Raw genomic sequence first — 107,451 nt, 5'->3', positions numbered from 1 at the left:
AATAAGACCTGCAACACACATTGTCAAAATGTAGCCCCGCCCTCTTAAGGGAAGAAAAGATAGTTCATCCCGTTTTATTATTTTTAATGTATGCTGATCTCGCTTAGGAACAGCGGGATTTAAATTATTTTCAACATATGTATACTGTACATACATATGTATATAAAGGTAAAGGTACCCCTGCCTGTACGGGCCAGCCGTGTCCGACTCTGGGGTTGTGCGCCCATCTCACTTAAGAGGCCGGAAGCCAGCGCTGTCCGGAGACACTTCCGGGTCACGTGGCCAGCGTGACAAGCTGCATCTGGCGAGCCAGTGCAGCGCAGCACACGGAAACGCCGTTTACCTTCCCGCCAGTAAGCGGTCCCAATTTATCTACTTGCACCCGGGGGTGCTTTCGAACTGCTAGGTTGGCAGGCACTGGGACCGAACAACGGGAGCGCACCCCGCCGTGGAGATTCGAACCGCCGACCATGCGATCGGCAAGTCCTAGGCGCTGAGGTCTTACCCACAGCGCCACCCGCGTCCCCATACATATGTATATACATCTATACATACACAGTGTGGGGTAGTGGTTAGAGTGGTGGGCCAGGACCTGGGAGGCCCAGGTTCAAATCCGTGCTCAGCCATTGAGCTCACTGGGTGATCTTGGACCAGTCACGGCATCCGCCTAACCTGCCTCACAGGATTGTTGTGGGAATAAAACAAAGGCAGGGAGAACCAGGCATCCCACCTCAAGCTTCTTGGAGGAGAAGTGGAATGCAAATGCAATAAAGGATACACCAGGGTTCCTGGCAATCTGAAACAGAAGCCTTGCAAGCCTAACTGGGGATTTGAACCTTGGGCCCCATTTTTGTTGGGGGAGGTCAATGTATAAAGTCAATAAACCAACCTGGGTTTCCTCCTCCTCATAGCCCTAGGCTGGCACTTGACACAGACTGGTTGGACACAGAGGAATAGTGGGAGGAACCAGTTGAGGGTCATAGGTAAAGGTAAAGGGACCCCTGACCATTAGGTCCAGTCGCAGATGACTCTGGGGTTGCAGCGCTCATCTCGCTTTACTGGCCGAGGGAGCCGGCGTACAGCTTCCAGGTCATGTGGCCAGCATGACTAAGCCGCTTCTGGTGAACCAGAGCAGCGCACGGAAACGCCATTTACCTTCCCTCCGGAGCGGTACCTATTTAACTGGAACATGTCCAGAGGAGGGCAACCAAAATGGTCAAAGGCCTGGAAACGATGCCTTATGAGGAACGGCTAAGGGAGCTGGGCATGTTTAGCCTGGAGAAGAGGAGGTTAAGGGGTGATATGATAGCCATGTTCAAATATATAAAAGGATGTCACATAGAGGAGGGAGAAAGGTTGTTTTCTGCTGCTCCAGAGAAGCAGACACGGAGCAATGGATCCAAACTACAAGAAAGAAGATTCCACCTAAACATTAGGAAGAACCTCCTGACAGTAAGAGCTGTTCGACAGTGGAATTTGCTGCCAAGGAGTGTGGTGGAGTCTCCTTCTTTGGAGGTCTTTAAGCAGAGGCTTGACAACCATATGTCAGGAGTGCTCTGATGGTGTTTCCTGCTTGGCAGGGGTTGGACTCGATGGCCCTTGTGGTCTATTCCAACTCTATGATTCTATGATTCTACTTGCACTTTGATGTGCTTTTGAACTGCTAGGTTGCCAGGAGCTGGGACTGAGCAATGGGAGCTCACCCCATTGCGGGGATTCAAACCGCCAACCTTCTCACCAGCAAGTCCTAGGCTCAGTGGTTTTAGACCACAGCGCCACCCGCATCCCTAGTTGAGGGTCATATCCCAAAGGGGAAAAGGCTTAGATCCCAAGGAGTGGTGGTGGGACAACAATGATTGGTCAGAGGGAGAAGACCGGGAGGAGGAGGTATTGGAAGCTGAAGAGGTAACGGGGCTTAGGGAGTGGGGAGACTTTGCAGGGACAAGTCCAGAATCAGAGATAGAAGCTGAAGTAGGAGAGGAAAGAGGCCAAGAGGCAGAGATAGGCCCAGCTTGGGAAGAGGCACGGGGGTCTCCCCTTCCGGCTGCGACAAACTCCCCTCCCCCCTGGTCTCCTAAAACCAGGAGAGGCATGAAAAGGGCAGAGCAGCGGCTGGCGCAGTTTCCGATTGCTTGGAAAACACCCTGGAGAGGAGGGGACATCGCCAGCTATAGAAAGGCAGGGATCTTTAGCCTTGGCAACTGCTTCATGAGGGCAAGACCTGAGTTGCTATGCTCCTCCGGCCTAACACTCCAGTGCAGATCATGTTTTGCTAATAAAGAGTTAACTCCAATGTGCTTGGTGCGATTTACTGCTGGCTTGCTCCTGTCAGCACACCAACAGAAGACATTTTGCTTCCCCCAAGCCAAGGTGGATAGTACGCAAGGCCCCCTGAGGCTTTGACCTATAAAGCCTTAAATGGCCCAGTACCGCACTACTTCAAGGATCGCCTCTCCCCATATGAACCAAGCCAGGCCTTGTGAACATCATCTGAAGCCCTTCTTTCTGTGGTCTGGATGGTGGCAACACGAGAACGAACCTTTTCTGCAATGGTTCCCCATTTGTGGGCTGCTCTCCCCAGGAAAGCTCGCCTGGTGCTTTCCTTAAATATCTTTAGATGCCAGGCAAAAACGTTTCTCTTTAACCAGCCCTTTGGCTGGTTAACATTCTTATGGCTCATTCTATGGGAGGAGAGATCATTGCTTTGTCTTTGTTCTATTATGCATTTTGTCTTCTCATCTTGCATTTCTATGTTGCGAACCGCCCTGTGATCTTTGGATGAAGGGCGGGATACAAATTTAATAAATAATCATAATCCTAGCAGCAGTGAACAGCACAGGGAACTACAATCAGGGGTGCCAACTTGAATAAAATATTGGGGGGCACTCATGGACGTAGCCAAGATTTATGTGAGGGGGGCGGAATCTCAGTTAATTATTTTTATGTATTTACTTGATGGGGGGCAACTGCCCCCCCATTGGCAGCTATTCCCATGGACCCAGGTAAGCCCTGCCTTGCAAAACTGATCACAAGATGCAGTGCGCACACACCATTTTAATGACAATGCCCATTAACTTGTAGGGGGGCGGCCCTCTCAAATATCTTATGGGGGGAGCCAAAGGGACCTTGGCCCTAGGAGTTGGCTCTTAAGCAGCCAATCATGGCTGGCTGGCAGGCCTGTTGACTGCATTCCTTAATGTACAGGCACTCCTACCATGACCGAAAAATGTGTTGTGTCAAGGTGCCCTGGAGTTATGAGAATCCTGTTAGGGTGCTGGAGGCAAAGCTCTGCGAGGAAGAGAAGCAGAATTTGTTGCGCTCTCTCTCTCTCGCTCTCTCTCTCTCTCTCTCCCCTCTGTCTCTTTCTTTCTTTTTTGGCTGGGTTTCTGCATCTATCATCCTTCTAGCAGGCAGAAATCCAGCAGGTGAGGAAGATTTCCTTTCAATAGTGCTGCTGGAACCTTTGCAGTGACTTGAGAGCTTCCACTGGATCCTTGTGATGGATTGCTTTGAAGTGATTTCTGCACCAGGGAGAGGGATTTTTGTTGTTGTTTAGTCGTGTCCGATTCTTCGTGACGCCCTGGACCAGAGCACGCCAGGCACTCCTGTCTTCCACTGCCTCCCGCAGTTTGGTCAGACTCATGTTTGTAGCTTTCCAACCATCCCGTCCTGTGTCGTCCCCTTCTCCTTGTGCCCTCCATCTTTCCCAACATCAGGCTCTTTTCCAGGGAGTCTTCTCTTCTCATGAGGTGGCCAAAGTCTTGGGGTCTCAGCTTCAGGATCTGTCCTTCCAGTGAGCACTCAGGGCTGATTTCCTTCAGAATGGGTAGGTTTGATCTTCTTGCAGTCCATGGGACTCTCAAGAGTCTCCTCCAGCACCAGAATTCAAAAGCATCAATTCTTCGGCGATCAGCCTTCTTTGTGGTCCAGCTCTCACTTCCATACATCACTACTGGGAAAACCAGAGCTTGAACTATACGGACCTTTGTTGGCAAGGTGGTTAACCCCCTCGCACACACCTGTCCTCTATTTTGCCTGACCTGTCCTGTATTTTGAACCAACCATAGGTGGCAAATCTACTTAAAGCACAGGAATTAAGCAGCAAAACGTACTTTATCACCTCCAGGCTAGGGCAGAGCCGGCGAGCGGGCGCGCCCCTCTCCACCACCGTGCGCCCCACCTTCCTTCCCCGCCGCCACCGCGTCCTTCCCCGGCTTGTTTGGGCCTCCTCTGCCCCGGGAGGAATTTCCAGCCTCGGGCAGCAGCTCCGGATTACGCATCCCTTCTCCCCGCCTTCTTCCCCCCCTCCGCCAGCAGCGCAGGCCCCTTTCCCAGCCGCCTCCTGCCCGCCCCTTTCGCCCCAACTCCTCGGGCGACGCCTGCAATTTCTCCCCTTCGCTGCTGCTGCCTCTCCTTTGCGCTCTGCCATGGCTCTCCGCTCGCGGCCTCCTTCCTCCTCCTCCTCCTCGCCCCGCTTCTCGGTCCCCTTCCTCCTCCTCCTCCTCCTCCTCCTCTCCATCCTCCTCTTCCTCTCCTCGCCCTCCTCCGGCCACCTGGCGCCTTACGACGCGCTCTACGCCGACGGGGTGCGCGCCTACTTCGCCCAGGACTGGCCTCGGGCGGCCGAGCTGCTGCAGCGCTGCCTGCACAGCTACTCCGGGCTGCAGGGCGCGCGGCGGGAGTGCCAGGGCGCGTGCCAGGGGCAGGCCGGCTTCTCGACGGGGCGCCCGCCCTCGCGGCCCTGGGAGACGGGCTTCTTCGAGCGGGTGCTGCAGCGGGCCGAGTGCCTGGAGGAGTGCCTGGGGCGCCGGCTGGGCGGGCAGCCCTCCCTCCACCGGGCCAGCGCGCAGATCCGGCAGGACTTCGAGGAGAGGGAGCCCTACAACTACCTGCAGATCGCCTTCTTCAAGGTGAGGGGCAGGACGGGGCCAAGAGGCGCCCGCAGCTGCTGATGTGGCTGCCTCGCCTGCCCGCCCGCCCGCCTGCCTTTAACAACTTGGCAAACTTTATTTTTCACTTTCCCAAACTTGGGCTTTCCAGCTGTTTTGGGACTACAGCTCCCATCATCCCTAGCTAGCGGGATCAGTGGTCTGGGATGATGGGAATTTATAGAATTATAGAATGGTAGAGTTGCAATGCAGGATTCTCAGCTAAAGCATCCATGGCAGGTGGCCAGTCAACCTCTGCTTGAAAACCTCCAAGGAAGGAGTCTGCCGTTCCACTATTAAACTACTGTATCACTGGCAGAAAGTTTTCCTGATGTTTAGTCAGAATCTCCTTTATCGTATCATACTTTGTGGTCTTTACATTAAGAGCAACCATGTGTCGTCGTCTTCTATGGGCAGAAAAATGCCTAGTGCAGTCAAGAAACATTCAGGCTGTGCAGAGTTACTCAGCAAAAAAATAAAAATGTGCAGACGGCCAAAAGCAATTTAAACTGGCAGGTCCTTGGCACTCGGTTCAGAAGTCCTTGTTTATCCATTTTTTCCTGCTGCTACGTCTACTGCCTTCCCATTCCATGCCTGGGCTGCCTTAGAGCAGAGTTAGCTGCTACACACAAGCATTTCTAAAATGGGGTTATGGGCATTAAACTCAGGATTCCCCCTCCCCTTGCAACATACTTTAGAATCACAGAATCATAGTGCATCCTCCTGCAATGCAGTAACTTTTTGCCCAATGTGGTGCTCGAACCTGCGGCCCTGAGATGAAGAGTCTTTGTTGTTGTTGTTTAGTCGTGTCCAACCCTTCGTGACCCCCTGGACCGGAGCACGCCAGGCCCTCCTGTCTTCCACTGCCTCCCGCAGTTTGGTCAGACTCATGTTTGTAGCTTCGAGAACACTATCCAACCATCTCGTCCTCTGCCGTCCCCTTCTCCTTGTGCCCTCCATCTTTCCCAACATCAGGGTCTTTTCCAGGGAGTCTTCTCTTCTCATGAGGTGGCCAAAGTCTTGGAGCCTCAGCTTCAGGACCTGTCCTTCCAGTGAGCACTCAGGGCTGATTTCCTTCAGAATGGAGAGGTTGGATCTTCTTGCAGTCCATGGGACTCTCAAGAGTCTCCTCCAGCACCATAATTCAAAAGCATCCATTCTTCGGCGATCAGCCTTCATTATGGTCCAGCTCTCACTTCCATACATCACTACTGGGAAAACCAGAGCTTTAACTATATGGACATTTCTTATGCTGTACCAAGTGAGTGGTGATGGGTGCCTCGTGCCTCCAGTGCAGACCCTGCCATGAGCCACAGCGAGGTGATTTCCCTTGGGAAATGGATGCTTTCTTCTCTTCTGCTGGCAGAGCCTGGTGTGCCAAACAGCCTGCCCTTCACTGCCTCAACTCGCCTTCTTCCCTCAGGTGTGATGGTGGAGGATGCTGCGAAATCACTAGCATGAGGATGCTGCTGCTGACTCTGTAGGCTTCTGCATATGGACTGGGCTGCATAGGCACCTCCAGCACCTCTAGCAACAAAATGCCTTGGGCTGGTGATGCTTGTATCCATGCCAGATTTTTTTTCTTTTTCTTTAAAAAGAACTTTTATTGATAAATGCAATACATACAAACACAAACCAGAACACTAAACAAGCTTATTATACATAGATACATACACCTCTCAACTTAGATTACAAAAAAGAAAACAAACATACAAACTAAACATACAGACATAAATTTTGACTTCCCTCCACCTATATGTGGCTTCCTTTGTTTCTTTTCTTCTTTTCACTCTGTTATCAATATTATTTTTGACTATCTCGTCTAATACCCATTTCTTCTTAATTTTTTACTCTATAAGTTTCATTCATTGCATATTGATATATTAATACCAGAACAATGTTTTTTGATGTATTCCTTCACTCAAGTCCACTCCTCTGCATCAGTTTCTGGTCTGATTTGCCTCTTACCACTGCTGTACGTCTTGCTGAGTCTATATATTCACAAAATCTTATTTGCCATTCACTTATTGAGGGATTTAGGGTATTGTGGACAGTTGCTCTGCACAGGGCGCTGAGCCAAGAGGGCGCAACATTGAGAAGATTCATTGGGGCACCAAATGTTGGCCTCGCTCAGGGAGCTGTACAACCAAAGTCTGCCCCTCCTCATATTTTCCCCTCACAGACTGCAATCATTTGTAATCTGAAATAGGCCTTTGTCCAAATATTGAAGTTGTTGTTTACAGAGGTTGACAAGAACTTTAAAACAGGGGAAATGGTGTTCTGTCAGGAACGATTAGGAGAGGGGAAAGTAGTCATGGACACACATATCCTGTGTTGCAGAGGGCAAGTGTTTATTTGACAGGGCTACCAATAATAATAATAATAATAATAATAATAATAATAATAATAATAATTTATTATGTATACCCCAACCCATACAGCTGGGTTTTCCCAGCCACTCTGGGCAGTTCCCAACAGCATATTAAAAACACAATAAAACATCAAACATTAAAAACTTCCCTAAGCAGGGATGCCTTCAGATGTCTTCTAAAAGTCAGATAGTTGTTTGTTTCCTTGACATCTGATGGGAGGGCATTCCGCAGGGCAGGTGCCACTACTGAGAAGGCCCTCTGCCTGGTTTCCTGCAACCTCACATCTGACAGTGAGGGAACCGCCAGAAGGCCCTTAGCACTGGACCTCAGTGTCCGGGCTGAACGATTTGGGTGCAGACGCTCCTTCAGGTACCTACATTTCCATAGTCTGCATGTTGGGTAGCTTTGTTTTTAAAGCAAAAATCCCTTTTGCTTTTAACAACAAACAAAAGCTGTTCGACAGTGGAATGGGCTCCCTCAAGAGGCTGGGGACTCTCCTCCACTGGAGGTTTTTAAGCACCGTTTGGTAGTCCATCTGTTGGGGAAGCTTTAGCTGAGGTTCCTAAATTGCAGGGGGTTCGGCTAGATGACCCTCTGGGGTCCCTTCCAACTCTACAATTCTATGAAATCTTTTTTGACACCTGATAATGCTTGTTGTGGTAGTGGTTTAGTCGTTTAGTCGTGTCCAACTCTTCGTGACCCCCTGGACCAGAGCACACCAGGCCCTCCTGTCTTCCACTGCCTCCCGCAGTTTGGTCAAACTCATGCTGGTAGCTTCGAGAACACTGTCCCACCATCTCGTCCTCTGTCGTCCCCTTCTCCTTGTGCCCTCCATCTTTCCCAGCATCAGGGTCTTTTCCAGGGAGTCTTCTCTTCTCATGAGGTGGCCAAAGTATTGGAGCCTCAGCTTCACGACCTGTCCTTCCAGTGAGCACTCAGGGCTGATTTCCTTAAGAATGGAGAGGTTTGATCTTCTTGCAGTCCATGGGACTCTCAAGAGTCTCCTCCAGGATCATAATTCAAAAGCATCAATTCTTCGACAGTCAGCCTTCATTATGGTCCAGCTCTCACTTCCATACATCACTACTGGGAAAACCAGAGCTTGAACTATACGGACCTTTGTTGGCAAAATGATGTCTCTGCTTTTTAAGATGCTCTCTAGGTTTGTCATTGCTTTTCTCCCAAGAAGCAGGCATCTTTTAATTTCGTGATAATACTATGAGGTATTAAAAAAACTGTAAGAAATGTTTTTAACTTGCACTGCTTTGCGTGTGTGTTTGTGTGCATGCAATTAAATCCTAGAGTGGGCTTGTCCACGTTCTCTGCCACTTCAGTCTGAGAATGGTGCCCTCGTGGCCCTCTTTTTACTTCTAAATGGTACTGTTTTGTTCCTGCAGCTCAAGAAACTCGATGAAGCCGTTTCCTCGGCTCACACGTTCTTCGTGGCCAATCCACAGCACCTACAAATGCGTGAGGACATGGAGAAATACCGGCGCATGGCGGGGGTGAAAGCAGAAAGCTTTCGGGATCTTGAGGCCATGCCACACTGGGTGAGACACTTCTGGGAAACTGGATGTTGCTTGGCAGATAAAGAAGGGCTGCTTTGTGAAGCCTACTGGGCCCTGTGGGTGGTAAAGAATTCACAGAATCGTAGTGTTGGAAGGGACCGCCAGGGTTATCTAGCCCAGGCCCCTTGCAATGCAGGAATCTCAACCAGATCTTATGTGACATATGGCCATACAACCTCTGCTTAAAAACCTCCCAAGCATTGAAGGTGGGGGTGCGCCCCCCTTTCCCACTGTGCTACCTGTGGCTCCAGAGGGGATGGTATGCTGAAATTGGCACAGAAGGATGTCACTGAATTCTTCTCAATATGGATCCAGATTCCAATGTATAGTAAAGGTAATGGTAAAGGGACCCATGACCATTAGGTCCAGTCGCGACCGACTCTGGAGTTGCGGCACTCATCTCGCTTTATTGGCCAAGGGAGCTGGCGTGCAGCTTCCGGGTCATGTGGCCAGCATGACTAAGCCGCTTCTGGTGAACTAGAGCTGCGCACGGAAACGCCGTTTACCTTCCTGCCAGAGCGGTACCTATTTATCTACTTGCACTGGTGTGCTTTTGAACTGCTAGGTTGGCAGAAGCAGGGACCGAGCAACGGGAGCTCACCCCGTTGCAGGGATTCGAACCGCCAACCTTCTGATCGGCAAGTCCTAGGCTCTGTGGTTTAACCCACAGCGCCACCCGTGTCCCTTAATGTATAGTTAGCAGAGTAAAAACTGAAACACGTTGCAGGATTCCCAAAAATTAAACCTGAGGCAATAAATATTTCATCCAGCAGAGCTTTACTGCTATGGAAGGCAAATAAGCATAATGGTCCAATACAGCGGTACCTCTGGATGCGAAACGGATCCGTTCTGGAGCCCCATTCGCATCCTGAGTAGAATGTAAGACATGTCTGTGCGTGCGCGGTTCACAATTTGCCGCTTCCGCTCATGCGCGTGACGTCATTTTGAGCGTCTGCGCATGGGCGAGTGGCGAAACCCGGAAGTAATGCGCTCCGTTACTTCCGGGTTGTCGCAGAGCGTAACTTGAAAACGCTCAACCTGAAGCACATTTAACCCGAGGTATGACTGTGCATTCAGGATTGGCACTGTCCATAAGAAATCCAGCTGCAGCAGACTTAACTTAAACTTAACAATAACTTACAATAAGTCTAAACCATAACACTATGTACAGAACACCACACCAGAAGGAAGAGAGATAGAAAGAAAGAGAAAGTGAAACCCAGGCTCCTTCTGGCCTATTATAGTCAGCAAGACCTTGACAGAAAAGATAACAGAACCGGCTTAAGCAGCTGTACTCAGCTTCTCTGAAAGTATAACCCAAACATCATGAACCTTCTGCTTGTTTCTTTCACACGGAGAAGCTTCCAGAACCCTCTTGAATTAAGTAGAATAGGAAAGATCTCTACACATCAGATCAAAACTTTCTGCACTAAGAAATGCAAACTGACAAGGGAAGGGTTAAAGACCCATTAGACAACTCTTACCATTCCTACACGCTGCTTTTAGGACTTAAAAGATACATCTAGCCATAAACTCCCATACCTCATGTGGTTTGGCCCTGAGAGCTTAGCCTCTGGTTGCAAAGTCCTGCTACCACAGCCCCCCATCACTATCCCATGAGAGAGTCACAACCTGGGCTGTCCTGGGGGACTGATGGGTTTGTGACCTGCAGGTGGCCTACGAAGCTGGAATTCAACATTACAAGGCGGATGACTACCAGCAGGCGGTGACAAAGCTGGAGGAATCGCTCAAAGAAGGGCTGCTGGCGCTGGAGGACTGCAGGGCCCTTTGCGAAGGGCCTCAGGAGGATGAGGAAAAGGAGGAGGAGACGCAGCTTGGCCTCTACGAAGCCATTGCAGGTAGAAGCAGCAAAAGTCTGAGGGAGCGCTGAACGTTAAGAGCTGGAGAGAGCTTGTGGTTTGAGGCGGCCTTCCTCTTGAAGCAAGCACATGTGCTTACTCCTCTGTAGACTAATAATAATAATAATAATAATAATAATAATAATAATAATAATAATAATAATAATAATATTTATACCCCACCCATCCGGCTGGCATGTTCTCCAGATGCTTAACGAATATCAAATGCTTGCCTAACAGTCACAAAAAACAGGTGAGGGTTTAAATAGATGTGATGGGGAGAGCCATTGATGAAATTTCCTGTGTTCTTTTAAGAGCAGTTAGAGGGGTATTTGAGTTGGGATCTGGCAATAGAAAGAGAAGGTTTATCCACTTCCCAGCGATGTTTTCCCAATTGAAATGTCCTCCCCACCTCAAGCATCTGTTTCACCTCATGGGAGAAAAGGGGCAGGTGTGTTTTCATTTAGGTTGCTTTCCTGCACTGTGGTGAAACAAAAAAAGGTTGGGGAATTTTGAATATTGGCTATTATTATATTGAATATTATTTGTATAATAATAATAATAATAATAATAATAATAATAATAATAATAATTTATTATTTGTACCCCGCCCATCTGGCTGGGTTTCCCCAGCCACTCTGGGCGGCTTCCAACAAAGATTTAAAATACATTAAAATGTCACACATTAAAAACTTCCCTGAACAGGGAAAAGAGGGAGGGGGTCCAGCAAAAGGCACGTCAGGTCATCGTGGAGAGTTAGCCATCTGGTTTCCAGGATACAGGCCTCGAAATCCGACACGCGGGTAAAGGCCGTGGGTTTCTTGAGGGTATTGTAACCCTCCTGGCAAATGGAAGGGGAAGAAATGGAGGCAGTGAGAGGTTTTACTTTCTTGGGCTCCATGATCACTGCAGATGGTGACAGCAGCCAGGAAATTAAAAGACGCCTGCTTCTTGGGAGAAAAGCAATGACAAACCTAGACAGCATCTTAAAAAGCAGAGACATCACCTTGCCAAGAAAGGTCCGTATAGTTCAAGCCATGGTTTTCCCAGTAGTGATGTATGGAAGTGAGAGCTGGACCATCAAGAAGGCTGATCGCCAAAGAACTGACAGTCCAGCTGCTACTCCGGGGGCATGTATTCTCTATTTCTATTTCTCATTCTCTTTCTGCCTTCTTCCAGCTCACTACATCCAGGTCCTAAAGTGCAGGCAGAAGTGTGTCCTTGACATTGCCACCAAGCCCGGGAGGGTGTCTTCCACAGAAGACTTCATCCCGTCTCATTTTGATTTGCTGCAGTTTGCCTATGAAAGAAGTAAGCAGGGGATGCTGTGCTGAGTGGGAATGTGCCCAGGACAAGAGTGGGGTGGAGCATGGATGGAATGGTAGTCGGAGCCATTGTAACTTGAGTCCATCTTCTCGTTTTCAGCTGGGAATTGGGCCCTCGCCGCTGAATGTGCAGCCACCTATTTGCAGTTCTATCCATCAGATGGGGCATTGCTGGAGAAACTGAAGCAATACCAAGCAGAGCTGGGAGACGTGCCCATTGCAGCCAGAGAGGTACCAGTAAACATTTCTTCCATCTGGAAGCAAGCACCACGTCAATGAGAATATTTTGCGCATTGGGCATAATCCAGAGAGAGTTAAGGATTCCCAACTCTCTCATAAAAATCACTCAAGTGACCTTAAGGCACATGGGATAGATAGCTGTGCAGATTTACTGTCAGAGTTTGTTGTTGTTGTTTTTAAGCAAAAAAGCGGGAGCCATTTTGTAGTAATGTTTTTTTAATGCCTGGTTTTAATATCTTTATTTCATTCACAGAATATCCGCCACTATGTGGAGAGGTCTCTTATGGAGAAGAAACTCATTTACTATGCAGTGGAGCATCTTGGGGAAACTTTTAATGACCCTGTAAGTAGCTGCAGTCCGCTTTTTCATCTATGGACGTGTACTGGACAAATTAATATATGGGAGGGGACCATCCCCCCCCCCCTTCCTGCCTTGGTGCCTGAAATAAGTGATGAGCATGAAGAAAAGTAAGGATATCAAAGATACTTCAAGATGGCTGCTTCCAGTTGAGCACAGTGAGTTCCCAAAGCTAGGCGGGCGAGGACTGTTTAAATAAAGAAATCGACTGCTTACCTCCCTGACACAAAGTACACCTTTGGTCAGGCTTCTCACTTGATGTGGCTCCAAAAAGATCCCTGTGGTTCGGTGATTTTCAAAGAATGTGGCGCGCCACACTGGTTTAGCCCGAAAGGATGGCAAGTGTAGCCAGAATATTCAAGGACAATCAAATAAACATTGAAACATTAGTGCAGTGTAGTATAGTAAAGGTAAAGGGACCCCTGACCATTAGGTCCAGTCGTGGATGACTCTGGGGTTGCGGCGCTCATCTTGCTTTATTGGCTGAGGGAGCCAGCGTTTGTCCGCAGACAGCTTCCAGGTCATGTGGCCAGCATGACTAAGCCACTTCTGGTGAACCAGAGCAGCGTACGTAAATGCCGTTTACCTTCCCGCTGGAGTGATACCTATTTATCTACTTGCACTTTTTGGCATGCTTTTGAACTGCTAGGTTGGCAGGAGCTGGGACCGAGCAACGGGAGCTCACCCCATCGCGGGGATTCGAACCGCCAACCTTCTGATCGCAAGCCCAAGAGGCTCTGTGGTTTAACCCACAGCACCACCCACGTCCCTAGTATAGTATAGTATAGTATAGTATAGTATAGTATAGTATAGTATAGTATAGTAATTGTTTTGGATAGATAAACAGAAACTGTATCCATGCCTCTGTTCAAGAGCATTGGCTATACTACTGTTCTCCACGATACTGTATATTGTTGCAAACAGGGATTTTCAACACTGACAAATCTGACACATCAGAAAAGAGAAAGGCTTCTTTGCACTGATGAGGAGATGAGAGTTTGTTTGTTTCAAAGTAGACATCATATAAATGAAATTACCTGGCAAAAGCAAGCTCACACCTCTCATTGAGTTGGTATACACACTTAAGGTACATATGTAAGAGGCTCGTTCATAATTACATTTTGGGAATGATTCAAGTTCTTATGTAGTTGCATTGTTTTTTACTTTCTGAATGTCCTATGATTACATTATAAGGTAATTGTATTCTGTGTTATAAATCAAGCACCTCTCTGGGCTCCAGTGTATTTCTTATCAAAGAAAAATTAGTGTGGTGCTGGCAAATTTTTTATTCTGAAAGTGTGGCCCGGAGAAGAAAGCTTGGGAACCGCAGCTGTAGCATGAACTAGCTGGGAGGCAGAGCATCTGTGCACATACTATGGTGAGGGAACAGGAACTTTATACTGCAATATGTAGGAAGAGGTGAGGGTTCTGCCACAGCGTGGAAAAACCTTGTGTAACATGAGTCCGTGCCTTTATTTCTTTAGGATTCGTGGACTCCAGAGGAATTGATTCCTGAAAACATGAAGGAAAAACACAAGTAAGCACCAGAAGGTAGAGAGGCTGGGCTGAGGGGGAGCAATATTAAGTTGTAGCCTTTGCTTTTTTGCCAAACTTTTTAATAGGGGAGAGTCTCATGTCCTCCATTTCTGCAATTGATGGCCTTTTTTGTGTTTGTTTCTTAATCCAAGAGAAGATCAAGAGAAGCAAAGGCTGAAAGCCCCAGATATGGAACAGCAGGAGCCAAGAGGTGAGTCCCAGAAAACGAGCTGACATGAAGGGAGGAAAGGCTGGTGAGGCAATAAGACTTAGGTCATCCCCACTGACTCCCTATGGTGGTTTGAGGGGAGTTGGGCATTGGTGAGTGAGATGAGCCTGAGGCTTCCTCTGAACGTGGAGCTAAAGAGGAGAAGGGACCAACTCTGCCCCTTCTCCAGCTCCTAAGTTCAACTGAAGCCTGGGATTTGTTTTGGCTCTGTGCTTGCTAGGGAGAGGTAAAGAAACCTAGAAAGTTGCCACCTCTCTCTGCGAACAAGAGGGGAGATGTAGGTGCATGCCTTGAAGCAAGCCTCTCCCCACAGCCCTGTTCCAAATTGTTGGAGGTGGGGCCTTGTTTTCTCTCTTCCTCTTCCCCTGCAGGCTCCAAGTTTAAGAGCTTCAGAAGGAGGGGGTCCTGGCAAAATGAAAGTTTGGGTTTGCTTATTTGTTGTTGTGGTGGTGGTCGTTTAGTCGTGTCTGACTCTTCGTGACCCCCTGGACCAGAGCACTCTAGACACTCCTGTCTTCCACTGCCTCCCACAGTTTGGTCAAACTCATGCTGGTAGCTTCGAGAACACTGTCCCACCATCTCGTCCTCTGTCGCCCCCTTCTCCTTCAGCCCTCTACAATTCTATGACATCTTTTTTGACACCTGATAATGCTTGTTGTGGTAGTTGTTTAGTCGTTTAGTCGTGTCCGACTCTTCGTGACCCCATGGACCAGAGCACGCCAGGCCCTCCATCTTTCCCAACTTCAGGGTCTTTTCCAGGGAGTCTTCTCTTCTCATGAGGTGGCCAAAGTATTGGAGCCTCAGCTTCAGGATCTGTCCTTCCAGTGAGCACTCAGGGCTGATTTCCTTCAGAATGGATGCGTTTGATCTTCTTGCAGTCCATGGGACTCTCAAGAGTCTCCTCCAGCACCATAATTCAAAAGCATCAATTCTTCGGCGATCAGCCTTCTTTATGGTCCAGCTCTCGCATCCATACATCACTACTGGGAAAATATAACGGTAGCCCCCCCCCCCCCTCAAAAATGCTGACACTCCTGTTCAAGTTTTAGATTGAGCCTTGTGGCCTTTGGAAGAGCACTGAAGAATTTTGAACAACCCACTGATTTTATCTTAATTAGGCATTTCTGCTCCCAGTGAAAAACAACTGACTTTGTCTGAAGTCGTGCTTGCAGCACAGGGTGGGGTGTTTTTTGGATTTGGATTTGGATTTCATATCCCGCCTTTCACTCCCTTTAAGGAGTCTCAAAGCGGCTAACATTCTCCTTTCCCTTCCTCCCCCACAACAAACACTCTGTGAGGTGAGTGGGGCTGAGAGACTTCAGAGAAGTGTGACTGGCCCAAGGTCACCCAGCAGCTGCAGGTGGAGGAGCGGAGACGCGAACCCGGTTCCCCAGATTACGTGACCACCGCTCTTAACCACTACACCACGCTGGCTCTCTTTTATCGCTTGAATTAAGTTGGCTCTGAATTAAATTGGCTTTGGTGAATTAGGTGAAGCTTTACTTTTTAAGGATTTACCCTGGATTTGAAATACCATTTTTTTCGTGATCCTTTCTTTTATAAATATGTAAATTGTGCAAAGGATAGCTCAGCTGGTAAAGTGTGAGATTCTTAATCTCTAGGTCATGGGTTTGAGCCCCATGTTGGGCAAAAAGATTCCTGAATTGCAGCGGATTGGGCTAGAGGACCCTTGCGGTCCATAATAATAATAATAATAATAATAATAATACCTTTGTTGTCAATGTACAATCTGTGTACAATGAAATTAACTGAGCCCCCCTCCCCCCCCAAACACCCAGTCTCATTGCATTCTGTGTGCTTGTCGCAAAACACACCAACCCCCAAAGTCAATTGCACTATATTATTTTCCGTTCAGCAGCCTAACAGCCCACGGATAGAAATGGATTCCAAACTCTATGATTCTGTGAAATGACAGGGACCCAGTGCTGAAGCTTCCAAACTCATGTTCAATCAGATAGACTCGGAGGTTGCTTAAGAGGCGATATGCTGAGAAATCGGAAAGTACTGGGGAATTAGGAGCTTATTCACTATATTTAAGAGCAGCCCTGATGGATCAAGCCAATTCATCATCATCACTTTTAATTTGTATACCGTCTTTCTATCTTACAACACCCAAGGCGGTTTACAAGCTGAAGAAACAAAGAATGTACGCCGTACAACAATCTAATGCAATACAAAAATGTGATAATAAAACATAACTTTAAAATACGCAACCTCCATCAAATAGGTAACATTCAACATTCCTTAGAATAGTATAGAATAATATTAAATATCAGCATATAAAAATTAAACTGAAATCCACTCTTAACAATTACAGTAAATAATTTCTAAACTCCAATCAATAAAACAATGGCAAGCTATGGTGCATAAAATAATACAATACAAATTGAGACGCAGAGACTGGATGGTGGGGCAAGACAGGTGGAAGAAGGCTTTGCCTGATGAAGTCTCTCCCAGTTGTCATATAGTCCAGCATTTTACCACAGTAGCCAACAAGATGCCTCTGGGAAGCAGGACTTTAGCACAACAGCCCTCTCCCACTCATGATTTCGGCGGTCGGTATTCTGAGGCATACTGCATCTGATTACAGAGGCCATGTAACCATCACGGAGCATAAAGCCATTGACAGCCTCATCCTCCATGCAAACTTGTGTTGGGCCCATAGCTGCTTTTGCAGAGCCAGGCAGCACCCTTGTGGTGGCAGTGTTTGCTTATGCACAGGCCTTGCAGCGGCAGGGTTGCCTTATGCACATGTGTTGTACCCATGCCAAAGCGCATCACCTCCCAGAAGGAGCGTGTTACCCCCTTTCTGCACAATGCAGGGGCACGCGCTTGTCTGTTATGATGCTGTTCCTTTGGCCATCTGCACAGCAGATGGGAATGAAAGTGAGGCCAGCGGTGGCTGCCCTGCCTGCATGACCCAGGGAATGGTGTTGCCAGAGATGAGCATTCGAACACCATGTTTATGCCTCCTTTTTGGACAACAGTTCCTCTACTTCCAGCTGGGACCGAAACTGTTGATTCAGAATGGGAGACGTGTCTGGCTGGTGTATTGCACCATGCATGTTCATAGGTAGTAGCCCTTGACTTTATCAGCGAAGATGGTAGGGATTTGTCAACGTATTTGGTTCTTATGCCAAAGGTTATGGCAAATTTACAAGGTGAAAATAAGCAATAGCTGGATTGCAAATCACACACTGTTTGCTAGCGTACTAAACATGAATAAAGTATACTAAGGATCTATCTGGATGACAAATCCTGAATGTCTTTGAGCCTCCTAGTGGTCTTGCTCATTGGTTTTACATAATTTTATACTTTTTTTTTACTTTAACCATTTCCAAATATTAAAATAAAAGGTTCTTTCAAACCTTCGGACCTCCTTCCCTCCCTCCATGGGTTCCATATTCAAAGAAAAATATTTTGCGTCTTTTACGGTTATCTATCTGTTACATAGGGGACGCAGGTGGCGCTGTGGGTTAAACCACAGAGCCTAGGACTTGCCGATCAGAAGGTCGGCGGTTCGAATCCCCACGACGGGGTGAGCTCCCGTTGCTTGGTCCCTGCTCCTGCCAACCTAGCAGTTTGAAAACACGTCAAAGTGCAAGTAGATAAATAGTTACCGCTCCGTTGGGAAGGTAAATGGCGTTTCCGTGCGCTGCTCTGGTTCGCCAGAAGCGGCTTAGTCATGCTGGCCACATGACCCGGAAGCTGTACGCTGGCTCCTTCGGCCAGTAAAGCAAGATGAGCGCTGCAACCCCAGAGTCGGCCATGACTGGATCTAACGGTCAGAGGTCCCTTTACCTTTACCTATCTGTTACATATCCATAGTTACTAAAGTTCATTTCACATTACAAGTGTCAGTGTATCCCTGCCAATGATTTTAACTGTTTACAGTGGTCTTTTAAATATATTAAAAAATTATTCCATATAACCATATTATTCCATATATTTTCCCTACACGTTTGGGAAGCAACACATAAATGACTAGGGCCTGTAAGGAGATCAGTTTCCTCCCTGTTTATTTACACCTCTTAGGCACAGCGGAAGGATAGCATTGCCTCATGTGTGCATTCCTATACTGTCTTGCTCATCTCCTTTCCCCAGAAGCACTTGCTTTCGAGGGCATCACCATCACCATGGACTCCCAGCAGCTCAATGGCTCCCAGAGAGTTGTCTTGGACAGAGTCCTGACTGAATCTGAATGCAAAGACATCCTCCGCCTGGCCAAGGTAAGGAGAGGTGCCAGCACCTGTTCTGCATCACCCCCCGCCAGCAGCAGGAGAGGGAACCAAGAGCAACCCTGCGTCCCTCACATAGATTCTCTATGTTTCAGGCAGCTGGAGGAACAGAAGGCGGCTATCGCGGCAGGCGTTCGCCGCACACGCCCCATGAGAAATTTGAAGGATTAACAGTGTTAAAGGCTCTGCAGGTAAATGTCTATATTCTTATTTTTAATTGAATTTATATACTGCCCTATACCCGGAGGTCTCAAGGTGGTTCACAGAGAAGATCACAATATATAAAACAAAAATAAAAACAATACAGTGGTGCCTCGCAAGACGAAATTAATTCGTTCCGCGAGTTTTGTCGTCTTGCGATTTTTTTCGTCTTGCGAAGCACGGTGTCGGGAAAGTTTTGGAAAAGCTTCAAAAATCACCAAAGTCTTTAAAAACCTCAAAAAAGGCTACCACACTGCGTTCTATGAGTTGCTCCTCAAAGTCAAGTCGCAACTGTATTAACAGTGTTAAGAAAAAGGAAACAAACTTGCAAGACGTTTCCGTCTTGCGAAGCAAGCCCATAGGGAAAATCGTCTTGCGAAGCAGCTCAAAAAACAAAAAACCCTTTCGTCTAGCGAGTTTTTTGTCTTGCAAGGCATTCGTCTTGCGAGGTACCACTGTAGCCCAATAACGCCCCCCCAAACAAGAGCCACATTTTAAAAGGGAGTAGGACATGGGTAGGCAAACTAAGGCCCAGGGACCGGATCCGGCCCAATCGCCGGCGGATGTTCCGGGAATCAGCCCATTTTTACATGAGTAGAATGTGTCCTTTTATGTAAAATGCATCTCTGGGTTATTTGTGGGTCATAGGAATTGGTTCGTTTTTTCGCCTTCAAAATATCGTCCGGCCCCCCACAAGGTCTGAGGGACAGTGGACCGGCCCCCTGCTGAAAAAGTTTGCTGACCCCTGGTGTAGGATGTCCAGCAGGTCAACCAAAGGCCTGGTTAAAAAGGCACATTTTTGCCTGGCGCCTAAAGGTATAAAATGAAGGCACCAGGCGAACTTCCCTGGGGAGAGAAGAGAAGGCCTGTTCTCCTGTTGCCACCCTCCGGACCTTGAGATATTGCCGTCCTGAGCCGTTTAAGGCTTTATAGGTCAAAACCAGCGCTTTGAATTGGGCCCAGAAACTAATTGGTAGCCAGTGCAGTTGGACCAGGATCGGTGTAATATGCTCAGACCGTCTTGCTCTGGTGAGCAACCTGACTGCTGAATTCTGCACCAGCTGAAGTTTCCGAACCGTCTTCAGAGGCAGCCCTACGTATAACGCATTGCAGTAATCTAACCTTGAAGTTACCAGAGCATAGACAACAGTAGTTAGGCAATCCCTCTTGAGATAGGGGCGTGGCTGGGCCACCAGCCACAGCTGCTGGAAGGCACTCTGGGGGGCTTTAGAAGGGGCAGAAGGTGTAGGTTTTTTCTTTGCATCTTCTCTGAAGCTAGAGAGAAACCAGAGGTGCGAGAACTTTAAGCCAGAGTACACGGTCAAGTGAAAATAGCAAAGAAGTTGTAAACAAGTACATTTTTAATTGGAGTTGAACAGTATATGTGAGGCAGTGTTGCCTGCTGAGTGTTTATCGGCATGCATGCGCAAAGACACACTCATGCATGTACAAACACACTTTCCTCCTCCTGTGGTTGGAAATGACTGTGAAACATTCTCGTTGCTTCTTCTAGGGAAGGCATGTCCAAAGTCTGTTTCAGGGGCCTAATCCGGCCCACTGGTTGATTTAATCCTGCCCCCGTGGCAGTATACCGTATTTTTCGCCCTATAGGACGCACTTTTTCTCCTCCAAAAATGAAGGGAAAATGTGTGTGGGTCCTATGGGGCGAATGCAGGCTTTCGCTGAAGCCTGGAGAGCGAGAGGGGTCAGTGCGCACTGACCCCTCTTGCTCTCCAGGCTTCAGGAAGCTATCTGCAAGCCTTGGGAGCCCAGCAGGAAGTCGTGCCGGGCTCCCAAGGCTTGCGGACAGCAGCCTGCAGCCCGAAACCCGGGAGCGCAGCAGAGCGCTCCCCGGGCTTCGGGCAGATATCCGCAAGCCTGGGGAGACCGGCGGGAGTTCCCGTGGGCTCCCAAGGCTTGCGGATAGCAGCCTGTTCTGGGGGCTGGGGGCTGGGGTCGGGGGAAGCTCGGGCTTCCCCAGCCCCGTGCCTGGGGGGGAAATAATTTTTTTCTTTATTTCCCCCCCCCCCCAAAAAAAAAAACCTAGGTGCGCACTATGGGCCGGTGCGCCCTATAGGGCGAAAAATACGGTATGTCCTCAACAACTTTGGTCAGCCCTCACACAGGTTCACTTCATCAAATCTGACCCTCTTTGAAAAAAGTTTGGGCACCCCTGTTCTAAGATAGAAAATTTTTCAGGAGGGAAGAGTTTTCATCTGAGAAGTGGCAAGGGAGTGTTTAACCTTTTCCTTGACCCAGTGCTTCTCTACTCCAGATAAAAACATTCCTGTAAGGATTATTTTCCCCTACAGGGTTTCAGGTGTGTGCATACAAACATGTATGTGAGGCCCCATGTGAGACAAACGGCTTGGGGGGGTGTGATTTTTAGCAAAGAAGTGGTTGGCGCAGAAAGGGCTCAGCACACGCAGGCGGGCTTCTTCTCTCCAAACAATCTCTTCCTGAAGCTGCTTTGCCTTCCAAAAAAAAAAAAAAAAAAAGCCACTGGGTTCTCTGGAACGAATTTGCATGTAATGTATAGTTTTGCCTTTATGTAGCCTTCATAGCCTGTGATGTATACATTTATTCGTGTTCTCTGGCAAAGAGGTTCTGCAGGATTTTGAAGAGTGACTTTTTTTTGTTTTTCGTTTATTCAAAAAACAAGGAATTTAGAAACATTATTCCACATAGCATCGTGCCGCAGGTTTTGCCCATAAAACACTCTCCATCATAGAATTGTAGAGTCTGAAGGGACCACGAGGGTGATCAAGTCCAACTCCCTACAACGCAGGAATCTTTTGCCCAACGTGGGGCTCAAACCCACAACCCTGAGATCAAGAAAAGGATCTAGGAGTCTTGGTTGACCACAAACTTGACATGAGCCAACAGTGTGACGCGGCAGCTAAAAAAGCCAATGCAATTCTGGGCCGCATCAATAGGAGTATAGCATCTAGATCAAGGGAAGTAATAGTGCCACTGTATTCTGCTCTGGTCAGACCTCACCTGGAGTACTGTGTCCAGTTCTGGGCACCACAGTTCAAGAAGGACACTGACAAACTGGAACGTGTCCAGAGGAGGGCAACCCAAATGGTCAAAGGCCTGGAAACGATGCCTTATGAGGAACGGCTAAGGGAGCTGGGCATGTTTAGCCTGGAGAAGAGGAGGTTAAGGGGTGATATGATAGCCATGTTCAAATATATAAAAGGATGTCACATAGAGGAGGGAGAAAGGTTGTTTTCTGCTGCTCCAGAGAAGCGGACACGGAGCAATGGATCCAAACTACAAGAAAGAAGATTCCACCTAAACATTAGGAAGAACTTCCTGACAATAAGAGCTGTTTGACAGTGGAATTTGCTGCCAAGGTATGTGGTGGAGTCTCCTTCTTTGGAGGTCTTTAAGCAGAGGCTTGACAACCATATGTCAGGAGTGCTCTGATGGTGTTTCCTGCTTGGCAGGGGGTTGGACTCGATGGCCTTTGTGGTCTCTTCCAACTCTATGATTCTAGGATTCTATGATTCTAGGACAAAAAGATGGAATACAAAAGAATTGTGTAGACTGCATGCTGAGGGAATAGAGGAGGCTTGGAAAAGAGCCCAGGCTTCAAGCATATCTTCCCAAAGTGTTTCTTAAGGTGTGTTTCAATCTTAGGCTGATGTGATTATCTCATGCCATTGAATATTTCCATCTTTCTTCCTTTCTCCCGCCCTTGCTTACTTGTGTTCTATCTTTATAAGCATTTCTTCTATCAAATATCCTTTATTAGGCATAGCAAACCACACATTATCAAACAGACACCGTATACAAATTGTGCAAAATACGAGCTCAGCATAACAAGGTTTGTCTCAGCCAGAGCTTTAACTCCAGAGGAAATCAATTTGCATAAATAATACAATGCTACACTACCACATCACCAATCAATTAAGAAGCACTAAATCTCTTTATAATGGCCCAGTCTTTCTACATGGACAGCACTCAAAAATTCAGCCACTATTAGAGTAATTTGATCATTCCTGTCCGAGAGCAGGTCCTGAAACGTTGATAGCGTAGAATTGAGCCTATTGAGTTGTAAGGCCTCCAATAATTGACTTCTGGCATAAATGCCAAAATCACAAGAAAAGCAAATATGCTATGAGCTTCAGGCCCCATTTCTTGAACTCCACCAGTGAGAGACCCCTTCCTCCATGCTTCCTCCTCTCTGCAGTCATGGAGGGTGCCCCATTGCAACAGAGGACAAGCCTCCTGTGCTATGGAGAGTTGTGCAGATGAAGGGATTTGGGCAGGTGCAGATTGCCATGCAACACATACCTTGATGCAGGCAAGGAAAGGCATCCAAGGGGACCAGGGAATAAACAGCCATAGCATTTCCTTCTCTCACTTCATTGATGCTTTGAAAGGTAAACACATATTATCCTGGCAGCTCTAACAAACAAGAAAAACTGCACCAACTTTCATTCCCCCCTCTCCCCAATTGTTACATGTGCAGAAGTCCCCTCTCCTGCGTTTTGCTAAGGAAACTGCTGCATATTCTGGCAATTGTTGTCTGTACCCTTTATTTCTTTTTCACATGTGTGCCTGGAGCTTCACGCAAATTCAGGACACTTTCGTAAGTGAGGGTTTCTGCAATGGCTTTTTGTCTTCCAGCTGGCTGAAGAGAGCACTGTGAACTGGAGGGATGCTAAGCTTCTCTTGCAAGCCAGTGAGAAATCTCGGAAAATTGTGGAATCCTATTTCACCCCTGGCAAAGACCTCTATTTTTCATTTACACATCTTGTGTGTCGCACGGCTGCCGAGGGTAAGGAACTTTGCCTCTTCTCATCGGCACAATGTTCCACACTGAACAAGAGCATTTCTACATTGTCAGTTGGAAATACGACCCAGCTGATAAATTTACTGCTTCAAAACAATTAATAGAAGTGATGTGAAATATACTCGGAGTCAAGTGTGGATTTCATGTTCTTTATTCAGCTCATAGTAGTGAGGAATGAAAGTTTCCCCAATATATCTGCTTTATATACATTATTTACACAATGGGCTGCATGTGATTGGCTAATTCTGGGATTCTCCTGTAGGCCAATCAGGTTGTGGATTCACTTCCATCTGGAGCTGGATTGGGTGCCTCCTGCGGACCAATCATACTGCTGCATTGTTCTAGGACCAATCATACTTCTGCATTCTGAATCCTATTGTTCTAGGACCAATCAGACTGCTGCCTTTTGGATCCTATTCAACTCAGTACATAACACCATGCAAACAATTCATTTGAAAGGCAGAGTAAAAGCCTTGGCTATGCTACTATCATCTAATAAGGAGTGAACATCAGCACTGAATCTTACATTTGTGAATATTCAACATATGCCAAAGTTTCAAATTTTTCTGTTTGCAAAATTCACACCAAAATTCGTAGAATTGTAGTATTGAAAGGGACACTGAGAATCATCTAGTCCATCCCCTGCAATGCAGGAATATGTAGCGGTCCCATATGGGGATTGAACCTGCAACCTTGGCCTTATCAGCACCACACTGACCCACTGAGATTGTGGAGTTGCATGCTCCCAAATACAAATTATCAAGAGTATCGAACATGAAATGTCATCAGCTGAACTCCCTCAAATATACCCACCGCAATCCAGCAAGAGAGTTCCACATACATAAAGTAGTCTTGTTATATGTGACTAGTTGCCCATGAGTAGTTGGATCGGAGCCTAATTATCAATGCATGCTAACTAGAAAATACAATCTGAGGGCCTTCTGGCGGTTCCCTCACTGCGAGAGGTGAGGTTACAGGGAACCAGGCAGAGGGCCTTCTTGGTAGTGGCGCCCGCCCTGTGGAACACCCTCCCATCAGATGTCAAAGAAATAAACAACTACAGTATCTGACTTTTAGAAGACATCTGAAGGCAACCCTATTTAGGGAAGTTTTTTAATGTTTGATGTTTTATTATGTTTTTAATATTCTGTTGGGAGCAGCCCAGAGTGGCTGGGGTATTAGATGGGCAGAGTATTATTATTATTATTATTATTATTATTATTATTATTATTATTATTTTCAATAAAAATGCTGGGATGGCAGATATCAAATATTTTATGAACATTTATTTCATTATATTTATTTATTTCATTACACTTAATTATTTCATCCTGTCCTTCCCAACAGGATGTGTCTATTCCCCTCCAACATTTTTCCTTGCATTCTTCAACATTTTCTCCTGGTGTCAGAAACAAGGCATTTTATGGTTTTCATTGGTGTTGTTTAGGAGAGCAGGAAAGTCGTATGGACCTCAGCCACCCAGTCCATGCTGACAATTGTCTCTTGGACCCCGAGGGCAGCACGTGTTGGAGGGAGCCTCCTGCCTACATATACAGAGACTACAGGTGAGGCATGGAAGGGGAAGACTGATATATATGTCTTTTAAAGAGCCACATGTACCTTCATTTATACACAATCCAGATTAAGGCGATATATTTATTAGGCCATCCAAAATGTCGCAAAATGGTGCGTAAGCTTTTGAGGACATGTTCATCAGGCTAGATCTGGGTTTCCTAAACTTGGGTCTCCAGCTGTTTTTGGACCGCAACTCCCATCATCCCTAGCTAGCAGGACCAGCAGACAGGGATGATGGGAATTGTAGTCCAAAAACAGTTGGAGACCCACGTTTGGGAAACCCCAGGCTAGATGGTAAACAAAGCAAGCAGGGGGAAGAAGAAAAAAAGATAGGGGTGATAAAGTCGGGAATCTGCATCTTGTGAGAGTGTTAATGGGAGGGGTTTTCAGGTGTTCAAATGAGGCCCTGAAGAACCCAAAAGCTTGCACACCCTTTTGTGCCATTTTGGTGGTTTGGTTGACATTTTAGATGGTCTAGGAAAAAGTACTGTCTTCATAATGAATTTCAAAAGGTTTCTTACGGGCATTGCTGTCAACTTACAGATTTGAAAATAAGGGATCAGCAGCCAAAATAAGGGATCAACAATTACTTTGATAAAATACATATTTTGTTGCATACAAATGGCTTTAGATACCTATTAGGTCCATAAATTACCATATAGCATATATTCAACACAAAAAACAGCAACAATTTGTTGTTGACAAAGGACAGCTGGACATCGAAAGGGCCCCATTACCTTCAGTAGCTTATTTAAGGGACATCATCAATAAGGGACAGCAGCGGGACATGGTGCTGGGATAAGGGACTGTCCCGCCAAATAAGGGACGCTTGACAGCTATGCTTATGGGCCAACATGGCTGCCTTTTACATTTTGTGTCGGCTCGACGTTCTTTGCTTCGGTTTAAAACAACAGTCCAGCAAACATTTCGGAAAGCGTTAAAGAACGTGCTCTGGGGCTTTGTTGATGTTGCAAATGCCCGTCAAGCGTGCACGTGTAACAACACAAATCCTCACCCGAGCGGTGCCAGTCTCTGTGGCAACGTTCATGTCCAACCTGGCTCTTAAAGACGAGTGAAGAACCTTGGAGCAAATCCCAGCTACCCATAACTCTGCCTGTCTCCCATTTCTCTGCAGTGCCATCCTCTACCTGAACGATGACTTCCAGGGGGGGAACCTCTTTTTCACTGAGATGGATGCTGTGACTGTTACAGTGAGTCTGGGCCCACGGCTTGGGGGGGTGAGGAAATGGCTGAGAAGGAAGAACAGCTGTAGCTGGGATCCTCCCCCTCCCCTCCAACAGAACCTGTCCTTGGCAACAGCAGCAGATTCAAATTGGGCAGTCAAAGGCAAATTCAGTCAAATTTCACCTTGGAACAGGCATTAACTCCTTGTCGACTGGTATGCCTAGCTCTTCTGCTAATTGCTGTGTTCCTTTCGCCTTTCTGTCCCTCTTCAGTCCTGCATGGTGCAATTCGCTCCAGAGCAGGAGGACCAGGATCCCATCAACAGCTCAGAAAGTTGCCATCCAACTTGGCGCCCCAAGAAGAAGACGAGTTGGAGAAGGGGAAACGGGTGGGCTCATGGCAAAGCCCTCGATTCACACCAGTCTCCCTCTTTCTCTTTCTGTGTGGCAGGCCGAGGTGCGCCCTAAATGTGGAAGGCTGGTGGCCTTCAGCTCTGGCGGGGAGAACCCTCACGGCGTGTGGGCTGTGACCCGTGGGAGGCGCTGTGCCATTGCCCTCTGGTACACCCTCTTCCCAGAGCATGCGGAGCAGGTAACGCAAAGCAAAGGAAGAGCTGGAGGATGTAGGGTTGAGGGAGCCAATGGGCATTGTCCAAAGGCATATATACTTAAGTAAAATGGGGGCTGGGTTGGGGGTGAGATGAAGTGTTGGTGCTGACCTTTAAAGCCCTAAATGGCCTCTGTCCAGTATACCTGAAGGAGTGTCTCTACCCCCATTGTTCTGCCTGGACGCTGAGGTCCAGCTCCGAGGGCCTTCTGGTGGTTCCCTCATTGCGAGAAGCAAAGCTACAGGGAACCAGGCAGAGGGCCTTCTCGGTGGTGGCGCCCGCCCTGTGGAACGCCCTCCCATCAGATGTCAAAGAGATAAACAACTACCTGACATTTAGAAGACATCTGAAGGCAGCCCTGTTCAGGGAAGTTTTTAATGTGTGACATTTTAATGTATTTTTAATCTTTGTTGGAAGCCGCCCAGAGTGGCTGGGGAAACCCAGCCAGATGGGCAGGGTACAAATAATAAATTATTGTTATTATTATTCGCTTATGCGGCGCATCCAAGCAGCGAGTGGTAGAATTTAATGCGTACACATCCTGCAGATTTCCGGAGGAGGAAATGCCACTTTTTTAATTTGATTTGATTTATTGTATTTCTGTGCTGCTTTTCATTCAAATGAATCCCAAAGCGGCTTACAAACAAGAAATAACAACATGATAAGCCGTAATAGAACATCGCAAATACAGCATAAATCATACAATTAACAAATCATCAATAAAACGATTACAATCTATAAAACAACAACTGAAAAATAAAATAAACATTGCAATTACAACAAAAGTCAAATGATTAACAAATCAATATGGCATAATCTATAAAACAATATTGACAACTTAAAAAAAGCAACTTTAAAAAAAGCTAAGCACTGTTAGGCTCATACACACTCTCATAATTCATAATTTTTCACTCTACAGTGGTACCTTGGGTTAAGTTCTTAATTGTCTGTTCTTAACCTGAAACTGTTCTTAACCTGAAGCACCACTTTAGCTAATGGGGCCTCCTGCGGCTGCTGCGCCACCAGAACACGACTTCTGTTCTTATCCTGAAGCAAAGTTCTTGACCTGAAGCACTATTTCTGGGTTAGTGGAGTGTGTAACCTGAAGCATATGTAACCCGAGGTACCACTGTATTTGGTTCATTAAAATAAATATAAAATACACATAATGCATGTTATTAAGCTAGCTCAACCCTTCAGCAAGGAGACCATCAACTTACAAAGTGCTGCTCTTCAAGACTCCTTCCGCCTTTCTAACTAGGCACACCAACTCTAGGGGGCCGAGGTGTCTTCGCCCCCCTTGATACAGGTTTGAAAGGGGCCGGGTGCATGTTGTGGAAGGCTGTGCTGGCACTCCGTGGCATCAGGAGATGCCACAGGGACTGGCACAGCCTGGGATAAGGTCACACCAGCCTGCACGGTGTTGAGAGATGCTGTGGGGACCAGCGCAGCCTAATGGAAGGCCGCACCAGCCTGTGTGGTGTTGAGAGATGCGTGTGACGCCACACGATGTGTGGCCATCTCCCTCAATCTTGGGGGCGACCTGGCTCCTCTGTTTCCAACACATACGGTCTTCTCACTCTCTTCTTGTAGGAGCGGGCCCGGGCAGAAGAGCTGATGAGGCAGAAGGAGGCAGAACAGGAGCAGTCGCATTCAGAGGAGGAGGAGCATGGAGGTGCTGAACCCAGTAGCGCAGACTCCCCCGAGCCCCCGACTCCAAAGGGAAGAGCCAGGTCCACTAGCCAAAGGACCAGGTCAAACTCAGACTCTGGGATACAGTCCACGAGGCTGCGAGCCAGAGATGAATTCTGAGCATGTTGGACATGCACAAGCCTTTCAGATTTTGTAGCAGCTTGTGGCGAGTGAATGACTTGGGAGTTTTTGCCCTGTGCCAGGCAATGTGGCAAGGCAGCTCTGCTTCTCCATGTGGCACCACCAGAAATGACATCAGAAGGTGACTTGGGGGTCCTTGGACCGTGCCCGCCCAAGTTAGCCGGAGAATCGTTTTGTCCCCACTGGGATGCCCGTGAACCAGGAATAATCCCTGCTACAACTCTCTCATCTCAGCTATAGCCTCTCATCTCTACACAGGAGTAATAGGACTGTTGTAAGGATGACAGAGATAAAGTGCTTTGACCATTCTGAAGTGCTATATAAATGTTGAATATCATTCTTCTACCAGTCCCGTTTTTCAAATAGTAATATGAAGGAATTAAAAAAAACAGGAGGAGGGCACCATCAGAAATGGATGGGTCTGAGAAATTTTGTTGTGATGGAAACTTACACTTGTGGAAGCAGCTAGGCCAGGGCAGGAATCTGTGGTGGGAAGTTAAGAAATGAACGAGTGGGGAAACCTGAACAGACCTTTCCTAGTCCTGAGGAAATGAAGAGTAAAAAAGCAGAGAGAAAGAAATACTTGCGCCAATTAATTTTCTGAGATATATCCTAGGAACAGCTTGTGCTGTCTGTGCCAGATCTTCAGTAGATCAGTGCTCTCCTCCTAGGTAGGTTTTCACTATAAGGTCTAATAGCATGCTTCAAACGTGGGTGGGTAATTCTCTTCCTACAGAGCACATACTAATTTGTTTTGCCCCACTGTTTCTGAAACCATTCAAAGCCAGGCAAAAGTAAAACGACGATATGGATCCTTTCTTCGTGAAAATCTTCCAACTTCCTGGAAAACGATGACAGCCTCCAGCAGTTCATAGAATTATTGAGTTGAAAGGGACCTCCAAAGGTCATTTAGCCCAACCCCCACAATAGCAGGAGTGCAATGGAGTTCAGATATATATGAAATCTTATCCAGAGAGAAATCTTGATGGAATAAGTGGTCCAGAAGTTGCTTGATTTCTTTAACAAGCAACCAGATCTTTGTTTCCCCTTCCATGGCAAATCCTTCCCATGTGGTGGTGCAACATATTGTACGTGTAGTAGAGCACACAGAAGAAAGCTTCCTTTTCAAACTGACCCCTGCCCTCCCCGCAAAAAGGACAGCACAGACCGGACAAGAGTCCTTGTTTCTGAGACAAAAATGACACGATGTTTGCGCTGTGGGTTAAACCACAGAGCCTAGGGCTTGCCGATTAGAAGGTCGGCGGTTCGAATCCCCGCGACGGGGTAAGCTCCCGTTGCTCAGTCCCTGCTCCTGCCAACCTAGCAGTTCGAAAGCATGTCAAAGTGCAAGTAGATAAATAGGCACCGGTCTGGCGGGAAGGTAAATGGTGTTTCCGTGCGCTGCTCTGGTTCGCCAGTAGCGGCTTAGTCCTGCTGGCCACATGACCTGGAAGCTGTATGCCGGCTCCCTCGGCCAATAAAGCAAGATGAGCACTGCAACCCCAGAGTCGGTCACGACTGGACCTAATGGTCAGGGGTAGCTTTACCCTTTACTAACACTGCACTGAAGACGCACCCCACCATGTGCACAATAGTCTACCAGTGCAGACAACATGCCACAGGGTCAAACCTCACAACTAACCCTGCCTGAATGACCTACTTTGCACCGGTGGCATTTTGCATCTCTTGGGCAGAAAGTGGGGAAACTACAGGCTTGCTACTAAACGTGGCAGTGAGAAAGCAGCTTTTGAGGATGAAAGTCAACAGGTCCAACTTGGATGAGTGTGATTATCGCTCCTGGGAGCTTGTCAAAACTGTGGGGACAGAGACGAAAACAGAGAGGGAGAGCCCGTGGGGCATCTGAGTTGCCACTGGAAGCAAATATTTAATTAACAAATGATGCTGGGAGACAGACGCCTGGAGAAAGGGAAAACAGATGAATAGCCCTTCCCTCAGCAAACACAAAAGTGGGCGAGATTAGGAAAAGAGTTACTGATAACTAGCTATGGCTTTTAGTATTCAGACTCGCAGTTACTTAGACGTACATGGTCTCCTGTATCTGTACTGGATCACACAGCTAAACAGCAGGGAGGACGAGAACTTCTGGATTGTTTACAGGTTTCCAGTCTGGGATAAACACAATCCAGTGTTGTTCCTGCGCAGGGGATTAGCATCCAGAGATGGGATTATATTGTAGTCAAACAGAAGCTGAGAGGGGAGAGTATCAAAGATGGCAATGACCCCATTCCTGGGAGGGGCCTAGGCCTTTGGGCAGACGAATTGGTGGCCCAAGCGTTGCTTTTGCACCACAAGGGACTCGCAGAATTACAGCTGGCTTCCCACTTCGCCTTATGCATCCACACAACAGGATATGACATAGCCACATGAGGAAGAAAAAGACAATTCACCTGAGTGCACTTTTTTTTAAAAAAAGTGTGAAAGTGCAAATAAAAGGTAAAGGTCAAGGGACCCCTGACTGGACCCCTGTCCAGTCATGACCGACTCTGGGGTTGCGGCGCTCATCTCGCTTTATTGGCCGAGGGAGTCGGCGTACAGCTTCCGGGTCATGTGGCCAGCATGACTAAGCCGCTTCTGGCGAACCAGAGCAGTGCACGGAAACGCCATTTACCTTCCCACCGGAGCGGTACCTATTTATCTACTTGCACTTTGATGTGCTTTCGAACTGCTAGGTTGGCAGGAGCAGGGACCGAGCAACGGGAGCTCACCCAGTCGCGGGGATTCGAACTGCCGACCTTCTGATCAGCAAGTCCTAGGCTCTGTGGTTTAACCCACAGCGCCACCCGTGTCCCTTAATGTATAGTTAGCAGAGTAAAAACTTAAACACGTTGCAGGATTCCCAAAAATTAAACCAGAGGCATCCCGACAGTGCAAATACTACTGAGCAATTACTTCAATAACTTTTTTGAATGTTTTAGGTCAAATTATAAAGGGGAGGGGGGGAGGAACACACTGAAAAGGATGTTGACTGTAAGGACCAGAAAGGGCAACATGGTTTGTGTATGTGCTTTAAACATGGAACACCTTTGGAGCTTCAAGGGTCCCCTTGCTGAGACTCTTAATCTTGGGTTCGTGGGTTCGAGCCCCACCCTCGCCAAAAGATTCCTGCATTGCAGGGGGTTGAACCAGATGTTTGTGTGTGTGGGGGGGGGGTCCCCTTCCAACTCTACAATTCAAATTTAAAGCCTTAATGTGTGTTTTTTTAAAAATTAACATTTTGATAAAATGGCACCTCCAGGTATGGAAATAGTGAGCATGTGCTGAAAAGTAGGTGGGAATTGGCTCAGCTGCCCAATATGTCGCCACACTTTTCAAAACAGCATCTCTTAAAAAGATGGAAGAACAAGACCGCAGTATCAGTGGAGATTCAACCCCCCCCCCCCTTTAAAAAGTCAGATTTTCTGCAATCGGAAAAACAAGCGTGGTGAAAAGACAAGAGAACGATGATTTGATAACATCATACACAAGGCCCTATAAAAAGTGAGTGAACCAAGTGGGATTGTCCAATATTGAGGTTGAATCCTGACAAGACAGAAGTACTGTTTTGGGGGGGCAGAGGGCGTGCAGGTGTGGGGGATTCCCTGGTCCTGAATGGGGTAACTGTGCCCCTGAAGGACCAGGTGCACAGCCTGGGAGTCATTTTGGGCTCACAGCGGTCCATGGAGGCGCAGGTTAATTCTGTGTCCAGGGCAGCTGTCTACCAGCTCCATCTGGTATGCAGGCTAAGAGCCTACCTGCCCACAGACTGTCTCACCAGAGTGGTGCATGCTCTAGTTATCTCCCGCTTGGACTACTGCAATGCGCTCTACGTGGGGCTACCTTTGAAGGTGACCCGGAAGCTGCAATTAATCCAGAATGCAGCAGCTAGACTGGTGACTGGGAGTGGCCGCTGGGACCACATAACACCGGTCCTGAGAGATCTGCATTGGCTCCCAGTACGTTTCCAAGCACGATTCAAAGTGTTGGTGCTGACTTTAAAGCCCTGAATGGCCTCGGTCCTGTATACCTGAAGGAGCGTCTCCACCCCCATCGTTCTACCCGGACACTGAGGTCCAGCTCTGAGGGCCTTCTGGCGGTTCCCTCATTGCGAGAAGTGAGGTTACAGGGAACCAGACAGAGGGCCTTCTCGGTAGTGGTGCCCGCCCTGTGGAATGCCCTCCCTTCAGATGTGAAGGAAATAAGCAGCTAATCTATCTTTAAAAGACATCTGAAGGCAGCCCTGTTCAGGGAAGTTTTTAATATTTAACGCTGTTCCGGTTTAACACTTGATTGGGAGCCGCCCAGAGTGGCCGGGGAAACTCAGCCAGATGGGCGGGATATAAATAATAAATTATTATTATTATTATTATTATTATTATTATTATTATTATTATTATTATTATGAATCACCCTTAGGCTCTGGGGCAACAGCATGGAAGCAGAGATGATGGGAGATAAAATACAAAACTAAGCAGAACATGAGTTACCTAAACTAGGATCGCTCAGTCAGCAGAGCATGAGGCTCTTAATCATAGGGTTTTGGATTCGAGCCCCAAATTGGGCAAAAGATTTCTGCATTGCAGGGGGTTGGATTACACGACCCCTTGCGGTCCCTTCCAACTCGACAGTTCCACAATTCTATGAGGCAGCCATTTTTTGATCTCCTGAAATCTTTAGGTGCTTCAAGACGCTGTTTTGCCATCAAATACCACCAGCAAATTCAGGCTACGCAGTTAAAGTGGATTTGGTGCTCTTGTGCAACAAACCTATTCCCTCACAAAAAAACCAGACTTTGCGATAAGGCAAATGCCAGGAAATTCTGCTGTAAAGTGTGAGATAGCAAATGTTTTCGTCGTGCAACCTCACTGAAAACAGATCGGAGCGCAAAAGCATCAAACGTTATAATACCACCCTGCAAACTTTGTGCAATCAAATCAGGAAGGATGGTCAATAAACGGGTCATCTGGAAGCAACCTTTGTCTGAAAGCAGCAAAACCCTACTGGATTGGATCCAGACTATAGCACTGGGGGTGGGGGGGGGGAGAGGCTTAACCCTTGCCATTCCAGGATTGAGGGCTAAGCATGGTGCTATAAAAACAGCCCTGGATGAACATAGAGAAGATCCGTTTCATACGTTGTCTGTGGCTCCAGACTGCCTGGCCACTTGATGGGAGCTAATCCAGTCCCAATGAGCTTGGGAAGATATGGGATTTGCTTCAATGCGATTCTGGTAAAAACTGATAGGTGGTTTGCTCCCACCTGTTGTTGCTGCTGCTGCTGCTGAGTAGAAGCTAAGATGCCTCAACTCGAAAGTTTCGCCTCACTCGCAAAACTCATTAGGTAGCCAGAGGCAAATAGCAATCTCAGCCTTAGCTACTCATCTGCATTATGAGGTTAATGCTGTGCTTCCACACGGGGCTGCCCAAAGGATTACTGAAGCACCAAGAATGCTTGAAATGAATAATATAAATGCTAAGTGTTATCACTATTATCCTACTCTAAAGGGAACCGGGGAGAACTAAATGCGTTTCCCCCTTTCCATTCTCTCTGCAACATCTGCTGCCCTATCCAATTGCCCTTTTCTCTTGTACATCCAGAGCTCATTTCAAATCCAGTTGTCACAGATGATGCTCATTTTGCGGGAGGAAGAGGGCGCATTACTAGCCCGTCGGGGGGCTAGTCGGCCTCAGATCCATGTGAGGTCCCTGGCCCTCTCAGCATGGTGGGCTACCTCTGGCCCAGAAGTGGCCCAGCTGATTAGATTGATGGCTTCCTGACGTCAGAATGCGATCCGTTAAAAGGTATTTATCTCAGGCTTGGGCCAAAGCTGCAGGAGAGATTAAAAGAGATTGAGGCCAAGATAATCCCTCTACAGCAGCATCCCAGAACACAGCTGCCAAAAGGCCTTCGACCAAATGCATTTGCCAGTTCACCGCACACCTTTTTTTCTAGAATACAGTTGCCTCAATTATTGCCCTAAGGTGTGTGTCCCCATTGCTGCCCTTTCCCAGCCTAAGGTGGGCTTCGCCAAAACACAAGAGGACAGTGGGTTTCGCCAGAATACAACCTGCCTGCCTCTGGATACCCCTCCAGACCCATTCCCCATAAAATGGAAGGGAAAAAAATATGCATGTATATTTTCTCCCTGGGATCGTTCCTGTTATCTTAATGCAAAACACAAATGAATCACACCAACATTCTCTGGATGTGCTCCCCCCCCCTCTTTCGAGAAAGCACATAACTCTCCCTCTCTCTCCCCTCCCAACCCGCTTGCTTTGCATTAAATCCCAATCCGATTTCCCCAACTCTCTGGTGTCTGATTTAATTTGCCTGATGCTGCTCCTGGAATTGGCCCTCCCCCAAACCCCCACCCTTCCCTCCACAGTATCCCAGCTCCCCACAGGGAGATCTGTCCTGGGAGAGGATGAGACGTTGAGAGCCAGCCAGAGATACCAAGCGTGTGGACTGCCGCTGGTGCTGGAACACAAACCGCTGAAGTGAACTAGCAGTGGGAGCAGGTACCTCGTGGCCTGAAGGAGCCAGACCCCCCACCCAGGGAGCCAGGGGGTCCCGAGCAGGAGGGTTCAGCCCATAGAGAACGGTAAGAGTAGACTCCCTTCTTCTTTCTTCTCCCCTCTCCCTGTTTTATAGCACCCAAATCCCTCACGCTTTTTGACTTGGTGGAATGCAAATTCTGGGTTTCCTAGGGTGTTGAAAGAGACCTGGTTTAAGAAGGTTGTGGGAGAGGCGATTGCGTAAAAGTGATTTTGTTTCTGGGGCTACTTTCACAAAACTACATTCCCCCAACCCATTATCTCTGTAGTTTGTGGAGCGGAGGTGTGCATATTGTCCCTTGTGAAGGCAACAGGAGTGTTATCTATCTCTATCACCGATCAACTGACGAACTCATTACAAACTAAAAAGCGACTAGGCTTCATGAGTGATGGTGAACAAGCTTTCCGCTGTACTTTTCGCTGTCCTGAAGGATTTACGCATCCTGCCTGAAGTGGGACCTCAGAGTTGGCAGGTTGGCACAAGTTCTGTTCTGCTCACTGAAAAGGAGAGAGGGCCAGGAGTCCCGCTTCTCCCAGAAAAGGATATTCCACAGAATGTCCTGAAGGACGCCCTAATGTAATGAGCTGGCAGCCACATGCTTCAGATTCTCACCCTTGCACCGTACTTTTAGAGTTCTCTTTGGAGAAAGAATCCACAACATTTGGTGGGAGCTGAAGGAATAGAGGAGGAGAGATCAGGGTAATTTTATCCTGCCCTTTGATCTCTGCTGGCAGGAGGAGGAGGGTAAGAATGGTGGTGGATCAACTCTATCCGGTGCTGAAGGAGCTCAGGGTCAACAGGACAAGCAAGTCCTGCCTGCATAGGGATTACATGGAATCCCAAGACATCTATTAATCCCACGTCCTTCCGTGCCTTTCCCTTTTCTATTTACAGCTCTTTGCCATAGCCTTCACCCACCTTCCCTGCCTCAAGAGGAAAACTTGGGGTGCCGTAGAAATTCAAGGCAGAGGAATCTGCACTGCCTGCTCCTCCCCACTGGTCCGTTTCCTTTCAATTTGTGACATTAGCTGATTTAAGTCTCAAAAACAAAAGTTCACACCACTCTGTTGTACAGGCAAGTGGCACCCACACAGCAACGCCAGGAGGTGCCCTGCATTGGTGGGCCAAGGCACACTGAGTACATCCCTCAGAGTTGTTGCTATTTCGGCCGACTGCTTGTGTAACGGTCAGCTGCCAGTCTGCAAAAACTTACAGGTCCGGCCCCATCGTTGGGCAACCTGAGGCAGCAGGTTCAGTGAGGGGTTGAAGCGGTGTGTGCCGCACGGCATGCCTCTGCAGCTCTAGGGTAGCTGGCTGCCCTCAGGTGTGGCAAGAGATATTGAGATGTCTCCAGTGCCAAAGTGAAGATTCAGCTGCCAGCTCAGTTGGTTTCGGTCCACCCTCTTGGTCTTCGCCTCAGGTGGCAAAATGTCTTGGATGGCATTGGACGTAAGCACAGCCGGAGCTTCCTTTTGCTAACTGAACCACAAGCACACACATGCACATAGTCATGAGGGGGGAAACTGAGTGATCCTACCCTAAACAGCTTGTCCTGATAATATCAATGAAATGTATGGAAAGCAAAACAGAGTCACCAAATACTCTGGGGGGTTTTTTTAATGTAGAAAATATTTCAGTTTCTTATATTTGGGAAAATGCTGCTGGTTTGGAGCAGAGGTATCGTTCACATACTTGTTCCACACCAGGTTTGTTTTCCACATATCAGGTGAACATATGGCCAGCTTTCATTGGTTCTTGCCCTTAATGATGTGGTCCTAAGGTAACTACCAGTGTGAGCTTTCTTCATATAGAAGTTGCAGAGTTGAAAGGGACCCTGAGGATCATCCAGTCTGACCCCCTGCCATGCAGGAATGAATATACAGCTGCCCCAAGTGGAGATCGAACCTGCAACCTTGGTGTTACCAGCGCCATGCTGTAACCAATAGCTGAGCTATCCAGGCTATTGGCCTTAATGTGTGGTGCTTTATCCTAGAGCAGCAGTAGCCAACGTAGTGCTCTCTAGAACTTGCTGTACTATAGCTTGAATCATCCTTGACCACTGGCTGTCTTGGCTGTGGCTGATGGGAGTGATGGTCCAAAACATCTAGAAGGCACCCAGTCAGTGAAGACGGATCTAGAGGCCTCGTTTTATGGTACAGTCCTTCGGGGAAAGCCATATTTTGTATAGCTATAACATAGGCGAAGTTGTCTAGGTGCTCTAGCACTGCTGAGAAGGACCGAAAGAATATAACAGCCCCAACCAGATGTGATAACGTAGTATTAAGATATTGCAAAGAAGATAAATGCAATCACTGGTGGCATTAGCAAAGCACCGTATACAGGACATGGGGCACTTTTTAAGAACAAAAAGGAAGAATTCAGATAGTAATAACAGGTTATTTTTAATGTGTGTAAGGCTGAGGCATCTAGGTAGGTTCAACTAAGATATTATTATAGAATAGAAGAGCTTGTAGTTATTTTCACAGCTGTCATAACTCTTCATTATAGCTGAAGAAGTAGCAACAGAAGAAGCATCTCCTCCATTTTTTTGTTTTTGTTTCTTTAGTGGTGGAACAAATTGCCAAAGACGGGTTTTATTTGTTTTAAATGTCATAATGTGTTCTACAGAATTATGGATGATGTATAGTGTTTTGGAGCTGGAATTTGTGGAGACCTGGGCTCAAATCCCTACTCAGCCATGAAGACCTCAGATGACTTTGGACAAGTCATTAATATTCAGCCTAACCCATCCAAACAGGGTTGTTGTGGGAATAAAATAGGATTAACATATTCATGCCCCTCTAAACTGCTTGGACAAAGAGCAGGATACGAATGTGATAAAGTCTCTAAAGTTCACTTAAAATCAGATAAACATGACCCAGATAGCATCAGAAAATAAACAAGTGTGCTCTTAACCCTCAAACTCCTTAATTAAACAAGGAAAGCTTTAGTTGATCACCTAATTAAAGCTTCCATTCTACCCTACACTGTAACAGGTAAAGTAAATCAAGCATCTATTTATCTATTGAGAACTATTCAGGATTTATGTATAACATGTGAGAAACACAACAAGCCTACAGGGTCACATCATTTAAAAGTTAATGCTTATGTCCCAACAAAATCAACAGGGCAAAACGTAAGCTCATTTCAGCTGGACGAGGTAACTGCTAGGTGGGTTTGTAGCTGGTTAACTAACCAAACCCAATGAGTGCTCACTAATAGTTCCTCATTATCTTGGGGGGGAAAGTGACAAGTGGGGTGACTCAGGGTTCTGTCCTGGGCCCATTGTCGTTCAGCTACTTGGATGAAGGTATTGAGGGGATGCTCATCAAATTTACAGGTGACACCAAACTGGGAGGGTAGCTAACGCCGCAGAAGACAGAATCGGGGTCCAAGATGACCTTAACATACTGGAGAACTGGGCCAAAACTAACTAAATGAATTTCAGTAAGGAGAAATGTCAGATTCTGCACTTAGGCAGGAAGAACCAGATGCACAGATATAAGATGGGGGACACCTGGCTTACTAGCAGTACATGTGGAAAGGATCTAGGGGTCTTGGTGGACCAAAAGCTTACCATGAGTCAACAGTGTGATACAGCAAGAAAGAAAGGCTAATTCTATTCTAGGCTATATCAACAGAAGTACAGTGCCCACATGAAGGGAGGTTATAGTTCTGCTTTATTTTGCCTTGGTTAGACCACACCTGGAGTACCATGTCCAGTTCTGGGTGCCACAATTTAAGGAGGATATTGTCAAACTGGATGGAACGTGTGCAGTGGAAGGCGACCAAGATGATGAAGGACCTGGAAACCAAGCCTTATGAAGAAGAGTTGAGGGAGTCGGGTATGTTTAGCCTGGATAAGAGGAGACTGAGAGGAGATATGATAGCCAACTTCAAATATCTAAATATCCAATGGAAGGTAGAGCAACTTTCTGTTTTCCTCCTCTGGAGGGTAGGATTCAAACCAATGGCTTCAAGCTACAAGAAAGTGTGATTACAACTAAACATCAGGAAGAGCTTTCTGGTGGTAAGAGCTGTTCAATTGTGGAACAGACTCCCTTGGAAGGTGGTGACCTTTCCTTCCTTGAAGAGTTTGGGTGGCCATCTGTCGTGGATGCTTTAGTTGAGATTCCTAGATAGCAGGTGGTTGAACTAGATGACCCTTGGGATCCCTTCCAACTGTATAATTCTATGATTCTGTATCCATTACCATACATGATCACATTCAGAGCTGTAAACAAAGGAGTGCAGGCAGCCATGCTGGTCCCAGCCAGGGTATGGGGGGGGGGGGGGGAATCCACTGAACACAGTCATAACCCAACAAAAAAATCACAGAGCCAATATGTTTTTTGCATTTCAGGCTCGATCATCTATTTTTAAAGGCGAGGTAGAGGTAAAATATGTTACCACTTGGAAGGACATCTTACTGAATCACTATTGTAAAAACTAATATATTTTAGGTGTACTATGGCCCACACTCTCCAACCGTCCACCTCCATTTTATTTATTGTTTATTTTATTTCATAAAGTTTATATACTGCTTGATTGTAGGGAAAAACCCAAAGTGGGTTTTTTTTCTTTCTTTCTGCGAGTTTACCATTTTGTCATTTTTAGATGGATTGTATTCAGGGCTTTTCCCCCAGCTGGAACTCAATTCCGGCACCTCTCAGGTGGGCGCCATTGCCATTATAAGAGAACAAGGGAGGCGCTGATGGTGAGTTCCAGCACCTCTTTTTCTAGAAAAGCAGTGCTGATTGTATTGCATTAGCATCACGGGTTCTGCCTTGTGTATATGAAAGCAGGGCTGTCTGCATGTCCCTGGCTTTCCCCAGCCTCGAAACAAGCTTCTTTTGATGCCAGATCAGCTTCAGGTCTGGTTCAATGGGCAGGGTTCTTACTGTATGTCCACTGAAATACTTTGCAGAATTTGCTGCATTTCCGGAACCCAATTTTAACCATGCTGATTTTTATTTATTTATTTATCACTGCCTGTATAGTTTTTTTTGTGGCTTTTACCTTTTTTTTTTTTTTTACTTATTTATGTACATGCTATTTATTCTATTTTTTAAAAAAACTGTCATAGGAATATGCTTGAAGAGCAGTATTAAATACTTAGAATAAACATCCCCCACCTTGCTTTCTTGCCCCCAATTTTTGCTTCCTGTGAAATGGCAGAATTAAGCAACAACATTAACATCTTTACATTTTTAGAACTCCCAATGTAGTTTTCCTTTAAAGAAGACTAGCAGGTGGATTCTATATTTGCGGTTCTTACTGTATGTCCACTGAAATAATTTGCAGAATTTGCTGCATTTCCGGGCCAACATTTGCTTTCTGCCACTTACTGTAGGGTACAGCAGGGCTGAGGCTTCAGGGGGAGCTACGAGTTATTCTTATCCTTGTGTGTGGCTTCTTGTCCTTCTGAGGTTGGGAACAATTCCCAGCCTTCATTTAGACTGTTCCCTTTGTGAGATTGGAAGGTTCCGCTGGAGACCTGAGCCTAAGCTGCTCCATCTCACCCTCCTGCTATATTTAGCCCTTCCTATCCCTCCTAATAAGTGAGCCTCTGCCCTAGCGTAGGATTCTTCTGCCAGCTTAGTAACCCCTCACCTTTGCAGCGGTGCAAACTTCGCCGCACGCGGTAAGGCACCAACCCCCATCACGCCTCCTTCCCCGAAATGAACACGGGGGCGTAAAAATAGCTAAAGGAGAACGAGAAGTTAGGGGACGGAGCGGGTGGTGAATGACAAAAAGAGAAGTTGGGAAGGGAGGTACGATTTGGAAATAGGACAAGGAGAAGACGAGGAGATGGAAGAACAACCCAGGAGGCAATAGAGCTGTGCCTTCAATGTGGGGCTGAGGTTAGCAGCAGCTGGGAGGAGTAGCAGGGATTTGGGGCCCTCACAGGACAGGAGAGGGGCTGTAGACAGAGTTGGGAGGCTGCCACCCATTAGAGGCAGAGGAATGGACACTGGCACCGTTTGCAGCCAGGCAGGGCTGGTGGGCAAAGCACTGTGCTAGGAGGGTGGCCAGAGAGGTTGGAATTGAGGCAATCTGGGGTCGTAGAGAAAGCCTTAGTTTGGAAAGAAGGGGGTTCAAAGCCCACACCCCTGGATAGCTGTGGGCAAGGACTTAACCTCTCATACTAACCTCACCAGAGCCAGTGTGGTGTAGTGGTTAAGAGCGGTAGATTTGTTATCTGGGGAACCGGGTTCGCGTCTCCGCTCCTCCACATCCAGCTGCTGGGTGACCTTGGGCCAGTCACACTTCTTTGAAGTCTCTCAGCCCCACTCACCTCACAGAGTGTTTGTTGTGGGGGAGGAAGGGAAAGGAGATTGTTAGCCGCTTTGAGACTCCTTCGGGTAGTGATAAAGCGGGATATCAAATCCAAACTCTCTTCTTCTTCTTCACCAAATTGTTGTGAGGACACAGGGTACATTCCCCCAGAGGGTAGCCACTCTCCCCACATTACAGCGTATTTACAGAGTCTGTTTAGAGACAGCCTCTCTTTGAAGGGCTCTCTGACCCCAGTCTGCTGTAAGGCTTAAGGGGAGTCGCAGTGGCCCATTGAGTGTTAATACCTGGGCGGAAGACCGAGCAGGCAATCTGCAGGTCACCTGGCCGCAATCTTCCCCACCATGCAGGGATGTATTGTGTTTCTGTTTAAATTCCAGCCATTATTTTTAAACGTGCGCCTATACATACAAATTAGCCAATGCAAATGTCACGCAAATCTGTGTGTTCTCTTCTTTGTGGTGAAACCTTCCCCTGTTTCTTGGCAGCTGCCTAAATGGCCCTTCTGCCTGAGTTCTAGAGAGGAATGGTGGGACGGCATTGTGAAAGAAGGAACAATGGCTCTAGTCCCACTGCCATATTTTTAATAACTCATTTGATGTTTTATCACACATGGGCTTGGAATAGAAATGTCACAGATCTTCCAAAGATCTTGTGTCCCATGGCCTTTTGATCTCGCTCAGAGGCCTTCCCTGGCCACACCTGGCTGGACCGTTGAAGGGAGGGAGGCAGAAATGGTCCGCCAAGGATGATTAATCTGACGAAGGAGGCACTAGCCCATAAAAGCTTATGCCACCATAAATCTGGTGCAGACCAGCTCTATGCATCTTTACTTTGAAGTAATTCCCCATTAAACACCATGGGGCACACTCCCAAGTAAGTGTGTGCTTGCAGCTGGAAGCCTTCATCTTTCAGGTGCCACCTGTCTCTGCTGTTTTCGCTTTAACCCTAACACCATTCCTAGAACTAGCAAAATAAATAGAAATGGAAAAGTATCCTATTGTCGTACTTGGAGGGTTAAGGCTGAGAAGAGGGAGGGTCCACAGTGAAATGTGGACCAGGTGCTTTCCAGCTCATAACTTCCACTTTTAGTCACTGTGTTACACTGCAGAAACCTCAAATCCCTCCTTTCTCTTCCTCTTCCTCCTCCTCCTCCTCCTCCTCCTCCTCCTCGTCCTCCAGTATAATGTTGTACTGCTTTCACCTTCCATTACCTCCAGGGGTGCAGGGAGACAGGACACACGTGTCTGATGCTTTTGCTATACTCTGGCACTGCAACATAGCCTCCAACGTTTCTCTGATGAAAATAGGGACGTCCCATTCCATAATGATAATGTTACTCTTTATACCCTATCCATCTTACTGGGTTGCCCCAGCCACTCTGGGCAGCTTCCAACATATATAAAAACATAATAAAACATTAACATTTTAAAAAACCCACCTTCCCTATACAAGATTGCCTTCAGACGCCTCAGGGGTCGGATAACTTCATACACTCCAACATGTCTCCAATGAAAATAGGGACATCCTAAGGAAAAGCAGGACATTCTGGGATCAACTCAGAAACACGGACATCCCTGGAAAATAGGGACACTTGGAGGGTCTGGCACTGTGAATTGCCAAACAGATTCAACAAAAGGCAGGCTTTAGGGATGTAGAGGCAGGTGGGTGTTTCTCCTTGGAGCAGAGCAGAGAGCTTGGGCCAAATTGGGCCAGGATTCAGTTCCGGCCTTAGACAAGACAAAGAAAAAGAGAGGGAACTGAAAAGTCAGAGGCCAATTCCAGCTTTTGCCAACCTGGTACCCTCCTGATTGTTAAGACCAGTTCTTTTTTATAGAAAAAAAGGTGTCGGGTCGGGACTCGCCATGAAGTTGCCACAGTAAGTGCCACACTTTTAACATGTGAGGAAGAGGGGAAGGTGCTGGTATTGCGTACCCTTGCGTCCTGGTTAAGACTACAACTCCCATCAGTCCCCATCTAGCACAGCTGTGCTGGGTGGAGCTGATGAGAGTTGTTGTGTGGAGGGCTCAAGTTGGAAAAGGCTGTCATATTCAAACAACTGTTTTGCAGAGGATAACATGACAGCTGCACGTCTTCCTTTGCTTGTATGCCTATTGCCCACTCTAATGAACCACACATTCGCCTCCAAGAATAATAAGACCAAGGGCTGTGTCGTTAAAAGAACACTATAAACACTATAAATATTACTGAGTCTCTTGGTGCGGGAGCCAGGCCCTGTGACCGGTAGGGATTTGCAGGACTGGGGCTTTCCTAAGTTTGTTCTGGCGAGGCAAGGCGCGGCCGCACAGGTGAGGCCAATTGGTAACTCACAGCACCTGGTGGCAAGAGCCGAGAAGGGATATAAGGTCAGCATTTCCCTTTGGCTCTTTGCCACAGCAACATGCTTCCTGCCTTGTTGCGTTTGGCTTCTTGACTCCTTGCTTCCTGATCCTCGGACCCTTGACTTCGTAACTCCTTGCTTCCTGATCCTCAGACCCTTGGCTTCTTGACTCCCAGCTCTCTGACCCTCAGACTCTGGGCTTCCTGACTCCTGGCTTCCGGACTCTCATTCCTGCTCCCACCCCGCCATCTTGCCCCCGGTCCTGACGTCCTCAGCCGGGACTTTGTCTGCCCATAAACTGGGCCATGACAACAACTCAGACAAGATTCAGACTAAAGCACATGCAGAAGAGATTCAAGGAAGATTCTGCCGATGCATTGAACAGATGCCCCAAGCCAGGACCAATTTTAAACTCCCGAAACATCAAACGTGGAAACAACAGAGATGCACACGTAGATCTACTGGCCTTTCCACCACTGCTATAGTTACAGGAAGGTTAAGGCAAGTGAAATATTATAAATGGGAAAACTCACAGAACAGCCATAAATAAGAGGATGGAGTATTGCATGAAGAGAGAGGGAGGAAAATTTGTCCTAGAAGATGATCACCCATCAAAATTTCTATACCAGTCTTCAGTTGAAATTCCCAGGGTGTTTTACATAAAATAATTTTGAAAAATTAAAAGTACAGTTTGTACAGGAAGAAAGATCTTAAAAGCCAGATAAAAACAATAAGCAAGACTAAAGTTAACTCTAAAAGGCCTTTCCTTGATTCTTGAAAGTACGATGAAGTAGGCACCAAGACCTCTCTAAGGAAAGCATTCCTTAACTGAGGTGCCACCACTTAAAAGGCCCTGTCCTTGGTAGCCACTTTCCTTACATCAGATGGCAGCCCTTTGCAAAAGGGAGGCACCTTTGAAGACAGACAGCTATTCAAGTATCCTGGCATCACAAAGTTCAACTCTCTTCTTGGGACAGGAAGAGAGCGGATTACACCATACCCATTGAACTGTGGGAAACGGTGAACCACAGGGAAGGTGCGAAGGACCTGCCCAGTGCTTCAGACAGTGCTAGTTTGGGACTGGAGATTCTGGCTGTGTTCAGTTTGTTTGTTCAATGGCCTTGATTTGCTCAGCTTGTCTAGTAACTTGAGGACCATGTGAGATTTTGACCCTTACAGAAACCACAATAAGGATCCAGTGTGGTTGTAGCAGCTGTGGGCCAGAATTTTTTTTTTTTTAATCCTGTGGTACCTCATGAAAAATAGCAGCCATCATTTCAATTTGCATTGTCAAGGCTCTCTGCAACAAGAAAAACAGGAGAGAAAACTGCCTAGTTTTTAAACTGGGGGAGCTTGTCTTTTTATGACATCTCATTTGTGAAACACTTCAGATCTTCTTCCAACCCAGAAAGGCTGGTTTTGCTTGAAGATCGAGAAAGAAAGCACATGAAGGAGAAGTGTGGAAGGTGAACAGAACTGAGAGACATCCAGAGTCCAAACAAAAGGGGTCTAGAAGAAGTTAAGAGGGACTTTGGCTCTTGTACAACAGCTACCGTATTTTTTGCTCTATAAGACGCACCAGACCACAAGATGCACCTAGTTTTTGGAGGAGGAAAACAAGGAAAAAAATATTCTGAATCTCAGAAGCCAGAACAGCAAGAGGGATCATTGCGCAGTGAAAGCAGCAATCCCTCTTGCTGTTCTGGCTTCTGGGATAGCTGCGCAGCCTGCATTCACTCCATAAGACGCACACACATTTCCCCTTACTTTTTAGGAGGGAAAAAGTGAGTCTTATAGAGCAAAAAATACGGTACTTCTCTGGCGCATATTCACTTCTGCTGGCGCAAATTCCCTTGTCACTCCTGAAAAGTTTTATTTTCAATGTCCCTTCAATGCAGATTAGTTAATATGCTTCAACAAGCCTTTTATACCTGCAGTACGGATGGGGCAATCAATCATATTTATCAAAGCAAAGTATAGAAATTTCTGGTCTGTGCTCTTCAATTCCAAGCATAAAACCAAGAGATAGTTTATTCCAGACTGATAACTCCAAAATAATATGCAAAGTTTAGGGGCGAAGTGGGGTTAGTGGCAGTCAAGGAAGTGTAAACAACTCTCTTGCGACTCCATTGTATCCCTTTGATGCAAGAAGCAGGAAAAATCCATCTGCCTGACATGGAAAAAACTTGAGGAAAGAGAGTGGAGAGGTGGGTGATGAGGTTACCTGCAGAACGTGAAGCCTGAGAAATTTCTGGTGCTGTCTGAAGACCAAGAGCAAAGCCTACACGCCATACATTTAAAGCACATTTCCCCCAAAGAATCCTGGGAGTGGCAGTTTAAGGGTGCTGGGAAATGTAGCTCTGTGAGCGGTAAACTACGGTCTCCCGAATTCTTTGGAGGAAAGCCATGTGGTTTAAGAGTGTGGTGTGTGGCTATAGCATTGCTCTGATTGCCAAGTTACAACCTATTAAAAACAATTTGTTGTTGTTGTTATTGTTGTTGTTGTTTAGTCGTTTAGTCATGTCCGACTCTTCGTGACCCCATGGACCAGAGCACGCCAGGCACTCCTGTCTTCCATTGCCTCCTGCTACCCAACCATCTCGTCCTCTGCCGTCCCCTTCTTCTTGTGCCCTCCATCTTTCCCAACATCAGGGTCTTTTCCAGGGAGCCTTCTCTTCTCATGAGGTGGCCAAAGTCTTGGAGCCTCAGCTTCAGGATCTGTCCTTCCAGTGAGCACTCAGGGCTGATTTCCTTCAGAATGGAGAGGTTTGATCTTCTTGCAGTCCATGGGACTCTCAAGAGTCTCCTCCAGCACCAGAATTCAAAAGCATCAATTCTTCGGCGATCAGCCTTCTTTATGGTCCAGCTCTCACTTCCATACATCACTACTGGGAAAACCATAGCTTTAACTATACGGACCATTGTTGGCAATAGAAAAACAATAAAAACAATAGAATCACCCAATGGGAGGTCACATTGGATGTGGACAACAGCACCTGAGGGTGTTTAATTCTTCCCTTTGGCACCATTTAATTCCTCCATCCTGTAGTTGCTGAAGAAAAAAGTCAGGCAAAATATGGATACCTCTGTCTTGCCTTCACCCCACAGTGGGGTTATTAGCATATTTGGGAGAGGACTTCAATCAAGTAAACAACACGGGCAGGAGAAGTTAAAACATCCCTCCCCTGCCCTGATCTAGTATGGACACCCTGCAGATGCTTTTTAATGTTTTGTTTTTACAGTTATTATTTTAATGGCAAGAGATCCAATCATGGTTCTGCCACGCAACATGCAGGTTTATTCTGGCTTGATTATTTTGGGCCAATCAACATGCAATCTGTGACTAGGATCTCCTATGGGGTTTTTAAAACTGAAAGGTGCTTGGCATTTAGGTAGGGGATCCGGACCAACGCCATGGGGGTATTAACCCTTTTCACAAAGTATTTCTTAAAAATGAAATCTCGCCGCCGCCCAGCCTCAGAATGCGTGGTGGCCAGGCAATTGGCTAAAGAACTGTAATATTTCTCTAATGCAGGCATAGGCAAACTCGGCCCTCCAGATGTTTTGGGACTACAACTCCCATCATCCCTACTTAACAGGAACAGTGGTCAGGGATGATGGGAGTTGTAGTCCCAAAACATCTGGAGGGCCGAGTTTGCCTATGCCTGCTCTAATGGCTATGCAGGTGGTTTCCTGATCTGCAGAGGTGATGTTTGGGACAAGGGCTCTGCAAGGTGTTGTATGTGATGAACGGCAGTTTGCCATTTCAACAAAGATGGGGATAGAGAAAAAATGGGGCATCTCTGTGAAGCAGGGATCTGCTGCCTATTTGCCACGGCTGCACTTGTATATTTGCAAATAAAGTCAACATTGCGACAACACTCTGAAAGTTCCAGCGCCATCTCCCATCCAAAGAAAATGAAGCCACTGTAGGTAGCTCTGCCCTTGAAACCTCTCTCCCTGTTTGCTTGGGGAACACAGATGGCACTAGCAGTTCTCCAAAGCAAGGAAGAAGGAAAGAAATGCTTGGGGACATTTCTGAACTGGCAAAGGTCTGTGCACTTTTTCCTCCCTGAACCAGCCGCTCCCTGAAACGCTCAAATAATATATTCCTACCACCAGTCTTAACTGGGATAATCAGGCGAGATGCAAAACATCCAGAGAACATCCTGAAACCTGAAACTCTCACCGTGGCCCATCGCAGAACAGGTGTGAGTGGAGTCTGACGAAGGAGTGATGCTGGTGGAGAGAGAGGAGTCAGTGATGAATGACCCTCCTCTAAACCCTTGTTGCCATACATTCAGACAATTTTCACATGACAGTCTCCTGGCCTCTTAAGGGCATGCAGGGCCTTTTGATCTTTAGCCTCTTCGCCATCCTGTTATCCCATGTTAACGTTCCAACCAGCTTCATTAATGTGTAATCCCAAAAATTTGGGTCCCCTACAAACTGACACCAAAGTTTTGGCACTGGATTTGGATTTGATATCCCGCTTTATCACTACCAAAAGGAGTCTCAAAGCAGCTCACATTCTCCTTTCCCTTCCTCCCCCACAACAAACACTCTGTGAGGTGAGTGGGGCTGAGAGACTTCATAGAAGTGTGACTGGCCCAAGGTCACCCAGCAGCTGCATGTGGAGGAGTGGGGAAGCGAACCCGGTTCACCAGATTACGAGTCTACCACTCTTAACCACTACACCACACCGGAAAATGTTGGGGTTTTTTTTTGATGGGACCTATGGCCCCCAGTTTGAGTATTAAAAACTCAGTTTGGGAGGGCAGCACAAAATTTGGGGTTCATGGCACAACACGAGCACAATCTTTGGCATCAATTTGGAGGGGATCGGACAGTGTTGGATTGGGGGAGGTGTTAACTTGCAAGCCTGATTTCCTGTATGAATTGCTCAGTTTTGGGGGTGGCACAAAACAAGGGGTTCAAGGTACAAAACAGCACAAAATCATTGCAAAAAAAATGGCACTGGTTTGGAGTTAATTGGACAACGGTTTGGGGGGATACTTACGGCCTCTGGTTTGAGTATCAATCACTCAGGACAATATGTGGAATTTGCAACACAAAATGAAGACAAAACTTTGGCATCAGTTTGAAAAGTTACACGTTAAGCTGTTCCAGCCCCTTACCTCAATCCCACAGTTGCCGTTGTTTTAAATCCTTTGCTTACAGCTTCAGCCTCCAATAGATTTATCCCATTGGATTCATTCATTTAACAACATTCAAAATGACCAGAAACGACATACTGTATCTAATTAATCAGACAGCCCTATTTTAAAATGCCAATGATTTTTACTAGAAATTCTTACAATAATTGCAGATGGCCAGTGCCATCTTGGAAGAGGGCTTCCCCCTTTCGGAACCCCTCTTCTAAGATGTGGTCCGCTATGACGTATGCATGTGCCATCTACAAAGCAGGAAAAGCTGCCTTTTTCATAAAAAAACTATCCGATTACGTGCATTCAAAACTCTTCAGTTCCACCGTTCAGCCTAAAAAGGACAGCTTGCAACAATGGTACCGTACACATTAAGCAAACAGTACAAATCCAATTATATAGAAAAAGAGCATAAAACCCACAAGACGGGCCAGGATAAAAACAACCAAAACAGCAGATTGGACCAATTAATTCATCCTTCAAAACTCATCTGATGAATCAGTTAGCATTTCTTTCTAACTGGGTGACGTCCCTAGCCGGGCAGCACAGCGGAGGGGTGTTTGCCAAGTCAACACGCAGGAACTGAGCTGGGGGTGGGAGAAGCACCCTGAGTGAGGCAGCGTCTACAAGTGCTAGCAGCTACCTAGGGCGCTGCCGAATTTCCTCTCTCAGCACTGCCACCTGTTGCTCCTGCTTAGTAGCAGCACAGCAGAAAATAGGATGGCTGGCTTGATGTGATCAAAGAGAGACCAAGGCTGCGTACGCACTGTGCTGAGGTCCAGCTCCGAGGGCCTTCTGGCGGTTCCCTCACTGCGAGAAGCAAAGCTACAGGGAACCAGGCAGAGGGCCTTCTCGGTAGTGGCGCCCGCCCTGTGGAACACCCTCCCATCAGATGTCAAAGCGATAACTACCTGACATTCAGAAGACATCTTAAGGCAGCCCTGTTCAGGGAAGTTTTTAATATGTGATATTTTAGTGTATTTTTGGTCTCTGTGGAAGCCGCCCAGAGTGGCTGGGGAAACCCAGCCAGCTGGGCGGGGTACAAATAAATAAATAATAATAATAATAATTATTATTATTATTATTATTATTATTATTATTATTATTATTATTATTATTATATTTGAAGCACACGACTTCCCCTCAGTAATCCTGGAAAACTAGGGTTTTGCCACCTTTGTTCTGGCAAAATACAGGACAGGATGGCAGTGGGTGGGGTGGGGGGGCGTGATCCACCCCACCCACCCCCGTCGCCACCACCTGGTGCTGAAATGACTTCAAAGCAATCCATTACAACCTATTGCAGCCTAACTGGCTGGCCCCTCTAAAATTTGTCACACACAAATACACACACACATACACACACAAATTTGTAAATCTGTCGCACACATGCAGTACTGTACAGCAGTAAATGCAGGCCAGGGCAAAAATACAGTGGTGCCTCGCAAGACGAAATTAATTCATTCTGCGAGTTTTGTCGTCTTGCGGTTTTTTTCGTCTTGCGAAGCACGGTGTCGGGAAAGTTTTGGAAAAGCTTCAAAAATCACCAAAGTCTTTAAAAACCTCAAAAAAGGCTACCACACCGCGTGCTATGAGTTGCTCCTCGAAGTCAGTCGCAACTGTATTAACGGTGTTAAGAAAAAGGAAACAAACTTGCAAGACGTTTCCGTCTTGCGAAGCAAGCCCATAGGGAAAATTGTCTTGCGAAGCAGCTCAAAAAACAAAAAACCCTTTCGTCTAGCGAGTTTTCCGTCTTGCGAGGCATTCGTCTTGCGAGGTACCACTGTAAATATATAGGGGGGCCTGTTCTGATGAGGGGATGAGCTTTGTTCCACATGATCAATTTCAGAAGGAGATAAAAAATATTAAGGAGGGAGGGAGGGCAAGTCTTGTGGGGAGCTGCTCTCTCCCCTCCTCTCAAATATTATGTTCAAAACTCGGGTCTCTGGGCTACACTGACCGAAAACCGCTTTTTTTCTAGAGACTCAGAACCTGTTGCTCTCTGAGGGATGGGGCCTGGTCTCCCAGACGAAGCTGCAGGGAAGGGGAAGGGACAACATGAAAGCCTTGCCCTGGTTTGCTCTTCCTTGGAGGTGGGATTAGGAGGGGGGGGGGAGGAAAGAAGAGAGAGAGAGAGAGAGAGAGAGAGAGAGAGAGAGAGAGAGAGAGAGAGAGAGAGTGTCCAGCAGCAAAGCAGAAATAGGGGGAATACAGGACAAACTACGGTATGTCCTGTATTGAATCAATACAGAACATAGCATTTTACATTGAAATAAGGGATAATCCCGTAGTGTATAGGATGGGTGAAACCCTACTGGGAACTGTAGTTTATCCCTCACAGGGGCGCAATCTCCAGCGCCCTTAACAAGCTACGCTTCCCAGGGTTATTGGGGGGGAGTCGTGTGCTTTTTAATGTAGAGTCTGCTGCTACTCATTTACTCTTGTTAATTGTTTTCCTAACGCAATTACAATACAAAGGTCCGTATAGTAAAAGCTCTGGTTTTCCCAGTAGTGATGTATGGAAGTGAGAGCTGGACCATAAAGAAGGCTGATCGCCAAAGAATGGATGCTTTTGAATTATGGTGCTGGAGGAGACTCTTGAGAGTCCCATGGACTGCGAGAAGATCAAACCTTTCCATTCTGAAGGAAATCAGCCCTGAGAGCTCACTGGAAGGACAGATCGTGAAGCTGAGGCTCCAAGACTTTGGCCACCTCATGAGAAGAGAAGACACCCAGGAAAAGACCCTGATGTTGGGAAAGATGGAGGGCACAAGGAGAAGGGGACGACAGAGGACGAGATGGTGGGACAGTGTTCTCGAAGCTACCAGCATGAGTTTGACCAAACTGAGGGAGGCAGTGGAAGACAGGAGGGCCTGGCATTCTCTGGTCCAGGGGGTCACGAAGAGTTGGACATGACTAAACAACTAAACAAGAACAAAACGCAATTTTAAATCTTGGAATTGTAACGTTGCGCTTTATTCATTTGCTGTAACCCACCTCAGGAGGATATGATATCCCCTAAAGAGCTGACTAGAAATCCATTAAATAATGTCCGTCAAAGACCACGACCAGAATTGGCTGAAATGGGTGGAAGGGAATTAGATGCATCACTAATACCGAAAAGGAGGTTAGTGGGATGGGTGAGGAGAGAAGCTTATTGAAATGAAGGCAGCCCTGTATTTAATGTTTTTAATGTCTGATGTTTTTTCATGTTTTTACTATTTTGCTGGGAGCTGCCAGGGTGGCTGGGGAAACCCAGCCAGATGGGCGGGGTATAATTATTATTGTTGTTGTTGTTGTTCTTGTTGTTCACAGGATAATTTTTACGTTCTGTCTGGAGTGCCCCAGCCTTCTGGGCTTGGCTAATTTAAAGGAAAAAGAAAATGGGTTTTTCATTCAGAAATCAGCCACACTTGACACTGAACTCCAAGGCCGCACACTTGCAAACCATTTCCAAGCATTCCTCTCCAGCACAATTCATTTCTGCAAAACATGCAAGGGGCACATGCGCAGGAGAGAATAGGAAGTGGAAGGGGAAGGGTCATGGGCCTTGCCTCACCCATGAGGCAAGGTGATGCATCTGCCTCAGGCTGCAGAATACACCGGGGCAGCAGATCCCAATGTCGATCTTTCTTCCCCTCCTTGTTCCTGGTGTACCGTATTTTTCGCTCTATACAACGCACCAGACCACAAGACGCACCTAGTTTTTGGAGGAGGAAAACAAGGAAAAAAATATTCTGAATCTCAGAAGCCAGAACAGCAAGAGGGATCGCTGCGCAGTGAAAGCAGCAATCCCTCTTGCTGTTCTGCGTTCTGGGATAGCTGCGCAGCCTGCATTCGCTCCATAAGACGCACACACATCTCCCCTTACTTTTTAGGAGGGAAAAAGTGAGTCTTATAGAGCAAAAAATATGGTAGATCTTCATTCACCCCTTCTTCCCTGGTGGAGAGGGGAGGGTGCCATCTGGTGCTCTGCCTCAGGGGCCAAAACATCTCAGGCAAAGCCCTGCATGGACTAAGCGCTAGGGTTGCCTAAAGACCAGAAGTTTGACCTGCAAAAATCAGCAGGTGAAGGTTTTTTTTTGGGGGGGGGGTTGTGTCATGGACATTATTGCCTCCCACTGCTGTTGTTCAAGACATAGAAGCACCAGGCAGTAGTAAGCGGTCAAACTTACCCAACAATGGACTACAGCAGGGGAAATTCTGGTAGGGGGGGAAACAGAAGTGGATGACATTTCCACCCCATGCTTTTAAAGCACATTGAGCACAAATTTAAAGCACATGACTTCTCCCAAAGGCTCCTGGGAACTGCGGTTTCCCCTTCACAGAGCTCCCAATTCCTAGCACCCTTTACAAACTACTGCTCCCAGGATTCTTTGGGGGAAATCATGTGCTTTTAATGTATAGTGTGGATCAGCTCAAAGCATAGCTGTCAAGCGTCACTTATTTGGCGGGACAGTCCCTTATCGCAGGGCCATGTCCCGCTGCTGTCCCTTATTGATGATGTCCCTTAGGTAATGGGGCCCTTTCTATGCCCAGCTGTCCTTCGTCAACAACAAATTGTTGCTGTTTTTTTGTGTTGAATATATGCTATATGGTAATTTATAGGACCTAATAGGTATCTAAGGGACGCGGGTGGCGCTGTGGGTAAAAGCCTCAGTGCCTAGGTCTTGCCGATCGAAAGGTCGGCAGTTCGAATCCCCGCGGCGGGGTGCGCTCCCGCTGCTCGGTCCCAGCGCCTGCCAACCTAGCAGTTCGAAAGCACCCCTGGGTGGAAGTAGATAAATAGGGACCGCTTACTAGCGGGAAGGTAAACGGCGTTCCGTGTGCTGCACTGGCTCGCCAGATACAGCTTTGTCACGCTGGCCACGTGACCCGGAAGTGTCTGCGGACAGCGCTGGCCCCCGGCCTCTTGAGTGAGATGGGCGCACAACCCCAGAGTCTGTCAAGACTGGCCCATACGGGCAGGGGTACCTTTACCTTTAATAGGTATCTAAAGCCATTTGCACGCAACAAATTATGTATTTTATCAAAGTAATTGTTGATCCCTTATTTTGGCTACTGATCCCTTATTTTCGAGGCTGCTGGTCCCTTATTTTCAAATCTGTAAGTTGACAGCTATGGCTCGAAGGCTGAAGAGACTGGGAGAAGTTGTGGAGACGTGGTGTGACACAGGACTTGTGGTTTTTGGAGTCCACAGGATGGGCCACACATTTCGTAGCCTGTTTGGAATCTAAGTACTGTGGGTGGACAATTCAATATTTTATTAAAGTGGATTTATTTAACTGTGCTTTCTATTTTAGGGGCTATACCTTTTACAAATGGCAAACAGAACAAGATAGGCTGTAAAAACACATGGTTGAATAACACATTAATTTTATATGTACACACACACACACACCTCACTCTTGCTCATGGATTTTTCCTAGTGAGCTTTCCCCATCAATCTGTGGCAACAGAGCGATGTGGTAAAAGTCGCTGCTTTGCTTTTGGGCTGGCCCAAAATTTGCAGAACATTTTGCTTTGTAGGGGAAATTGCAGAGTAACACACTCTGGCAAACGGCATTCAAGCAACTCTTGAGATCTGGATGAACAGGAGGTGCTGGAGGAGACATGAACGAGTTGGGATGTGGCCACCTCAACCTCTCTCTTCATTTCCGCAGGACCCAGGTGACCCCGAGTGGGAGGCCCAACGCTAGCCTGTCAAGATGGGTGAAATAGAGCAGATGAAGCAAGAAGCTGAGCAGCTGAAGAAGCAGATTGAGGTAATGTGGGGCGGGGGGCGGGGCGCGTAAGCCAGGATGAGAACCTAGCCCCCTCCAGATGTTCTTGGCCTCCATGGTCAATGGTCAGGGATGGTAGGAACCGTGGTCCAAAAAACATCTAAAGCAGTGTTCCCCAAACTTGGGTCTCCATCTATTTTTGGACTACAACTCCCATCATCCCTAGCTAGTAAGAAGACCAGTGCTCAGGGATGATGGGAATTGTAGTCCGAAAACAGCCGGCGTCCAGAGGTTGGGAAACACTGATCCAGAAGGCCAGAGGTTCTCCATCTATGGTGTGATGGCCAGGCTATGAAACAGGAAGACCCTAGTCCCAATCTTCCTTGCCATTTACAATAAATAAACCAGATGAGAAAATCTTTCACATAAACGCAACCCCACCTTCAGGAAAGCGCCACCTACAGGAAATTCCCCCCGAACATCAATTCCGCCTTTGAAATCCCAGTAATGTCTGGGGGAATCCAGACACATTGCAGCCCTGTTATAGACGCAGACCTTCTTTGTATAAATGCAGTGATATTTGGTATGAATTTACGCATAACATATTAGGTTATTGATAATTATATGTGTATTAGGATAATAAGAATAAACACATCTGTATATTAAATGTATGGTCATGTAACAGTATTTTTTTTAATATTCTTTTACTCACCCTTTTTTCTCCTATTTTTTTCTCAATTTTTTAATAAATGAAATTCTTCTTCTTCTTCTTCTTCTATTATTATTATTATTATTATTATTATTATTATTATTATTATTATTCCAAGGCCAGGTAATCTGAGACAGCCAGCTTCCACAAAGATACAGAAGATCTCCAGGCCTCTTTTTGCCTGCAATTTCACTCCATCTCTCCTTTGTTGCAGGATGCCCGAAAAGCTTGTGCGGACACTACGCTTGCACAGGTAGGAAGGGCTGATACTAAATCACTGTGTCTGGGCAGAATTTGTCTAAAGGGAAGAATCCATCAGGGCTCCGAAGAGAGGAGTGGAGTTTCCCGTAATCACCTGTGGCCAGGGCCAGCCCAGCCATTAGGGCAAAGAAGAGAGGAAGAAGTCGCCTCAGGCAGCAGATGATGGGAGGGGGGTATAAGGAGTAGCTGTGACTAGGCATTGGAGTATAGAGTCACGCAGCCTGTACTGTACAACCAAAGGTGGCCTCCAGTCCTCAAGTGCAGTGAGGTGTGCTGGTCCCGGGAGCGAACCGAGAGGTGATGTCCGAGTCCAGTCCAAGGTCGATGGTGTACAATGAAGGCAATCCATAGAAGTTGAAGCTGGGTGCAGGGCACGGCGTCAGGTGAGATCAGGAGCTCCGGCAGGGAAGCAGGTCAGGGATCAGGCTGGAACTGACAACCAACAATGTTGCTCCTGCAACTTGGGGCTGGGGCTGGCTGGCTTTTATCTCCCCCGAGGCATAGGGCAGCCCCGATCCTCAGGTGACTCGCCTCTCCTGGCCTGGAGGCGAGCACTCCTCCTGTGGGAACTTAGTTCCCTCCGCCTCTCTGCCCCAAGCCTCTGCAGCTCAGGAGAGGCTGGAGGGTTACAGGACCCAGAGGCAACCTCAGCTTCCCCTGACGGGGCTGAGAGTGGAGCACCTGCAGGCAATGGATCCTCCATCACCTCAGGAGCCAGAGCAGACTCTGCCGGTGCCTGCACCTGAGGATCCAGCACAGGTGAGGACCCTTTAGGCTCATGCCCCAGCCCCAGCTCAGCTGGTTCTGGAGGTGGGGAATCCTGTGCAGGCTGGGATCCCTCAGGTTCAGCATCCGAATCTGATTCCCAGGCCATCACATGAGGGAAGCTGATTAACTTTCAGTTACTCAGTGGCAAGAAGAGGAAAAAGGAATAAAGATTTTTCACACAAAGAATTCCTTCCTCTGTTTAATCTTTATTGTCAACCAGAATTCAGGCTTTTCACTCTGCCTTAGCCAGCTTCCCCTCTCTTCTTCGAGACTCTTACAAGTTTCCCGATCGTAAATTTCTACCAGCAGACAGAGAAATATCTAAGTTACAATTTTTCTGGTGCCAAAAATGTTTTAAGAAAGAGAGGGTGCAGATCTTCTGACCACGAATGGTTCTTTGAGTGAGATGTTAGTTCCTCGGCTTGCCAGCTCATTTTAGCCCCCATCTGAGCCCCTGGGCGCAGATGGCAGAAAACGGCTTTGATCAGAGCATTTGAGGTTATTCCCTCAATCACTCTTTATCTCAGAGTGCCTGGTTGTTAGACATTCAGTCTGATTACCATCAATCACCACGTAATTATCTCCTGTCATCAGAGAGCCGAGACTATCAACCCACCATTCCTTCCGCCAGAAGCCCCCTGTTTAAGGCGGTTTGTGTACATGGAAGGAGAGCTGAACTAATACCATGCAGCCATGACAGTGTGTGTTCATACACACATTGTCCCTCCTTCCGCCATGCACCTTTGAAGGCAGAAACTGAAACTTCCTCCTTTCTCTGCAGCTTGTGTCCGGGCTGGAAGTGGTTGGGCGCATTCAGATGCGTACACGGAGGACTCTGCGTGGACACCTGGCTAAGATCTATGCTTGTCACTGGTCCACAGATTCCAAGTAAGTGATGCAAAAGGGTTGCGCCTGCTTCCCCTTGGTTCCCCCTTGTGCCGGAAGCTCCTTCCCTCAGGCTCAAGGCATTTTGGCACCTGAGGCAAACCACAAAATGGTGCCCAGGAAGATCTACGGTGGGAACGGGTGGGAGAATAAAATCAACCTTACAATGGTTGAAGTGGGAATCAAGGGCCGTCATGTAAATTGTTGGTGTTGTATAATCATTGTGATGCTATTATGTGAGTCTAAGCTATAAGAGTGCCTGTAGGCAGAGAAAGACAAGCCCACCCTCCCACTACCCCTTAATTACTCAAGTGTAGTAATTAAGTTGACATCAAAACACCAGTCCATATCTCTCCCCCCCACCCCAGTCCTATTTAATCCAGGTATAACATTCTTAGGGGGGACGCAATAATTAAAACAACAACACCTATTGCCAGCCACCTGTTAGCAATATCTCAATAGACCATGAAAATTAAGCCCTCTTCTGGAAGTGCCCAATGTAGTAGAAAACACAAAAGTGCCCTTGAGAATATGGACTGAACCAGGAAGAAGAAAAAGCGGAAGAGGAGGAGGAGTTTGCACTTGATATCCTGCCTTTCATTCCCCTTAAGGAGTCTCAAAGCAGCTAACAATCTCCTTTTCCCTTCCTCCCCCACAACAAACACTCTGTGAGGTGAGTGGGGCTGAGAGACTTCAAAGAAATGTGACTAGCCCAAGGTCACCCAGCAGCTGCATGTGGAGGAGCAGGGAAGCGAACCCGGTTCACCAGATTACGAGTCCATCGCTCTTAACCACTACACCAGGCTTTCTCAACCTCGGCCGTCCAGATGTTTTGAGACTACAATTCCCATCATCCCTGACAACTGGTCCTGCTAGCTAGGGATCATGGGAGTTGTAGGCCAAAAACATCTGGAGGGCCAAGGTTGAGGAAGCCTGCTGGCTCCCAGTTCCAGTTTGGTAGCCCTGAAGGTTTGGTAGCCCTATGGAGAAAGGCAATGGCTTGAGATGAGGCAAGGAGGTGTACTCTGAAGGACACCTTACCGGTCAAAGCAACCAAGCTGACGCGCACCTGGTTCTCTCCCTTAGGCTCATGGTCAGTGCCTCACAAGACGGGAAACTTATTGTCTGGGACACGTACACAACCAACAAGGTAAGGGATATTATCAGCAGGTACGAACCATCTAGCAAGATCAGAAATTAAAAGGTGCCAATTTCCCCCAGAGCCACAAATATCTTGTTCCTGAGTTTGTTTTGCTGCATCTTAATTACAGCCCGTGTTTCTTTCAATGTTCCTAGCTACATCTGCTTGCATAATAGAAACATAGAGTTGGAAGGAACCTGGGGGGGGCAGCGTTATCTAGCCCAAACTGCAATGCAGGAATCTCAACAAAAGCTGGGCAATATATATCAAAATATCATCCAAAACCTGTTTGACGTCCATATTGGTTTCATAATTTTTGACCTGTCAATATGCCACGAATCGTGGTGTGTGTGTGCGCGTGTGTGTGTGTGTGTGTGTGATGCAAAAATCAAAATGTGGGCAAAACCATGAATCCAGCCAAGGCCTCTGCATAGCTCCATCCTTGTTTCAGACATCATGATAAATCAATATAGCGCGATGTTTAGCTGGTTATATATCGCAATGTTGAAAACCAGATACAGTGGTAAAGGTAAAGGGACCCCTGACCATTAGGTCCAGTCGCAGACGACTCTGGGGTTGCGGCGCTCATCTCGCTTTACTGGCTGAGGGAGCCGGCGTACAGCTTCCGGGTCATGTGACCAGCATGACTAAGCCGCTTCTGCCGAACCAGAGCAGCGCACAGAAACGCTGTTTACCTTCCCACCGGAGTGGTACCTATTTATCTACTTGCACTTTGACGTGCTTTCGAACTGCTAGGTTGGCAGGAGCAGGGACCGAACAATGGGAGCTCACCCCATCACGGGGATTCGAACCGCCGACCTTCTGATTGGCAAATCCTAGGCTCTGTGTCACCCGCATCCCACAGTATTGCCCAGCCCTAAATTGGCCATCCAACCTTACTTTGGATTTCTACCCTGTCCTCTGATCCCAGGTTCATGCCATCCCTCTACGCTCCTCCTGGGTCATGACCTGTGCCTACGCCCCATCAGGGAATTTTGTGGCCTGCGGAGGTCTCGACAACATGTGCTCCATCTACAACCTCAAGAGCCGCGAAGGGAATGTGAAAGTGAGCCGGGAGCTCTCAGCCCATACAGGTGATCTTTCTGCCAGGACTTTGCACCTTCTGTCCTCCCACAGAATCACAGGAAACACACAGGAAGCAGCACCAAGTGCCAAATTCAACTTCCTGGAATTCCCTGCTTGACGCAAGATGCTGCCTTGTTCCAGGTTACAGCATTGGCCGAATCTGCGCTCTACACTGCCTGGCAGCTGCGTTCCTGGGGTTCAGGCAGGATTCCTGGGGAGATGGAGAGGTTTCTAGCCCTGTGATTGTGAAGATATGCTTCCAAGTGTGTAGGTAACATGAGGCAAAACCTCAGAAGCCCAAGGGGTTGCTGAATACGACTCCCAGTGCTAGCCCTATGTAGATCCTTCTTCCTCTCTACCAAGTGGGATAAATGATCGTTCTTATAGTAAAGGGACCCCTGACCATTAGGTCCAGTCGTGGCCGACTCTGGGGTTGCGGCTCTCATCTTGCTTTACTGGCCAAGGGAGCCGGCATACAGCTTCTGGGTCATGCGGCCAGCATGACTAAGCCACTTCTGGTGAACCAGAGCAGCGCACAGAAACACCATTTACCTTCCCGCCGGAGTGGTACTTATTTATCTACTTGCACTTTGAGGTGCTTTTGAACTGCTAGGTTGGCAGGAGCAGGGACCGAGCAACGGGAGCTCACCCTGTCATGGGGATTCGAACCACTGACCTTCTGATTGGCAAGTCCTAGGCTCTGTGGTTTAACCCACAGTGCCACCCATGTCCCATGTTCTTATAGTACAAATTGCAAAACAATGCACAATATTTTCCTTATCGGCCTTATTTATGTAGGTTGCCCAATTCAGCTTTTCGTGGTCCAAAATGTTGGTTTCAAAAAACTAATTACCATATTTTTCGCTCTATAAGACTCACTTTTTCCTTCTAAAAAGTAGGGGGGAATGTGTGTGCGTCTTATTGAGTGACTGCAGGCTGCGCAGCTATCTCAGAAGCCAGAGCAGCGATCCCTCTTGCTGTTCTGGCTTCTGAGATTCAGAATATATTTTTTCTTGTTTTCCTCCTCCAAAAACTAGGTGCGTCTTGTGGTCTGGTGCGTCTTATAGAGCGAAAAATACTGTACTTTTTTTTAAGCAGATTGTATGGACAGTGCCTGTAGTAACCTCTACCACCACAGACTTGTGATATTCAGAGTCTGTTATCTCTTCCCTGCAGGTTATCTCTCCTGTTGTCGATTCCTAGATGACAACAACATTGTGACCAGCTCTGGGGACACCACATGGTGAGTGTATCTTATCTAGCCATGTGGGGGGGGGGGGGGAGAGAGAGAGCAGGAGAGAGATTGATGTGCTTGAAGGAAAAAATTATTTCAGCCCCAGTATGTTTCAGAATAATCCTCCTTCAGGAACATTGTATATATTAAACACACACAAACACACACACACACACACACACACACACACAGATAGCACTGGGACAGTATTATGTTTCATAATCTCATAATACAGTAAATATGAAACAAAGTGATTAAATTACTTACTACAAAGGGTGGGTGGGTATAGTTTCACAATATACAAACAGAACAAAACAAAATAAAACAAAACAGTATAGGAAGAAACCGTTAATAACCTTTATTACATTTCATGTAGCATACAAAAATCTCAAAACTATTTCCAGCAAAGCATCTGGATTTAGATTTCATTGTACCTTAGTACACCAGTACATGGTGAAAAAAGTCCATTTTTAAACAAAGCAGCCATAATTCCCCTTACCCTCTCTGACCTGAATCATACTAGTCAGTTTAACTGTGCAGGCTATATCCCAAACTTTGGCCAGCCAGGAGATTTTATTCCAGCTGTAAACAATAATTATACAAACTGCACAAAATAAATAAAGGAACCTCTCCCTGTCACCTTTTGATATACCCAAAAGGAGTAGTCAGTGGATCTCTTGGTAAGCTTCATCCAGTGATAATTTTGATTTCCTAAGTATTTTAGGACACTTCCAAAAATTATGTAAAATGTGAGCATCTTACATCTCCAACATCAACCACTCGCTGCTTCATATGCACAAGTAAAACATTATGATTTTAAGGATCCTTAAAGCCACAACCAGATCAGATACAAGAGCAGACCAGGTGGCAATTTTAGTCATGTTGCCACTGCTGTTAGCTGCCTTGAGGTCTGTTTTGAGGAAAGGTGGGACAGAAGTACTTTAATTTTTTTTTAATGATTTTTATTGAAATTTACAGTCACCATCCAGCCCCCACCACCCACCACCAAAACATCACATCTTGTTACATGTATCCTACTTTGTGTTTCATAGATCCATTAGCTTCCGTCCTTCCCTTCCACCAGTTTTCCTATTCCATTCTATAGTTTACAGAAGTACTTTAAATAAACAAATGAGAGAGAGAGAGAGAGAGAGAGAGAGAGAGAGAGAGAGAGTTTCTCTGCGTGAACCCATGAGCAGTACAGCCCCATCACTCTGTGTTCCTCTCTCCTCCTCAATGCCCCCTCACTGCAGTATGCTCTGGGACATTGAAACCGGACAACCGAAGACAACGTTCGTCGGCCACACTGGAGACTGCATGAGCCTGGCCGTCTCCCCAGACTTCAATCTTTTCATCTCTGGAGCCTGCGATGCCTCGGCCAAGCTGTGGGATGTCCGGGAGGGCAGCTGCCGCCAGACTTTCACAGGGCACGAGTCGGATATCAACGCCATCTCTGTAGGTTCCCCCTAAGGTTCCCCTAAGTGGCCGGGCCCAGAGCTGAGGGGTGGTGGCAGGAGTGGAATAAAGGACAGGGGAAGGCAGCTAGGGTTAAAATAATGGGCAGGGGCTGCAGAATAGGAGGGCAGTGAGATCATTGTTTGCATCTGTCTCTGCCCAGTTCTTCCCCAATGGCGAGGCCATTTGCACTGGTTCCGACGACGCCACCTGTCGCCTCTATGACCTCCGGGCAGACCAGGAGCTCATTGTCTACTCACACGAGACCATCATCTGCGGAATTACCTCAATCGCGTTCTCCCGCAGTGGACGGCTCCTGCTGGCTGGATACGATGATTTTAACTGCAATATCTGGGACTCCCTAAAAGCAGAACGTGTGGGTGAGTAGGCCGTGCCTCGGAGCTAGCATCTCTCTATGCCGGCTACTTCCATTCCAGGGACAAAGACCGTCTTCTCCCTCAGGAAAGCATGTCGGTTTATTTTATTTTAAAGTATTTATATATCATCACACTGATTCCAGCATGGGTCACAACAATGAATTGCATATGCAAGTACAGTGGTACCTCGGGTTACATACACTTCAGGTTACAGACTCCGCTAACCCAGAAATAGTGCTTCAGGTTAAGAACTTTGCTTCAGGATGAGAACAGAAATTGTGCTCCGGCGGCGCAGCGGCAGCAGGAGGCCCCATTAGCTAAAGCAGTGCTTCAGGTTAAGAACAGTTTCAGGTTAAGTACGGACCTCCGGAACGAATTAAGTACTTAACCCGAGGTACCACTGTATTTAAAATAACACCTGCTGGGACTTTTGCTCTTTCATTGTACATTGCCTTGGAACGCTTGGGTAGAAGGTGATCAATAAGTTGTTATTAGTAATACTAATAAATGTGAAGGACAGAAGGTGGAATAGAAATCAAACCAACACAAAGGGGTGTTATATGAATCATCAGGGTTCTATCATCTTTTTGAAATGTATGTTGCTTGGAAACCTTAGTAACATGTGACTAATAAATCTAATTAATAGTAGTAAAGGTAAAGGTACCCCTGACCGTTAGGTCCAGTCGTGGATGACTCTGGGGTTGCGCGCTCATCTCGCTCTATAGGCTGAGGGAGCTGGCATTTGTCTGCAGACAGCTTCCAGGTCATGTGGCCAGCATGACTAAGCCACTTCTGGCCAACCAGAGCAGTGCACGGAAATGCTGTTTACCTTCCCACCAGAGTGGTACCTATTTATCTACTTACACTTCACGTGCTTTTGAACTGCTAGGTGGGCAGGAGCAGGGACCGCGCAATGGGAGCTCACCCCATCACAGGGATTTGAACTGCTGATCGGCAAGCCCTAGGCTCTGTGGTTTAGACCACAGCGCCACCCACGTCCCAATTAATAGTAGTATGCACAGTTAAAAGCCCTCTCCCTACCCAATTAAAAATAATAATCGCAATAACATTCCATGAATTTCCAACTCGCAATAGCAAGTTGAAAGCAGGTTCTGAAAGTGGGAGGTTCTGCTCTCCAAATGTAGAGGGCATGGTGTCCCCTTTACAAGGAGGACGGGCTGTCAACTGGCTGAGAGCTTGTCTGATCAATTAGTATTTCGCATGGTTAAATTGTTCCTGGACTGTGCCAGTGAGAGGCAGATCACAGCACATGAGTGTGTTCTTGATTGAATATTATCTCATATAAAAAGCCCACCATACATAGAGGTAAGGTAAAGGTAAAGGACCCCTGGATGGTTTAGACCAGTCAAAGGCGACTATGGGGTTGCAGCCCTCATCTCGCTTTCAGGTTGAGGGAGCCGGCGTTTGTCCATAGACAGCTTTCTGGGTCATGTGACCAGCATGACTAAACCGCTTCTGGCACAATGGAACACCGTGACAGAAACCAGAGTGCGTGGAAATGCCGTTTACCTTCCCGCCACAGTGGTACCTATTTATCTACTTGCAGTGGCGTCCTTTCGAACTGCTAGGTTGGCAGGAGCTGGGACAGAGCAACGGGAGCTCACTCCGTCGCAGGGATTCGAACCCCGACCTTCTGATCAGCATTCCCAAGAGGCTCAGTGGTTTAGACCACAGCGCCACCCTAGATATGTCAGAGCTCAGGCTACTGTCACTCACTCTTTCTCCAAAATGTTACTTTGCTGCATCCCACCCCCACCCCCCGAGGGCTCTCTAATTGTGCAACTTCAGGCCGAAGTGGTATGGTTTTACTGTTTGTATAAAGTGGTTCAGAGGCTTGGGAATGGAGTTGAGATGTGGACTTTAATGCATTGCAGGACCATGATGTGTGGAGGCCACTTTCCCGCACCTGGGACTGTCAGCTGCCAGACCAGGCTCCTGCACCTTTAATAGTTGTCTGATAAGCTACATCTGTTCAAGTTCTCTCTTCTACACTGTTATGAAAGGTGCAGGTGCCCAGTCCTTTTCTACCTGGCCCCTCCACAACAACAAGCATAGGTTGAGTAATAAACGAAGAGCTAAGGTAAAGGTACCCCTGCCCGTACGGGCCAGTCTTGACAGACTCTAGGGTTGTGCGCTCATCTCACTCTATAGGCCGGGGGCCAGCGCTGTCTGCAGACACTTCCAGGTCACGTGGCCAGTGTGACAAAGCTGCATCTGGTGAGCCAGCGCAGCACACGGAACATTATTTACCTTCCCGCTGGTAAGCGGTCCCTATTTATCTACTTGCACCCGGGGGTGCTTTCGAACTGCTAGGTTGGCAGGCGCTGGGACCAAACGACGGGAGCGCACCCCGCCGCGGGGATTCGAACCGCCGACCATGCGATCGGCAAGCCCTAGGCGCTGAGGTTTTACCCACAGCGCCACCCACGTCCCAAAGACACAAAGAGCTACTCTGTTCCATATCAAGCTGCCCAAATGGAGGCCATGCTCCGAGTAGCTCTGACGCAGCAGGTGAATGGCAACCAGAGACAAATTTGGTGGCACCAAGACTTTGGAATTCCTTCCTTAAAGGGACCTGGGTGTTTCCTTCCTCTTATGCTTCCAGTTATTTCATCATAAACTTTATTGCACTAGCCAAAGGCCATGGCATCATTCACAAAGGGAACAAAAAGAAAAGCAACAATAACCATAAACACATCAGGCACTGCAGATACAATAAACCACAATCACTTCTCCTAAAAATTGTTGCATACAATAGAATAGCAAGGGGTTCTCAGCAGCTTAGAGAATATTTTAACTTGGGTGGAATCTACACTCATATAAAAAAACCGCTGTGAAAATGCTTCTTTAAAAAACGTTTTGAAAAATATATTGAATGTGCCATAGCTCGCCATCACCATCTAGTGCTGCATTTGTATATTGCACTTCAAAAGACATTTAAAATGTTTTATTTGCAGCTGTAAAGCAGAGTCCCAAGTTTCCCATTTTGTCATGGCCATTATTCTCAGCTTGTATCTGTTCGTTTACACCAAGTTTTCTGCTTTATTAAGTTAGGTGCCTCGGTCTGCATGGCAGAAAGATGGGATGCAAGTATTTTCAAAGTGTTCATAATGGGTCTCCATCCATTCCCGTCAGGAATCCTGTCTGGACATGACAACCGGGTGAGCTGTTTGGGCGTAACCGCAGACGGCATGGCTGTGTCTACCGGCTCCTGGGACAGCTTCCTGAAAATCTGGAACTGACGAGGAAATGGGAGAAGGGAGACCTCCCCAGGCATCATTTATTGCGTACTACTGGTTGCTTGTTCTATGCAGACTTACTGATCCATAAGACACTTCCCTACATAAAGGAGGTGGTCAGGGAAAGGGTCCACAGGCCAGTTTTCCCAACACTTTTTCTTGCCCTCCCCCACAACCCGAGCTCAGGGATCCCCTCTTAGTGTGGCTGCTTCAGGGACACGCTTCAGCGAGAGGCAGGCCACCTATTCACTCTGCCAGCTTCCTTTACTTGAAGCTGCAGAAAACCCCTAGGCTCCTATCAGGTTCCTGACCCTCCTCAACCAGAAGTCAAATGCATTCCCCAGTACCTTCAGTTTTTAAGATTTCTTTTCCATTTTTATCCCATTAGTTCGCCCACAGACATACCTCCACCCGTTTTGCCCTTTGTTAACCGGTCGCATGCATTTCTGTGAAAGGAAGAGGTTCATCAGACCAAGGATTCTGCATTGATCTTTATTCACTTTTATTTCAAGTAAGGAACGAAGAGTAAGTTAGCTCACTGCTATAATCTATGCATTTCCAGGGCGGGGGGGACTTGGCTGCCTCCGTTTTGGGCGCCAGAGCCAGGGAATGCTTTATGTAGTCCTGTAGTCTATGCTGCACTTTCTTACCTGGTGTGTACACTTTCCCCCTCTCCAGCATCTGCTAGATTCCTCTTAGCCACTGCTTTGAAATGTAATTGTACCATACAGGAGTTTTATAGCCCAAGCAAAATAAAAGTGACACATCAGACAAACTGGCTCAGGCTGCATCATTTGAGAAATCTTTCCTCCCGTTGGGACTTCAGAGTCCAGTATTACCCTCCTGAAAAGGGTTGCAGCTCCCAGAACAGTGGGAAGTCAGCTCTTCCAACAGAAAGCAGCACAGTTCACTAGCCTCCCTCCCAGCAGGGTGCAAAATATCAAAGAGCCGCCGTCTCAATCAAAAGCAAAAGTTTATTTTCCACACAAGAAAGAAAACACAGAAAGTTGATAGCAGCAAAGACATTTCAGAAGGTAAGCTACCTACTAGAGTCTGTACAAGATAAAACATAAATATGAAGGTAGAGGTGAGAGAACTATATAAAGAGCGACTCCTTTACCGAGAACAGAAGCAGTGAGGGAAACCAGTTAGCAGGGAGGCAAAGGCTGTATTTCCCACGATAGGGCCACAATCCTCGAGTCTTCAGAGTTTCCTTCCTGCAGCTTCCAGGGGCCAGGAATTCCTGGAGCATCTGAAGGAGACTAGTTTTCAACCAAATGACGCTGATTCTCTTTGTTCAAGGAATCCCAGCTGTAGAAGCCTGTTTTCAAGCCCCGTCCAGAATTTAACACGCCTTCCCTGCGCTCTCCTTGGTTATCGGTCGCTGACGGTCGCCTCTTACTCTGAAGAGAAGGAAAAACAAGGTGTTGCCATGTTGAGATGGGGAGTGGGAGAGACACCAGTGCACACAAATGCTCCCACCCCCAGATAGGAACAACCAGTGACAAGTTGGGAGAGAGGGCATTTACAAGTTTTAATAAAATTCTTCCCCCAAAAAGATATCCAGCGAGAGAGAAAAGGTCAAGAACTCAATGCAAACAGACACAGAAACACACACCGGCCTCATTTCTTCTGCTGTGCTTCCCCTGTCAGAGGAGGCCAAGCTGCCAGGGTCTAGCTAGACAATAAAGGTGGTGAGATTTTATCCCCCAGTGGTTCCCCCTGTTGTGGTGGCCTCTTATTTTGTGCCTTAGAACTCATTTGAGTTTTAGGAAGAAAAGTACAGGCAACAACCCAATTTACACTCATTCAATTGATGCATGGCTGCGGATGCAACACGCCAAACACGGATGTGACTTTTAAAATGGCAAAAAGAGCCCAGAAAGGTAAAAAAAAGGTGCAAAAACAGCAACCAGCAATCCCACGAGTCTTTGCAAGTGCAATCCCAGGAGCCCTTACACCAACCATCGAGGTCTGTGGGGAGTTGGGAGTTTGAACAAGGACGTTTGGAGGGGGCAATTGTGGTGGAGTCTGGCGTCTGGTAAGTGCTGCTGGTTTTCCCCAAAGGGTCTCCAGAGGTTATGGGGAGGGTTTGCAGGCTTTTCCAATGGTGTTTCAAATGCCGTATACACAATCTCACTTAAAGCTGGAGGGACTATAACAAAACTAATAGGATGGAAGAGGCACCAAGCAATCAGTTCTGCTCCAGCTGCTGAAACTGAGAATCCAAGCCCCAGAAATACAGCAGAGGGGTGTCCTAGCTTTTATGGTCAGTGGAAATGTAGAGAGACTTCCTTCCCCATACATCACCTGGTGAGAAGCAAGGGAATTCGGGGAATTGTCGTCCTGCAAGACACTTAGGGGAGAGCGTCCAGCACCTGTTGACATTGCCAGTATCTTGCTGCTGGCTCTGTGCCTTGTCGTTCTGCTCCCTTGAAAAGAAAAGGGCAGAGAACAAATCAATGAAAACGTAGCATGCAGCATTCATGCATTTCAGCGGATTGGACTAGATGACCCTCAACAACTCTACAATTTCTCAAAATGGAAGTGCAAGAGCTTTGACACACCCCTACTCCACCTCCACATGGTCTGGGACACACAACCGGAGAGGTAGAGCACATTTTGCTGTGCCAGCCAACCAGAAGCTTACACTGTGTCCCTCCATTTTCCCTTTGGGGCAGGGGTCTCCCAAGAGGAAGCTGGCAGAGGTGGAACACTTGCCTCATCATATCCAGCATTTAGTTTTAAACCCAGCCTGATTTGCAAATTGCATGCATGGGAGACACTGTTTGACAGGAGTGGGGGCCAGCACTAGTTCCCCCCATACCTTTCACAGTAACCACCAGCTTATACTGCTACAACTGCACACCCAAAAATATACGTTTACACACAAACATCCTTACCCCCCAACCCAACTGCCCCCATAAATTCCTGTTCCCTCACTCCCCTCTGAACAGGAACTGTTATGAGCGAGCCAGCAGTAAATCACACCAGGCAAGTTGGAATTAACTCTTGCTAGCCAGTTTGCAAAGGAGTGTCAGGTCTAAAGAGCACAGCAACTTGTCTCCGGCAGTTCGTGCCCCCATGAAGCAGTTGCTGAGACTGGGGGTCCCCGCCTCCCCACAGCTGCCTCAGCCCCCTCCTCGCCAGGATTTGTTCCCCCCACCTACCCACCCAAGCGATCAGATACTGCGCCTGCATGCAACCAACCTCACCTCCACCCTCTGCACGCCTCTTCTGGTTCTGGGAGAGAAGGGTGGAGAGGAGTATGTTGCAGCAGGAGGGGGAGACCCCTGTGCCTCTTCACCAGCTGGACTCATCTCTGCCTCTTGGCCTCCCTCCTCTCCTGCTTCAGCATCTGCCTCTGATTCTGGACTTCTCTCGGCCACAGACTCTCACGGCTCACTAAGCCATGTTACCTCTTCAGCTTCTGACACTCTTCCCGGTCTTCTCCCTCCCACCCACTGTTGTCCCACCACCACTTCCTGGGCTCTGAGCCGCCTTCGCTTGGGGGGTTCCCCAGCTGGTGCTTCCCCCCATTCCTCTGCATCCAACCTGTCCATGACAGCAACTGACTAGAGGCACTGCCTGGAGTGATCAAAGCCTTACCTGTTGGATGAAGAACACCGACAGGGGGAGCTGTTCTTGTTGCAGCTGCAGCAGAAGCGTTGGAGGGCAGCGGCTCATTTCTCTCCTCTGCCCACAGGGGACTCTCCTGGGATGCTTCTCCTGGAGAATCTTTCCCCCTGGAACCCTCCTCTGTCACAAGGGCAGCTTCCGACTTCAGGCTTTCACGGCAAGACTCCTCCAGAAAGATATCTCCCTCCAAGTCCTCTGCTACAAAGACTCTGCTGAGTTGCTTCACAAGACAGTTTATGGTGTCTGGAAAGGAGGAAAATCACAGAACTGAGAATATGAGTTGTATGGTTTGTTTTAATTCCACCTATTTTGCATCTTGCCTAGTGGTACCTCGGGTTAAGAACTTACCGTATTTTTCGCACGATTGGACGCACCGGACCATAGGACGCACCTAGTTTTTTGGGGGGGAAATAAAGGAAAAAAAATTTCCCTTTATTTCCCCCCCAAAAGCAGGTCAGGGAAACCGAACCAGGTCGAGGAACAGCGGGATAGTGGCGCTGCGCCTCCCTGCTGTCCCCCGAGCTTGTGGGGCTGGCTGATGTCTGCCTAGCGCGCAGGGCGCTCTGCTTCAGGGCGCCCCTCGCGCCGGGCGGCAGGCTGCTATCCGCAGCGTGGGGAGCCTTGCGGGGAACTCCTGCAAGGCTCTCCAGGCAGCGGATGTGTTCCCGAAGCGCCGGGCGCTCTGCTTTCAGGGCGCCCGACGCTCCGGGAAGCAGGCTGCTATCCGCAGCTTGGGGAGCCTTGCGGGGAACTGCTGCAGGGCTCTCCACGCTGCGGGTGTATGCCTGGCGCGAGGGGCGCTCTGCTTCAGGGCGCCCCTCGCGCCGGGCGGCAGGCTGCTATCCGCAGCGTGGGGAGCCTTGCGGGGAACTCCTGCAAGGCTCTCCACGCAGCGGATGTGTTCCCGAAGCGCCGGGCGCTCTGCTTTCAGGGCGCCCGACGCTCCGGGAAGCAGGCTGCTATCCGCAGCTTGGGGAGCCTTGCGGGGAACTGCTGCAGGGCTCCCCAAGCTGCGGGTGTATGCCTGGCGCGAGGGGCGCTCTGCTTCAGGGCGCCCCTCGCGCCGGGCGGCAGGCTGCTATCCGCAGCGTGGGGAGCCTTGCGGGGAACTCCTGCAAGGCTCTCCACGCAGCGGATGTGTTCCCGAAGCGCCGGGCGCTCTGCTTTCAGGGCGCCCGACGCTCCGGGAAGCAGGCTGCTATCCGCAGCTTGGGGAGCCTTGCGGGGAACTGCTGCAGGGCTCCCCAAGCTGCGGGTGTATGCTTGGCGCGAGGGGCGCTCTGCTTCAGGGCGCCCCACCCGCCGGGCGGCAGGCTGCTATCCGCAGCGTGGGGAGCCTTGCGGGGAACTCCTGCAAGGGTCCCCACACTGCGGATGTGTTCCCAAAGCGCCGGATGTGTTCCCGAAGCGCTAGCCGTCTAGCGGAGACCTTGCCGGCACCCAGAAGCTTGGGGCGCGCTGAGCTCCGCACGCCCCAAGCTTCGGGATTAGCGCAGTGGTCCGCTAGCCCTGGGAGAGCCGCGCGACGTCGCGGGGCTCTCCCAGGGCTAGCGGAGACCTTGCCGGCACCCAGAAGCTTGGGGCACGCTGAGCTCCGCACGCCCCAAGCTTCGGGATTAATGCAGCGCTCCGCTAGCGGTGGGAGAGCTGGGTCTCCCACTGCTAGCGGATAGCTTCCTGAAGCCTGGAGAGCGAGAGGGGTCGGTGCGCACCGACCCCTCTCGCTCTCCAGGCTTCAGCGAAAGCCTGCATTCGCTCCATAGGACGCACACACATTTTCCCTTGCTTTTTAGGAGGGAAAAAGTGCGCCCTATGGTGCGAAAAATACGGTAATTCATTCTGGAAGTCCGTTCTTAACCCGAAACTTAACCTGAGACACCACTTTAGCTAATGGGGGCTCCCGCTGCCACCGTGCGATTTCTGTTCTCATCCTGAAGCAAAGTTCGTAACCCAGGGTACTATTTCTGGGTTAGCGGAGTCTGTAACCTGCAGTCTCCATAACCTGAAGAATCTGTAACCCGAGGTACCACTGTACTTTTTTTATGTGACTCATAAACCAAATAAATAAATGTGAAACCTTATGCCAGGAGAAGTATCTTTGATAAACCTCCAGCAGGAACTACATGTTTTCACCTCTGAGTTTGAGGTGAGCAAAGAGCAGAGCCATCTTTGGCAAGACAATTAATAATAATAATAATAATAATAATAATAATAATAATAATAATAATAATGTTGTTAATATGCCGCCCATCTGGCTGGGTTTCCCCAGGCACTCTGGACAGCTCCCAACAGAATTTAAAAACACAATAAAACATCAAACATTAGAAATTTCCCTAAACAGATGATGGCTTTGAGTCCACGCAGCTCTTTCCTCAAAAAGAAGAAAGAGCAGCCAACATTTCTCACCATGGTTCTTGGGAACCATTCTGCCGAGCGGCCATTCTCAAGCCAGGAAAATCAAAGGTCCCATTTCTCTGCTCGTTAGGGTTATTGGGCATCACATCCCCGCTTACCTGGCTCCACAGGTTTCACGGGAGTACGCGAGACACCAGGTGTTGGGGAACGAGGGTCGCAGCTAAGATTCTGGTTGCTGGTTACCAAGCCAACGTCCTTTGGATCGGTCAGGGGACTCGCTTGCGGGGAGCTTTCCACCTAAGGAACAATGAATATGAGCATGGCTCAGCCTGTGTGAACTAAGAACAAATAACAGGAAGGGGATGGGGAAAGAGGGAGGGACAACGTGCTAAGCCATGCTGCTTTAGAGAGGCGTTGAAAGATGGGCATCAAGGTACCTCTATGGGAGTTCTCAGGATCCCGGCTGTAGGTGATCGTGGATCACTAACGTGTTGCAGGTGCTTATTCAGCAGAGGCTTGCAGGTGGGTGTTGTTGGAGAGCTCTCGGAAGCCCCCATGACGGCAGGCAGCGAACTCAGCAACTCCTCACGGCAATTCTTCTGCTGACCAAGACTTCTGTAGAAAGAAGAGTCACTTGCCATGTTGAGTTACAATCCGGGAAAAGGGTCACCAACAGCATAATATTCTAAATCAAAGGCTACCCTCAGGTTAAAAAGGCCTGCTATCTCAAAGCACTGCAGGATGAAGAAAGCATAGGAGAAGCCATAATGAACTGCTGGCACCGTCTCCCTTCAGGGGTATCTAGATTACCAGCCAGAAGGGCTTTTTTTCAGCTGGAACTCAGTTCCGGCACCTCTCAGGTGGGTGCCATTGCCATTATAAGAGAAGAAAGGAAGCATTCATGGTGGGTCCCAGCACCTCTTTTCCTGGAAAAATAGCACTGCCAGCCAGCATAAATCAAGGGGGAAATAGTAAAGGTAAAGGTACCCCTGCCCGTACGGGCCAGTATTGACAGACTCTGGGGTTGTGCGCCCATCTCACTCAAGAGGCCGGGGGCCAGCGCTGTCCGGAGACACTTCTGGGTCACGTGGCCAGCGTGACAAGCTGCATCTGGCGAGCCAGCGCAGCACACGGAACGCCGTTTACCTTCCCGCTAGTAAGCGGTCCCTATTTATCTACTTGCACCCGGGGGTGCTTTCGAACTGCTAGGTTGGCAGGCGCTGGGACCGAGCAACGGGAGTGCACCCCGCCGCGGGGATTCGAACCGCCGACCTTTCGATCGGCAAGTCCTAGGCGTTGAGGCTTTAACCCACAGCGCCACCAGCATCCCCCAAGGGGGAAATACTGAGGAAGATATTAGCATTCCCACAACACCCAGTGGGAACCTCTCAAATTCCATATAGCTCTCACTGAAGGGGTAGCAGCACCTCAGACTGCAGGTGGAGGGGACTCACATGACTGAACACTCCTTAATATAATTCACCATATGTTATCACCAGTAGTCTTTTTTTGACCACAGCAATTCAAAGCAACTCAGAATATTTTAAGCCCAAAACACATACAGTGGTACCTCAGGTTAAGTACTTAATTCATTCCGGAGGTCTGTACTTAACCTGAAACCGTTCTTAACCTGAAGACCACTTTAGCTAATGGGGCCTCCTGCTGCTGCCGTGCCGCCGGAGCACAATTTCTGTTCTCATCCTGAAGCAAAGTTCTTAACCTGAAGCACTATTTCTGGGGTTGCGGAGTCTGTAACCTGAAGCGTCTGTAACCTGAAGCATATGTAACCCGAGGTACCACTGTACATTAAAACCAGCACTACTATATACACACACACACACACACACACACACACACAAATATATAATTTAATGCTATTAATTTTTTTTAATGATTCCCGTCCAATATGTTTTAGCTGTTCCTGCTATTATTATTATTAAATTTTTATGCTGCCCTCCATTGGAAAATCCCAGGGCAGTTCACAACCTAACTGAACTGAACAATATGAGAACGTATAATCCACAAGAAAAACAAACACATAACCCCACTCCCGCAACAACATTTAAAAGGACATATAATGTTAATCTGCTAAAGTCCACCTTAAAGTCCTTGTCAGGAAAAAAAGGCGTGGTATAAATAATGATAGTGATGATGATGATGATGATGATGATAATAAATCTTGCACGTATCAAAATGTTTGTTTATTCGGCTTTACACCCATCATAAAACACAACACAACAAAACAAATCAAATAAAACAGCGGGCTCGTACAAACCACAAGTAGTATAACACAGTTCACAACTCACAAGGACAGATATTAGCCATTCATAAGAAAAGTTTAAAATTAAGATTAAAAATTTTAGGCACTACACTAAAATCAATATCTGATGTCATTATAAAAAAAATTATTATAACTATCAATAATCAGCTAACATTCCATTCCGTCTCTTGTACGAGAGGACGGCTGTTAGGAATTTAGCAACCTGTAGGGTAATATAGGGATCCACATCTTGAAGAACCCAGGCCAGCTGTAGGTCTACTGGGATCTTGCACGTAGAAGGCTAGTTGTCTGGTGAAAGGGGGTCTTCTCCCTTAGCTGCTAGCTTTCTCCGTGCAGGGAGCTCTGCGGACCCGAGTCCCGGCTAAGCTCGCCAAGCCCATAGCCACCTTCCCCGTGGGGTCCCGCCCCTCGCCCGGTATCCTGGCTGCCCTTCTTCCCGCCACCCGAGTTACGGCCCCGACTCACCCGCCTTCGCCCGTCCGACGCGCCGAGGACCAACTCGGGTCGCTGCAATTCGAATCTCCCGCCTTCCCCCCCACAGCCGCCACGCTGCAGCTCTGACTGGCTCAAGCTCCCGTCACTCAACTCGCCGCGCTCTTCGGAGCGGCTCAATGTGACGTCAATCCCGTTTCCTCCCTTCCTTCTCCCCACCCTCTTTTTCTTTTTAACTGGGAAGTTGAAAGCATCGCCCCTCCTATAGTGGCCTTCTATTGGTGGAGCGTTTGTCAATCAATTATAAGGCAGCGTGGGCCACAGAGCCGGCGCTGTTTTATTGGGTAATTCGGGCAAATACAAAAGCCCACCACCCAATAGCACAGCTCGAATCTCATTGGGGCGGAGTTTAACAAAAAAAGAAACCGAACGTTTCCATTTGTCGGAAGGGACACCTAGTATTTTTATTGGATCAGGAGGATGTCCGTTTAGAACGAAAGCGCTGATAGGCGGGGGAAGGTGGGTGAGGAGGACGAACCAAACAAAGCACCGCGCGTCCTAGCGTTCGTCTCCGTGCCTGTGCTCATTGGCTAGTGGCGCCTGAGGTACGTCGCTCTCTAATTGGTCGGACCTTGCTGTGGGAGGAGTCGGAAAAAGCAGCTGTCATGGCGGAGCTGAGTGAAGCGCTACTCTCTGTACTGCCATCCATCCGGGTCCCCAAGGCCGGAGACCGTGTCCATAAGGATGAGTGCGCCTTCTCCTTCGACACCCCGGTAAGCTCCCGTACGAAAGCGCCGGGCGCCGGAGGGAGCCCCCGTGGTCGCCGCAGACTCCGGCCGCCCAGGCTGTGGGAGCGGGGTGGGGGGAGGAGGTTAGCGTCGCCGGGCGCAAGGCACCATGGGACTTGTATTTTTCCCAGGGCGTGACGTCCCTGCCGAACCTGCTGCCAGGGAGCCGAAAGAGCACTACAGGTCCCAGCAGGCACTGCGGCCCAGTCACCTTTTCCTTTTTTCAGTTGCTTGAAATACGCTTGGCTTACTGGGGATTGTAGTTCGGCGGGAGCCGCCGCCTTCCTCTTGGCTTAGGCCCGCGCCTTGCCTGCGGGCGCCCCACCCCGCCGCATTCCCGGCCCCTTATCCCGCTGACAGGCCGCCTCAGCCGTTCTAAAGAGATACAAGGCCGGGCCGCTTCGAAACTGAGGGGGGCGCGCGCGGCATGCTGGGAGCTGTAGTTCTCGCGCCGCGCTGCCGGCTGTACGGCTGCGCTTCGCCGGACTACTGAAGTCTCTGGAACTATCGGGGCGGGGCATGCTGGGAAACGGAGTACCTCTTGTCTGTGTGCTTGGCGGCGACCACCCCCCCCCAGAAAACTGCAAATCCCGAAGTCCTTTGGGGCGGGGGGAAAGGGTAACGTCAGGCCTCTCAATTTCGAATCGCACGTGTGCTGCATCACTGGCTCTGCAGCCACACCTTTTACATGGGATTGATGCGACGAGGTCCAGAGCCTCTGGCATCCGAGGTCTTCGTCTGTTTGCTTGCTTGCTTGCTTGCTTGCTTGTTTCTTTGTTTTGTTTTTCTTTTCATAGTTTTTTTAAAAAGAATTTGATTGATTTCCATTATACAACAACCACACACAACTTATACGAAGCTGGGATCAGTCAGTCGGTAATAATAATAATAATAATAATTTTTTTATACCCCGCCCTCCCCAGCCAAGACCGGGCTCAGGGCGGCTAACAACCAATAATAAAAACAAGTTGATTAAAATACAATTTGAAAGATTAAGATACAACATTAAAATATTAGGATACAGTCTCTTCATAGGAAGAGGAAGGAAAAAGAAAGAGGGGGAGGGAATTAAACTGATTCTAAGCCAAAGGTCAGGTGGAACAACTCTGTCTTATAGGCCCTGTGGAAAGAAATCAGATCCCGCAGGGCCCTGGTCTCATGAGACAGAGCATTTCACCAGGTAGAGCACAAGGTTCTTAAATCTCAGGGTTGTGGGTTCGAGCCCCGCCTTGGGCAAAAGATTCCCGCATCGCAGGGGGCTAGACTAGAAGATGACCCTCATGGCCCCTTCCTGCTCTATGATTCTGCTATTTTTATTTATTAAATTTGTATACTGCCCTTCACCTAAAGATCTCAAGGTGGTTCACAGCCTAAAAATACAGAACAAGAACACAAAATAAATAATAAACACAAGAACGAAACAAACCAATACCTTCCCTGTCCAAACACGTTTAAAAGGACATAGAACGTTGATCAGTCAAAGATCTGGTTGAAGAGGAACATTTTCGTCTGGTATCTAAAGATGTATAATGAAGGCACCAGACGAACCTTTTATGATTCTGTGTAATAGCAACGATGAACAAAATCTCTTAAGTAGTTTATATGAAAATGATTTTAAAAAAATAACACTGCACCCCCATCGTTCAGCCCGGACACTGAGATCCAGCGCCGAGGGCCTTCTGGCGGTTCCCTCATTGTGAGAAGTCAGGTTACAGGGAACCAGGCAGAGGGCCTTCTCGGTAGTGGCGCCTGCCCTCTGGAACGCCCTCCCAGCAGATGTCAAAGCAATAAACAACTATTTTACTTTTAAAAGACAACTGAAGGCAGCCCTCTTTAGGGAAGTTTTTAATGTTTGATACTGTACTGTTTTTAATATTCAGTTGGAAGCCGCCCAGAGTGGTTGGGGAAACCCAGCCAGATGGGTGGGGTATAAATAATAAATTAATATTATATTATATAATTTCCTAAGAAATAGATATAAACTGAACACAACAGTATATCATAGATAAAGCTGAGCAGTGTACAAAACAAAAATTAAGAATCATGGAAAGTGTCGGTAAACGTGTATGTTTGGTGCTCTGAGGTCATTACTGCCTCCATCTCACAAATGGGCATTCCAGAGGGTGGGAACAGTAACAGAGATGGCTTGCTTTCATGTTGGCACCAACTGGCAATCAACTGGTCATGGAACGACCAGGAGCGTCTCCTTGAAAGATCAGCTTGGGCACATGGGCTGGCCACTGTGAGAACAGTGTGCTAGACTAGATGGGCCAGAAGAATGCGTCTCTTATAAGGAACAGGAGAGTAGCCTCCTTTTTCTTAGCTCCCCACAAGCCTCCACAAATGGGTAGGAAGGGATTGTTTGAGGCACTTGACTGGGGCTGTTTGGTTGCAATAATTGGCAGCTTTGGGGACCCTGTCTGACAGGTTCTCATTTGCATTATCACATTCCAGGCCTCTCCAAACATAGATTGTTTCTACTAGCTGGGGGAATAATAACAATTTCCCAGCAACAGTGTGTTGCAGTTTGAGTCTTGTTAAAAAATCCGACATTCCGCGGACAGAAATTCTGGGGTGACATAATGAATCCTTCACAACAAACATGATCAGAAAAAGTGCATTTGAGACTAGCTGGCAGTCATCAGGAAAAGCCCTGTGTCATCAAGAGATGGCTGTAGAGTGATTTTTGACACTGACAGGGTGATGTCTATCATTTGGCATGTTGTTCGCATTCACCAGTACAGAACTAATGCCACACAAAATCTGTCTCGAGCAGATGGTTTCAAGGCCTCCTTATCTGTAATTTGGAATCTAGGTGACAATGGTCAATACCCACATGCTATACTGTTTTAAAGCACCATGCACCTTGATGGGATTATATTAAATAAAAATCTGTATTCTTTCAGAAACAGGTGCTGTTGTCTGCTATGTTTGAGTTTAACACTACTTTAAATCTCAATCCCTGAAAGGACTTGAATGCCATATTTCTACTGTTGCCCATTACAATCTTGCACATGGACCCAAATTTCCTGAAAATGATATTCAGCAGTACTGTCCATAGGTAGATTTGGAATCAAACATCCTATAATAAAAAGACTGATCTGCTTTTAAGAATTAATGGAAACAAAATGTTCGATCTCAGAATAGGAGAGCTTCACCACACACACTTCAAACCATGTTCTACCTTGCAGGGAAGAGTTTGAGAAACAGCAGCTATCTGAGATTTATCCAGCTTTGGGTGTTTTCATGGTGCCTAATACAAACTATTATTGGAGGATGTGTTCAAAAAAATCTAGCGCTGTGCCTGTTACTGGGTTCACTGTTTTAACTGTCAGAATTATCCAATTAATTTAAAACCAACTTTTACAAGTTGTAAAAAATCCTGCATATACTTTCTATGCAACAGAAGTTCTTCCCCAGGTTCACCAATTGATTAGGATTTACTGCGATAACCGGATCAAAAGTTTTTTAATGAGGACACACCCGGTGTTCGAAATTAGCCAGGCACATTCTGCATCTGGCTTTTGACCATTTGCGGCCAAGTGAAGATGGCTGGGCTCCAGGATGGCACCTGATGTCTCCACCAGCTGGAGGTGCATGCCTGGCGGTCCTTAGATCTTGCCTGTTTTCACACACGAATCCCCCAGCCTTTAGAATTCTATCAGTTATATTTTATTTTCTGCACAATCAGAATGAATTTCTGGAACCAAAATACTTTTTCTGTGCAGCCTGAACAGGAGCAGTCACCATTAAGAAAAAAAGAGGTAGGAATAGGACTATATATGTGGACTGTCCCTGAATCAAGGGACTTTTCTTCTTTAAGCTCTCAGAAATTCTTAACCTAGCTCAAGGGTGCCATCTGAACTAGCCAGATGTTTAAATGATACAGTGGTACCTCAGGTTACATACGCTTCAGGTTACATATGCTTCAGGTTACACACTCCGCTAACCCAGAAATAGTGCTTCAGGTTAAGAACTTTGCTTCAGGATAAGAACAGAATTGGGCTCCGGCGGCAGCAGCAGCAGGAGGCCCCATTAGCTAAAGTGGTGCTTCAGGTTAAGAACAGTTTCAGGTTAAGTACAGACCTCCGGAACAAATTAAGTACTTAACCCGAGGTACCACTGTTATCACATTCAGTCCATCATTTAAAAGATAAGACTTAAGCGCTGTCTTGTCCCCAAATAGCAACTGGACTTTCTGTTTTGGCGGCTGCAACCTTGGTTTAAGAATCCATTTGGCGCCCAGCTTATATATCTGAATTTTTAACCCTGGATACACGCCCAGTCAGCGGGGATAAAAGGGGAGAGCACTGGTTGTTCACTGAGATGAATATTGTACTGCTTCCTGGACAGTTAAAAGCAGCCTAGACCACAGAAGGGAGGGAGGCTTGCAGTCCAGCGTCTGCCTAAGGAGGGTGATTCCTGGCAGCAGGTCAGATGTTTGAGGGTGGAGCACAGCTGCATAAGGAGCCAGACAGCAACTATTACTCAGCAAGCAGAAACCAGGAATATAGGAGTAGACTGGCAACTTTCTCTCCTACACAGAATGATTGTGATAGCACAGATACTGCTTGGCCTGAAAGAGAGTCTTGGTAAGGCTCTTCTCCAAAGATCAGCTTCATCTCTTCTCCCTTCCCTGCTGCTCTTTATCTGCCTGCCACATTCCTGGGGGCAAAGATGCCCAGGAGGCTGGTTCATCTTGAGCGAGTGTCTGGCCATGCTGGGATTTGTGGGACTGGAAGAAAAATGGATCGACAACCGATCTGCCTTGAGTAGCATCCTTAACCTCTATGCAGAAAGCCGGTCCATGAAATAAATCAAAAAATTGCAAATATAACCAGGGGAAGGGGGAGGATAGAGGATAGAAAAATCATAGGCTAACAATAACAACAAAAATATTCCATCATTCATAACTTAAATGAATAGATGAATATATGCAGTTCATATGTCCAAATAGGCATCTAAACAAGACTGACAATTGTAAGGCAGCCCTGAGCTTTATCGAGTTACACAGGGGTAAAAGGCAATGCAGAAGAACACACCAAATGACCTGTCTCTTTCTCGATCTTCATAGTTACGCTTTACTCAAAAGCTTTTTCCTTGGGTCTTTGATGTCTCAGGAAGTGTTTAAAAATAATAATAAATAGCAAGAATCAAATCACTGCAAGAATCTATTGCGTGCTCACACTCACATTTAGGCACTAAACCAGACCATAGCTAAGCATGAACTTACGAGTGTGTGGGTACTCATAGCCAAAGTCACAACTGCTTTGCTTCTCCCTCAGTTCTGCTGCTGCTGAGCTACCCAGAACGAAGCTATGGTTTGGCTTAGTTTTAAGTGTTAAGCTGGGCTCGTGGTTTGTCTCGCTCCACACAAACCACGAGCTGCAGCCAAGGTATGTTCTTGACTAACTGCTGGTGGTTTGTCTGAGGGATACAAACCACAAACCCTAGTTCAAACATAACACTAAGCCAAACCGTGACTTAGCTACTGGTAACGGGTAGTTCGGCAGCAGGAGGACCAGAGGCAGAACAAAAGCGGCTGCGATTTTTCCTCTGAATACATTTGTGTGTTCACATTTTGATATGATTTGTTTTATATGAACTCAACCTTAGAATACTTTGTGTGTGTGGTTCTGGTTCCTCTGTCTCCAAAACATCATTGGCTGAGTAGGCTATGGAAAACGATAACTAAAAGATAGTCCAGAGAGGAAGCAGCCTCGCACCCTGTGACAAGTGAAAATGCCTCAAACCTGGAAATCCTCCATATTAAAGTCAAGGGACAAAACGTGACGTAGACCTCTCATTTGAACCACTTCAGTTTGAATGGCTTGAATGATGTTCCACTTCAAATCTCCCATGCACATGTCAAGCTGGTTTGTTGGCACAATGGTTTCAGTCTAGCCTTCTCACTGGCACACTTAACTGTGCAGGCTTTTAATTTAAACCGGGCGAGGGAAACATGCAAACATTTGATTTCCCCACTTGTAGAATCTGGTCCACTCCTGTGCAGCTTGGTTTGTAGGCTGGATTTGGTTTTCAAATGCAGTTTATAGACTGGGCTGCCTTTAGGCCCCAATTCTGAAGAGTGCAGAAAAACAACAACACAGAATGTAGTGTTGGGTGTAGAACTCAGCTTCCTGAAGATTGCACAGATGCGCTTGGAAGTTGTGTGGCAAAGAGCCTGGAATCTTTAAGAAATTGTTAAAAACAAGAGACTTGCAGATGGAATACATTTGGATAGCTTAGGCTGCAGGCTTTTAGCTTTTGGGGGCTTAGAATCTTTGTTGTTTTTTTTTAAAAAAGTTGGGTTACTTACAGCACTGCAGACTCATCAACAACCCCTCAACCCCCATACCTGTTGAATGTCCTCGTATTTCTCTTCTACAGGAGTCTGATGGAGGCTTGTATATTTGCATGAACACATTCCTGGGCTTTGGAAAGCAATATGTGGGGAAGCATTATGAGAAAACAGGTCAGCGAGTTTATCTACATCTTAAGAAGACACGCAAGTTGGTAAGAATAGCTGGCTTTCTACCTTACGTGCTTGAACTGCTTGAGCTGAGAAAGTGGGGTTCACGTGTTTAACTTTCTGAGCAGGGGAAGAAATTCCAGGTCCCGATGGCTACTGCCTTGTGGGCTGTGGTCCAGTCTTTGGGATGACTTCCTAACTACCTCCCTCTTGATTTTGCTCCAGAAAGAAGAAGATACCAACTCCAGCTCTGGAGATCCTCCTAGGAAGAAACCAACGCGTCTAGCTATTGGTAAGCAACTATCCCTGCTCCTCTCTGGTACCCTGTTGGGCTACAGTTTTCCTAGTAGTAAAGACTGCAGGGAAGCTGATATTTCCCATTCCCTTTTAGATGATGTGGAGTTTGGTGTTTGGCTTAGACTTCTGCTTCCTGATCTTATCATGTTGTCTCTTGCACCTCTCATTTGCTGCTGTTATGCTTCTCTTTTGGCAGGCGTGGAAGGTGGGTTTGACATCCCGGAGGAGAAATATGAATATGATGAATATGTCAAAATAGTCATTTTACCAGAGCACTTGGATATTCCTCGAGATGGACTGGAGGGTCTGCCAGATATGGTCAAGGACAGGGTAGGCTCTCTGTTTCATCGGAGTGGGGGGGGGGCAGTCCTGGATTGTTTGTTGGGGGCAGAAGAAAGGCCAAGTACTGGGGCTTGGCCGGGGGGGGGGGGGAGTATCTAGGTGCCTTGGCAGAACTCTGTCTGCAGGTGCAATGCAGGTGGGTGGGTTAGGAGACACTGGAAGGCTGACCCTCTCCTCCTCTTGCCCATTAAGATTTCCAGTGCAATTGAAGCGATTCTGACAGCAGACTCTGCCTCGCGGAAGCAGGAGGTGCAGGCCTGGGATGGGGAAGTCCGGCGTGTGTCAAGGCACGCCTTCTCACTGCAGCAGCTCCAGAATGCTGTGCGTATCCCTCCTTGGTGAGTTTGATTGCAAAGTCTCAGCATAATAATACAATTAAGAATATATTTTTATTTATACCCCGCCCATCTGGCTGGGTTTCCCCAGCTACTCTGGGTGGCGCCCAACAGAATATTAAGAACACATTAAAACATCAAGCATTAAAAACTTCCCTAAACAGGGTTGCCTTCAGATGTCTTCTCAAAGTCAGATAGTTGTTTATTTCCTTGACATCTGGTGGGAGGGCGTTCCACAGGGCAAACACCACTACCGAGAAGTCCCTCTGCCTGGTTCCCTGTAAACTCACTTCTTGCAGTGAGGGAACCGCCAGAAGACCCTCGGAGCTGGACCTCAGTGTGGGCTGAACGATGGGGGTGGAGACGCTCCTTCAGGTATACTGGGCCAAGGCCATTTAGGGCTTTAAAGGTCAGCACCAACACTTTGAATTGTGCTTGGAAATGTACTGAGAGCCAATATAGGTCTTTCAGGACCGGTGTTATTTGGTATCGGTGGCCGCTCCTTGTCGCCAGTCCAGGTGCCGCATTCTGGATTAATTGTAGTTTCCGGGTCACCTTCAAAGGTAGCCCCACGTAGAGTGCCTTGCAGTAGTCCAAGTGGGAGATAACTAGAGCCTGCACCCCTCTGGCAAGACAGTCTGCGGGCAGGTAGGGTCTCAGCCGGCATACCAGGTGGAGCTTGGTAGACAGCTCCCCTGGACACAGAATTGACCTGCACCTCCATGGACAGCTGTGAGTCCAAAATGACTCCATCCCTCTGCTGAGTCCCGTAGCAGGAGGAAGGGACTCCTTTGACGCTTGCCAAGTCTTCCCGCCTGCTCTCACCTGAGGATGCAAGCCCGCAAGTTCTCCAGGAAGGAGACAGGTTTGCGTGTGTGCCTATGCCCAGGCTTGCTTGTACATGGCTGCCTGCCTGCCTGTTCCTGGTGGGCTGAAAGTCGCAGTGGCTGAGAGAAGTCGCTTATCCCCCACCTGTTTCCATTGCCAGTGGCTGGAAGTGCAGCAAGTGCGACATGCGCGAGAACCTGTGGCTCAACATGACCGATGGCTCCATCTTGTGTGGACGGCGCTACTTTGACGGCAGCGGGGGCAACAACCACGCAGTGGAACATTACCGGGAAACGGGCTACCCGTTGGCCGTGAAGCTGGGAACAATCACTCCTGATGGAGCTGGTGAGCGAAGCGTCTAGCTGAGGCTGCAGCCAAGTCTCTGTCCTGACAATGTGGGAATGTTAAGGATAGTAGGAAAGGATGTATTGAATGAGTATTATCCCTCCCTCCCCTCACGCTAGTGAAGTGATGTAGCAGAGCAAATTCCCCTCAATATAGCTGGAAGCTAGTTTGCAGATTGGTTTGAATCTCTTAGTTAAGATTATTTCCTGGTGTCCCATTTGACAACAACAACAACAATAAGAAGAATACAAATAAGAATAATAAATTTTATTTGTACACCACCCTCCCCGGCCAGAGTCAGACCCAGAGCGGCTAACATCATATAAATAATACAATATGCATAAAAACATAAGACACAAAAGTCTTTCTGAGTAAAGTAACAAAAGGTTTACTCACATTTCAGTTCACGATTTGGTCCCTGAAAGGCAGGCTTTACTTAGTATTTACACAAACAGACAGTGAGTTCATCTCATATGGAGACTGAACTCATGTGCTGCTGGCTGAGAGCCAGCAGACAGCAAAATTACATTAATAGAACAAAATGGCGGCAGGAGAACAGCATGGCAGCAAAAGAACAGTAAGCAAGAGAGCAAGCGAAGCAAGACAACAGACTGAGAAAATGGCTGCATGACAGCTCTTTTATGGAGTCAGCCACGCCCATCTCCCAGGTCACATGCAGAGGGAAGATGCTCCAGTCCAGTGGAACAGGAAGTTACAGGAATGTTGCATTTGACTGTACCAATGGATTACATCCTGCAGACAAGACAGGTGCTAGAATAGTTTTTGGAGTCTGTGGCCACGGACAGATTCTCTTGTTTGTGCTCTTGCTATGAAGCAGTTACAGTCTTAGGGGTCTGCAAGAAGCCTTTGCTGCCTGGGCCCAAGGACAGTTTGGGTCGGAGCTGACTCCTCTTTTCCCCACCAACTTGAAGTGAGCACGGCTATTCTTGCACATGCCAACATTCTTCCACGATTGGGAGGCCTGCTAGGGCAGTTGGTTTGCTACATATCCTAGAAGCCTGCCTTGCTCCACCAGGAATGACTACATGTTCTTGGGGCAGGGGAGTCGGAAATGAGTTTTGCTACACGCCCTTGCATGCAAACAGGCTCTGGCAGACTGAGCGGATGAGACTAATAGTCGGTCCAGTGGTCAAGAAGGCGGTTTCTGCACCTGCTGTAGAGGGAAGTGAGGGGCAGATGGGGCTCATCAACCTAGGAAGGTAGCCCCTCTAGAAGAAGGAAAACTCTGATCCTAAACCTTCGCTGCCTTGCAGGATCTCTGCTGTTATTGAGCATAGGTGCTTCACAGTTAATGAGAGACATATATTTCTGCACATCTGGAAGGCCTGTCTCTTTGCCCACATTGTGTAGGAAGGAAACGTTTTGGACATACAGTCATTCCTTGGTTGTCGAGCGGAATCTGTTCCAGAAGTCCATTTGACTTCCAAAAACGTCCAACAACCAAGGCGCAGCTTCCGATTGGCTGCAGCAGCTTCCTGCACTCAGCTGGAAGCCACATCGGACGTTTGGCTTCCAAAAAACGTTCACAAACCAGAACACTCTCTTCCAGATTGGTGGCGTTTGGGAGCCAAAACGGATGAGTACCAAGGCGTTCAACAACCAAGGTACAACTGTACCTTGGTTTTGCAAGGCCTTCAAGAGCCAGATCAGCGTACTTAAACAACTGAGTCTGTCCCATCAGCTGCCAGTAGGCAGACCTTCTCGACCATGAGCTGGAAGCATATTTTGACATGCAACCCATCCCTTTCATAAGCAGCTTGAGTAATTATGGGCCAATAGTATTATACATTAATCCTGCAAAATAGGCGTATAAAAGATTTAATGTTGAAATTTTAAGTAGCATTTTTTGCATGCAGCTTTCAAAAACGACACCCCCGCCCTGCCTTACTCCAAGTGCAGTCAAAGATAGTTCATCTTCTCTCCTGTATTTTTAAAAAATGATAGGACTGCTGGGGACCAGATAGAATTTATCTTGCTGGCTCAAGCAGTATTCAGCCTGCTGGGCTGCCCCAGGTGGTCATCCCTCCTCTTGAGGATTTCTGTAGGTGGAACAGCACCAAGGTGCACTGGGTAAAAAGCTGTTGGTTTCCACTTCCCCTCCCAATGTTTCCTTTCTCCTTAGATGTCTATTCATACGATGAAGACGACATGGTTCTGGACCCCAACCTGGCAGAGCACCTGGCTCATTTTGGGATTGACATGCTCAAAATGCAGAAGGTGAGAAGGGGCGATGGGAGTGTTGCTTCCTGCCCTGAGATTTTCATGGCCACTAGGGCTTGAGATTTTCACATGTGACACTAGGATGGGATATGGATTTGCCATTGGAGTAGCTCAAAGGCTTTCGGACAAATGGGGATCGAGAGAGAGAGAGACTGCCTGTTGTTGTTGTTTAGTCGTTTCGTCGTCTCCGACTCTTTGTGACCCCCTGAACCAGAGCACGCCAGGCACTCCTGTCTTCCACCGCCTCCCGCAGTTTGGTCAAACTCATGCTGGTAGCTTCGAGAACACTGTCCCACCATCTTGTCCTCTGTCCTCCCCTTCTCCTTGTGCCCTCCATCTTTCCCAGCATCAGGGTCTTTTCCAGGGAGTCTTCTCTTCTCACGAGGTGGCCAAAGTATTGGAGCCTCAGCTTCAGGATCTGTCCTTCCAGTGAGCACTCAGGGCTGATTTCCTTCAGAATGGAGAGGTTTGATCTTCTTGCAGTCTGTGGGACTCTCAAGAGTCTCCTCCAGCACCATAATTGCCTGTTACCAACTCCTAATGCCAGACTGTGGCCAGAATACTTCTTCTGTCTTTGATTCAATGTTTTAGCAAGATAAATTCCAAGTAGCCCAGATGGAGAGTGGGTGGGGAGAGGGCTCTTGAGTTCTTTGTAAGCTTTCTCACATGCCGCCTTTGTTGTGACTTACTCCATTAATTTTCCTTGGATCAGCAACTCTTGGGGGAGGGGCATTTTCTGAGCATTTTCTGTGGTTCTTTCTTCCCAGACTGACAAGACGATGACAGAGCTAGAGATTGACATGAACCAGCGGATTGGTGAGTGGGAGCTGATCCAAGAGTCCGGGGTTCAGCTCAAGCCACTCTATGGCCCTGGCTACACAGGCATCCGTAACCTGGGAAACAGCTGCTATCTCAACTCAGTAGTGCAGGTGTTGTTCAGCATACCAGATTTCCAGCGGAAGTAAGTGACCTGGAGGAGGGCTCCATTGTGCCTGTAGCTGCAGCAAATTGTATTGAATCACTTCTGAGAGTGCAAACAGATATCGCCTGTAATATAGCAATCTTAACACCTTCAGAGGGACGCGGGTGGCGCTGTGGGTAAAAGCCTCAGCGCCTAGGGCTTGCCGATCGAAAGATCGGCGGATCGAATCCCCGCGGCGGGGTGCGCTCCCGTTGCTCGGTCCCAGCGCCTGCCAACCTAGCAGTTTGAAAGCACCCCCGGGTGCAAGTAGATAAATAGGGACCGCTTACTGGCGGGAAGGTAAACGGCGCTGGCTCACCAGATGCAGCAATGTCACACTGGCCACGTGACCCGGAAGTGTCTCTGGACAGCGCTGGCTCCCGGCCTATAGAGTGAGATGAGCGCACAACCCTAGAGTCTGTCAAGACTGGCCCGTATGGGCAGGGGTACCTTTACCTTTACCTTTAACACCTTCAGAGATGAGAGCATAGTGTAGTATGGTGTCATTTTAGAGGGTGAAACATAATTTTTTCTTCAGCTGAAGGGTCTCAAAAATATGTTTTTGGGTGTGAGGAATTCAAATCTGCTATTATTTTTGTGATTAGACAACATTTAGCTTGGTATGTCTGCATTTGATGAAGAGGCACAAATGGCTTTTGGAAAAACAAAGAAATTTTATTTTGCCTTCTGAAAATGTCAGGCAATACTAAATAATAATAAGAGGAAGCAACAATATGAAGCAATAATAAGCAATAAAAACAATACTAATGTATCTAACTGCAGATATTTGGCAATCATTTTTAATGATTTCTTTGAAATTTTACACACATTTTACTTACCAAGCAAAACTAAATTATATCGATTTAACCAAAATATCTTTTGAATTCACAAGGTATGTTACAGCATTTTAGCTCTCTTCATTTTTGGAATTTGAAAGTTGAAAAAAAATCAACGTGTCCTGATAGCGTAGCCCAAGTTCATTCTCTCTGCTTCTAATTAAGTTAAAATAAACCATTTGTGGGCCTTGTCTAAAGCTTTGTACATCTAGCAGACCTACAAAATTCGGATAATGATTTTCAGTGAGTTTTGTTGCTTCTGTTCAGTGTGTACCCTGCCACACCTCAGGCACTGGGAATGGGCGAGAGTTCATCAGTCACAAAACCGCTTACCGCAGTTCTTTAATTAAAGCCCACCCTCCTTGCTTCTGGCTATCAGAAGCCAACTTGAATGAAAACACACTGCTTCCGGAAGCCATGCCAAACAGGAGTCTCCAGAGGAAGGAGATTTCAGAGCTGAGGGGCAGCTCTCTCTCTCAGCATCATTCAAGTTGGTTCCTAAGCAAGGTCATATTAAGGGGACATTCCACCTCCAAACATGCAAGAGAGACCCAAAAGCAAGAGATGTTTCTCTATTGCTCCAAGGCCTAGACATGTGCATTATTATTATTTTCACAAAACAGGTTGAGATTATTTGGGCCCCCAAACCCCTGAATCTTGCCAGCTCTGCTGTTCTGAATTATGCAACCGTGGGTTCACTGAACTGTTCTTTTTCGTTTGCTTGCTTGCATTCTAGGTATGTAGACAAGCTAGAGAAAATATTCCAAAATTCTCCTGCTGATCCGACACAGGACTTCAACACCCAAGTGTACGTAGTGCTCTAAAGGGCTCTTTCTGTCATGGGCTGCATTCCCTCGGGGGTTGTCTGTGTTAGCGGCTGCTGCGCTTCTAGCGGGGTACAGCCACCCCTTCTCTCTCTTTCTGCCACATGCCACACCCCTTTCTTCCTCCCTCTCCCCAGCCAATGGACTGTCAGAGGAGAGTCAGACAGATCTCTCTTGCCAGAGGTCTGATCTGATGGATGGCAGAAGGCCTTCTGCCTCCTGACCCACATCCATTTCAGCTCCCCCCCCCCATCACCTGTGAAACTAGGCTGCTGGACCCCTGGGTGCCAGTCTCTGCCCCAAAGGGACAGGGTTGGGGACTAAAGTGAGGGGTTTCTTCCCTCTCTTGCTACTGCCCCTCATGTTTGTCGTCACTGTTTGGCAGTGAACAGAGTGTGCTCACTAAGCAAAAGCGGCGACACTTTGAGAAACATTCTGTGCTGGTTGGGGTGCTGCCACATTTTGTAGAATTGTGAGGGTTTCAGAAATCTAAGGACACAGCTAGATTGGTAAACAAAAGGCGTTTTATGTGTGTAGTATATGCATTATAACACTGTGGCACCAGACTTGGGAGTTCCATTTTTGCCAACCCGATTTCTCATACAAAGTTTAAAGCATGTTTGCCTGAAACAGTTCTTTGATGTGTCTAGATCAGGCATAGGCAAATGCGGCCCTCCAGGTGTTTTGGTACTACAACTCCCATGATCCCTAGCTAACAGGACCAGTCGTCAGAGATGATGGGAATTGTAGTCTCAAAACATCTGGAGGGCCGAGGTTGAGGAAGCCTGGTCTAGATGCAGCCTGTTAAAATGAAATCCAAGGTTTTGGGATTATTATTTTTTTAAAAACTGAATTGTGTGAATTAGTTTTTGTTTCAAGTGTGGGGAATCTTTGGCCCACCAGGTGCTGCTGAGCTATGAATTACACCCGCCCAGCAAACATGGCTAATAGCCAGGGATGATGGGAGTTGTAGTTCAGCAACACCCGGTGGGCCAAAGGTACATCACACCTGTTCTTGAAAAGAAAAAGCTTTTAAGCAAAGGTTGGATGGCTATCTGTCCTGGCTGCTTTAGCAGAGATTCCTGCACCTTAGAGTCCCTTCCAGCTCTATAGCTCAAGGAAAAGCTGGATGCCACCAATCCTGAGATCCCTATTCCTTGGAAAAGACATATTGTACTGTTTGCAGAATTCCTTGAACACGGTTGACACTGAGAGGCTCCTAAACCACTCCAAGTATTAGAGCCCAAAAACTGATCTTTTGTGTGAAGCGGGAGGTGCCCATCAAGATTTCGGCAGGCTACCAGGTTAAAACTCGCAAGGTCATACCTTTATTATCCGTGCCAGGGCTGATTACATTTATCTGCTTTTCCAGAGCCAAGCTGGGCCATGGGCTACTCTCTGGGGAATATTCAAAGCCAGCTGCTTCAGATGGAGAGCAGCAAGTGGACAAGGTAGGGTTATGAAGCCCATTTGTCCCTGAGCTTGGAAGGAGGCTTCCTAAATCAGTTACAGGCAGGGTGAATAAAAATAAATTATTATTTTTTAAATTTAAAAATCAGATTTTTAAAATTTGAATTGGATTTTTTGGATTTAAATCAGATTTTTAAAATAAAATGATTTTGGAGAAAAATTCCTTCTAAAGATAGTTTTCAATTTAAGTTACATTATAGTCCAAAGGCTATTCATCAGGAAAGAAGGATTTGTTTTAAGTTTTTCATGTGTGCTAAAACTCATTCTGTTTGTTTTTTAAATTGTTTAAGCACATCAGTTAACAAACATGGATACAAATGCTATGATGTTATTGTTTTAGTTAAATAAATTGTTTCACTTGTTATTAAGGAAATGATTACTTTTCTCCTTCCAATAAAGTACAGCAGAAAAGTTGTCCAAATATGAACAGTTTACGTAGTAAACCTCACAATAATTTCATAATTATATGTCTTAATGTATTTCTAATAGTAGAACCAAATCAGTAATTTTTGATATAGCTGTAAAACCTATTCTGAAAATTTACTATTCCAAAAATGAAACATTCATCTGGTTGTAAAGATTAAGATTATACCAGCAAAAATGAGTCTTTCTGTAAAACAAAAAAGATTTAAATCAACTCTTACTGACTTGTGATTTAAATTGATTTGATTTAAATCAAATCCACCCTGGTTACGGATCTCTCCTGGTTGAAGCAAATGTCTCTTCTCCTTGCAGGGCATTCAAGATGGCATCGCACCTCGAATGTTTAAATCACTTGTTGGCAAAGGTCATCCAGAATTCTCTACCAATCGGCAACAAGACGCTCAGGAGTTCTTCCTGCACTTCATCAACATGGTGGAGGTAACAATTCCTGGGCTTTAGGAAATGGATTTCTACTTCTACTGGATAGAAATGGTAGGACGGGTACTTGGGCCATTGACTAGGAGTTGTTTGGCAGGCCAGAGTTGTTTGGCAGGCCAGCACTGAATGCTGCCACCAGAGGGAAAGAGGGAGAAGGCTGCTGACAGTATTGCCATTGGAAGAGAGGAAATACCGTATATACTTGAGTATAAGCCGACTTTTTCAGCACACTTTTTATGCTGGGAAAAACCCCCTCGGCTTATACTCGAGTATAAGGAATGTTGGGTGTGCCATTGGCTTAGGCAGGGTGCTGTCTAGGCCCAAAAGAGTGCTTCCTCAACAGCCGAAGCAAGTGCTTTCCTGAAAGTCCAGAAGCCTGGAAGCTTTGGCTTTTAAAGGAGAGGCGGACAGAGTAGCTATTGCTGGTTTGGATCCTTGCTCCTGGATCCTCTCCTCCAGTATGTATGCTGTCGCTGGCCCTAACGCCTCTCTTTCCTGTTCCCGTATTTTCCTTCCTCAGAGGAACTGCCGTAGCTCCGAGAACCCCAACGAGGTCTTCCGCTTCTTGGTGGAGGAGAAGCTCAAGTGTTTGGCCACAGAGAAAGTGAAATATACCCAGCGCGTTGATTACATCATGCAGCTGCCGGTGCCCATGGAGGCAGCGCTGAACAAAGGTGGGGAGCTGTGATGTCACTGGTGTCTCCCCACCCTTCCGTCCTTTATTTCTGTGCTCAAAGTGGTATGTGCAAGAGCATTGGTCTCCTTTCCACCCCAAGCAAAGCTTACTCTACCGCAACGTTTCCCGAACATGGGTCTCGGATTGCTGGACTACAACTCCCATCATCCCTAGCTACCAGGACCAGTGGTTAGGGATGATGGGAACTGTAGTCCAAAAACAGCTGGAGACCCAAGTTTGAGAAACCCTGCTGTATCATTTCCCTGTGATTTTCATGAGGATAACGGCCAGCCAATTCCCTTTTCCTCGCTCCACTCTGAAACTGGCCGGGCCTTGCTATGAGGTTCTAGTAACACTAAAACCCTGTTCATAGCAGCTGCCTCTGTGTCTCTCCACCTCTGCCCTATCTGTCATCTAGGGTGCATGCACATCATGCACTAAGCATGGATTTAAGGGAGAGGATACTGCAGAGCTTTTCCTGTGGTTTTTGTTGTTATTATTATTAATAAAAATTTTATACCGCCCTTCACCCGAATATCACAGGGCAGTTCGCAGCACAAAAACAAAAATAAGAACACAAAATACTTAATAAAAGCAAAAACAAACCAAGAACTCCCCCGTTACCTTGCCCAGCCAAACAGATGTTGGTTGGGCAATAGAATTAAATACCACCAAGAAATCCAATAAAATCAGCTCAGCTGCAGTCACCCAACTTTTCTGGGTAGAGGTCATCTATTATCATTTATTATTATTTATTGAATACCACCCTATATCCAGAGGTCTCAGGGCAGTTCACAGAATAAAATCAAAATACAAAACCACAAAATACATAATCAAAATAAAAACAACAACACAATAACCCCCCCAAAAAAATCACATTTTAAAAGGGCATAGGATCCTCACAACATTTAAAGTAAGTATTAGGGCAACCAAGGGAGATTTAGTTCCCAATATGAACCAGGATTCAAACTGCAACAAATAATAGATTATGAGTTTCGTCTGGAGTTCGCCAGCAACAGCACAATTTAACACCCTGCACAAGGATTTGTGTCTGGTTGGTAGCTGTTCTAATCCTAATTAAGCAATCAATGGCATTTTAAACTGTTTGTGGGAGGGGGTACTGTTTTCGTTTGTCACGATGGTATGTATTTTTGGAACATACCAGCAAGAATTTTAAGAAAGAAGAAAGATGAAAGATGTTGCCACTGGCATGGCAGCGGACACAGGGAATTATGTAATGGAAATTGCAGCTGGCCAGTCCATTTTCCATGACCTATAGCCAAACCTAATGATAAATCCCTTGTGTGCTTTTTTTTCTTTTTCCTGCAGATGAGTTGCTAGAATATGAAGAAAGAAAGCGGCAGGCCGAGGAGGAGAAGCAGCCGCTGCCCGAACTGGTCCGTGCCAAGGTGCCTTTCAGCTCCTGCCTAGAGGCCTATGGGGCCCCAGAGCAAGTAGATGACTTCTGGAGCACAGCCTTGCAGGCCAAGTCTGTGGCACTCAAGTGAGTTGGGGGAGCAGGGAGGCAGTGCTAGCAACTTCGAAATTCGGGGCATGCAAGGAAATAAACCTTGCTGAGGATTGCGTTTGTGTCAACTTAGTACAGTCGTACCTTGGAAGTCGAACGGAATCCGTTCCGGAAGTCTGTTTGACTTCCCAAACATTCAGAAACCAAACCGCGGCTTCCGATTGGAAGCCGCGTCGGACGTTCGGCTTCCAAAAATAGTTCGCAAACTGGAACACTCGCTTCTGGGTTTGCGGCGTTCGGTATGCAAAACGTTCGAGAACTAAGCCGTTTGAAAACCAAGGTGCGACTGTATTAGTGCCATTGTGGAGTTGTTTCCTGTTGCTGTGAAGCTTTTGTGTCGTTCCAATGATCTTCCCAAGGAACTGGACCCTACCAAATTTCAGACAGGCTCTCTAAAACAGGACCCCTTTTCCCCATGTAGGAAAACACTAAGTGTGTCAGAGGAGCACCAGCTGGGCAGACACCAGGCTCTTGCACAGACAGGCCTGGTTGGCAGACACTGGGCACAGTTTGAAGGCCTGGCTGGAGGCATTAGTAGCTTTGACAAACAATGCATATTATAAGATTTGAGAAACAAAGCTGCACCACTGAACCAGAGCTGATGGGGCCCAGAGAGTGGGACATTGAGCTGAACTGGGAGACCTAGGAGCTAGAAACCTGCATGACACAATTTCCAGTCTTGTTTCTCATCATTGGAAACAAAAGGCATGAGCCTGTTTGCCTCCCCTTGCAGCACCAGTGACCGAGGGATGATGTGCCGTGGGTGCGTAACATTCCCCTTCACCGTATACAGCTTACCTGCATGGGTAGGCAAACTAAGGCCCGGGGGCCGGATCCGGCCCAATCGCCTTCTAAATCCGGCCTGTGGACGGTCCGGGAATCAGCATGTTTTTACATGAGTAGAATGTGTGCTTTTATTTAAAATGCATCTCTGGGTTATTTGTGGGGCATAGCAATTCGTTCATTATTTCCCCCCAAAAAAATATAGTCCAGCCCCCCACAAGGTCTGAGGGACAGTGGTGAAAATGTTGAAAGTGGCTGAAAATGCTTGCTGACCCCTGGCTAGATCTTAAAGGTAAAGGGTAAAGGGACCCCTGAACATTAGGTCCAGTCGTGACCGACTCTGGGGTTGTGGCGCTCATCTCGCTTTATTGGCCGAGGGAGCCGGCGTACAGCTTCCAGGTCATGTGGCCAGCATGACTAAGCTGCTTCTGGCGAACCAGAGCAGCACACGAAAACATCGTTTACCTTCCCGCCAGAGCGGTACCTATTTATCTACTTGCACTTTGACATGCTTTGGAACTGCTAGGTTGGCAGGAGCAGGGACCGAGCAATGGGAACTCACCCCGTCGCGGGGATTCGAACCGCCGACTTTTGTTTGGCAAGTCCTAGGCTCTGTGGTTTAACCCACAGCACCACCTGCATCCCGGCTAGATCTTACATAGGAGATATTCCCCTCACCTGCAGATCTTCCCAGAGTTGGGTCTGCTGTTCTCCCACTGCCCACAGGATTTGTGAAGAAAACAAAAACCTGGGCTGTTGCTCCCTCTCAGTTTGTGCACAGATTGTGGCTGATGCTATGGCAGCTGGGAAAGTGAGAGGGGCTCTTTACTGCCTTGCCTTAGTCAAGTAATTACCCAGAACGGTGCACCCTGCACAGCTTCCTGACTAGGAGGGAATAGCTCAAATCATATTTGGATATCCCTTGCATCCAAAGTTAACTCCAGCCCCTTGGCAAATTCCCTACCTGGGAATAATTTGAGCTGAACAACATCAGCCTCCTTAGCCAGAGAAGTGCTTGCAATCACACAGGTGCAGCTGCCTGCGAAGGATACCTGCTTCATCCTGTTTCCCCTCAGTCCATTTCCTCCTCATTTTGCTGGCTAGTGGATGGGAAAATCTACTGGGTTCTTCCATTTGGGAGGCTGCCAAGTGCCATGGCCTGATGTTCTGCCAGCATGTCTCCCTTGTCTACAACCAGAAACTGCCCATCTGCTATTCATTGTGATTTGTGACAATGAATGGACTGATTCAGTCAGTATACGAGAGAGAGAGAGAGAGAGAGAGAGAGAGAGAACATCCTTCTCTCTCTCTCTCTCTCTCTCTCTCTCTCTCTCTCACACACACACACACACACACACACACACACACTGTGCATAATTGCTCACTCACTAAAACACACTTGGATTCTGAGCAAGCTTTGAATGAATAAAGGTAAAAGAAACACATGCCAGGCACAGGGAGGAGACTGATTAGCTACAATCTGCAAATCCATATCACAGAGGAACGGGATCTGGGTGGGACAACTTCTTCTTTGGCGATCACTCGTAGTCGAGTAAGATTGTCTTCCATAAACACGGTTTTAACAGTGAGTCTGTAAGTGACTGTGGAGGCCAATTCTGGATCCACACATCCTTCCACAGTGGGGACACTGGTTTCCGGGTGTGAGTTGATCACAGTGTGGATTTGCCAAGCGTGCCTTCCTCTTAGCACGTTTCTCCCTTGCATCCTGAGTTTGAGTGTCTTCAAAGCCCATGACACCTTTGATAAAGGCTGTTCTCCAACTGGAGCGCTCACAGGCCAGTGTTTCCCAGTTGTCAGTGTTTATATATTATTATTTTTTGTAAAATATTTTATTGCAATTTTTTAACAAAAGAAAATCACCAAACATATGAAACACCATCACCACTAAATAACAAAGAAAGAAGACATAGATAGACAAAGATATAGAACATAAAGTATAACAAAGAAAAAAAGAAGAAATCACCTTTCATACATTTTCCCATAACTATCTGGACTTCATCACGTCTCCCTTTCCTGCGTTCTCCGTAAAAAAAATTATAAACCACAATTTATTACCTTATTTCAGTTCTTATGTTCTAGTTCTCATACATTATGCCTCTAATTTTAAATGTTTCCATCAAATGTTTAACTGCTTAGTTTAGGCATAACATTACTTCAAATCTCATCTTTATCATTCCACTTATTCTCATATATTTGTCATCTAGGCTGCTGATGCCATATTATTTCCTTTCATGCACTTTCTTAACATTCATACAATTTATAAAGTTTTTGTAAATAGTCTTTAAACTTCTTCCAGTCCTCTTCCACCGCCTCTTTTCCCAGGTCTCGAATTCTGCCAGTCATCTCGGCCAGCTCCATGTAGTCTATCAGTTGCGTTTGCCATTCTTCCAGTGTGGGCAAATCTTGTGTCTTTCAATATTTTGCAATAAGTATTCTTGCTGCTGTTGTTGCATACTCCAGTTGTCAGTGTTTATAATACATTTTTTTTTTTAGATTTGCCTTGAGAGAGTCTTTAAACCTCTTTTGTTGACCACCGGCATTACACTTTCCATTTTTAAGTTCAGGATAGAGTAGCTGTTTTGGAAGATGATAATCAGGCATCCGCACAACATGATCAGTCCAGCGAAGTGTATGGAATAGGACTGAAAGTTTTAAAGGAACTGATAAGCTACAGCTGTATTTTGCACAGAAACCTACAAACCTTTCTCCAATTCAGAAACTACCAGCACAGGCAAAGGTCTTTTTTTGTCCTTCCACCTGTGGAAGGAAGACCTTTCACATTGTTGGACATCTTCAGCTCTAAGGTGTACAGTTGCCCCTTAGGAACTCATTTGTTTGTTCTGCTAGCCTCGTGACACTGGTGGCTTCCATTTTTCGGTTTTGTTTGGTATGAAACAACGTGCATCCTTAGTAGAAGCAAGTTAAGCAATTGTGTGCACGGTCCCTGCAGAAAGTGGGAAGCTTGCAAGAATCTAAGAAACTGTAAGCTTGCAACTGCTGCTCTATGTAAGAGTCTATATTGAGGAGTCTCCCTTCTCTGTTGGCTGGGTGTTGCTTAACTTTTGAAATGGGATGCTTCACTAGCTCTTCCTCTCATTTTTTAGGACAACCCGGTTTGCATCTTTCCCAGATTATCTCGTGATCCAGATCAAGAAGTTCACTTTTGGCCTAGACTGGGTGCCCAAAAAACTCGGTAAGAGGGCTATTCTTGGAGGTTTTTTGTACATTTTGTGTTTTCGTCTTGTATTTTTATGCTGTGAACCGCCCTGAGATCTACGGATGAAAGGTGGTGTTAAAATGTAATAAATAAATAAATAAATAAAATGTTGAGAAATCACGGGTTGTCCAGGGTTGGGAGTGACGCCTCATAATTCCAGCATGGCAACTCTTGTCGCTGCACCAGATATTCCGTCCTAGTTGACAAGTGTAATGACAATACTTAGCAAAGATATATGGCTCAGCTCTCCGGTGATCCTTAAAATACCCTTGTGAGGTAGGCCACTATTATCTGCAATTGTAGATATGGGGGAATGAAGGGGGGTGCACCACAGGGTGTTAGGTTGCTTAAAACTACCTGGTAGGTTAATAATAATAGAAATTTATTATTTATATGCCGCCCATCTGGCTGGGTTTCCCCAGCCACTCTGGGTGACTCCCAACAAAATATTAAAAACACGATAAAACATCAAAAATTAAAAACGTCCCTAAAAGGGTTGCCTTCAGATGTCTTCTAAAAGTCAGATAGTTGTTTATTTCCTTGACATCTGATGGGAGGGCATTCGACAGGGTTGGTGCCGCTACCGAGAAGGCCCTCTGCCTGGTTCCCTGTAACCTGGCTTCTTGTGCGAAGGAACCGCCAGAAGGCCCTCAGAGCTGGACCTCAGTGTCCGGGCTGAACTATGGGGGTGGAGATGCTCCTTCAGGTATACTGGGCCAAGCCCGTTTAGGGCTTTAAAGGTCAGCACTAACACTTTGAATTGTGCTCAGAAACATACTGGGAGCCAATGTAGGTCTTTCAAGACCGGTGTTATATGATCTCGGCGGCCACTCCCAGTTGCCAGTCTAGGTGCCGTATTCTGGATTAGTTGTAGTTTCCAGGTCACCTTCAAAGGTAGCCCCACGTAGAGTGCATTGCAGTAGTCCAAGCGGGAGATAACTAGAGCATGCACCACTCCGGCGAGACAGTCCACGGGCAGGTAGGGTCTCAGCCTGCGTACCAGATGGAGCTGGCAGACAGCTATCCTGGACACAGAATTAACCTGCGCCTCCATGGACAGCTGTGAGTCCAGAATGACTCCCAGGCTGTGCATCTGGTCCTTCAAGGGCACAGTTACCCCATTCAGGACAAGAGAGCCCTTCACACCTGCCCTCCCCCTGTCCCCCCGAAACAGTACTTCTGTTTTGTCAGGATTCAACCTCAATATTTTAGCCACCGTCTATTCTCCAGCCGCCTCCAGACACTCACACAAGTTTGTGGCTGTGGACTTCCTGGTTCATGGTCTCTGCCACTACGCAACATCTATTCTTAGGAGCCTCTCCTTATCAGTGGCCTCGTTCTGTTAGCACGTCCATAGATTGTGGCGTTTTCTTTCATTTTTTACGCTAGCCTTCTTTGTTTAGCCAGTTTACCTTCGACGCAATCCCTGACCTGATCCCCATTGTGCTGCTTGCGTTGACAGATGTCTCCATCGAAATGCCAGATGAGCTGGACATCTCTGCGCTCCAGGGGACGGGACTGCAGCCTGAGGAGGAGGAGATGCCTGACATAGCGCCTCCGCTGGTGACGCCAGATGAGCCCAAAGGTAGCCTGGGTTTCTATGGCAACGAGGACGACGACTCCTTCTGCTCCCCTCACTTCTCCTCTCCGACATGTTAGTGACTCTTCTCCTTTCCTCTCTTCCTTGAGTCTCTCACTCACTCAGTCCCCCCTCCCTCTCTCTCCTTGTGTCCTGTCACCTGTGTCAGTGCCTTTCCTTCTCCTTGCTCAGTCTGTCTTCCTGTCAGCTCTTCTGTCGAATTGCTGGCTGCCTGACTCTGCACCACCTTACACTACATCTCAGGATCCACTATTGAATCATGGGGGCTTCAGGGATGGAATTGTAAAGTCTGGATCTTACAGGGTGTGTTTCTAGAGAATCACCCGTCCCCTTTCTTTTCTTTTTTTAGCCAGAGGCAATCACTGTTGAAGATTCATTTCCCGTGTCTGCAGTCATGGGATTGTTGTCTGTCACATGACTCTGTATGTTTTCATTCCACAGAGTGGGAAGTGACGGAGACAGGATGTTTGTGTTACTGTGTGCCGTGAAGTGGGACTATTGTCCTTCGTTCTTTCTCTTTGCTGTCTGATGCCAGAGAGAGAGGGAGCCATGTTGCAGTGCTCCGTGTGTGTGTTTATGTAAATAAAGTAGATTAGCCAAAATGCTGAGCTACTGAGTTCTGTTACGCAAACTGTGAAATACTCTGCGTATCCATAAGTGTGCTGATGTTTCTTGGAATCAGTCGCTGTGATGTTTGGACTGAAGAAAGCTTTTGAAGCTCCCAAACGATTGACCAGGAGGGAGAGAACATGCCAGTCGGGCATGTGTCTCTGCCAGGGTCCTACTCAAGAGTAGGGGATCCTAACAACCACTCTCAAATCCTGTCTCTGAGGCACGTCTGTTTAAGAGCTGTCTTCTCCTGTCACATCTTTTCCCCCATCTAATGAGACCTGTGGTGCCCTGGAGGTTGCCGAACCCTTCCTTAACTGAGACCTTTAATCCCACCATGAAATCAGCAGAGTGAAATGTTATGGCAATGGATGGGGCATAGTGCACCTTCGGGCCTCGTTCAGAAGGGGTATTCCAGAGAGACAACCCTCTGCGATCCTTTGCAAAGTCTGTTTCTTGTCAAAGGGCACTTGCCCATGCTCTGCTCATAGTCACATGCAGCATGTACAGTGGTGCCCCGCAAGACGAATGCCTCGCAAGACGGAAAACCCGCAAGACGAAAGGGTTTTCCGTTTTGGAGGCGCTTCGCAAGACGAATTTCCCTCTGGGCTTGCTTCGCAAGAAGAAAGCCCATAGGGAAATCTCCGGGGACCTCTTTTAAATGCTGGCGGTGGGGAGCAAAGCCTTTTCCCCCCTCCGGCCTTCAGAAGAGGTCCAGGAAGGCCGGCGGGGGCCGAAAGGCTTTGCTCCCTACCACCAGCATTTTAAAAGCGGTCCGGGATAGCAGGGAAGTGCTTCCCGCTATCCCGGACAGCTTTTGAAGGCAGGTGGGGGGGGGAGCAAAGACTTTTGCCCCCCGCCGGCCTTCAGAAGAGGTCCTGGACCTCTTCTGAAGGCCGGCAGGGGGCAAAAGTCTTTGCTCCCCCCTGCATGCCTTCCCGGGGGCTTTTAAATCGCCCCGAGACAGCGGAGAAGTCCTCCGCTGTCCCGGGTTTTTTTAAAATGCTGGGGGTGGGAAGAAAAGCCCTTGTTCCCCCCCCCCCCCAGCCTTCAGAAGAGGTCGGGGGACAGACTGTCCCCGGACCTGGTCTGAAGGCGGTTTCCATAGGAACGCATTGATTGATTTTCAATGCATTCCTATGGGAAACCGTGCTTCGCAAGACGAAAAACTCGCAAGAAGAAAAAACTTGCGGAACGAATTAATTTCGTCTTGCGAGGCACCACTGTACATTTCCTTTAGAGAAGACCTGTGCAGCTGTGGCCCACCAAACTGAACACAGCCCACCAGCTAGAAAGTGTAGCTTGCCAGCAGCTTGACAAGCCTCCCAGTCGTCATAATTCCTCTGGCTCTCTCAGAAGTCAGTGGCGAAAAGCTCCACTATGTTCTGCCTGAATCTCCCACCTGAAGGTAGGGCAGCAACCAAAGTCTCCACTGACTTCTCTCAGGATCAGGTTTGTGAAATCTGAAAGAAACCGTAGTATGTCAAGGGCGAAACCGACCTAGTAGGATGTTCCCCATCTCCTGTTCCTTAAATACTTTTGTCGGGATGGTGTTGTTTTGGCAACGGCGAGAACAGGAGACTGTTGGAGCTGCTTGCTAGCAGGCTACCATATAATAATAATAATAATAATAATAATAATAATAATAATCTTATTTATATGTCACCCATCTGACTGGGTCGCCCCAGCCCCTCTGGGCAGCATGTGGGTTTGGTGAGCCACCAGTTGCACAGCCCTGTGAGGAAGGTATGGATGGGAATAGGGCTTGGTCTGTCTTTTAAAAAAAAATGATTTGGGGGGGGGGGGGACATACCTCACATCAACCAAAAAGGAAGAAGACGAAGAAAAGAGAGGTGTCACAATGCATATAGAATTGTCCCCCTAGTTACTATGAACCCATATTGTTCAACAATAGTATTGTATTCATTACAAAGCATGGTGTTGTAAATCATGGTCATTGTTTGCCATCTCATCCCAGGCTTGGTCTGTCTTTGACTCCTCTTTAAGAAATGTGCGCGGAGCTGGGGAGGTGGCTATGCCTCTCCTAGCAGCTGCTTGTTGCCGGTGCAGGAGTGGCCATTTCCACAGACCGCTGGATACAGGCATGGCCTTGGCGAAGGCGCATAGTGTGTGCGAGAGAGAAAACCTGCAGAGCGGAAGGCTGGGGCCTGATCCCGCAAAAGGCTTGGCCAGAAGTGGTGCTTTCTGGGGAGCTCTAACCCTTTCCCCTCCCATTGCAGCCCCTATGTTGGATGAGTCTGTGATTACTCAACTGGTGGAGATGGGCTTTCCGACGGACGCCTGCCGCAAAGCTGTGTATTACACTGGGAACAGTGGGGCTGAGGCGGCGATGAACTGGGTCATGTCCCACATGGATGATCCAGGTACGTCAGCCACGTGGGTCCCTGTTCTCAGGGCATTAAACTTTTCCTCCTGCTGGGATTAGCACATGTTGGGCGGGAAAACTCCATGGCTCCCACCTTTTCCCTCTTTTTCTCTAGATTTTGCAAATCCTCTGGTTCTTCCTGGATCCAGTGGACCAGGTTCCACCATCGCTTGTCCAGATCCTCCATCAGAAGACAGCGTGGCCACCATCGTCTCCATGGGCTTTTCCCGGGATCAGGCCATGAAAGCGCTCAGAGCTACGGTGGGTCGAGGGTGAAAGATGAGCAGAACGTTCCTCCTCTTCTGCTTCTCCTCTGCAGCATTGCGCCTGGAGCTGTACCCTTTGGGGATGGGGGGGAGAATTAGGTGGGCTCCTAGCTTGACTGTTTGCAATCCTCTCCTCCGCAGAATAACAGCCTCGAGCGGGCTGTGGACTGGATCTTCAGCCATATTGACGACCTGGACGCAGAAGCTGCCATGGACATTTCGGAGGGGCGTTCGGCGGCCGAATCCATATCTGAATCTGTCCCTGTAGGGCCAAAAGTGCGTGATGGATCTGGAAGTGAGTCTGCAACCCTGGGGGAGTTTTGACTTTCGAGGGTTGAGTAGTTTTGGTACCCTAGCGCTTTAGAACATCGTGGTCCGTACTGTGGTTGCCTAGATCTGTGCCTCACCCATCGGTCTTCATCCCAAGCCCTGAAGCCCTTATTTATTTCTCCCCACCCCACTCCAAGCTTGGCACCAAATTGACCTAGAGAATTTGCTCCCATATGATACGGTGATAGCTGCTGTCTTAGGTGGCTTTAAAACCAGGATTGGACAAGTCATGGCGGCTGGGGCTATAAAAGGCTCCTAGGCATATTGGAGAAGGTACCTGTGAATTCCTTATGCCAGCCAGCAAACAATGCAGGAAGGGTTATTGCCGTTGTTTCCTGGAAATAACTGGGTGGTTATGGGTGGCAACTAGATGGGCACTGGCCAGGTCCAGAAAGGCTCTTCGATTGACTTTATCTGAACCAGTCTTGTGTCCTCTGGCACCTTCTTTAAGGGGACGGGAGTGTCTGAAGACAGACTTGGTGCCGTTCCAGATTATCACACGCACACAAATGCACATGCCATGGCCTGCTTCTCATCTGTACATGTCAATGAGGCTGTTCTTCAGGACAGCTCATCCAGTCTCATAATGTACCAGATCCTGCATTGATTCCTGCATTGCAGAGGGTTGGACTAGATGACCCTCGGGGTCCCTTCCAGCTCTTCAGTTCTACAATTCTACTATCCTCTGGCGGTTTGAGGGAGAGCTATGCAGAGAGGGTAGCAAGCATGCTTGACTCCTTCCTTTCGCTCTTTCAGAATACCAGCTTTTTGCCTTCATCAGCCACATGGGCACATCCACTATGTGTGGCCATTACGTCTGTCATATCAAGAAGGATAGCAGGTAAGGGGGAAACAAAGTACCCTTTGAGAGAGTTGGGGGGCGGGGCGGGGTGAACAAGGATGGATTCTGAAGGCAGCCAGCCAACTAGATTTGTATTACTTACAATCTAACCCTCAAAATTAAACAAGGCAGTCCAAGCGGAAGTTAAAGGTAAAGGTACCCCTGCCCGTACGGGCCAGTCTTGACAGACTCTAGGGTTGTGTGCCCATCTCACTCAAGAGGCCGGGGGCCAGCGCTGTCCGGAGACACTTCCGGGTCACGTGGCCAGCGTGACATTGCTGCTCTGGCGAGCCAGAGCCGCACACGGAAACGTCGTTTACCTTCCCGCTAGTAAGCGGTCCCTATTTATCTACTTGCACCCGGAGGTGCTTTCAAACTGCTAGGTTGGCAGGCGCTGGGACCGAGCAACGGGAGCGCACCCCGCCACGGGGATTCGAACCGCCGACCTTTCGATCGGCAAGCCCTAGGCACTGAGGCTTTTACCCACAGCGCCACCCGCGTCCCTAAGCGGAAGTTAGAAACATGAATTTTCAGCAAGTTTGCAGTTTTTTGCTCCCGGTGCATATGTAAGCTACCCTGTAGGCCAGTGTTTCCCAACCGGTGTTCCGCGGCACACTACTGTGCCGTGAGACATCGGCTGGTGTGCCGTGGGAGGGAGGCGGGCGAGTCGGGCGGCGAGACGCGGGGCGGCGGCGGCGAGCAGCGGCTGCCCAGCGCGGGGCTCTCGCCGTCTGCCTGCCTGGCTGCCTGCCTGACGCGCAAACCCCCGGCGCAGGCGCCCCGCTTGTTGACACGGGAGGGGAGGGGGGAGAGGAAACGCTGCTGGTGTCGCTGCTCCTCGGCGGCGGCTCCTCCTCTCAGCCCGCCCTGCCTATATTTGCACCAATCCCCGCCCACTAAAGCATTCGCGCCTCCCAATGGGAAGCCTTGCCGGGCGGCGGGTGCTGCTGCCTGAGAGTTCTGAAGCCAAGCCCACTTTCCCAGAGACTGGCGGTTCTGAGGGATCCAGGGCAGGGCCGGCGCGCGCGCGCTTCTTGCTGCCCGGGCGCTTGCTCTAATCCCGCCTTCCCTGGGAGGGAGGGATGGCGGTGGCCGCGAGCGTCCGGGGTGGGGCGCGCGCTGGCTCTCCCTGGCGGCCCCCGTGCCTGGCGTTCTATCAGTGCGCCTCCTCTCTCTTTCCCCACCCATCCTCCACGTGCTGCGCTCTAACCCGGAGTTAGAAGCAAATTAGAACACGCCCCCCGTGTGTGGTGTGTTTTTTGTGCTGCTCCTCTTTTTTTAGGGCTTTTTGGCGGCTTTTGGGACGGCGTCGAGGGGTGGCCGCCTCAGCTGCCGCCGTCCCTCAGTCCCTCGCTCTGCTGCCTCCTCCCACCCCGGCAAGGGGGAGGGAAAAAACTTTCACTTTTGTGCGTCCCTCCCGGCGTGACGCTGCGCGCTGACGTCACGGGGCGGGGCTTTAATGGTGGTGTGCCGCGAGATTTTTTTCCGGTAAACAGGTGTGCCGTTGCCCAAAAACGTTTGGGAAACACTGCTGTAGGCAACTTATTTTAATCGGTCAAGCCCCGTAGAGGGAAACCACTAAGCCACAAGTACAATCCCTTGGTCTGCAGTGAAATATGTCTTTGAATTTTGTAGATAGGAAGAAGCCCTGTACAGTGGTACCTTGGTTTACAACCATAATCCGTTCCGGAGGTCCGTTTGTAAACCAAAACAGGTTGTAACCCAAGGCACACTTTTGCCAATGGGGCCTCTAAAAAAAATTTGTTCGTAATCAAAAAATAATGGGTTGTAATCCAAAAAAAAGGTTGCAAACCGGGACATGCACTTCCGGGTTTGACGTGTTTGTAATCCAAGACGTATGCAAAGGAAGGTACCACTGTAACTGCCTTGATTGGCCATTGCAGAAGGGCAGCTTGGCTACTGAAAGAGCCCGTATGCTGAGCTATGTGTGCTTTTTAAACAAAATTCTGCCCCAAAGCAATCCCAAGCCTGTAATGCCCATTACGCAAAGTGGCATTTTAGAGGGGGGAAATAATAATTGTGCCCTATTGATACATTGTTTCACTTATATTTGGGAGTGGGGGGTGTAATAGCTACGTTGAATATATTATTATCTCACCTCTCTGGCTGCTGAGATTTAAGCAGGCATTTGATCTGTTCCCTTCTAAGCGTTCTTTGCCACCATAACGACTAGAAACTTGATTTCCTTTCATAAAAGGAAAAGAAATAATTTCAATAAACCCCTCTTCTCCCCGCCCCACTCCAGATGGGTGATCTACAACGACCAGAAAGTCTGCGCCTCTGAAAAGCCTCCCAAGGATCTTGGCTACATCTACTTCTACCAGCGAATCTCCAGCTAGGACCCTCTCCTGCCACATGTGGAGCAGGAGCCAGGCGATGGCAGGAGGAGGGGAAATGGCAGCGATGAATGCAACGAAGAGGGCCAACTCTCAACCCCTATGTGTCTGTGTGCCACGGCTGCAGCCCCAGGAGCAGTATCCCTCCTGGAGGAAGCTGGAGTTTGCTGCCCCTCTGGACACTGGTGGGCGGGGGTGGGGGTGGGTTTGAACCTCTGTGTAAGAGCAGGAAGGGGGGAAATATATATCTCACTGAACCCAGGCACCCAGGGGACATCTGTGCACATGTTTCCTCTTGATGTAACTATAACACGCTTGGACAATTTAGAAAGGGGTGGGGACAGGAGGGAGCACTTGGGTTACGTGTGGCTTTCTGTACCATATAGGGCGGCTTCCCCCCCCTCACCCCCCCCCCGGGAATTGTGCTGTGGGAAACCTGGGCCGTAAAGTTAGCACCAGTTCTTCATGTGCCCCTTATATGCCAAAACACAAAGGATCAAATAAAAACCTTGTACCCCCCTTCCAGCAATTGGGTCTTGTTCATAGTCTTCATTTTTTATTATGGGCTGATCTGCGTTGGTTGGTCACAGCAAATGGTGTTTCAGTCCATGAACAGGCCTTATGCCCTGGATCTGATGTAACAAAATACCGTATTTTTTGCTCTATAAGACTCACTTTTTCCCTCCTAAAAGGTAAGGGGAAATGTGTGTGCGTCTTATGGAGCGAATGCAGGCTGTGCAGCTATCCCAGAAGCCAGAACAGCAAGAGGGATGCTGCTTTCACTGCACAGCGATCCCTCTTGCTATTCTGGCTTCTGAGATTCAGAATATTTTTGTTCTTGTTTTCCTCCTCCAAAAACTAGGTGCGTCTTGTGGTCTGGTGCGTCTTATAGAGCGGAAAATACGGTACATCTTTTTTTCTTTTGGAGGGGGTATTAATGGAGATGAGCATGTCTTCTACTTCTAGGAAAAACTCACCAAAATCTACTCCCATTTTCTAGTAGCTTTTCCTTGTTTTTCTGCTTACTCTGTGAGCCATTCAATTAATTCATAAGAGTGAAAGCAGACCGGGCATCCTCCAAATTTGGGGTCAAATTTGCCCACGGGGTTGGTTTCCTACTCACATGGCTTTCTGTGCCTTCTGCATTTGCTACGCCAGGCCTCTGCCTCCCTCATGTGGGCCAGGACAGAATCATAAGGTGCAGTTCATTTTCCCTTCTGCTACTAGGACTGGAAAATATCTGGTTTTCAACATTGCAATATATCACCAGCAAAACATAGTGATATATTGATATATCACAATGTCTGAAATAAGGATGGAGCTACATAGAGGCATTGGCTGGCTTCACTGTTTTTCCTACATTGTGATTTTTGCATAACACACACACAACACACACA

General features: G+C 47.6%; 4 protein-coding genes across 5 annotated transcripts; 3 read left to right on the top strand and 1 right to left on the bottom strand.

Moving 5' to 3' along the window:
- Window positions 1–4,252: 4,252 nt before the first annotated feature.
- Window positions 4,253–29,216, top strand: P3H3 (prolyl 3-hydroxylase 3). Its single transcript, XM_028712082.2, has 15 exons — window positions 4,253–4,910; window positions 8,698–8,850; window positions 10,541–10,727; window positions 11,907–12,038; window positions 12,153–12,283; window positions 12,546–12,635; window positions 14,135–14,187; window positions 14,339–14,397; window positions 18,541–18,665; window positions 18,770–18,865; window positions 23,514–23,664; window positions 25,127–25,244; window positions 26,390–26,465; window positions 26,890–27,030; window positions 28,640–29,216. The coding sequence occupies exons 1-15, from the start codon at window positions 4,428–4,430 to the stop codon at window positions 28,856–28,858; spliced, it is 2,214 nt and encodes a 737-aa protein (XP_028567915.2). The 5' UTR covers window positions 4,253–4,427; the 3' UTR covers window positions 28,859–29,216.
- A 4,875-nt stretch (window positions 29,217–34,091) lies between these two features.
- Window positions 34,092–66,223, top strand: GNB3 (G protein subunit beta 3). Its single transcript, XM_077921658.1, has 10 exons — window positions 34,092–35,477; window positions 54,898–54,999; window positions 55,881–55,919; window positions 57,477–57,583; window positions 58,667–58,730; window positions 59,653–59,815; window positions 60,984–61,050; window positions 62,295–62,496; window positions 62,660–62,876; window positions 66,030–66,223. The coding sequence occupies exons 2-10, from the start codon at window positions 54,943–54,945 to the stop codon at window positions 66,134–66,136; spliced, it is 1,023 nt and encodes a 340-aa protein (XP_077777784.1). The 5' UTR covers window positions 34,092–35,477; window positions 54,898–54,942; the 3' UTR covers window positions 66,137–66,223.
- An 864-nt stretch (window positions 66,224–67,087) lies between these two features.
- CDCA3 (cell division cycle associated 3) lies at window positions 67,088–75,007 on the bottom strand. The gene is made up of 6 exons (XM_077921659.1): window positions 74,874–75,007; window positions 72,565–72,742; window positions 72,286–72,424; window positions 69,743–70,015; window positions 68,444–68,565; window positions 67,088–67,536 (listed from the first exon to the last, which is right to left on the bottom strand). The coding sequence occupies exons 2-6, from the start codon at window positions 72,682–72,684 to the stop codon at window positions 67,396–67,398; spliced, it is 795 nt and encodes a 264-aa protein (XP_077777785.1). The 5' UTR covers window positions 72,685–72,742; window positions 74,874–75,007; the 3' UTR covers window positions 67,088–67,395.
- A 428-nt stretch (window positions 75,008–75,435) lies between these two features.
- USP5 (ubiquitin specific peptidase 5) lies at window positions 75,436–106,583 on the top strand. Of its 2 annotated transcripts, none has more exons than XM_028711607.2 (20): window positions 75,436–75,613; window positions 82,019–82,144; window positions 82,326–82,392; window positions 82,594–82,727; window positions 82,932–83,077; window positions 84,063–84,247; window positions 86,391–86,485; window positions 87,256–87,449; window positions 89,022–89,093; window positions 90,482–90,560; window positions 91,315–91,440; window positions 91,961–92,114; window positions 93,446–93,620; window positions 97,553–97,641; window positions 99,128–99,319; window positions 102,115–102,258; window positions 102,376–102,521; window positions 102,668–102,821; window positions 103,613–103,697; window positions 105,964–106,583. In XM_028711607.2, the coding sequence occupies exons 1-20, from the start codon at window positions 75,506–75,508 to the stop codon at window positions 106,055–106,057; spliced, it is 2,565 nt and encodes an 854-aa protein (XP_028567440.2). In that variant the 5' UTR covers window positions 75,436–75,505; the 3' UTR covers window positions 106,058–106,583. The 2 variants fall into 2 exon arrangements, with proteins under 2 accessions (XP_028567440.2, XP_028567441.2); XM_028711608.2 differs by having other exon boundaries at window positions 75,439–75,613; window positions 99,128–99,250.
- Window positions 106,584–107,451: the final 868 nt, after the last annotated feature.

This window comes from Podarcis muralis, chromosome 17 (assembly GCF_964188315.1).
Source record: "Podarcis muralis chromosome 17, rPodMur119.hap1.1, whole genome shotgun sequence".
Taxonomy (NCBI): Eukaryota; Metazoa; Chordata; class Lepidosauria; order Squamata; family Lacertidae; genus Podarcis; species Podarcis muralis.
This window is presented reverse-complemented; position numbering and strand designations above follow the sequence as displayed.

Excerpts from the sequence above, each read along its gene's own strand:
- CDCA3 (XM_077921659.1), bottom strand. The coding sequence starts at position 72,684 with ATGGGGGCTTCCGAGAGCTCTCCAACAACACCCACCTGCAAGCCTCTG. Across the intron at positions 70,016-72,285 it reads CGTGAAACCTGTGGAGCCAG|ACACCATAAACTGTCTTGTG; the intron begins GTAAGCGGGGAT and ends CCTCCTTTCCAG. Across the intron at positions 67,537-68,443 it reads ATTCCCTTGCTTCTCACCAG|AGTAAGAGGCGACCGTCAGC; the intron begins GTGATGTATGGG and ends CCTTCTCTTCAG.
- GNB3 (XM_077921658.1), top strand. The coding sequence starts at position 54,943 with ATGGGTGAAATAGAGCAGATGAAGCAAGAAGCTGAGCAGCTGAAGAAG. Across the intron at positions 61,051-62,294 it reads AGCTCTGGGGACACCACATG|TATGCTCTGGGACATTGAAA; the intron begins GTGAGTGTATCT and ends CCCTCACTGCAG. Across the intron at positions 62,497-62,659 it reads CGGATATCAACGCCATCTCT|TTCTTCCCCAATGGCGAGGC; the intron begins GTAGGTTCCCCC and ends GTCTCTGCCCAG.
- P3H3 (XM_028712082.2), top strand. The coding sequence starts at position 4,428 with ATGGCTCTCCGCTCGCGGCCTCCTTCCTCCTCCTCCTCCTCGCCCCGC. Across the intron at positions 12,284-12,545 it reads TGCCCATTGCAGCCAGAGAG|AATATCCGCCACTATGTGGA; the intron begins GTACCAGTAAAC and ends TTTCATTCACAG. Across the intron at positions 18,866-23,513 it reads CAGTGTTAAAGGCTCTGCAG|CTGGCTGAAGAGAGCACTGT; the intron begins GTAAATGTCTAT and ends TTTGTCTTCCAG.
- USP5 (XM_028711607.2), top strand. The coding sequence starts at position 75,506 with ATGGCGGAGCTGAGTGAAGCGCTACTCTCTGTACTGCCATCCATCCGG. Across the intron at positions 86,486-87,255 it reads ACATGCTCAAAATGCAGAAG|ACTGACAAGACGATGACAGA; the intron begins GTGAGAAGGGGC and ends CTTTCTTCCCAG. Across the intron at positions 93,621-97,552 it reads GCCAAGTCTGTGGCACTCAA|GACAACCCGGTTTGCATCTT; the intron begins GTGAGTTGGGGG and ends CTCATTTTTTAG.